The sequence below is a fragment of the Papio anubis genome, chromosome 9 (assembly GCF_008728515.1).
Source record: "Papio anubis isolate 15944 chromosome 9, Panubis1.0, whole genome shotgun sequence".
NCBI lineage: Eukaryota > Metazoa > Chordata > Mammalia > Primates > Cercopithecidae > Papio > Papio anubis.
Genome location: NC_044984.1, coordinates 94623157 through 94738333, shown reverse-complemented (window position 1 = coordinate 94738333; position 115177 = coordinate 94623157). Strand labels below are relative to the sequence as shown.

Here is a 115177-nt window from a genome sequence, read left to right as displayed (position 1 = left end):
CCATGCCCAGCTAATTTTTTTTTTTTTTTTTTTCAGTAGACACAGGATTTCGCCATGTTGGCCAGGCTGGTCTTGAGCTCCTGACCTCAAGTGATCTGCCCAGCTCAGCCTCCTGAAGTGTTGGGATTGCAGGTGTGAGCCACCGCACCTGACCTTCCTAGTAATTTAAATTTGGAATTACAAGACTGCTAGTTAATCTTGCAGGACTCTGGATTATAACTGTAAGGTGGTTACATTAACTTTGTGGTGTAGAGATGCAGAGAACACTGGTCTTGGAAAAGAGTGAGAAATAAAACAATGAAACTATAACAGGGCGAGGGAATGGGGTGAGGATGTTTCTCATGGCCTTCCAGGCCTCATCTGCCTAGACTCACTTGTCCTTTTACCCTTGGGTTTCACAAAATACTCACATTCTTATAACAAATTGCTCAAGATAGTTTCTGCTCTTTACAAATAGTCTTGACTCTTGCAATTATTTAAAACCCAAACCTGTAATACCAAGTGTTTCTTTACCTAACACCAGATTGGTGAGCCTGACTACCCAGTTTGGTGACATGCAGGACTCCAGTCTGCAACAGCAAGACAAGGAGAGCGCATAGGCTGGTGGTGAGCCAGGTTGTTCTAATCTGCCACCCAGACCAAAAAAAAAAAAAAAAAAAGGAAACCAGCAAATCCCAAACAACTCAAATAGTTACTCAAGACTCAAGAAAAGTATTTCATCAAATTCAACCAAAGTGTTAGATGGAACATTTCAACCAGGATCAGAGGTAATGACCAAACGATTCACCCTTTCCATAAGAGACTTCATAAGGAAACAAAAGTAATGAAGAGAACTGATCATCTTGGGGTTCCTTCTCTCCTAAATTCTGTGGCAGCTTCTCCAGCCAACCCTATTCCTTATCCCAACTCCATACTCCTTCTTTTCACCCTCATAACATCCTGAAACAAACATAAAAATTTCTTTTATGCAGGACTTCTCTCAATCCTTTAAAATTTGTATATTGTTGACTATCATTAGTATTAACCAATATATATATAAACTCAATTTCTTTTATTGAACTCCCATATTTGACATTAATTCTTTTTTTTTTTTCTTTTTTTTTTTTTTTTTTTTTTTGAGACAGAGTCTCACTTAGTCGCCCAGGCTGGAGTGCAGTGGCCGGATCTCAGCTCACTGCAAGCTCCGCCTCCCAAGTTTACGCCATTCTCCTGCCTCAGCCTCCCGAGTAGCTGGGACTACAGGCGCCCACCACCTCGCCCGGCTAGTTTTTTGCATTTTTAGTAGAGACGGGGTTTCACTGTGTTAGCCAGGATGGTTTCGATCTCCTGACCTCGTGATCCGCCCGTCTCGGCCTCCCAAAGTGCTGGGATTACAGGCTTGAACCACCGCGCCCGGCCGACATTAATTCTCCTACTGATAGTCAAGCTTATATACAAAGCATTTTCAAATATCTCATTTGATCCTCACTACAACCTTATGAAACAAATAAGCAGATAAAGCAATAAAGATGCAAATTTTGCCCAAGGTAACCTGGCCAGCAGAATTCAGAGAGCTGGGACTAGGTCCTAAAGATCATTTCCTGAACTTGTACCACCATGGTACGTGGTACATCGTGACCATATAATCTTACTCTGAGTAGTAGAGTGTCTTTAGTGTAACTGAGGAAAGATATACTCAGAATCCTTGTGCTTTTAGAAACATTACTGAGCACCTAACTATAGGTACACTTGTCCTAGCTACCATGGACATTTTTAGAATAAAGTATGAGTGGGACACACTGGTGTGTACCTGTAGTCCCAGCTACTACTCAGGAGGCTGAGGGGGGAAGATCACTTGAGCCCAGGAGTTCAAGCACAGTCTGGGCAACATAGCAAGACCTCATCTCCAAAATAATAAAATAGGGTGCTGGTTTCTAGGGTTACATATTTTCTATCTTTCTTTAAAATGTTCCACTGGAAATCAGGGCAAATTGACAGCAGAGTGAAGAGAAATTAACATCAAACACTGATATACTGGCCTCTGGATTAAGACTGCTACCACCCACCCCATTCTGGGTAAGACTCCCCTTCTAAGGGAAGGCTAATGGGAACCTTTATCCCATTCTGTTGTAAATGCTTCCGTATCGTCTGTCTGACTTGAGTTTCATGATCACATTTTATTCTCACAGAGTAGAATAAAAAAGTGTATATGACAAAGTAGAATGGCCCAATTGATATTATCCCCATTTTACATGTGAGTAAACTGAGGCTCACTCAATAACTTGTCCAAAATTACATAGTTATTGGTGGAGCTGAGATTTAATCCCACTTGATTACAAATGTCACTTTATTCTTATATGCTGCTTCCAGTCCATAATAAAACACTGTTAGTCCCATTAATTTCAGCTCACTGTAAGTCAGCCACTCAGTCAATTTGGAGTTCAATTAATTTGACTCTAATTTCCTAAATTACAGGATTTTTACACTATATATAAAAGACATCTCTATAATAGTTTGCAAATACAAAGATGCATATATGGAGATCCTGGAAACATATCAATTTCCATTTTCAATCTGTCACTGTAACTGTCTAAATATTAAACAAAATTTGAAAAGAAATGGTCAGATAACCAAAATACAGAACTTTAGAGTGTTTTTACACAGGATGGAATCATTCATTAAGTATTTCACGCATGATAAACATCAAGAATTTGCTTTGAACATGAATTCCTTATATTTATGAAGAACTTTCAACTTCATTTTCACTGCTCCTTTGAGTCTTATCACTACATATAGAGAGAACTATGTTGAGCCGTCTACTCCACTTTCTTGTTGAAGCCCAGGGCATGGAGAAGGCCAGTGATGCTTTGAGGTATCAGACAGAGATGCGACAAGAAGCCATACTCATGTGCTCATTTGCTTGCTGCCATTGGTTACCTATAACAAATTATTTCTCATTTCATCTTGGAGGGTATCTCTCCCCAAGGTTAGGTATCTTATGTTGGGGTATCCCCACATAAGACACTCAATTATTGATTTTTTAGTCTGTTTTCTGGCTGTAAAGACAATAAAACTATTATTATTATTATTGATATTTAAAACAGAGTCTTGCTCTGTCACCCAGGCTGGAGTGAGCATGATCTCAGTTCACTGCAATCTCCACCTCCTGGGTTCAAGCAATTCTCCTGTCCCAGCTTCCCAGGTAGCTGGGATTACAGGTGTGTGCCACCAGGCCCAGCTAATTTTTTTATTTTTAGTGGAGTGAGGTTTCAGCATGTTGGCCAGGCTGGTCTTAAACTCCTAACCTTAAGTGATCTGCCTGCCTCAGCCTTCCAAAGTGCTGGAATTACAGGCTTATTTTTTTAAACATGTGTTATACTACCTGTTTGCTCCAAAATCCCCCCTTGTGAGGAAATGAGGAAAGATGGATTCCTTTCATTTTGTATTACTGCAATGTGGAAACACTAGATTTGCTTTATGCACTATGCATGGTGACTTGAAAAAAATACTCAGGGATATTTAGGTTGTGTCCAAGACCAAAATATCCTAGAAAATCTGATAATCTGTCACAGTGTATTGTAAAAATGCAAACTGAAATGTTGAAAGATCAAAACCAGAGAAAATATTTGGAAGGATTTTTTTTTACCACCCTCATTTTTCTTGAAGGTGCAGATAGAACCCTGAGTGTCCAGATAATTTTAACATATAGAGCAGTGAAAAAGGATGATATCTTGGGGCGGGGTTAAGGGTCAAGGCAGAACAAACCCACACACCGTTCACAAGTATTTCTCATGATCCCATACTTTTGTAGATGCTACACCAAAAGGCAGTATATTCTTACCAATACCTTCCCTAGCCTATTCATGTTCAAAAAAAGCACCTGTAAAAGGGCTACTGTAATGGATGATTACTTGGAAGATAGTGACATCTTCTGGTAGTTTACAGACTAAATATATTTATGGCAGACATTTCCCCCACAACCCCAAAATCCAGCCACGGTTTTAAAAGATTTATTCTATATACATTAAGCCCCCAAGTGTGGATTCTTAAATTTATGAAATATTCAATAAAATATAAACCAGCTAAAAATAACATTATAGCTCACTTATTCTGCTCCTTGTCTTGCTGTCATCTCTGGCTCTAATAGTAAATGTTTTAAGTAGCAAACATTTTTCTCTTTTTGGTGTTTCTCCACATGTTCTAATTTAGGCAGCTAGCATTAATTTTGCTTTTCTTGATCATCAAAAATTGACCAGATTTCCCTTAATTTGAGAAGTTTTCATAACATCTAAGAATTCAAAAGGACTTTGGGAGTTATCTGCTCTAATCCACTCCCCAGTAGTTCAAACTTAATTTGGGAAAATGTGACCTAAGTAATCATTTGGTAGCATCAAAAAACAAACAAACAAACAAAAAACAGTAAAAAAAAAAAAAAAAAAAAAAAAAAAAATTACAAAAGCTCTGTGCGGCTGAGCCAGGCTCTGTCTCCTTTAAGCCTTCCTGACTATCTAGATTGTGTGTCCCTCCTACATGGATTTTGCTCACAGTATGTATCACACTGTTCTGCAACTGTCTGCTTACTCGACTACCTTTATAACTACAGTGCAAACCCCCTGAGGGCAAGGCCTATATCTCCATTCCTATTTGTGTCCCAAGAATCTCACAGTGCCAAGACTATAGTATTTTATGGCTTAGTGTTATTTATATATTTATTGAAAAATAAGTGCATTCAAATGGTGCCAGGTGAAGATTTTTGTGTTTTTTTTTTTTTGCAACAGTCTCATTCTGTTGCCCAGGTTGGAGGGAGTGCAGTGGTGTGATCTCAGCTCACTGCAACCTCCGCCTCTCGTGTTCAAGCGATTCTCATGCCTCAGCCTCCCAAGTAGCTGGGGTTACAGAAGTGCACCACCACGCCCAGCTAATTTTTGTATTTTTAGTAGAGATGGGGTTTCACCATGTTGGCCAGGCTGGTATCAATCTCCTGACCTTAAGTGATCCGTCCACCTTGGCCTCCTAAACTGCTGGGATTACAGGCATCAGCCATAGCGCCCAGCCAGGTGAAGTATTTGTTTTTCATTAAAGTAGAGTTTATTTTAGAGATCTATATCCATCACAAAGTGAGTGGAAAAATCGGTTGAGCACCTACTATGTGCCAGGAGCTGTGCTAGATGCTTTGCACACTTTTACCTCATCTAATCCTAATAAGCCTGTAAGGTGTGATCTTATTTCATGGTAGAGAAAACTTACTCTGGTCAGTTAAGTGAAAGAGACAAGATTTACTCTCATTCAGTCCATGTAACTGTTTATACTCTATCTGATTCCCAGAGAGAATTTCCATGAACATAGATAAAAAAGATTTTTTAGAAGGAAATCAGAGCAAAGGAGAAATAAGGATTTTTTAAAAATCAGATAAAGCCAGAAGGTAAGCATTAAATATTGCATACTATTATTGTCCTATACATTTGCTACAGGTAAACGGCAAATTTGGCTGAATCTCTCAGCTGTCATTACCTAATCTGTTACTTTCTTCAGACTTTAAAAGGTAGGAGCAGGCCAGGCGTGGTGGCTCACGCCACCCAGCACTTTGGGAGGCCGAGGCGAGTGGATCACCTGAGGTCAGGAGTTTGAGGCCAGCTTGGCCAACATGGTGAAACCCTGTCTCTACTTAAAATAAAAAATAAAATAAAAATAAATAAAAATCAGCCAGGCTTGGTGGCTGGTACCTGTAAACCCAGTTACTCCAGAGGCTGAGGTAGAAGAATCGCTTGATCCCGGGAGGTGGTGCTTGCAATGAGCCGAGATCGTGCCACTGCACTTCAGCCTGGACAACAGAGTGAGACTCAGTCTCAAAAAAAAAAAAAAAAAAAAAAGTAAGGGCAAACCATTTGCTTAGAAGCACATTTACTCCTGAATTGAAATCTGAAATCTCTCCAGTGGGTCCTCAAAGAAGCTATTTATGTGGGAGTGAACCAATGTCATCCCTGGCATAAATACGGTTTAAAGCATAGTCAAAAGCTACCAGTGATAAAAGAAACCTGATGCATGGCCAAAACACGGCAACCCAGGCACAAAGGTCTCAAGAGTGGGTTTAATTCAGAATTTTTAAGAGAAATGAATGGATTACTCAATTTTTGGTTTCCTCCATAAACATCTCTCAAAAACAAGATTTTGCCAATTGGGCAATAGAGAGTTAAAGGTTGCTCTCTGACAAGTGGCTGGAGCACAGGTACTATTGCTGTTTGAGGGCGGATTCACATAATCACTGTAGCTGGAGACAGACGTGACAACCTCTTATGAAACACGAGCAGTCTAATGAGGACACCCACCTAAGTGAAAAGCCTTTCCATCTCTTTACAGAAATGATTTTAAGAGTGCCAATTGTTAGAGACAAGATTTTCTGAAAAACAATTTTGGGGCCAGGCGCGGCGTCTCACTCCTGTAATCCCAGCACTTTGTGAGGTCAAAGTGGGTGGATCAGTTGAGCTCAGGAGCTCAAGACCAGCCTGGGTAACATAGTGAAACCTTGTCTCCACCAAAACAAACAAACAAACAAAAAGCAGAAATTAGCCGGGTGTGGTGGTGCATGCCTGTAGCCCCAGCTACTCAGGAGGCTTGGGGTGGGAGGATTGCTTGAGCCTGGGAGGTGGAGGTTGCAGTGAGCTAAGATCACGCCACTGCACTCCAGCCTGGGTGACAGAGCCAGACCCTGTCTTAGACCAAAAAAAACAAAAAACAAAAAACAAAAAAACAAAACAAAAAAAACCTGGATCTGTTACAACACACAAATGTGTAAAGTACCCTGCCCCACATCTATGAAGTGTGAATACTACAATTTTAGCCTTAAATAAAAAAAAAAAAAAAGCACCTTTATCTGGCTCCAAACTTCATACACCATATGCTTCTCGTGTTTCCATGGATATGCCTCATATTTGAGTTTTTTCTGATCATTGTGTTCAAAAAGATGGGTAGGCTTAGGGACACAGACTTGGGGCAAACCTATGTTTATTCCTACACTCAAACTATAGACATTAAAGTCTCTATCTCATTTACCTTTATATAAAAGTCAAACACTGACTTTACTAGCAACCAAGGTCACCCACACAAAGGAACATATCGAAAACATAGGAGCAAAAAAGACAAAATTGGAACTGCATCCAGTAGGTATGATTAAAGTAGCCAAACTGCATTTCTACTGTGGAAACTTTCAAAAGAACATTCATGAAGTTTTAATACAGGATACGTATACACAATTCCATATGGCTTTTGATAGCAGTATATATATGGCCCCATTTTAAAATGACTTATTATTGGATTCAGGCTGTATCAGTGAGGGTACAGTAAGGAAACAGAAACCCCACACCAGATACTTGAACAGGGAAGTTTTAATATAATATTTGCTAACTAGTAGAAGCTGGTTAATTATTTGTAGGGACAAAAGAGGACTCTAAAGTGCACAGAAGTAGCAGGTAAAAGGCAAATACTGTCCCTAGGGTGAAGAAAAGTGAAAAAAATGAACTAAAGACCAGGAGAGGCTCTCTTCCCCTACCTCACTCCCAAGCTGAGATCAGACTTCCCTGGAGAGGCTGTGGTTTCTACAGGAACATGCCTGCCATGGTGAAGAAACTTGTCCCAGGGAATGGGCCACAGAGAGACAGTTGCTTGATGGAGTGGCAGAGCTGGCACGGAAGCAGCCCATGGGAGCTGCTCCACAGTGGCTCAGGGTTGGGAGAAGGTAACCTGAGGTGCAGCTGGTGTATAAAAATGGGAGACTCACAACCATAAGTAAAGTATCTTCTTACAGCTTTTGCTTTGCAGTGCCACTCGTGGGCCCTCATCTTCCCAGCTGGCAAAGGAAAAAGACAGTACAAGGCAAGACAAAGGATGGGTTTGGAAATGAGACCATAGGTTGATAATAGCCATCATTCACTTCTTTGGTCACTGAGCTTCCATATACATCTACATTATCTTATTTATTTATTTATTTATTTATTTATTTGACAGAGTCTCACTCTGTCACTCAGGCTGGAGTGCAGCGGTGCAATCTCGGCTCACTGCAACCTCCACCTCCTGGGTTCAAATGATTCTCCCGCCTCAGCCTCCCAAGTAGCTGGGATTACAGGCGCCCCACATCTGACTAATTTTTGGTATTTTTAGTAGAGACAGAGTTTCCCCATGTTGGCCAGGCTGGTCTCAAACTACTGACCTCAGGTGATCCACCCGCCTCGGCTTCCCAAACTGCTGGGATTACAGGGTGAGCCACTGCACCCAGCCTATATCCACATTATCTAATACAACAGCTACTAGCCACATGGCTCCTAAGTACCTGAAATATGACTAATCTGAAGTTAAATGTGCTAAGTGTAAAATACACACTGCATCTCAAAGACTAAGTACCAAAAAAGATGTAAAATATGAGGTTTTTATATCAATTCCATGCAGAAATAGTTTTTTGTTTGTTTGTTTTCTGAGACAGGGTCTCACTCTGTCACCTAGGCTGGAATGCAGTGGTGTGTTATCAGCTCACTGCAACCTCTGGCTCCTGGACTCAAGTGACCTTCCCACCTCAGCCTCCCAAGTAGCTAGAACTACTGGCGTAAGCCACCATACTCAGCTAATTTTTGTGTATTTTTTGTAGAGATGGTGTTTCACCATGTTGCCCAGGCTGGTCTTGAACTCCTGAACTCAAGCTATCTACCCACCTTGGCCTCCCAAGGTGCTGGGATTACAGGCATGAACCACCATACCTGCCAATATTAAAATACAATAAAATCAATTTCAGGGCCAGGCGCTGTGGCTCATGCCTGTAATCTCAGCACTTTGGGAGACTGAGGTGGGCAGAGCATTTGAGGTCATGAGTTCGAGACCAGCCTGGCCAACATGGTGAAACCCCGTCTGCACTAAAAATACCAAAGTTAGCTGGGAGTGGTGGCGGGTGCCTGTAGTACCAGTGAGGAGGCTGAGGCAGGAGAATCTCTTGAACCTGGGAGGTAGAGGCTGCAGTGAGCTGAGATTGCTGCAGTGAACCGAGATTATTGCAGTGAACCAAGACCACAGCACTGCACTTCAGCCTGGGCGACAGGAGACTCGTCTTAAAGGGAAAAAAAAAAATCACTTTCACCTATTTTTAATGGGATTACTAGAAAATTTTAAGTTACACATGTGGTTTTTACCCCTGGTAGTTATATCCTTTCTGAGTAGCTGGAGCAACTTCGCTTCTTTGGATAGAAAAAGTTTCTAACCTTCAACAAGTTCCATCTTGGTGAAATGGCTTTTTCAACTGCACTCCCTTCTCCCCAAGTCTAAAAGCTTTAATTTCGCTATATGTCTGGGTATTACAAACACTGCTAACCCAGATCTCCCAACTCTCCTCACTCATATTTCAAACCAGCAGCCCAGAGGCTGATTTTGACTATGTACATTTCCGTCATCTCAACTCTCCTCTCTTCATAACCATTTTTTCTCAATGTAAACATATTTACGATACCCAATAAGTACTGAACACCTACTTGCTACATATGTCCGTCTTAACAAAAGCACTTCCACAGGAATTCATACAATAACAGATGCAAAGCGGTAGAGAGCAGATTAGGAAAAAATCTAGCTTCTATTACAGGTTCTGATTTTTTCAGGTTAAGCCATGCAAGCCTCAGGCCCTCTGTTTCTATCTCTGCTGGGAGAGAGAGGGCTGAATTACTTCTTTTTTTTTTTTTTTTTGGAACGGAGTCTTGCTCTGTTGCCCAGGCTGTAGTGCAGTGGTGTGATCTCGGCTCACTGCAACCTCTGCCTCCCGGATTCAAGCGATTCTCCTGCCTCAGTCTCCTGAGCAGCTGAGATTGCAGGCGCATGCCACCACGCCTGGCTAATTTTTGTATTTTTAGTAGAGACGAAGTTTCACCATGTTGGCCAGGATGTTCTCTATCTCTTGACCTTGTGATCCACCCGCCTCAGCCTCCCAAAGTGCTGGGATAACAGGTGTGAGCCAACACGCCCAGCCTACTTTAGTTATATTCACACTAAGTCATGAAATCCTTTAGCAATTGTAATCAACTTTTTAAAAAATTAATAGAATAAAAAGAGTACACTACACCTATTAAAGACATTTTCTGAAACTTCTGTTTCAGGTATGTATTTTATATAGCAGTTGCAGGGTAAAATGTCTTTCTTATTGAGTGTCACAGTTACGGTTTAAAAGCTACTGATGTAGATACTTAAAATCCTATATAGTTTGAATTCTTATAGATTCATTTGTTCCAAAATTATTTTAAGACCAGTAATCACAAAGTATGAAATCACAACTTAATATGGAAAGTTTTATCAAAGCTAAAATTTATTTGGTGCATACTCCTATTGATACCAGGTATGTTCGCATATACCTTTTTCTTTCATGTGTAAAAACAACCATGTGAGGTATTTTACAGGTTAAAAAAAAAACAAAACTACTTCCTTATTCAGTGTAAAGGAGGCTTACAAGCATTCCAAAATAAAAACAAAACCCAGACAAGTACGCAGTCTATTTCCATTTCCTTTTATACATCCTCTATATATATATCACACATTTTAGCAATAGGAGAATAGAGAACCAATTCAAATGCAAGGGAATCTTTTTTGTAGATTCTGTTGACAGATGCTCTTTAACCTAAATATTTTCTGCTCTAAGCATAAGGGACTTAACTGTTTTCAGTACATGAAATAATTTTAAGGTGATCTAGTACTTTGAAAATTTCATTCACTTAAGAACACTTAAGCTTAAAAATAGCACTATTTTTCAGAGGCAATTTCTCAACAGAAAAGGCAATGGTAACAGTTCAATTGATGGAAATGGTTGAAATAAAACACCTTTGAGAAAGTAGAAAAAAGGTGTAGGAACAATTCTGTAAAAACATAGCACCATTACCTCAACGAATGAGCAAATTTTACATACTGTATTTTTTCAAATAACCTATTTTCATATTTAGTATGTTCCATAAGCTGTTATATTAAGCTTTCTTTCTGTTTAAGAGTTCAATGCTAACACCATGTTTTTTACAAAATAAAAAACAATTTCTCAATAAACAGTGACTACTAAATTGTTACAAAGAAAAATTCTTCAATACTTATTTTATTCCATATATAAGCTTTTTCCGAAAAGATACATTAATATTGCATTACAAACAAGACAGCTAATCTGGTCAAGCTGTGAATATATTTGACAAAACCATTTGATCTTCCTACTGTTTTTCATTTCTTGGATAAATTTCTTTAGCAATTCTATTAGTTCTTTTTCCAAAATCAAGTTAACCAAATACAGCCCATACAGAAATCAGATTTGAAAGCTGACTTCTATTTTTTAAAGTACCCTCTTAACGGAATGCTGCCAGCAATAATATAATCAAATTACATTTTGTAATCAAGTGCTGTATATTACATATAGTATGTGTATATATTTTCAATGAATATCCATATAAAATGAATAAACTTAGTACCAGCATACTAAATTTAATATGATTTATTTTAAATGATTGCTGGTTCCAGATAATTAAAAACCATCAACTCTATGGCAACAACTATAATACATATATAGTTCTTTGAAAGATGGTTTTAAAGTTATAAGAGTGGAATATTATTTTTTAAAATACAAATGACATTTATAGCAAAAGGCTCTGTGGTTGAATAATCAGCAAATTAAAGAAAAATATCAGAGAAAGGTTTTGAAAAATAAAGCGCGTTTCCTGTTAAGAGAATTGATTCTTTCCTTCCTAAAAATGTCTAATAGAAATTAAAATGTTTAAACAAAAGGTTCCTAAAATTCCTCGAAAAAAATTAAACTTCAGTAGCCGTAATTAATGAGGTCAGACTATCATGGCAAGCTGAATATTAATCTGTTGGTGGTCAGAAGATACAACTGCTCAATTTTTAGAGAAGTAAAGTTTATTACATTTGAAACAATACAGCAGAAATCTCAAAAGTTTACTCATTAAATATATTTTAATTCTTACAAATCTTCTTTTGAAAACACAGTTCATATATGTTGCAACCTCAGAAGTTTGAATTTGAAATTAAATATGAAGGTAGTAGTCAGGGAAGTCCCATCAGAGTGCTTTGTCAAATATCCAAACAAATCAGCACATACCTCTTCTGTGATACAGGAGGAAAAAAGTGATTCTAAATATATCCAAGTGAATGCAGAAAAATACATTACTATTTGAGGCAGACCATGCTAAAATATAATTTACAATGATTAGTTTGCACTTAAGAAGGTTAATAACACATTTAAACCAATGAAATGAAGGTTAGGTTAAATTTCGTAGTATTTGCTCAGTCTCTGTACTAAACATTAGTTCATCTGAAAAGTAAGTTTGGAAAAAAGCAAATAACCTGATACTTCTCTTTATGCTTATCATTTTCTCACTGTCATCTTAAATGCAAACAAATCAATACAGGATCAAGATTTTTACATATTAAAATGAAGACTAATGACTTGTAAAGGTAGACTGTGTACCATGTAGTACTTAATAGATGAGCTTGCAATGACCATCAACTCAATTTTTTAAATAACACCAAGATCCACAAGCCAAAATAAACATTTGATTAAAAAGTTCTGCTATTCAAGATAACTCAGTTGTCCTTTTTCTCTTTGAGATTGGGAAGGGCTGGGTCTTTAAAAACCTGAAGAGGAGTTGGTAAGAGGAAAAAAATCCTCAATGCTTTAAAAAAACTCAACTGGTTAGAAGTCCATACAACTACTATGCTGGCATGGACACAGATGTTTCCTGTCACAGAACTGTTCACTTTCCCATAGAAGTACTTCCTCCAAGCCAACTATATAAAGATGTAAATCAGCTCACCCATGATTGAAACTGAAATGATCCTTCAAAATAGAAGTAAAACACCTCACCCAAAAAGATCTTTTAAATCATTACTAGCTGAACTACTACTGGTCATAGTAGTTGGTGGCTGTGCAAAGTTCTGTGGATTAAAGAAAGGATTACCCTGCATACCAAAGGCAGATTGTCCTATCACGTTCACCTGTGTTCCCATTACTGAACTGCCCATAGCTGGAGAACCTTGAGGAGGTACAAACTGATTAAGCCACTGATTTGGTTTCTGTTGTGATAATTGGTTCATGCTAACTTTGGGTTTCTGAGGGCCAAAGAGATTATTAAGGGCAGACATATCTGTGGGTCTTTGTTGGCTCTGCTTCGCACCAGCAGGAGGAACACTCAAAGCATTGAAGTTTGGCAAAGTGGGAGGTGTTCCCAGAGTCATCTTGGTCACTCCAACTGTGCTTGGACTACTGTAGAAGTTCTGGTTTGTATTAACGGGCATGTTGAATCCTGAAGTCTGAAAGCCCATATTGGCATTTAGGCCATTTGTCAAATTTCTCTTTGTATTATCAGTTGGTGTAGAAAACATCATGCCAATGCCCATGGAAGGAATGGAAGTGAAAGTACTTGAAGCAGAAGATTTAGGGGTACTAACAGAAAGGCTGGTCAAAGATGACATATTATCCATCAATGTGTCTGTCAAGTCCTTAGTCTGAAAAATATGAGAGAATTACTTTATCTCTAAGAAATATACTTTATAATTAGTAAACATTTGACAGATTAAATCATAAAGGACAAGTTAGAATTAAGCTCAACGGTCTATACCAAATTAGCAAACTATATCCTGTAGGTCAAATACAGCCTGCCACGTGTTTTTGTATGGTTTTTACAGAGGAATATTTGCAATCGATTTGATGATGGGGAATACTAACTTTAAACTCCAATTAAGCAAAACGTTATCTCATCAAAAACAGAATCATATTCTTCTTATTCTATATTACAAAAAACACAGTAATTTTTTACTATTATTTGTATAGTTTGAATTTCATCAAAATTTTATAAGAATTTGTTTCCACTATTCTTAAAAAAAGTACCTACAAAATATTCTCAATTTTGCCTCTTGGCCTGCAAAGATGTTTTTCTCAGACAAAATGTTGGTGATTAAGAGGTAACAAAAAAATAATTTAAAGAAAGCTTTTAAGACAAAGCTATCTCTGAAACCAGTAACAGTGTAAACTCTCTACAAGAAGGGCCCTTATTCACTGCCATAGCACCAATACCTGGAACAGTGCCTGGAACACAGGAGAAAACAAATACTAGCCAGGTCATGTAGGTACATCTTAAACCAAGTTACACATCTAACTACAATTGAAAAGACAAACATAGAAAATAACTTTAGCTCAAAAATACGTTAAGAGCATGAATATAATATTCTGATCACTTCAGAGTGAACAGAGTTGAATGAGCACTATGAGTCCTAATCCTATTCCTCTAGCTTCTTCTTTGTTGGTAACAAGCATTGTCACAAAACACAGTACATTAGGCAGGTTATAGCAGAGTTGGAGAATCGTTTATGTCCATACTTCTTAGAAACCACACATTAAGGTATTATTTGAGATACATTTTTATACAAATACAAGTAGACTAAGTTCCATACCACCTTACTCCTTAACAGTAGTATTCCTGAAATTATGCAAAAGAAACGAACTCTGACCTGTTTAACAGTAGCAACAGGTGTGTGCACTTGGGGTTTAAGAGGCTGCTGGCTTTTCAACTTCTGTGCCTGCTCTTGTTCTTTTGCTAATTTTTGTTTTTCTTCAAGTGTAAGTGATGCCTTAAAACAAAATAAAGCAAAAAATCAACTGGCAATTTCTTAAGTCCATTTGTAAAACAAAAGTTATCTCTTCAGGTAAAGGACATCTTACTACTTCACTGAAAAGCAAACTACTCTTGTCTTGGTGATTGTCACAGTAAGTTGTATTTCAAATCACTATATAATCTAACTTTAGATAAAAACTCACAGGATCTGTGCAAAAATATTTCCAGTATGAAAATAATAATTATTTTTAAACTATTCATTAGAATGACCCTTTTCCAGACAATGACAATATGATTTAGTGATTTCATTCTTGAAAATTGGGAAATCTTTTTAAACTCTAATCTATCTCACCCCAAGAATATTTTAGGAACTCACAAAAAGCGAAGAAAGAATGAAACAACACATGTTTCTTTCACTGCCCTGATGTCTACAGCAAATTCAATGTCTTGTCTTTTATCAACTTTGCTAAACTAAAAGCTCACAATGTTCTCTTATAATTTTGTAAACTACTATGTTCAGTAGTCCTTTGGCTTTACACATACAGGTATTCACATTTATGAATGAATAGAAGAATGCCCTCAGCAGAAGTCACAAACTGACTTACAGTTTTTTTACTGGATGCTAACCAAGAGGAAAGTATCCTATTAAATATTCAAAATCAGAGGGGGAGCAAAATTTTAGCAAGAAATAGAGAAGAAAAAAATGTGCTCAGATTTTTAAATCTACTTATGAGATGGAATCAGATCTATTTTGAAAATCCTCTTTAAAATATTGTTGGTCTGCCATTAGTAAGTAATGTATACATCATGTACCCCTGCTGGAATAAACCAAGAAGGGTACATCATCACTTCTGTAGTATGCCTGTCAAAAATGTACAACTTTAATCCAATTATGAGAAAACACGAGACAAACTCAAGTTGATGGCCATGCTACCAAACAGCTGACCAGTACTCTGTGAAAGTGTCAAAGTGAAAATCTGATGGACTATAAAATTTGACACCATGAAATGACAGAAGATGAGGTTGCTAGGCTCAAAAAGAATGGAAAGAGTTTGGAACTCAAACTGTTGGGAATGTAGTGAGTGGGACAGAAATTAAAATACTGATGAGCAACAATCAGAGACAGCCTAAGGTATCTGGACAGCACAAATCTATAGTAGAAGCCATCAACACAGGAGGAGAAGCAGAGAAGACAGACAGTGAGATTCACCAAGGAGTGTGACTGGCAAAGTATAAGAGAAAGGACAAAGGAGACAAGGAGTCTATAAATATTACCTTGTAGCAAGTCAAGTAATAATGGAAGCTAAAAATCTTAAGTACATTTATTTTCAAAATGGGTTAGGGTTATGTTTAACTGATAAAGGAATTTCAGAAAGATAATTACAAATGTTTCTTGTTAAGCTGCTGAACAGCATTTCCCAACAAAAATCTGTGGTTTACAGGAAGTCCTGTAGTATAAATAAGAGGGCTGAAAGAACAATAAGGAAACTCACTCTTTTATGTTTATTCTGTAACCCGTCCTCTTTATTTTCAGACTCACTGCCAGTCAGAAGGTCTGCTCCAATGTTGTTAAAAACCTTGTCAATTTGCTGAAATAGAAAAATGTCAACAATTTAAATAAGTTCAATAAAAATGTGATTTTGTTGCTTAAAGATTAAAAGCCCTCCAAATGAAGCACTTTCTACAAAACTTAAGTATCTTCTTACCTGATTCCCAGTATTTGTAACTTTTGCCTCCTCAGAAACATTCATTTGATTTCCTATGTCCAAAGATCTGTAGGAGAGTTGAATTATGACAAAACAACAAAAAAGAAATGTATAGTTTTAAATACTCATGCTAAAAATTATTTATCCACATGGAATTTATTAGACTCCAATTAAACTGTGGTTTCATTCTTTAAGAAGAGTCATCTTTTCCATTGTTTTCTACTGTTAATGTTTGCTTGCCCCCAAAATAACATTTGTATGTAAGTCCATTTCTTAAACTCAACATTTGGGATTTACTGGAGAATTTATTCAAGGTGTCATAAAACCAGTCAAGCATGGCTCTTATCAAAGAGCTTAACATCTCACTGCAAGACAAGATATGATATGGGGAATTTAATGTGATTAAGTTCTGAGTCTGTACTAACATGAATGCTATAATCACTGTTATGTGAGCCAGATCTATGTCCTGAGAAACAGGTAAGATTTAGATAGAAGGAAGAAAAAGGAAGGGTTCATTTCCCAACTCAAATATAAATACTTCGTATTAAAAATTGATCTCTACCTATAATGCATTTTAAAAATTATTTCTCCAGATTTTTATGTTAACATAGTCAATCCATCAAAGACTACATACATACACACTATAGAATACTTCAAGCATACAAAGGGCTATTTCACCTACTTCTATACCATGTGTGTTTACTTTAAGTCTTCATCTTGTGGGCAGAAGCTAAAGAGTTTCTACTTGGGGACCTTGTTCATGATTTATATCAATTTTACTGATTTCTAGATGTTTTTTGGTACACGATTAAACTTTAATAAGTATCCTAAATTCATGTGTTTTACTCTGGAGCAAAGAATACAGTGGGGCTTTGATTTTAATAAACTGGATTCAACAGTCAACGATTTCCATCTTTGCCTTCTTGTTTGAATACTAGTTTTCTGCAAATAATTTAGAAAATCCTCCCTAAAAATAAAAAGAGGTGAATGTTGTGATGCTAAATATGAAATGAATGTTCTATAAATGTTTCTGGGGCTAGAGAAAAGAGAATGAAAAAAAATCAAAACACTAGAAGTTCATAAATTTAAAAAATTTTCCTAAATGGTGCTTTTAGTTTTCATCAGCCTGAGTTTACAATGCTAGTGGCTATTGCTGACAAGGGATTTCTCAGAAACAGAACTTTCTTTATGTAGATAAAATGCTAAAATTATATCATATTAAACTTCTGTACTCAGAAGTGACACTAGATTTTTCAACCACATTGTATTTTAATTCAGTTCAACTTATTAATACTATGGTAAATTTTGAAATGTTTTACATACGGTCAAATTTAAATCCAGCAATTTTTCTATTCCATATTCCAGAAAATCAATCATAAGACAACTATAATCTCACTCCTGGACCACATATAATTCATGGGCAACCTACTTACTTCTGCTGTTCTTGCATTATATGAAGTTGCTCCAGTTTAGTCTTATGTTCAGACTCCAATCTATTAAGCATCTCTTTTATGACGGAAATGAAAGAATTGAACTGGTATAATGAGAAATTGATATGGTTACAATGTTTCAAGTTAGCAGCAAATGTAATCAATTAAGATAATTCATTAAGTTAATCATAATATTCTCAATTTTTACCAGTAGAATAGGATCCAGTCACAGCACTGATATTCACTAAGAATGATACATTTAAATTTGGGATATCATAGCAAGCTTTTATAATATCTTTGTATAGTGATGATATGACAGCTGATGAGGCTTTTAAGTTCCAGAAAACATGTCTCAATAATGAGTTTTATATCCTGAGTTGTTTAATTGCTATTATTCAGGGGCCTTGTATAAATTCACCCATAGCAGTTACATATTGATCTTCTGGGATAATTCAAAATTAAACATCTGAATTTGTGCCAAACTAGAAATAATCCATTTAATATGCATAGAAAATTCCTGCTTATTCAGATTGCAATGACATATCTGGCTAAAATAAACCTTGTTTTCTGACAGTCGAAATATTAAATGTATATAATCCAACTTTCAAATAATTAAATTTCATGAAGCATACCTAGCACTACGTCTTAATACAGTTTAAGCTTTGGCTAACTTTGGTCAACTGCTGATCATTCATCCCTATGGTACTTCAGGATCATCATAAACAACTTATTTGAATAACACCATATGTTACAGGAAGAATCTAGAAATGGCTCTCCTCCTTTCCCCAAATCTTATAATTACATCTTTGTGTTGAGTGTTTATACATACACTATTTTATTAATCCTCACAACTCTTCAAAGTAGGTTCACTAATATTTCTAATCTACAAATGAGGAAACTCAGGCTCAATGAGAGGTAAAGCAACTCAGAGATGCTAGAGAGCTCATATGGCAGAGTTAGAATTCATCCCAAGCCTGGTTCCAAAGTCTGCACCCTTTTCTACTACATTACACTGCCTTTCACCATGCTGTATCGGCAGCAGCTTCTTTGTCTTATGAGAAAGTCAAAAGGCATGTTTCCAAAGCAGTTTACTATGACTGACTTTCCACTGATTACGGTTCCTAAAACTTTTTATTGAAGTATAATATACTAACAGAAAAGTATACATGTTAAAGTGCACAAAAAAAAAAAATCACAATTCACACAAATTGAACACATCCAATGTAACTAGTAGCCAGATAAAGAAACAACATTGGTCCAGGCACATGGCTCACACCTGTAGTCCCAGCACTTTGGGGAGCCAAGGCAGGAAGATCACTTGAGCCCAGGAGTTTGAGACCAGCCTGGGCAACATGGAGAGACCACATCTCTACAAAAAATACAACAATTAGCCAGGAGTGGTGGCACATGCCTGTAGTCCTAGCTATTCGGGAGGCGGAGGTGGGAGGATCACTTGAACCCAGGAGGTCAAGGATGCAGTGAGCTGAGATTGTGCCACTGCACTCCAGCCTGGGAGACAGACTGAGACCCCATCTCAAAAAACAAAAACAAAAACAAAGCAAAATCGTTATCAACATCCCAGAGGCTTCCTTATACCCGCTTCCAGTCATTTTTCACCCTCACACCCTTTGGGTAAACTTTATTCTGACTTCTAGCAGCATAGCTTAGACTGTTGTACTTTATATAAATGGATCATTCAGTAGATCCTCTTCTATGCCTGGCTTCATTCACTCAACATGTTTGTGAGATTCATCCATATTGTTAAATGTAGTTTGTGCAGGAAAGAGTTAACATTGTAGACATAAACTGCTATCCTTGAAAACTCCTGCTTGCAAAATTGGCCTTTAGCTGGTGTCTGGGAACTCAGATTTCAGAAAGGTTCTATTATTAACGGTAACAGTGGCTTACTTGCCTAAACTGTTTGTACAAAGAATATGTTCTACGCTGAACACTTGCTTTCCTTCTGGGAGTTTGGAATTTGAGTACATGCCAGGCAGAGGGCGTTACTTCATCAGCCCTCATTGAAAACTCTGGACACTGAGTTTCATCTAATGAGTTTCCCTGGTTGGCAACATTTCACACAGATTATCACAAGTCATTACAAGGGGAATCCTGCGTGATTTCACTGGGAAAAGACTCTAGAAGCTTGTGCCTGGTTTCCCTAGACTTTATCCTATGAACCTTTTTCCTTTCCTGATTTTGCTGTATATTTTTTCACCATAATAGAGCACAGCCTGAGCATAACTCTATGCTGAGTCCTGTGAGTCCTTCTACTGAATCATCCATTCTGGGAGTGGTCTTAGGAACCCCCCTCAAACACAAGTTATTGATTATTCAGTGGACTGCTGCAGGGCATTTGCTGTTTTTTATTCAAATGTTGAAAATGTGTTTTCCTAAGTTACTTATCTTTGTCACTTAGTGTATAATATACTTAAATCATCTTAAATCAGAAAGGAACTAAGAAGGCAGTCTTAAATTAGAAACCCTGACCATGAAACAAACGGGAAGGCAGACCACATCCATGCTAAACTACTGTAAAATACAAGAAGATATGAATCAAAATATTTGTTGATGAAAATAGCCACCCCCCAAACAAAACAAAACAAAACAAAAACAAACCCTAAGTTGAAATAAATCAACACAACATTTCAAATGGAATTAGAGACAGGGTCTTGCTTTGTCATCCAGGCTGGAGTGCAGGGGTGCAATCTCAAATCACTGCAACCTCCGCCTCCCAGGCTCAAGCAATCCTCCTCCCTCAGCTCCCTCTAGTAGCTGGGACTAGAGGCGCACACCACTACACCTGGCTCATTTTTGTATTTTTGTAGAGATGGGGTTTCACTATGTTGCCCAGGCTGGTCTCAAACTCCTGAGCTCAAGTGATCCACCTAACCCTTCCCTCCCAAAGTGTTGGGATGACAGGAGTGAGCCTATATATCCTAAAATAAGCATTTGGGAATATTTAAAAACACACTAAATCAGAAATATGAGAACAAAGAACAGAAATGACAAAAGTTGAAGACTGTTTTAGGCATATTATACTATTCCTCCCCAATATTCACTGTCTCCCTTCTTTGCCCACCCTAACCTCAACTCTGCTATCCATGATATGAAGAAATTACCAAACCAAAAATTAAAATATAGGGGGCGAGCGTGGTGGCTCACGCCTGTAATCCCAGCACTTTGGGAGGCCAAGGCAGGCAGATCACTTGAGATTCGGAGTTTGAGACTAGCCTGGCTAACACGGTGAAACCCCATCTCTGCTAAAAACACAAAAATTAGCCAGGCATGGTGCCTCACACCTGTAATCCCAGCTATTCGGGAGGGTAAGGCATGAGAATTGCTTGAACCCAGGAGGCGGAGGTTGCAATGAGGTGAGACTGCACCACTGCACTCCAGCCTGAGTGACAAGATGAGACTCCACCTCAAAAAAAAAAAAAAAAAAATTAAAACCAAGGAACTAATTTTCAGAGACTTACCCTATTACTTCAAATGAAATGTTTGTTCTGATTAGTTTTATAAATTTCTCTGCCTCCCAAAACTCTGCTCGCTCAGCACTCTCCCCAATGCCAAAAGCTCTCAACTTCCAGCTTTCTGCTTCCCTCATTGCTGTAATTCACTTTCGGTTCTAAATCCTCCCTGCCTATCCATCTCTGATGCTCTCAGTTAAACAGTAACCCAACTCAGGCTCTTCCATTATATTTCATTAAATACTAGTTCTGTTGTGAATAAAAATGACCCATCTACTCTATACTTCAATTTTCTCTCAATTCAATAAATATTTTTGGTTCTGTCATTGCACTAAGTGCTGGGGCTATAATGAAGAATAAGCTCTAATAATCTTTGAGGAATTTCTAATCTTCAGGAAGAATCAGTCACATAAGAACACAACTGTGACAAACAGCGATAGAGGTATGCAGAGAGACAATTCCACAATATTCTTTGGACACATTATTCCTTAGCTCAAACATTTACCACATCTTGAAAGTTCAAATACCTAAACCAGACAGACATTTTAAGTCTACCTACTCTAGTCTCAATGTACCTTTCTCATTCTCCTACTGTATTATATATATCTCCCAACCAAATTGAATTATTTCTTGTAAGTGGTATACAGACTCTTAAAATGGTCCCCAATTATCTCTTCCTCCTGCCATTCATGCCCTTGTGGAATCCCCTATCTTTGAGTGTGGGCTGAACCTGTGACTTGCTTCTAAAGCAACAGACTATGGCACAGGTGATGGGATATCACTTCCTTGATTACAAGAGACTGTAATTTCAGTCTTGCTAGCAGACTCTCTCTTGCAGGCTTTGATGAAACAAGTTGCCATGTTGGAAAGGCCCATGTGGCTAGGAACTGACAGTGGCATCCAGCTAATAGCTAAGAATGGAGGCCCTAAGCACAACAGCCCAAAAGGAACCGAAGCTTGCCAACAACCATGTAAGTGCACTTAGAAGCAGATTACTCTGTAGCTGGGCCTTGAATGAGCCCCAAGTTCTTGACTATAGACAGCACTGTGAGAAACCCTGAGCAGGGAATCCAACTATGCCATGTCCTGGCCTGACCCACAGAAGCTGTGAGATAATAAATGTGTGTTGCTTTAAACCCCTAAGTTTGTGGTGATTTGTTCTGTAGCAATCAATAAATAATGAATATACTCCCCAAACACATTCTATAACTTTATTCTTCATTTATGTCAATTTCCCAGCCCTAGATTTAAAGTAGTCCCAAATCCTACATATTTTTCAACATCCTGCTCATTTACTATTTACCAATGAAGTCACCCCACAAACTTTCTTCATTTAGTTCTGTGGCATATTTTACCCCCACCTTTTTTTTTTAACCAAATTTTATAATATATTTATATATCTAATGCCAAGAAAACAGTAAGCTGAATAAAATGAATAAAGCACAAAAATACTCCTACCTGATTAAGATTAAGGTTGTTTTCAATACTCAGGGGAATAAGATGAGGCAATACTTTTCCGGCCAGCTGCTCTTTGGTGATTCCCAACTTCTTATGAGTAAAAGTACATTTGTAAATACCTGATAGAAAAGAATGTGACAAATTTCCTAAGTTAACACCATCAATTCATAGAAATCATGAAAATAATATATGTGTATGAAATCCCTTGATAATCTGTGTAGTACAAATTTTTCCCAATCAATGCCTAGAATAATGATGTTCTTACATATGAATCAGAATGATTTCAGCCTTTATCATCAGGCCAGATTTAAACACCATGACATATTTATCCTGTGTTCTTTTGGTTTAGGAGCACAATAAATGACAGTATAACATTAGAAGCTTATCAGAACCACATTCAATTCTTATTGTGCAGCAGTAAAGTTACAGAATGGCCTTTTATTCTGAAACATCTAAATACATACTTCAGAAATCATACTCAAGGCATCTATTTTAAAGGGTGTAAGTATAGGTACAGTCAAAATATAAGTCCTACACCTTTATCCACTTCTTCAGCAAATCAAACTCAACATGTCTAAAATTTAATAACTGAATTCAACTCCACAAATTCCTTCCCTATTGTCTCACCTATTTACTCAATCTTCAATACTCCACTTGTTACATCTATCCACAAAGTCTTCATTTGGTAAACTGAGTACATTTCCTCCTCATTCTCTGAATGCCTTTGAGTTCTAAGTGTTTTGTACATAATCCAAAGCTTTGTGAAATACCATCCGCCATTATTCTGTTAATGTGCACATGACTTATATACCCAAAGGGTAACTTTATTGGGCACTGACTAAATGCTTATTTGCTGAGCACTGTTTGTTACTTTCCCTTTGTTTCAGTGAAGTCTCACAAGAATCCTAAAATGACGTTAGTCTCATCCTCATTGGATAAACTTTTCAAAGTCACCTCAGGAACTGACAGAGCCAGGATTAGAGCCAGGGCTTGAATTTCTACTACGCCAAACTCCTGCTCAAAAAGACTTTTTTTTTTTTTTTTTTTTTGAGACAGGGTCTTGCCCTGTTGCTCATGCTGGAATGCAGGGACACGATAATGGGTCCCTGCAGCCTCAACCTCCCTGGCTCGTGTGATTCTCCCACCTCAGCCTCCCAAGTAGCTGGGACTACAGGCACATGCTACCACACCCAGCTAATTATTGTATTTCCAGTAGAAACGGGGTTTTGCCATGTTGCTCAGGCTAGTCTTGAACTTTTGGGCTCAAGTGATCTGCCCACCTCAGCCTCCCAAAGTGCTGGGAATACAGGTGTCAGCCACTGCACCCAGCCAAGACCATGCAATATCCCTAGAGTACCTTCTATGTCTACAGAGGTCCACAATAAATACCTCTTAACCATTCCCACAAATACTTACTGAGCAGTTTCTACAGGCCAAGCACTACATTAGGTGTTAAGAATACGTGGATGAATAATATAGTTTTTCTTAAATATTAACAAAGAACCAGGCCGGGCACGGTGGCTCATGCCTGTAATCCCAACACTTTGGGAGGTCGAGGCAGGCAGATCACAAGGTCAGGAGTTCAAGACCAGCCTGGCCAAGATGATGAAACCCTGTCTCTACAAAAAATACAAAAAAATTAGCCAGGTATGGTGGCAGGTGTCTGTAATCGCAGCTACTCAGGAGGCTGAGGCAGAGAATTGCTTGAACTCAGGAGGCGGAGGTTGCAGTGAGCCGAGATGGCACCAATGCACTCCAGCCTGGGTGATAGAGCAAGACTCCATCTCAAAAAAAAAAAAAAAAAAAATTAACAACCTTTAATTAAATAAAAATGAACTTGTTAATGTTTTAGTGACTCTATAGCTATGCCTGTTATAGTGCAGCAGACCCCTGGCATTTCCAGATTGGACTTTCATAACTTTAACTATATATAAATGATTTCAGAGTTTCTTAGTAATTTGTAATTATGCTGACAGCACAGAATGTCCTATAAGGTTAACACGCTTCATCAGCATGTCAGCCACAAAATATATTAGAAAACCAGCTCCTACCACTTATCACTTGCATGATCTTGAATCACTTATTTCACATCTCTGAGCCTCAGTTTCCTTGTAAAATAGAAACAATAGTACCTATTTCATTGAATTTGGGGAAGAATAAAATAAGGTAATGCAGAGAAAATACTTTGCCTCTTACAAACTGAGTATCAAATAAACCTCAGGTATTACTACTAAGATCAGTATCAGCATTTCTAGTAGCTTTGTTTGTCTCTCTCACTTTGCACCACTTTGCGGGGAAAACTACACGCTATCACGATATTTGTAAAGCTAGAATTCTTAAACATCTTATTTCTTTATAAATATCAAGATTCTACTGCTTTTGCTAAACTTAAAGAGAAAAGGTGTATTATGACATTTATCTCATCATTCTTCAATTATGAAATGCTGTATACACGAAAGGAGAGTATAATGGTTTTATAGATTGGAAAATTTATTTGCATGATAAAACAGCATCAAATGACATTAAATTTTCAGCTACCTAAAATTCCCATGAGGACCGCAGGTTCCTTGGATGGAATTTGTTGTAAGAAGGGTAGGATATCATCAAGTACAAACCACTTATCCAAGTATTCCAAAATCTTTCCTAAGCACACTAATGAATTTACACGAACCTATTAAAAAAGGTAAATTGCATTAGTCATTTAAAGTTTTCAAAATCTAGAACAAAATATTTAAGTGCAAACTTAATCTTCATATAAAAATGTTAAAGTCTCAAGAATAAAAGTAGATTTAGAAGCTCTCATTCTTTATTAACATAGGAAATTCACTTATTTACTAATTTTCCTGGTTTGTCTCACAATTTATGACTGCTTTACCAGGTCACCAGTGAGATAAAGACAAGGAATGACTACAATTTTGTAGCGTTTTAAAGTGATCAGGATTTGAGAAACTTTTACTACATATGTGTTACTATCATAAGAACACTCCTTTGGAGACATTTGAATAATAAAAAGGACTACATTCTTTGCACCAAGTGATCAAGTTCACCCACATTCCAGTATTTTACTCTAAGTTAGGTTCAGTTCATTCTTAAACTAAATATTTTAACATGTGAAGGTATTCATATATTTGTTTTCTATTTCTAAATACAGTTATTAAGACCTCTTATTTAGAAGCTTTTATCAAAATTCCATATTCACTTGACTATTTGATAAATACATCATACCCTACTTCTATTTGGAATTTCTTAAGATAGAATATCTTTAAGTCAGGACCATAGTATTAATAGAACTCCAGTTTTCAAAAAAAAGTTAAACAAGAAAGGCAGAAAATAATTTTGTTGGCTAAAAAAGCACCATAGTTCTACAGGAGAAATGGGGAAAATTTTCCATTTCTAAAAAACAGCATACAATTGTTTTCTGAAATTCAAACACAAGAGATATTATAAGTTCAAAAAGGTATCTGAATGCTCTACTTGTACTCATAATCAGTTTTATAAAAGGAACAGCTGCATTCTACTGAGATATATATATATATTAAGCAAAACTGAAAATACTTATTTACTTTTATGATATATAAAATATTAGTCATGTAAGTTATGAATAAATATAGCTCTTGGAGCATTTTACCTAACTCTGTACAATTTTTAAAAATTTTATTTTCAGGGAAGAGTATTAAGATACAATTCGAACTCATGATTCAGGAATTTCCTAATTAGAATTTTTAACTTTTAGAGATATAGGACTATGAATAAAATTTAGGAATTCCTATTTGCCACTCTGAAGGTAGGCAGAAGCACTGAAAGTGCTATCCAAAATCCACTTAAAAGGTGACATATAAAATATAAATCCATTCCTAGTTACTGTTCTAAATATAATTACATTCATTACAACTTCTTGTAAACAACATGCCTTAAGGACCAGTTGGCATCTTTAAAAGAAACATAAATATCACTGGGCAGCAATTCACATCATTTAAGTATCCATGCTTCCCATTTCTACATACCCCTGCATATGCTCAGAACTGAACTAGAACAGGTACTCTTGTTTTGTTTTGGTTTTGGATTTTTTGTTTTGTTTTTTGGGGGGTGGGGGTGCTTGCTCTGACACCTAGACTGGAAGGCAGCGGCACAATCACAGCTCCTTGCAGCCTCAACCTCTTGGTCTCAAGTGATCCTCCTGCCATGCCACCACACCTAGCTAAATTTTTTTATTTTTAGTAGAGACGAGGTCTCGCTGTGTTGCTCAGGCTGGTCTTGAACTCCTGAGCTCGGGATTCCCCCGCCTCAGCCTCCCAAAGTGTTGGGATTAAAGGCATGAGCCACCATGTCCGGCCTACAACATGTACTTTGAGAAAATGTATGTTAAAATAAATTTATGCTGCCATAAAATAAGGTATATAGTATGATTATAACATCTTCTAAAGGGCATTTTGAAAACTAAATGTTAAGCTGTATATTACTACCATCTATTTTGAAAATTCAATCATAAAATTGAGAATTTCAAAGAAAACAGCTGTTTTTAATGATGGTGAAAAGACTCAGAGGGGCACAGTGACTTTTCAAGGTCACAGGGGTTGTTAGTAACAAAGTGAGAATGAGAACTAAAGCTTCTTGACTTTATTTCATTTCACACCTGTTTGTTTCAGTAATGATTTGTTTTTCTACTTTGATGTTACATTTTCCATTTCAAAGCCTTTCGACCAAGAAACATGAACTAAAATAGATTCAATGGCTATAAGATAAAATCATATCATTCAAATTGCTTTTGCCTATAATTTTATTAAGCTGTTTATTTTTATTTAAATTCACATTCCATCAGATAAAGATAGGATCTCCAGAGAACTAGCTTTACAAAATGCAAATTTAATAATATGCCCATTATCAAAAATCAATATAAAGAACTGGTTAGGCAAAAGAGAACATTTCTCCCTCTTTAAAGCTGCTATTTTGAAGACAGCATTCAAAATTACTTCTATAAAGAAATATCAATGTGATAAACTATTATATTTAGTGTTAGAGAAAAGGTTGGGGACATTTATTGCTTTCAATATGAGATAATGAAAACTTCGTTATCAATTCTACCTTCCTTGACTAACAAGTAACTGAATGAACACGGTGAAACCCCGTCTCTACTAAAAATACAAAAAATTAGCCGGGTGTGCTGGCGGGCGCCAGTAGTCCCAGCTACTCGGGAGGCTGTGGCAGGAGAATGGCGTGAACCCAGGAGGCAGAGCTTGCAGTGAACCGAGATTGCGCCTCTGCACTCCAGTCTGGGTGACAGAGCGAGACTCCGTCCCCCCTCCCAAAAAAAAAAAAAAATTTGTATTCAAAGAAGGCAACTATTCCCTTGGTCTACATTTTTTAGTACAACTGTTTCTCCTACTTGTATGCATATTAACTTATTGCTTTATTGTACTCTACTTTTTTAAAAAGTAAGCAAGTCAGTGAGAAATAAGAAATTTAGAGACCAATAACTAAAAATAAAGGTTATTTATAAAAGGAAACTATTCAACAAGTTTTTAGGCTTAGATACCAAGTTAAACTCTCATATTTTTAAACTAACAACAAAATAAAGTGAGTTAAAGCAGAAAAGGATTAAGAAAAAAATAATCACCCAACTTTTTTACTGAAGCACTCAAAGTAAAGGGACAGCAAGTAAGGTTAGGAATGCAATATTATAAATTATGTATCAAATAAAACAGCTCATTTTTATAGTACTATATACAGGTTGTCTACAGCCAAGATGAAATACATCAGAATTCTATAAAAGGGTTATTAAGCAATAAGAAAATGATTTAAAGCACTGACAAGTGAAAGAAAAACAAAAATTAATATGCAATTACTTACAGCAAGGGAAGACGTTTGTAGACAGGCATTTTTAATTCTTGGTATCAAAGCATTTTTCATGGATGGGTAGTCTATAAGATTTGCAAAGGTTGGAATGATGTTTAGACAGAGCTCCTATCAAGAAAATAAACTGAATCAATATTAGGGAAAGACTCTTCTTTTCTCTCAGATATTATAAAGTTTTGCATTTGCATGGCAAAACTGTCATATAGTTTGAAATAAATTTTCATATGTATTATTTGGTCCTTTCAATAACTCTTTGAAAAATGGATGTATAGTTATAATCACTTTTCAGTTTTACAGCTGAGAAAAAAAGCTCAGAAGACATTACTCAAAGTCATACTAGGTCATAATAACTAGTGCATAATACCCAAACTCCCTGATCTCATTCCTAATCTCTTTCTTTGATAACACAAGTTCTCATTTATGTTTAAATAACAAGAACACATAAGTTTTGCTATCTTTCATAACAAGAGAAAATCAAGTATGAAATCATGTAAAAATACTCCTCTCAAGTAATTCTCTTAGCTGTTATATATATATATCCATATGATAAAATACAAACACTTTTAAAAAAAATACATTGAAAAGAGTGTTTAAATTTTTTTTTTTCTTGAGACAGGACCTTGCTGTGTCACCTAGGCTGGAGTGCAGTGACGCAATCATAGTTCACTGCAGCATCAGCCTCCCAGGATTGTGCGATGCTCTGGCCTCAGCCTCCTGAGTAGCTGGGACTGCAGGTACATGCCGCCACGCTCAGCTAATTATTATTATTATTATAATTATTTTTTTTTTTGAGATGGAGTTTTGCTCTTGTTGCCCAGGCTGGACTGTAGTGACATGACCTTGGCTCACTGAATCCTCCACCTCCTGGGTTCAAGCGATTCTCCTGCCTCAGCCTTTCGAGTATCTGGGATTACAGGCACATGCCACCACACCCAGCTAACATTTTGTATTTTTAGTAGAGATGGGGTTTCACCATTTGGCCAGGCTGGTCTCGAACTCCTGACCTCAGGTGATCCACCTGCCTTGGTCCACACCCCGATAATTTTTCAATTTTTTGTAAAGACAAGGTCTCACTATGTTTCCCAGGCTGGTCTCAAATTCCTGAGCTCAAGCGATCCTCTCACCTCGGCCTCCCAAAGTGCTAAGATTACAGGCATGAACCAGAGTCTGGCCTTAAAAGAGTGTTTAATAATTTTGAGAAGAAAATTGAGGACACAGTATTATATAATTCCAAATTTTTTTAAATTTTCTTGGTTTTTTTTTGGGGGGGGAGGAGTCTTGCTCTGTCACCCAGGGTGGAGTGCAGAGGCAAATTCATAGCTCACTGTAGCCTCCTAGGCTCAAGTGATCCTCCTCCCCAACTCAGCCTCCCAAGTAGCTGGCACTACAGGCACACACCACCATGCCTGGTTAATTTTATCATCTTTTATTTTTGGTACAGACAGGGTCTCACTATGTTGCACAGGCAGGTCTCAAACTCCTGGCTTCAAGGGATCCTCCCGCTTCAGTCTTCCAAAGTGCCAAAATTACAGGTGTGAGCTACTGCACCCAAGTTCTAAAATGTGTAGGTACCTGTGTCTATCTACAGGCTTACGAAAAAAGACTAGAAAGATATATCTGAAAATGTTAACCATAGTCATCTGTGAGAGCGAATTTTAATTTTTTTTTTTTGTATTTGTAAGTACTTCCAAATTCTGAAACTTAAAGCAAGCATAACTCAGAAATGGGGGAGAAAAATATTTAAAACATTTTTGTTAACTAATGTGGTACCATAGTAGAAATGATAACTGGTAATTCTGGGAGTAACAGGAAAACGGAGGGAAGATTGGGGGCTAGCGAACTAAATGAGAAAATGAAAAGAAGAAGAAATGGCTTGAGAACTAACTGGCTAAAGCGCACACATCTCAGCTACGATATGAGATGATCCTTGTAGCAAAGCAAAGGAGAAGGGATCACTGAGGAAAATGGAAGCACAAATGTGAATTAGGAAGGATACTACTGAAAATACCAGGCAAACTTCAAGACATCCATTTATAGTTAGATGGTAGAAATAAATTAACAACTATAAATCTGTTATCAGAACACTGGATATATTTTATTTGCTTTAACTTATTCTTAGGCTTCCAAAAGGCAAATGTAAGAGAGTTAATTGTTTGCATCCACTCAGAACTATTAATAATTAAGTGACTGATAAAATTTAAAAACGAGCCAGGCATGGTGGTGTGTGTTCCTGTGGTCCCTGCTACTAGGAAGGCTGAGGGAGGATCACTTGAGCCTGAGAGAGCATGGGAGGTCAAGGCCGCAGCAAGCTAAGATTGTGCCACTGCACTCAAGTCTGGGCCACTGCACTCAAGCCTGGGCAACACAGTGAAAGCGTGTCTCAAAAATAAATAAATTAATTAATTAATTAAGGACCACATTTGGGAGAAAAGTATAGGCAAGGGTAAGCAGTCAGTGGGACACTACGTTCCTATATTCCCATAAGGAGCTTCCTTACAGAAGATCAGACTTTAAGACAGAGAGACAGAGACAGGCAGACTTATAGGAAAGGACCCCCTAACACCTGTATTATTAAAAAGCGACTGGAAAGTGCCATGCTATCCAATCAAACTCAGAGCAGGACGTTACAAAGAGGCAAATCTTCAATTCTGTCTAAATCACTTAGCTAACGTAGGGGAGAGCTCTCTCCCAAAGAGGAGACAGGATGAGGAACATTTATTTATTTATTTATTTATTTATTTATTTATGAGACGGAGTCTCACTCTGTCGCCCAGGCTGGAGTGCATTGGCACGATCTCAGCTCACTGCAACCTCTGCCTCTCGGGTTCAAGCGATTCTCCCTGCCTCAACCTCCTGAGTAGCTGGAATTATAGGTGCCTGCCACCACACCCAGCTAGTTTTTATATTTTTTTTAGTAGAGACGGGGTTTCACCATGTTGGCCAGGGTGGCCTCGAACTCCAGACCTCAGGTGATCCCCCTGCCTTGGCCTCCTAAACACTGGAATTACAGGCATGAGCCACGGCACCCAGCCCGGGATGAGGAACTTAATAACAGGAGACTGAAAAACACAAAATTGAACCTCAAAGGAGTCTAATAAGCAAATTCTCAGAAACTTCTGCTTATTTTACACTTTATAATGGGTGGGTGGAGGTGAAGATAACTTTGATATCCATTTAAAAGGTAAATTAATTTTCAAAAATTGTGTCTGATATACATGTTTATAATGCCTCTTTTTAAGAACGCTACCTTTTGCAAACCATCTTCTACCTGTACAAATATTTTCAGAACCATCTCTAGCCTCTTAAATATTTCTAATCAAACTTAACTTTAAAAACTTCAATTTAAAAATGAATTTCAGATGTTACTTTCTAGCCTACTATTTGCAAGAACCTTGAGGAAAAGATTTCTTATTTCTTGCTTTCTCTAGGATTCTCCTAATTGTTTAGATATGCTTTATCAACTAAGCAGTGCTAATTTCGTGACTAAAGACTTACACTGAATGGTACCAGAAATGCTGGTTTCCCCAACCTGGCCAACATGGTCAAACCCTGTCTCTACTAAAAATACAAAAAAAATTAGCTAGGCATGGTAGCCCATGCATGCAATCCCAGGTACCTGGGAAGCTGAAGCACGAGAATTGCTTGAACCCAGGAGGCGGAGGTTGCAGTGAGCCAAGATTGCGCCACTGCACTCCAGCCTGGAAAACAAAAAAAGAAAGAAATGCTGGTTTCCAAAACTTAGCAAAGTTACAAAAGTCAATCTGAATTATATACTACTTCAATAAAATACTTGTTGACACTTACTGGCCAAACTAACTATAATGAAAAATGAATTTCATATCACTTAATCTTCCCCTCCCTCTTCTTTAATATCACTAAATATAAAACAAGCTTGGCTGCACAGAGCCTGTGGTAATGTTTTGTGAGGCTATAATTCACAATTTCTTTAGAAAGAACTAAGAAACAGAGGTAGACACACCTTCCCCACTCATCCATGTCATTTGGACAAAGGCAGCATACCCTCACCTTTAAGAAGGCAAATCTAATTATAAGGAAAAAAATGTTAACATCAACCTCACAGCCTTGAACAAACGAAATAACTTAGCAGACAAAGACTGAATTAAGTCCAAAAAGTGACCTTAAATATGTAGTATTAGGTTCATATTAAGAATAAAAAGCTTTAGAGTAAATAACTTTAAAAAAATCCTATTTTATTAAAATGTCTATACCGGCAGAGACTATAAGCTTTTACTACGAAACCATCGTGCAGTGAGATGTTCTTAACATAAGTATGTATTTTCAAAGTGAAAAAACTAAATTACACTTTTAGTAGTGATCTGGAATTTCTTTCAGACAAAGAATTCATAGAACCAAAATTTTAATCACAAAGACTGCAAAACTAACAGTTTGGTAAAGTATATGGTGTTTTAAGATTGCCTTTGCGGAACAAAAGTATGACTATACATGCATTAAGAATGGTCACACCAAATTACTGTTTGCTTTTCCATCTACCTGCTGTACAAATTAACTTCACTGCAGAAGAAACAGCATCTCTACACAGAAAACTAAGTTACCAAGCATGAAGGAAAATTGTGAGTATGGGAAAATACCTACTCAATGTTTTCATGAGCAAAAGGCACATGTGGCCACGCATGGTGGCTCAGGCTTATAATCCCAGTACTTTGGGAGGCTGAGGCAGGAGGATTGCCTGAGGTCAGGAGTTCGAGACCAGCCTGGCCAAAATGGCGAAACCCTGTCTCTACTAAAAATACAAAAATTAGCCGGGTGTGGTGACAGGTGCCTGTAGTTCCAGCTACTAGGGAGGCTGAGGCAGGACAATCGCTTGGACCCACAAGGCGGAGGATGCAGTGAGCCGAGATTGTGCCACTGCACTCCAGCCTGGGTGACAGAGCAAGGCTCTGTCTCAAAAAAAAAAAAAAAAAAAAAAAAAAAAAAAAAAAAAAAAAAGAAAGAAAAGAAAAAGGCAAATGTATCTTTGGAATTTTTGTTCATAATTATCAGTTTACAAAGAAGCAGAAAGAAGAAGGTATACAATAATACAAACTACAATATATCAAATCTTCTTCCATAATAGTACATTTCTGATATATAAAGCAACAAATCGACCTCATAATACAGGTATTGTACACAGACTGATTACTTTTTTCACTTACAATACACTGATTCTTTAAATGAGTTAGGAGTAAATATATTTTAGTTACAGTGTATCTATAATGTGATTCAAAAGATAAATATATTTACTATTGAGTTACATATTGTATGATTTAACTCCAAAATGTACTTTATACCTCTTCTTCTGCTTTCAGAATCAAAATCATCATTAAGAAAAACAAATCAAATACTGTACCTGGATCTGAATGGAAGGAGCTTCTAGTGCTCTGTAAACCATGGGTAGAACACTGTTCTTTATCTCATCAGGAGGGGTTTTGGTTAGTAGCAAATCCATTTTTTGTAGGAAAATTAACAAAATCTGTTTAGAAAACGGAAACAATGTATTAAAACCTGGAATCTTTAAGAGATTCAATATATGCCAAATGTAAAGCTTCTTCAAAAGAATAACTCATATATTTTGACACTCACCATGTTGCTAGCCTGAAGGCGTGGAAGACAAAAACATACAAATCAAGTCTCTTACATTTCTGGAGGCACAATATTTAACATCTGCTCTGAGTTTAAATGTTAATTAAATAAAGACTAATCTCCTCTCACATGTCTACAGTAATCTATCACTTGCCCACATGTACCAACTATCTGGAAAGCTATAGGGTGAAAAAAGCCAGTAAAGTGAGATATCCCAAAGAAGTAAATTCCATCACTTGGCTTCTACGAAGCTCAAGAGAAAAAGAGAAAGTATAGAACTGAGAAGGAGTGTAAGAAAAAATTCCAGACACCAGGTGCAGTGGCACATACCTGCAGTCCCAGCTATTTGGGAGGCTGAGACAGGGGAATTGATTGAGCCCAGAAGTTGAGTCCAGCCAAGGCAACATAGCAAGACCCTATCTCTTACAAAAAAATTTTAGAAAAAAATGTTTTTAAGTTGTCCCTGGTCATTCTTCCACATACCAAAATTATAAGGAACATACTGCCCCTTCTATTTATGCAGAAGTTAGTTCTGCCAAGACTCAGGGAAGAATATTCAGAAGAAAAAAATTTTTTTTTATTTTTTGAGACAGGGTCTCACTCACTCTGTCACCCAGGCTGGAGTGCAGTGGCGCGACCATAGCTTACCACAGCCTTGACCTCTCAGGGCTCAGGTGATCCTCCCACCTCAGCCTCCTAAGTAGCTGGGACCACAGGCAGGCACCCGGCTTATTTCTGTATTTGTTTGTAGAGACAGGGTTTCACCATGTTGCCCAGACTGGTCTTGAACTCCTGAGCTCAAGCAATCTGCCTGCTTTGGCATGCCAAAGAACTGGGATTACAGGCGTGAGCCACTGCACCTGGCCCAAAAGGTATTTTTAACTGGACAACTAAGAGAAAAAAGAATGGAGACAAATAAGAATTCAGATTATAGGTTCCTTAGGGTACTATCTGGACTGATGCATAGCTTAGGGAACAGTGGCTCCACCAACATTCCCTCATGACACCTTGACCATTTGGGGGAATCCTGCTTCAAAGGCCACCACTCCCTCACTTGTTCTTTCCCTAATCCACAGAAACTCTCGCCTTACCACCATATACTTGCTTCTGTTCCCCTCCTTTTAAGGGAAGGACTACAAAGAATCATAAAACCATTAAATCAGATAGTTGATATATAACTAATAAGCTATTATTATACAGTGGTACAAACATGTAACAATATCTGCTATGTGCCAGAAAATTTCATTTAATCTCAACAACCCTTTTCATTGCAGAAATGAGGAAATAGAAGCTTTAAGATGGTAATGACGCAAGTCATACTTCAAGTAAGGAGATAAAGCAGCCACAGTTCAACCCAGGTATGTGACCCTACTGCTCTTAAATCCAACATTACCTTGAATGTAGCAAATATACATCATGTACATGAGAGACTGATTACTTTTTTCACTTACAATACACACACACATTATTTCCATGGTGCTATAAGCATTTTCCTATTCTACTGGAAGTAGTTATTAGCAATAAAATGGAGAGAAACAACTGGCAAAAAGCACCTACATATTAAAGACTTAAATAACAAAATAATCAAAAATACTTCTAATACTTCAAAGTGCAAGAGAAAAACAAGTATTTATTTTCCTAAACCTGTAACTTTCTACAAAGTATATATATAGTACACAAAGAACAGTGTAACACATGCAAAATTTCATTGCAGTTTATTTTCTGAGATGGTAACTTATGGGGAGCTATAGACGTTTAACTGCAAAGCTCAATCATAATTTGAAAAATAGTTTGCCTTGAACATGTACTAATGGAAAAGAAAGTCTCGTACACTTACCTCAGTTTTTTTTAAGTCATATATTCATTCCTTTTGTTTTCAGTGATAGTCACCATCATAAGTAACAGTAGATAAAATACACAAAAATATCTATAACATACCTGGATTGGCTCCTGCTGCTTAAACACAGGGCCAAGTTCAGGTAGAATTAATTTGACATATTCTTCTTTGGTGCATTCCTCAGCAATCAGTAGAACATTGGGCAAAACAAAAGGTACCATGTCAGGGTTTACAAATTCTGAAGTCAAACAAGGCAAAATTCTCTGCACAATGACACGCTGAAAGGCAAAAATGTTTTTTTATAAAAAAATAAAATTTATTTCAGGTTTTTAGTATTAATTAACACTACAGTCTGAAACCTCTAATTTCTTTAGGTAAGGTGACTGTACAATTTATGATGGAAACTGGTATATTTTGAGAGTACAATGGGATGTTATTGCTAATTATGCAAGGATAAATAGCATAAACTGGAAAGGTCATGAGTAAAAGGGGACACACAGTCACCCTACCTGTTGGAAACCTTCCCTAATTAGTCTTCACGGCTATGTTTGTCTCCCTCTTAATTCCTTCATTACTTATGATTCATACCACACAACATAAACTCTATCATGTACTGTTAACTGTTTCACATGTTAACCCTAGCTACACTTACTATAAGGGCGTGAAAGCAGGGACAATATTTTATGCCTCCTCTTTACTCTCCATAGCATCTAAGTAAAGGGTCAGACAAACAGTAGGTAACCAACGAATATCTGATAGATTAAACACTGGAAATGTTTTTACAACCAGGAATTATTAGTATTCCAACCAGTATTCCTCTTCAGCATTCACCAACATTTTAAAAACTGTATTACACTCATCATTCAATAAGTCAGAAAAGGAGTAAAGGAATTGGAAAGGCTTACATCAACAGAGGTACCCCTTTAATTGCTGGTGAGACAGTGAACTCCACATGATAGCTTGTGGACTCTTCTTCTGACCTTTAATATCCAACTGCTGTCTCTGCCTAGTTAGTATCCTTCTTAATTTTTTATTCTATTTATTTTTGGACCATGCAAAAAAAGGTCCATTGAACTTTTGGCTTCAGTCGGCAGTGTTTTATAGTCATTTATGTACCTCAGGCAGTTACACTATTTCCTTGGAAGAGTTATGGTAGTAAGTCAAAATAGACATTAAACTTCTAAAATCCTGGTTATTAATAAGAAACTATCAACAACAAACCTTGGGCAGTTTTGGTAGAACCTTTGGCAGTCCTTTGAAAAACTGTGATTTCTGAAGATTATCTCTTTGGAATAAGGTATCAAAATATTGCAGTGTTACTGCACCAACATCATCAAAGAAGGGAATCTAAAAAAAAAAAAGGAAATAAAGTATTTTGATAAATGTTAAGTTGAAAGTACTTCTCTCATCTGAAACTGTCACAATATGGTTAAAAAAATATTCAGAAACATTTAGCAAAATGCTGAGGATCACCTTAGATATTCTAATTATAAAACTCTGAATAAGAAAATAAATTATTTTTAAAATTCAAATCTTTGGAATCTGTACCTGCAAAATGGCTGGGTAAAAACTTTTTTACGTAAGTCTAAAATATTGAAAGATTAAATAAAATAACTTGAAGGCCTAAAAATACCAGTTATTAGTTAAAATCCATGGTTGGCCTGGGCACGGTGGCTCACGCCTATAATCCCAGCACTTTGGGAGGCCGAGGCGGTGGATCACCTGAGGTCAGGAGTTTGAGACCAGCCTGGCCAACATGGTGAAACTCCGTCTCTACAAAAAATACAAAAATTAGCCAGGTGTGGTTGTGGGTGCCTGTAATCCCAACTACTTGGGAGGCTGAGGCATGAGAATCGCTTGAACCTGGGAGGTGGAAGTTGCAGTGAGCCAAGATCGTGCCACTATACTCCAGCCTGGATGACAGAGTGAAACTCCGTCTTAAAAAAAAAAAAAAAATTCCACGGTTATATGAGTGAAATAAAGGAATATGAATTGTCCAGGAGTCTAGAATATCTGTTTACTTAATTGTGACTGTTAGCACTCTGCTTATTTGAAATCTTAATTTTCTATCAGAGCAATTATGTACATACTTAGCTGTGTAAGATTAAGCAAACTTGAATATTTAATACATTCAAGGATACAGAGGTTACTTGGGGCTGTATCTGACTGTTGCTTTAGAAGAACTTAATCGCAGAACAGGGATCTCTGGGGCAAAAAAAAAAAATTAAAGAAAATCCAAAAACTTAATCTACTTCAACTCATTTTTTGTCCCTCCGTCTTAGGCAGAAATCCACATGTACTCACCTTTGTCATTTGATCTGCATCTGGTCTTACAGTTGGAGTTACATTTAACAGTAGCTTTACATGTTCACGAACTTCCTCAGGTATATTTGTAAGTGAACTACATCCTAAACGACTCAACTATTCAAGAGTGATAACATTAAATGAGTATAAAATATTTTAAATGATATATACATTTAAGAAAACATTTAAAAATTTACTCAATATTTTACTACAAATATACTGACTACATTTTAAACAAATTGTTAATTCTATTGTTGTAAAACAAAATCCTTATCTTTAATACCCAAAATTGTTTCTATTCCTATAGTAAAATGTTCCAGTATTTATGTTTACTCAAATGCCATGATTAAAGTTCTAGTAACAAACTTCAACTAGTCCTCTTTATTTATTTGAAACAAGAAATTTTTTGAGACAGGGTCTCACTATGTCACCCCAGGCTGGCATACAATGGCACAATCACAGCTCACTGCAGCCTCAAACTCCCAGGCTCAACTGATCCTCCCACCTCGGCCTTCCAAGTAGCTGGGACTACAGGCATGTGCCACCAAGCCCGGCTAATTTTTTGTATTTTTTTTTTTTTTTGGTAGAGAAGGTGTTTAGCCATGTTACGGCTGGTCTCGAACTCCCGGACTCAAGTGATCCACCCACCTTGGGTGTCCCCAAGTGCTGGGATTACAGGCGTGAACCAGCGCACCTGGCCTAGTCTGCGTTACTTACAAATTTGTTAAAATAAAAATATATTAAATTATTAAACTGATCTTACACAAACTTAAAATGAGATACTCATGTCATTTAGAGAATTTCCTGAACACATTTTGGAAAAAAATCAAAGACACATTTAATAAATTTTTTAATGCAAGCAAATTATTTATAGGCAAATACCTGATCCAACTGCCTACTGAAACTCTTGTAAATATCTTGCTTGTTGACTTCAAATATAGGTTTCCCTTTATTAAATACAGCATACATAACAGTTCCTAAAGAATACATATCACTGGCTGTTTCACAGCTCACAGAAAGTATGTATTCAGGAGCCAAATATTCAGGATTTGGAAGACACAATGAAGGTAAATTTGGGTCCCATTCTTTACAAGGAAATTTAGGCTGTAGGAAGAAAAGGAATTACATGGGTTACTTCAAATTCAACCAAACAACTATCAAGCAGTAGCAATCTATCTTTAAATTTCTACTCGGTCATACAAGTAAAAATGCCATCACATCTTCAATCCCAAAATTCCCAAATCCCCAAATGTAAAAAAGTTTATGCAACAAACTGAGAAATAAGAACAGTTACAACTGAGATTACTGGAGTCTCTTCCAGAAGACAAATTATCACTGTAATATGTAATATGTAATATGAACATGTGAAGGTCTGGCTCATGTTTTATGATACACAGGCTTCAAAAGTTGTATGAGCTCAGATACAGACCGTTGTTCGAAATTTGTTCTTTCACTAATTAGCTATGTGATTTAGTTAAAGTTCAAAAGACTGTAGTAAGGATTAAACAAATGTGTAGAAGTTTGACCTAGCATAGTGTCTGACCCACTCATGCTATATATTCAACCAATACTAGTTAGTTCTAATTACCTTAAAAATGGCTGCTCAACTTACAAATCTTAGGTCAAATCACAGGCCCTCTAACAACTACATATAATAAAAACCTATCACCAAGGATCATAAGGTGCCGTATCACCAAGGATCTTCTATGCCATGCAGACCCAATCAACACAAAGCAGAACTGATTTAATGCAGTGTTTCTCTAAGTATGAATAGGCATTAATGATTCTTAATAATCATTAAGAAAAGGTGCTTTGGAAGCGGAATGGCTGTGTTCAAATTCTGGCTCTATCACTTACTTCTACCTAAATTTAGGCAGGTTCTTTTATTCTCTGAGACTACTTAACTTATCTGTATTATTCCTATACCCCCCCCATTGAGTTGTAAGGATTAAATAAGTACAGAAAAAGTGTGTGGAAAAGTGCTTCAATAAGAATGTTAGCTATTGCTATTGCTATGATTATGCTCCCTAAAGAATATAAAGAATATTCCATGACCCAATAAACGGGAAACACTGCTACAGAGTCACATGTGTTATTGCATTTGACATTCTGAGGGGGGGAAAAAAAACCCTATTTAACCAAATAGTTCCTAAATTTATTTAACTCTTGCATCCTTTTCTCAAGTAACATTAACTACTGTGGTAGTAATGTGCCGAAGAATACCCTTAAGTGCAATGAACGCCAGAAATTTTCTATAAAGCTGTACATCTAAACATACCACTGTACCACATAGCCTATTTCCAGTCCATTCCAGATACAATCAAAATTTCCCTGGCCTCAAAAATTAGAAGACTAAAACTTTCATTACCTCTTGTTCAGAAGGATTAGTTGATGATACACAAAAATCAAAACCCATTATTTTCCAGGCTCCACTTTTATTCAAAATTATATTTTCAGGAGTAATATTTCCATGTACCATCTTCACACTGCTATGCAAGAATGACAATCCTTCAGAAACCTGTAAAAGGAAAAAACACATTTTACACTAAATAAAACTCCTTTCAATTACAGTAAAATGTCTCATAAAAATCATAATTACTGCTACTCCTCACAATAAAAGTTTTGCATTCAGCTAAAAATCAAATTTCATCATAAATACCAAAGTATACATAGATGTAGTCAATTGCCAGGACAATCTGAGCATTAGTGAGAAAAATCTAGTTATAAAACCAGAGTACACCTATTAAGTTCCTTCTTACATGCATGTAAGCAGAAGAAAAGATAAAGAATCCTTTGATGTCCAAATTTATTCAGTTCCTGAGTTTGAAAAGTGAGGGAATCTTTGATTTTTGAGCTGCAGATGATGAATATTAAGATTTTTATATACTTACACTTCAGATTGAAATTCAGTTTTCCTGAATAGTATTGTACTCAGTTTTCAAATATTCAACTGAAGTTCACTTATTCTCACATTGGATTAATATGTGGTAATTTTTATATTTGTCCCTGACATCACCACCAAATGTGTCAACCAAAACTAAAAGTTAGATTTCTGTTTCCAAGGAGTAGCTTTTGGCAAACCAATGAACACTGATTTCCAGAACTTGAACATACATTCCAAAGAAAACACAAAAGGCCAATAAACACATGAAAAGATGCTCAAAGTCACTAATCATTAGGGAAATGCAAATCAAAACCACAATGAGCTCTCACCTCACACCCATGAGGATGGCTACTATTTAAAAAAAGAGAAAATTCAGGCTGGGCACAGTGGCTCACGCCTGTAATTCCAACCCTTTGGGAGGTCGAGGCAGGTGGATCACAGGAGGTCGGAGTTCGAGACCAGCCTAGCCAACATGGTGAAACCCCATCTCTACCAAAAATACAAAAATTAGCCAGGTGTGGTGGCGCATGCCTCTAGACCCAACTACTCGGTAGGCTGAAGCAGAAGAATCACTTGAACCTGGGAGGTGGCGGTTGTAGTGAGCTGAGATCACGCCACTGAACTCCAGCCTGGGCAACAGAGCGAGACTCCATCTCCAAAAAAGAAAAAAAAAATCCACATCTTTACATACCACGGGATAATTAAAATACGGAGAAAAAAATAATAACTGCTGGTGAGGATAAGGAGAAATTAGAATCTTTATGCACCGTTGGTGGGAATATAGGTGCTATGTAAAACAGTGTAATTGTCCCCCCCCCAAACTAAAAATAGAATCAGTGTATGATCCAGCAATTCCATTTCTGGGTAGATACTCCAAAGAATTGAAAGCAGGGTCTTACACAGATGTTTGTATACCCATTTTCATAGCAGCATTATTCACAATAGCCAAAATGTAGAAGCAATTCAAGTGTCCATTGATAGATGACTGGGCACATAAGCTGCTTATAACATGTATAAGCAACTATCATTTATCAATGGACACTAGATTTGCTATGCATATACATACAATGGAATATTATTTAGCCTTTAAAAGGAAGGAAATTCTAATAAATGCTACAACATGGATGAACTTTGAGAACATTATGCTAACACAGGCCAGTCACAAAATGACAAACAGTAGTATGATACGGTAGTATGATTTCACTTACATGAAGTACCTAGAGTAGTCAAATTCATAGAGACAGAAACTATAATTGTGGTTGCCAGGGGAAAGAAGGGAGGGGCAGTTGGAGGAATAAGGAGCTATTGTTTCAGGGGCACAGTTTCAGATTTCTAAGATGAAAACAACTGTGGAGATGTATGGTGGTGATGGTTCCATGACAATGTGAATGTACTTAATGAATGGACTCAAATGTACACTTAAAAATGGTTAAGATGGAAGAAGGAAGAATAAGATGGCTAAATAGAATCCTATACCATATATCCTCCCTGCACAGGAACACCAAATTTTAAAAACTAGCTATGCACCAAAAAATAAATAAATAAAATAAAAAATCAAAATAACCAAACATCAGGTGAACACTCACAGTACCTGGTTTTAACTTTGTATCACTGAAAGAGGCACTGAAGAAGTACTCTTTCATGGCTGGTTACACAGTCAGTCCTCAATTGCCAACACCATCTCTCCCCAGTCCCTTATGGGGGCTGTACAGCATGGAGACATAATCTGTGCACTTGGAGGAGAGTGTAGTGACTAGGAGACTTTATACTGATATCAGTGCTACCCTGTAACAGCAGAAAGCAAAGCCAGGCTGGGCTCAACTAGCATACATGCTCTAAGGGAGCACTTGAACCAGACCTAGTCAGATGGGAATCACCCATCACAGAGGTCAGAACTTGAGTTTCTTGACAGGCCTCTCTACCATGAACCAAAGTGTTCTGGGGACCTAGATAAACTTGAAAGGCAGTCTAGGACTACACAAGGACTGCAATTTCTTTTCTTTTTGTTTAATTATTACACTTTAAGTTCTGTGATCCATGTGCAGAACATGCAGTTTTTATACACAGGTATACATGTGCCATAGTGGTTTGCTGCACCCATCAACCCGTCACCTACATTAGGTATTTCTCCTAATGCTATCCCTTCCCTAGCTTCCTACCTCGACAGGCCCCGGTGTGTGATGCTCCCTTCCCTGTGTCCATGTGTTCTCTTTGTTCAACTCCCACTTACGAGTGAGAACATGTGGTGTTTGGTTTTCTGTTTCTGTGTTAGTTTGCTGAGAATGATGGTTTCCAGCTTCATCCATGTCCCTGCAAAGGACGTGAACTCATCCTTTATCATGGCTGCATAGTATTCCATGGTGTATATGTGCCACATTTTCTTTATCCAGTCTATCACTGATGGGCATTTGGACTGGTTCCAAGTCTTTCCTATTGTGAATAGTGCTGCAATAAACATATGTGTGCATGTGTCTTTATAGTAGAATCATTTATAATCCTTTGGGTATACACCCAGTAATGGGATTGCTGGGTCAAATGGTATTTTTGGTTCTAGATCCTTGAAGAATCGCCATACTGTCTTCAACAATGGTTGAACTAATTTACACTCCCACCAGCAGTGTAAAAGCATTCCTATTTCTCCACATCCTCTCCAGCATCTGTTGTTTCCTGACTTTTTAATGATCGCCATTCTAACTGGCATGAGATGGTATCTTACTGGTTTTGATTTGCATTTCTCTAATGACCAGTGATGATGAGCTTTTTTTCATGTTTGTTGGCTACATAAATGTCCTTTTCAGAAGTGTCTGTTCATATCCTTCGCCCACTTTTTGATGGGGTTGTTTTTTCTTATAAATTTGTTTAAGTTCCTTACAGATTCTGGATATCAGCCCTTTGTCAGATGGATAGATTGCAAAATTTTTCTCCCATTCTGTAGGTTGCCTGTTCACTCTGATGATAGTTTCTTTTGCTGTGCAGAAGCTCTTTAGTTTAATTAGATTCTGTTTGTCAATTTTGGCTTTTGTTGCCATTGCTTTTGGTGTTTTAGTCATGAAGTCTTTGCCCATGCCTAAGTCCTGAATGGTATTGCCTAGCTTTTCTTCTAGGGTTTTTATGGTTTTAGGTCTTATGTTTAAGTCTTTAATCCACCTTGAGTTAGTTTTTGTATAAGGGTCCAGTTTCGGTTTTCTGCATATGGCTAGCCAGTTTTCCCAACATCATTCATTAAATAGGAAATCCTTTCCCCATTGCTTGTTTTCGTCAGGTCCGTCAAAGATCAGATGGTTGTAGATGTGTGGCATTGTTTCTGAGGCCTCTGTTCTGTTTCTTTGGTCTATATATCTGTTTTGGTACCAGTACCATGCTGTTTTGGTTACTGCAGCCTTATAGTATAGGTTGAAGTCAGGTAGCACGATGCTTCCAGCTTTGTTCTTTTTTGCTTAGGTTTGCCTTGGTTATATAGGCTTTTTTTGGTTCCATACGAAATTTAAAGTACTTTTTTCTAATTCTGTGAAGAAAGTCAATGCTAGTTTGATGGGGACAGCATTCAATCTATAAATTACTTTAGGCAGTATGGCCATTTTCACGATATTAATTCTTCCTATCCATGAGCATGGAATGTTTTTCCATTTGTTTGTGTCCTCTCTTATTTCCTTCAGCAGTGGTTTGTAGCTCTCCTTGAAGAGGTCCTTCACATTCCTTGTAAGTTGTATTCCTAGGTATTTCATTCTCTTTGTATCAATTGTGAATGGGAGTTCACTTCTTTGGCTCTCTGTTTGTCCGTTATTGTTGCATAGCAATGCTTGTTATTTTTTATTGATTTCGTATCCTGAGACGATGGGGTTTTCTAAATACACAATCATGTCATCTGCAAACAGAAACAATTTGACTTCCTCTCTTCGTATCTGAATACCCTTTATTTCATTCTCTTGCCTGATTGCCCTGGCCAGAACTTCCAATACAATGTTGAATAGGAGTGCTGAGAGAGGGCATTTGTGCCGGGTTTCAAAGGGAATGCTTCCAGCTTTTACCCATTCAGTATGATACTGGCTGTGAGTTTGTCATAAATGGCTCTTGTTATTTTGAGATACGTTCCGTCAATACCTAGTTTATTGAGTTTTTAGCATGAAGGGCTGTTGAATTTTATCAAAGGCCTTTTCTGCATCTATTGACATAACCATATAGTTTTTGTCATTGGTTCTGTTTATGTGATGGATTATGTTTAATGATTTGCAATATTGAACCAGCCTTGCATCCCAGGTATGAAGACAACTTGATCGTGGTGGATACGCTTTTTGATGTGCTGCTGGATTCGGTTTGCCAGTATTTATTGAGGATTTTTGCATCGATGTTCATCAGGGATATTGGCCTGAAATTTTCTTTTTTTGTTGCATATCTGCCAGGTTTTGGTATCAGGATGATGGTGGCCTCATAAAATGAGTTAGGGAGGAGTCCCTCTTTTTCTATTGTTTGAAATAGCTTCAGAAGGAATGGTACCAGCTCCTTATACCTCTAGTAGAATTTGGCTGTGAACCCGTCTGGTCCTGGGCTTTTTTTGGTTGGCAGGCTGTTAATTACTGTATCAATTTCAGAATTTGTTATTGGTCTATTCAAGGACTCGACTTCTTCCTGGTTTAGTCTTGGGAGGGTGTATGTGTCCAGGAATTTATCCATTTCTTCTACACTTTCTAGTTTATTTGCATAGAGGGGCTTATAGTATCCTCTGATAGTAGTTTGTATTTCTGTGGGATCGGTGGTAATATCCCCTTTATCATTTTTTATTGCATCTATCTGATTCTTCTCTCCTTTCTTCTTTATTAGTCTGGCTAGCAGTCTATGTATTTTGTTAATCTTTTTAAAAACCCAGCTCCTGGATTCCCTGATTTTTTTAAGGGTTTGTCATGTCTCTATCTCCTTTAGTTCTGCTCTAATCTTAGTTATTTCTTGTCTTCTGCTAGCTTTCGAATTTGTTTGCTCTTGCTTTTCTTTTAATTGTGACGTTAGGGTGTTGATTTTAGATCTTTCCTGCTTTCTCCTGTGGACATTTAGTGCTATAAATTTCCCTCGACACACTGCTTTAGCTGTGTCCCAGAGATTCTGGTATGTTGTGTCTTTGTTCTCATTGGTTTCAAATACCTTATTGATTTCTGCCTTAATTTCATTATTTACCCAGTAGTCATTCAGGAGCAGGTTCTTAAGTTTCCACATAGTTGTGTGGTTTTAAGTGAGTTTCTTAATCCTGAGTTCTAATTTGATTGCACTATGGTCTGAGAGACTGTTTGTTATGATTTCTGTTCTTTTGCATTTGCTGAGGAGTGTTTTACTTCCAATTATATGGTCAATTTTAGAATAAGTGCGATGTGGTGCTGAGAAGAATGTATGTTCTGTTGATTTGGGGGGAGAGTTCTGTAGATGTCTATTTGGGTCACCTGGTCCAGAGGTGAGTTCCAAGTCCTGAATATCTTTGTTAATTTTCTGTCTCATTGATCTGTCTAATATTGACAGTGGGGTGTAAAGTCTCCCACTGTTATTGTGTGGGAGTCTAAGTCTTTTTGTAGGTCTCTAAGAACTTGCTTTACAAATCTGGGTGCTCCTGTATTGGGTGCATATATATTTAGGATAGTTAGCTCCTCTTGTTGCATTGATCCCTGTACCATTATGTAGTGCCCTTCTTTGTCTTTTTTGATCTTTGTTGGTTAAAGGCTGTTATATCAGAGACTAGGACTGCAACCCCTACTTTTTTTTTTTTCCATTTGCTTCGTAAATATTCCTCCATCCTTTTATTTTGAGCCTATGTGTGTCTTTGCATGTGAGATGAGTCTCCTGAATACAGCACACTGATGGGTCTTGACTCTCTATCCAATTTGCCAGTCTGTGTAATTGGGGCGTTTAGCCCGCTTACATTTAAGGTTAATATTGCTATATGTGAACTTGATCCTGTCATTATGATGCTAGCTGGTTATTTTGCCCGTAGACAGTGGGTGCAGACCACAGAGGGTAAGCTGAAACAGAGTCTGCTTGGCCTCACCTGGGAAGCTCAAGGGGTTGGGAAACTCCCTCCTGTAGCCAGGGGAAGCCGTGAAGGACTGTGTGTCCCATGAGGGATGGTGCATTCTGGCCCAGATACTACGATTTTCCCATGGTCTTCGCAACCTACAGATGAGGAGATTCCCTTGGGTGCCTAAACCACCAGGGCCCTGGGTTTGAAGCACAAAACTGAGTGCCGTTTGGGCAGACACCAAGCTGGCTGCAGGAGTTTGTTTTTCAAACCCCAGTGGTGCCTGGAACTCCAGCGAGACAGAACTGTTCACTCCCCTGGAAAGGAGGCTGAAGTCAGGGAGTCAAGTGGTCTTCATCAGCAGATTCCACGCCCAAGGAGCCCAGCCAGCTAAGATCCAATGGCTTGAAATTCTTGCTGCCAGCACAGCAGTCTGAAATCGACCTGGGACACTCGAGCTTGGTGGGGGAGAGGTGTCTGCCATTACTGAAGCTTGAGTAGGCGGTTTTTCCCTCACAGTGTAAACGAAGTCACCTAGAAGTTCGCACTGGGCAGAGCCCACTGTAGCTGCAAAGCCACTATAACCAGTCTGCCTCTCTAGATTCCTCCTCTCTGGGCAGGGCACCTCTGAAAGAAAGGCAGCAGCCCCAGTCAGGGGCTTATAGATAAAACTCCCATTTCCCTGAGACAGAGCATTGGAGGGACAGGCAGCTGTGGCACAACTTCAGAAGACTTAAACATTTCTGCCTACTGGCTCTGAAGAGAGCAGCGGATCTCCCAGCACAGCGCTCAAGCTCTGCTAAGGGACAGACTGCCTCATCAAGTGTGTCCCTGACCTCCTGACTGGGAGACACCTCCCAGCAGGAGTAGACAGACACCTCATACAGGACAGCTCCGGCTGGCATCTGGTGGGTGCCTCTCTGGGATGAAGCTTCCAGAGGATGGAATAAGCAGCAATCTTTGGCTGTTCTACAGCCTCCGCAAACAGGGCAAACAGGGTCTGGAGTGGACCTCCAGCAAACTCTAACAGACATGCAGCAGAGGGGCCTGACTGTTAGAAGGAAAATTAACGAACAGAAAGGAATCGACAGAAAGCATCAAAATCAACAAAAAGGACGTCTACACAAAAATCCCATTTGAAGGTCACCAAAATCAAAGACCAAAGGTACACAAATCCACGAAGATGAGGAAAAAACAGCACAAAAAGGCTGAAAATTCCAAAAACCAGAACGCTTCTTCTCCTCCAAAGGATCACAACTCCTCACCAGCAAGGGAACAAAACTGGACAGAGAATTAGTTTGATGAATTAACAGAAGTAGGCTTCAGAAGGTGGGTTATAACAAACTCCTCTGAGCTGAAGAAGCATGTTCTAACCCAATGCAAGGAGGCTAAGAACCTTGAAAAAAGAGGAATTGCTAACTAGAATAACCAGTTTAGAGAATAACATAAATGACCTGATGGAGCTGAAAAACACAGCATGAGAACTTTGTGAAGCATACACAATTATTAATAGCCGAATCAATCAAGCAGAAGAAAGAATGTCAGAGACTGAAGATCAACTTAATGAAATAAAGTATCAAAACAAGATTAGAGAAAAAAGAATGAAAAGGAATGAACAAAGCCTCCAAGAAATATGCGACTATGTGAAAAGACCAAAACTCCGTTTGACTGGTGTACCTGAAAGTGAAGGGGAGAATGGAACCAAGTTGGAAAATCCTCTTCAGGATATTATCCAGGAGAACTTCCCCGACCTAGCAAGACAGGCCAACATTCAAATTCAGAAAATACAGAGAACACCACAAAGATACTCCTCGAGAAGAGCAACCTCAAGACACATAATCATCAGATTCATCAAGGTTGAAATGAAGGACAAAATGTTAAAGGCAGTCAGAGAGAAAGGTCGGGTTACCCATAAAGAGAAGCCCATCAGATTAACAGCAGATCTCTCTGCAGAAACCCTATAAGCCAGAAGAGAGTGGGGGCTAATAGTCAATACTCTTAAAGAAAAGAATTTTCAACCCAGAATTTCATGTCCAGCCAAACTAACCTTCATAAGTGAAGGAGAAATAAAATCCTTCACAGATGAGCAAATGATGCGAGATTTTGTCACCACAAGGCCTGCCTTACAAGAGCTCCTGAAGGAAGCACTAAATATGGAAAGGAAAAACCAGTACCAGCCACTGCAAAAACATACCAAATGGTAAAGGACTGCAATTTCTATGCAACTCTTAGTCCTGAGCTAGGCTTAGAGTAAACTGACTAGGATGGCAAGTGTCCTAGGGAGATCTAGGGAGACAACAGCTAGGACAGATAAGGGGGTGCTTGCACCATCCCTCCCCCAACCCCAGGCAATGCAGTTGGCAGCAACAAAAGGGTCTCCTTCCTTCTGTCTGAAGAGAGGAGAGTGAAGTGTAAAAGGGACTTTGTCTTGCATTTAGGTAACTGCTCAGCCACAGTAGAATACAGCACCAGGCAGTCTTAAGGGCCCAATCTAGATCCCAGCTCATGGATGACATTTCTAGACACACCTAGGCTAAAGGGGACCCACTGCCTTGAAGGGAAGGACCCAGTCCTGGCGGGATTCATCATCTGCTAACTAAAGAGCCATCAGGCCCTGAATAACCAATAGTGATACCCACGTAGTACGCCATGGGTCTTGGGCTGTGCTGGTTTCAGGGCGGTGACCCAGCACATTCCCAGCTGTGGTGGCTATGGTGAAAGACTCCTTTTATTTGAGAAACCAGAGGAAAAGCAAAGGGAACTTTGTCTTGCACCTTAGGTACCAGCTTGGCCACAGCAGGGAAGAGCACCAAGTGGGTTCTTGAGGTGCCCAAATCCAGGTCTAGGCTCTTGACAGCAATTCTGGACAAATCTTCCAGACAGAAAATCAACAAAGAAACATCAGACTTAATCTGTACCATAGACTAAATGGACCTAATAGACAGTTACAGAACATTTCAACCAATGGCTACAGAATACACACTGTTCTCAAAGAACTCTTGAATAATGCCCTACGAGCACAGGTAACCGAAGTAAAAACGGACAAATGGGATCACATCAAGTTAAAAAGCTTGTGTACATCAAATGAAATAAACAATAAAGTGAAGAGACAATCCACGGAGTGAGAGAAAATGTTTGCAAACTACCCATCTGACAAGGGATTAACAACCAGAATATATAAGGAACTCAAAAAACTCAATCAAAAAAAAAAAAAAAAAAAAAAAAAAACTAATAATCTGATCAAAAATGGACAAAAGATTTGAATAGACATTTCTCAAAAGAAGACATACAAATAGCAAACAGGCATAAGAAAAGGTACCCAACATCAATAATCATCAAAGAAACAAAAATGAAAACTACAATGAGATATCATCTCACTCTAGTTAAAATGCCTTCATACAAAAGACAGGCAATAACAAATGCTGGAGAGGATGTGGAGAAAATAGAACCCTCGTACACTGTTGCAGGGGGATGTAAATTAGTACAAGAACTATGAAGAACAATTTGGAGGTTCCTCAAAAAACCAAAATTTGAGCTACCATACAATCCAGCAATCCCACTCCTAGGTACATACTCAAAAATAGAAAGGAAATCAGTATAGCAAAGAGATATCTGCACTTTGCTGATATTTCACAATAATCAAGATTTAGAGGCAAACTAAGTGTCCATCAACAGATGAACAGATACAGAAAATATGGTACATATACACAATGGAGTACTATTCGGTCATAAAAAAAGGATGAGATCCTGTCACTTGCAACAAAACACAGAGGGAACCGGGGGTCTTTATGTTAAGCAAAATAACTCAGGAACAAAAAGACAAACTTCCAATGTTCTCCCTTATTTGTGGGAGCTAAAAATCAAAACAATTGAACTCATGGAGATAGAGAGTAGAAAGATGGTTACCAGAGGCTAGGAAGGGCAATTGCAGGAGGTGGGGGAAAGTAGGGATGGTTAATGGGTACAAAAACAATAGTTAGAAAAAATGAATAAGACCTAGAATTTGCTAGCACAACAGGGTGACTAAAGTCAATAATAATTTAATTGTACATTTAAAAATAGCTAAAAGAGTATAATGGATTGTAATACAAAGGATAAATGCTTGAGGAGATGGATGCCCATTTCCCATGATGCAATTACACATTGCATGCCTGTATCAAAGTATCTCATGTATAAGTATATATACCTACTATGTACCCACAAAAGTTAAAAATAATTTTTAAAAAGTTAAGATGGTATTTTGCCACAATTATTTAAAAAATACAGTGAAGAGAATAACAAGATAAGCCACAAACTGGGAGAAAACCTTTGTAAATTATGTAAATTATGTACTGCGTCCACACATAAGTCAATAATAAGAAAACAACCCACTCAAAAAAATGGGCAAAATATCTGAAGAGGCATTTCACCTAAAAAGACATCCAGATGGCAAAGAAGCATATGAAAAGATGCTCGCTATCATTATTGATCAGAGAAATACAAATTAAAAGCACTATGAGATACTACTGCACACCTGTTAGAATGACTGATACCAAAGAGACCAAACATAGCAGATTTTGGCAAAGATGTGAAAAAAAATGGAATTCTTATATGCTGCTGACAGATTTTGTAAAATGGCACCACCACTATGGAAAACAGTATCATTTTCTTAAAAAGTGAATCATACACATACCATTCGATCTAGCCATTTCTCTCTCAAGTACTCGGTTAATCAAGAGAAATGAATGTGTATGTTCATACGAAAACTTGTACATGAATGTTCATAGCAGCTTTATGCACAGTAGTCAAAAACTAGAAACAACCTAAATATTATTAACAGGCAAATGACTAACTGTGGTATATTCATAAAATTAACAACTCAGCATTAAAAAAAAAAAAGTCAACTATTGATACACACAACACATGAATCTCAAATATTATGCTGGTTAAAAGAAGCCAGACCAGCACGGGCACGGTGGCTCACGCCTGTAATCCCAGCACTTTGGGAGGCCGAGGCAGGCGGATCATGAGATCAGGAGATTGATTGAGACCATCCTGGTTAACACAGTGAAACCCCATCTCTACCAACAATACAAAAGATTAGCCAGGCGTGGTGGCAGGCACCTGTAGTCCCAGCTACTCAGGTGACTGAGGCAGGAGAATGGCGTGAACCCAGGAGGTGGAGGCTGCAGTGAGCCAAGATCGCGCTACTGCACTCCAGCCTGGGCAAGAGAGTGAGACTCCATCTCAAAAAACAAAAAAAGAAGCCAGACCGAAAAAGAACAGGTACCATATGATTCCACTTATAAAATTCTAGAAAATGCAAATCTATCCATAGTGATAGAAAGCAGGTCAGTAACTTTCTGAGATAAGGCACAGAAAAACTGCAAGGAACAGGAAGGAGGGATTACAACGGGTATGAGGAAGCTCTTGGGAGTTACGAATAGATGCAATATCTTGATTGTGGTGATGGTTTCACAGGTAAGTATATGTCGAACTTAGAAAACCATATATTTTGAATATGTGTAGTTTACTGTATGCCAATTATATCTTAATAAAGCTGTTCAAACGTAATAAAAATAATGTCTGCCCAAAAGGAACTTAGAATCTACTATATAAATTTATTCTATGGCACTGAAGATATTATTTTATTTTATTTTTTTTTAAGATAAGTTCTCACTCTGTCACCCAGGCTGGAGTGCAGTAGGACTATCATAGCTCACTGCATCCTCAACCTCCCAAGCTCAAGCGATCCTCCCGCCTCAGCCTCCTGAGTAGCTGGGACTACAGGTGCACGCCACCATGCCCAGCTAATATTTAAAAATTTTTTTGTAGAAACAAGATCTTGCTATGTTGTCTTGCCCAGGGTTGTCTCAAACTCCTGAGCTCAAGTGATCCTCCCTCCTCAGCTTCCCAGAGTGCTGGGACGACAGGCATAAGCTGCCAAAGTTAGCTTTGAAGATATTACTTTGGTAAGCAGGGAAAGGAAATCTGAAAAAATGAGCATATATGAAAAGGCTAGCCAGGCGCAGAGGCTCATGCCTGTAATCCCAGCTCTTTGGGAGGCCAAGGTGGGTGGATCACAAGGTCAGGAGTTCGAGACCAGCCTGGCCAACATGGTAAAACCCCGTCTCTACCAATAATACAAAAATTAGCCATGCGTGGTGGCGCATGCCTGTAATCCCAGCTACTCAGGAGGCTGAGGCAGGAGAATCGCTTGAACCTGGGAGGCAGAGGGTGCAGTGAGCTGAGATCACGCCATTGCACTCCAGCCTGGGCAACAAGAATGAAACTCCATCTCAAAAAAAAAAAAAAGAAAAGAAAGAAAAGGCTAACAATACCTCTTAATATCTACTAAGTAAATTCCTTAAAGATAAAATTTTTATTTTTATCAAAGACTTTTTTATTTCAATTGAATGCTTTATAAAATTTGTTCAGTTTAAAATTCGAAAGAATCAAAAGGAATTGACTCCATCCACCAGCCAATAAGTGACCCCCCCAAAGGTTACCAATGTTATCAGTTTGATATGTTTAAAATATCATTTAAGCCTAACAACAAACTGCAGAAAAAATTTCCAGAACATAGGAATAATGATTAAATTACTAACAAGAACCAAAAGTTTACATAAAGTAGTTTTACATGGCTAATAAGTTTGAAATGCTAAAACCAATTTTAAAGGAAACAACTCTTTTTTACATGTTAAATAAAAACACATACCTGAAGCAAACCATATTTGGTTTCTACATCATAAAGTTTATAATCCTTAATGTCTGGAGATATAGGGGAAGGTAGATTTTCCCAGTTACCAAGAACATTGGCTAAACTGGCAAAAACTGGTTCTGTACAAAATGCCAAGCAATCCCTGTTTTAAAAAAGAAAAAGTTTTTTACTATCATATTATTACACATTATCAAAATCAAATATACATAAAATATTAGTACTTCTATTAAACTATCAATAAGAAAGTAGACTATTTTACATTTGGTAATTTCAGCATAGACATAATCCACTTAAACCAACAAAGTTAGGAGCCTCTGCATACAAATTATACTAGATAAATCACTTGGTCTTTTAAACTAAGTGTTGTGATAATTGTGATATTTTTTAAAGCTTAAAAAGTGAGAAAATAAAACACTACGTCAACAGTCTTGTTCAAATGATTGATATTCTTTACAGAAAACCAATAAACTAATTAAAAATACCGTTACATTATACCTATGGTATTATCTTTATTTATAAAGCTGTTAATTTTCAGAATACGCTCAAAGGAACTTCCGGATTTCCCACAGATGACCCTGGAATAGGAGTAGTCAGGAAGAGAGACAAGGCATAGCTAGCTCCAGCAGCCCAGTTCCCACTTCACAAAGCAGTTTTGCTTTTATCTATTTTATATGTCATTTTGAAAGGTATCAGTTATTAAATTTTTTAAATTACTAGTCTTTCATGTACAAGAATATTTATAAACTCAGAAAATGTTAGATATTAACATTCAATGGCCTTACAGAGTAATGATCAAGAGCTCAGGCTTTGAGGACAGATACCTGACTTTAAGTCCCAGCATCCTTATGTGCTATCTTGGTAACAATGGACACTATTGTTCTGAGCCTCACTTCACCCATTTGTAAAATGGTGATAATAGATCCGCCTTAAAGGGTTAATATAAAGATCAAATGAGAAAATCATGTAAAATACATAAAGCATGTAAGCTCAATAAGCTTACCACAGGTATTATAATTACCAAGCATTTGCCACTCAAGCCCTAACATTTTAGGCCTTAGGCTTTAGGCTCTGGCAATGAAGAACTACAGAGTAGTTCAGTAACGTGGCTATATAACAAGCTTCTGGGCCTGCGTAGTAACTGTTAAATGGCAGTTATGTCCTTTAACAGATGTCTCATCTGTTCCAGTACCTGAATAACTTTTCTTCTGCCTTAAATCTGTTTTTCAAATGAGAGCATATGCAGAAGCTTAATATATAAGAAATAAAAACAGAGCTTAGGTTGAAGGAGAGAAAGGGTCACATTGTCCTGCTACCTGCTCAGCCATCATCAAGGAAGCTGCCTTATTCTGTACTCCCAGCACTTAGCTCATTAACATAATGGACCATAAAGCATGTTTTTGTTGAACTGTAAGGTCAAAAAAAAAAAAAAAAAAAAAAACCTGTCTTACAGACTCACAGAGTGTCTTCTCTGCTAAGTCCCTTTGAATCTACTTTTTTAGCTTCCAAACTGTCATTCTACTAAAATTACTGAATGTGACTAACAACCTCTCACTGGTCAAATGTAACGAATTCTTCTCTGTTCTTATTTTCTTTTTTATTCTGTGTTCCCCAGTGTTAGTGGGTTTTTTCCCTTCCTTTTGCTTCCATGACATGCTGCCAATTCTCCTGCCATACGACAATATTTCTCCTAATTTTTTCTTTGGCTCTCGTTTTCCCTACATTTCAAGGTTCTTTCCTCAGTACTCTGCTCCTTTTACTCATACTCTTGAAAAACTCACTTTGTTTTAGGTTTTAATTACTGCCTGTAAGTGACTCATCCCCATATACATCACCGACTCTGGACTGTCATCTGAATTACTCTTTCTGTAGTGTATTTCCTTTGGGTAATTCCAGTGTCATCTCAGTATCATTAATTCATTAAAAACTGGAAGTTTTCTTTTTCTTCCCTAAAGTGTCCCTATTTCTATCAATACTACTACAATTTTTACAACCTAACAATTAGGATATCTTAAAGTAATCTTTGAATTGTCTCTCTTCATGATTGCCAATAAATTCCTAATTCTATAATAATTAAATCGCTATACAAAAAGCTGCAGGGACACAGAAAAGTATAACTCATAGTCCTTCTCCCCTCAAGAGACTTGAAACGTAATTACAAGATATAAGGCATGTAAATACAACATAAAATAACAAGGATAGGTAGGATTCTAATAGGTGACATTAGAGATACTGATAGAAAACACTCCAGAGGAAATAGCACCAAGAAATACAGAGTCAGGAAAGTGTAGGATACGTGTGGGATAAGCTCTGTGTCCTCCACCTTCCCATTTTTCCCCTATACTTAAAATGCCTAAGGGCCAACAGAGCCACAGGACACAAATACCAAACGATCTGATTAAGATTTTCTGAATTAAGAGAGGGGAATACAGTCTGCTGAGGAAGAAGGAAGAAAGGCATACATTTGGGGTTATAAGTAATGTGGAAAAGGTTATCTAAAGGAGTGTTAAAAGTGCCACAAGCTTGAGGGTCCAGTTAAGATTACATAGATTTCTACGCTGGGATACAGTCTATGTTGGGATACAGGATTCACAACAGTATTAAAGAGACAGAAACTATAGTGTTCTGGGTTTATCAATGAAAAGAAAGGCAATGAAAAATATTTTTATGGCAAGAGACATATGAGCAAGCCAGGTACAGTGGCATGCATCTGTAGTCCCAGCTACTTAAGAGGCTGAGGCAGGAGGATCACTTAAGCTCGGGAGTTCAAGACAAGCCTGGGCAACGATAGCGAAACCCCATCCCAAAAATTAAAAAAGAAAAAGAGGCCAGGCACAGTCACTCACACCTGTAATCCCAGGGAGGATCACTTGAGGCCAAGAGTTCAAGATAAGCCTGGGTAATATAGTAAGACCCCATCTCTACAAAACAAAAAAGTTTTAAATTAAAAATCAAAAAATTAGCTAGGCATGGTAGCACACACTCGTAGTAGTCTACTTGGGAGGCTGAGGCAGGAGGATCACTTGAGCCCAGGAGTTTGAGGTTGCAGCGAGCTATGATGGCACTACTGTAATCCAGCTTGGGCAACAGAGTGAGACTCTGTCTCGATCGATCAACTGACACATGAGCATATTTTTGAGTAGATACAGCAGGGTGCAGTAAAAAATAAAAACATGGACTCAGGAATCAAAATGACAAAATGAATCCTAGCTCTGGCACTTAAAACCATTGTTTCTTTGATCCTCTGTTCTGTGTTAATTGTGAGAATTAGATAAATTAAACAATGTAAAGCATTTAGCATAGTTTTTCACATAGTAAATATTTGTATTTTTCCTTTTATGTTTAAAAAAAAGATCTTGTGCCTTTGAAGGGTGGGTTACTGAAGATTCCAAGTTGCAGAAACTCAAAATATAATAAAAGATAAAAGCAAAACTGTACAATTGAAGGGAGATGGGACCTTCATTTCACACAGCCTGGAACCCTGCCAGCTCTGTCCTCCATCTTCCCATTTTTCCCCTATACTTAAAAATCCTAAGGGCCAACAGGGCCACAGGACACAAATACCAAACAATCTGATTAAGATTTTCTGAATTAAGAGAGGGGAATACAGTCTGCTGAGGAAGAAGGAAGAAAGGCATAAATTTGGGGTTATAAGTAATGTCGAAAAGGTTATCTAAAGGAGTATTAAAAGTGCCACAAGCATGAGGGTCCAGTTAAGATTACATAAATTTCATTTTCTTGTCATTCTCAGTAACACTTCCCAAGTGCACCCTTGAGAAAAATAGATGGTAAAGTAACTGAGAGCTATGGACTGACATGCTGGGCATAGTAGGAGGTTAAATGTCTGAAACAGTAGTTGGCACACACACAAAATTGGCTTCCAAATACTGTACCAATGAAAAGGAGACAAGAAATTCTAGCAAATTAGCAAGGACAGCTACTTTCAGGCAAGAACTGTATTCCATACCCTTGCATCTTCTACTTTGACTACTGTATGAAGAGCACAGGGTAGGCACTGAAGTACAGAATCATGGCAAAAGTAAAGAAAGTATTAATATTTCAAAGAGAGACATATACATAGACAGTGCAAATAAATTTTAGGGAGAAAACAAATGTATAAGAACTCAACACTGACAGTATAAGAATTTTTCACTGACAATACTTGAAACGGACAGATTTCAAATATAAAATTATTTTTAACTATTTGTTCAGGAAGTCTACTATGTAAGTTTTTATAAAAATTTACCTGGATTCCTCTAAAGGATGCTGGACAGTAAGAAGTCGAGGGTGTCGAAGCCGAGTTAACTGTTGGACTCCTCGTTTTAGAGAATCAATGATTTGATCCTTTTCAAATTTTTGATACTTGTCAATCAGTTTTTTATCAAAGACAAAAACTGCCACTTCCTAAATAAAAGAATTGGGTAATTTTAGTCAAGAAATATAGAAAAGTAATAAAATTATATGAATGTCACAATCTACAAATAGAAATAACTACGCCATAAAAATTTTAGCATCATTGTAATACTTTTCTGATATCAAAGTGTTGGTTTCCTTATGATAGTAAACCTAAACACTTTGAAAGGTGTAAAACCTAGAGTCCTCATCTAAAGAACACAGGAAAAAAACCTTACCTTTGAATTCTGCTATCACAGATACATATTAACTGTGTACAGTCTGTTGTTTCCTGTGTAGTAAACTCTTACGGACACAGAATTCAAAGAAAATGTTTAAAAATTTAAAATGTAACTTACAATGATAATCCTGAAGTATACTACAAAATCTTGAAATGCTTTTTGAAAGAAAGGTTGTATGTAAGGGAGCACTTGTTTGTAAGAAAAACAAATTTGCAGTATCTTTTAGATATGAATAATCTATATTCTATCTCATACCTTCCTATCCCCCATCTTGTTAGGTGCAGTAAATGTAAATGGCTACTAGTACAGGGACTTGCTCTCCCACCACCTCTCTTTGAAATCATTCACAGCTTATTTTGTACTATTAAAAGCACACATCCTCCTTATCAGCTTCTTCCTTTCACTATCTCTCAGATACCCAAGGAAAAACAGTTCTCATCTAGTTACCTCCTCTTAACAAATCAATAAAAAAAAACTCTACTGATAGGTGATGTGTTAAATCACTGCTGTGTGTTCTCGGTAATAATGCAAAATAAACTGGAAGCAAAATTAGCAAAGAATGCTAGCCTTCCAAAATTCCTTGAAAGATTTAGGAACTCTTTCAGAATTTCTATGTCTTTGAAAGCCTCAAATTAACTGCTACTCAACTATCAATATCCAAGACATTATTTTTCTATTCTCATTTTTTTCTCTTCTAATTATTTTCTTCTGTTCTGCATTTTCGCTACATTAGCATTATTATTTACACAAGTTAGCCTGGCAACTCAATCATCTCATAGAGATTCACCGCAAAAAATCCAATCTGATAAATTTCTCAAACGTAACTTGTAAAATGAGGGTTCCTTATGTATATAAATGAGTTAAGGATATTAGAGGAGTAAGTCTCTGAAAAGTGGCAACAAAAAGGAATTATTTAGCACTGTAACTCAATTAAAACACAACATTCCCCCAAGCATTTGTGAATAAGGCAGCATTCACTACAATAAAACAACAGAGAATGTATTTATACAGCACTCCAGACGTTGGCATTAGATCAGAGGAGACTTTGAGTCAATTTCCCTTCAACTGACCAGCTGCCTTTGGGCAAGTTTTCTCAACAGAAAAAAAAAAAAAAAAAAAAAAAAAGAATAAAGAATAGTATGAATACCTCAAAGGAACACTGAAGAATAAGTCACACAGTAACATAAAAAGAACTTACTGTAATACTTGACATATTCAATTAATGTCAGCTAATGTCATTATACCACTAACATCAAGACCTGTATTTTGTTACTTTTCTATTACTGATGAGTTTTCTGCTGACACCCATCTGATCAATGACACATATATATGATCAATGCTACACACATTCAAGACCAATGGTCAAGAATCAACTTTGAAAGACAGAGATTCAACATCCTGTCAACTTGATAAGGAACATCAATATATTAAGCTAAACAAAATGATGTGATATAAACCCAATACCATTCCCATGTCACACAGAAATAAACATGCAGCATGTAAGAATATAACAGTGATCAAGAGCCCAGTTTCCAGAGTCACACAAACCCAAAATGGAATTCAACTCCTGCCATTTATTATGTTGACCCTGAACTCAAACCTTGGTCATTGTTATTTTCAGACCAGAGTCAAAAACGGAATGAGATAAAACATGAAAATATAATACACTCTACAGCTAAAGTTTCAGGCATTAGTCTACTATAAAATCTTACAAATAAAGAGGTTCCCAAGTCAACTATTTATATAATAGAAATAACAATAGATAGCATTTGCATATTTATATGTGCCAAGCACTGTGCTAAGTACTTTTCAGGAATTATTCTATTCCTCACAGAAACCCTATGAGACAAATATATTAACTTTACAAATAAGGATGTTGTGGAGAAGAAAAATGTTTTCTAAGATAAAAAAAGTCAAGTTTCAAACACAGTCCACAGGACTATATTTTTAGCCAAGACATCATTCTGTCGCCCCAGAAATAACACAGGGAAAATACGGAACACCAAAGTAAAACACGATGCATGTCTTCAAGAAAGAAATCAGTCATTTAGGCTGAGTAACAGCTTTAAATAGCACCCATATAAACACCTCATCTTAACTCCTGATCATTATGAGGCACAGGACAACCAGAAGTTAAGAGTTTTACATAATACTAATTTGAACTAAAAACAAATGACCTAAAACTTCAAGTTCCCATCTTGCCATTCATGTGCACAATCTTATTTTAGTAAGTCTTCTGCTGTAACACATTTTATAAATACATCCAATTTAAATGTTTTGTGGCCGGTGCGGTAGCTCATGCCTGTAATCCCAGCACTTTGGAGCCTGGGCAGCAGAGCGAGATTCCATCTCAAAAAAAATAAATAAATAAAAATAAATAAATGTTTTATTTTTCAAGTTTTTTTTTTTGTTTTTTTGTTTTTTCTTTTTTTTGGGACAGGGTCTCACTCTATCACCCAGGCTGGAGCGCAGTGGCACAATCATGGCTCACTGTAGCCTCCACCTCCTGGTCTCAAGTGATCCTCTCTCCTCAGTCTCCCGAGTAGCTGGGACCACAGCCGTGTGCCACTATGCCTGACAAATTTTTTAATTTTTTTGTAGAGACAAGGTCTCACCATGTTGCCCAGGCTGGTCTCAAACTCCTGGACCCAAGCAAGCCTCCCACCTCAACCTCCCAAAGTGTTGAGATTACAGGTATGAGCCACCATGCTCAGCTCAAGATGTTCTAAATATATATATAAAAAAAAGGACCACATGAAATAGCTCTTGCAGTTTCACCACATGTAAAGAGGAACACTACAGTTCATGAAGAAAAAGAAAACACTGGCTGGGCATGGTGGTTCATGCTTGTAATCCCAACACTGTGAAAATGAGGCAGGAGAATGGTTTGACGCCAGGGACTCAAGACCAACCTGGGCAACACGGTAAGGCCCCATCTCTTAAAAGAAAAAAAGAAAAGAAAAAAAAAATCACAGAATTCTCTCAGTCCATTGTTTTAGGTCAAAGACGATAGATTCCTAAATAAGTCAGAATAGGTTATCAACTACCTTAAAAATATTTTCTCTTTGTTTCAATCAGTTGATTAAAATTAACCCATGTTAACAAGGTTGTGTTGTTAATCCTCAGGCCTCATACTGACTTCCTAAAACAAAACTATTACACTGTACAAAGCCTCTCATCAGAATATACCATAATCTAATTTCTAACTTACATTTTTCTTTTACTACTTTTCTATACTACCCACTCTGCTAACACATATCACTTATGCAAAAGTTCAATCACCTTATATGTATTACAATCTTCTTGAAGAAAGAAACGTCTTATGTGTCTCTGTATCTACCACAGAACCCAGCAGTTATGCCTAGAAGATACTCAGATATCTATTGCCTACTGATAGTAAATAAAGATAAGCAATTAAAGCTTTTTATCATTTTTAATTAAAATATTTTTTTATTAACAAAAATTTCAAATATACAGAAAAGATCAAATAGCACAATCATCCAGTATGTCTTCTGCTTAAGATTCAACAACTGTTAACTGTAGTTAAATTTTGAGAGTTTTTTAATACAAAAATTATTAGAGCAAAATATAAGCAATATATGGCATACTATTATTTATTTATTCATTGCTTATTCTTTAAAAACATTGGCAAATAAAGACACTCACTAAAAGGTATTTTTTCTCAATAACCTAACTTTAAACAAAAAAGGCTATGAAAATATTCTAAAAAACTGTAGTACCTGTCACAATACAGTATACGTCCCATTTGATACAGATCTAATTTATAATTTTTAAGAGCTACTTGTGAGTCACGCATGGTGGCACATGCCTGTAATCCCAGCTACTTGGGAGGCTGAGGTGGGAGGATCGCTTGAGCCCAGGAGGTCAAGGCTGTAGTAAGCTATGGTTGTGCCTGTGAATAGCCACTGCACTCCAGCCTGAGCAACATATTAAAACTGCCATCTCTGGGGGAAAAAAAAAAAAAAAGAAGCTAGTTTGCTTACTACAAAGTTGAGCTCTGTTGATAACAAGATAGTTTTAAGTAATAAAATTTAAATTACATAATTTTCCAACAGCGATCACGACCTCCACTAATCTAACCCTCAGAGGCACCAGAGGTGGTTTCTGGAACACAGATGTTCCCTGAGATCTCTATTTTATGGACCCTCATGACTGGCTGGTGGTGACTATCAAGCCTCACACACTCCATTTTTCATCTGATTTTGGGATGTTCTTTCTTCAAAACAATAAACCAAAATATAAACTTTTATTTACATTAAGTTAAAAATAAGTTGTTGAGAAGAATGAAAGGTAAAAACATATCCCTTAAAATTCCTAGTTTATGATCATATTTTGTCTAGGTGACATGACTAGCATATTTGGCTTTGCACAAAAGTTTCCTTTATTTTAAAACTATTAATTATTCTAATTTAATTATTTATTATAATTTAATTATGCTTTGGTATATATAATATTAGCAAGCCTCATCCATGAATACTGGCATCTGGATAACACAATGTATATTTTGTAGTAAGGAAGGATTATGTCCTGTACATTTTATAGTAAGGAAGGGACTATGGCCAACCTGACGTTTGGTAGAGTGGGTAAGATATGAACAACAATTAAGTATTTATTATATAATAATTATTAGAAATCAATCAATCTTCACTATCGTCATAGAAACAGTCATTTCAGGGAGGTGTTATGAAGCCCCTGAAGTAGGGCAAAAATATCAGGTCAACAAATACAACTTTTAAAGCAAACTAACACAAAGCTACCTTTTTTTTTTTTTTTTCAAGAAAAAAGGTCTACTGCAAAAGCAAATATAAAAGGTCATAATAAATGTAGAGTACTAGAAGACTACTCATAAATGTTAAACTAATCAATTTTGAAGGGTAATTCCTTGACAACACAGAATCTTATATCAAGATCAACAGAAATGCTTACTAAATAAATGCTTAAATATCCCAAGACCAGGCAAAATTACATGTATAAACATATACACATACATACACATTTTTTTAAACATCTTCTTCCAAAATAAATCCCTTAGCTTGATATTTGACAGTTGAAAGAAATTTCAAAATGTAGAATTATTCTTCTACTTGAAAGGAGGTAAAAATCAGGGACATAGCTGAGACGGAAATTAGACGTATGTGGTGTTTTATTAGAAATCATTTAAACAAATTAGCAGCCTTGATAGTCATAATATTCCTACCTAACAGATAACATAGTATTCCAATTTTTAAAGGACATACACGTATGTACGTATATATATGGTAAACATTTCTCATTATATATATAGCTTGGCCAAAATAAAAATTTCCATCTTTAATGACTAGTTTAAATAAAGTATAACTTAAAAATTAGCAAAGTCAACGAAATCCAACCAAGGGCATTTGCCTCAGAAATACCTCTCAAATAAATATTTATAACAAAGAACATAACAATATGTTTGAAAATAATACCTATATTCAAATGACCATTTTAAGCCTGAAAACATGAAATTGTGTAAAAAGACTAAGTCAGTTAGAAAGCTATAACAGAAATATAATGGTATAAATTCTATGTCTGAATTACCTATCAGACATTCTTAAAGTTCAGAAGAGAGGGAAGCAGGGAATATTTCACTGAATTTTCAAAAATTAAATAAGCCCTCCACCCAGAATGTCTAAAATTAAAAAGACTATATAACAACATTGGCAGGGATGTGAAGAAACTGTAACTGCTGGTGGAAGTTTCTAGTACACTGGCATCACACTGGAAAAACTATTTGGCAATGAACACATACACTACAACCTAGCAATTCCATACCTACGTAATGCCTCATATGTGCCAATGGCACAAACAAGAATGTCTACAGCTGTACTCTATCAATGAAAAGAAAAACTGCGTTGTTCAACAACACAGATTAGCTTATCCATATACTATTAAGGAAAAGGGGTCAAATACAAGAGTATATACAATTCTATTTAAATAAAGTTCAAAAACAGGCAGAATTATTCTAGTGTTAAAGGACAGGGTAGTGGTTAGGAATAATGACTAGGAAAGGACACCAGTATTAGTAGTTTTTTTTAATTGGTCTGGATGCTGGTTACATGGGTATATTCACTGTGAACATAAGCTGTACACTCAGGATTTGTGCAATATTCTATAATATGCTGAACATAAGTTATTAAAAATAAGTTTATATTTTAAAAATTAAGCAGACTACACAATTTTTTTTAGACAGAGTCTCCCTACATTGCGCATGTTGGTCTCAAACTCCTGAGCTGAAGGGGTCCTTCCACGTTGGCCTCCCAAAGTGCTGAGACTACAGGCATGAGCCACCATACCTGGCCAATACCACAATTTTTATTCTCTAAATATCACCTGGAGATGTCTTTAGCATCCCAGCTGAGATTCCAGAAAAAAATAATAACGAGAAACTAAGAGCCGCTTCTAAATGAACACTCAAAAAAGAAACTAGGCCGGGCGTGGTGGCTCATGCCTGAATCCCAGCACTTTGCGAGGCTGAGACAGGCGGATCACTTGAGATCCGGAGTTTCAGACCAGTCTGGCCAAGGTGGTGAAACCCCGTCTCTACCAAAAATACAAAAATTAGCCAGCCATAGAGGCGCGCGCCTGTAGTCCTAGCTACTCGGGAGACTGAGGTGGGAGAATTGCTTCAACCCGGGAGGTGGAGGTTGCAGGGAGCCCAGATCGCACCACTGCACTCCAGCCTGGGTGAAAGAACGAGACGCTGTCTCAAAAAAAAAAAAAAAAAAAAAAAGAAAAAGAAAAAGAAACTAAACAGCTCTACGAGTTCACTAATAGCATATACCATTAGTATAAAACTTAAATAGTAGCTTAAAAAGCCAATAAGCTATCAGTAAAGAGCGATCAATTTCAATATGTTTACGAACCTTATAATTTGGTAAATTTATCCAAATAATAACTGAAAAATCTTAACGTCTTATTCTTTCTTTTTTTTGAGACGGAGTCTTGCTCTGTCACCTAGGCTGGAGTGCAATGGTGCCATCTCAGCTCACCGCAACCTCCACCTCCCAGGTTCAAGAGATTCTCCTGCCTTAGCCTCTCGAGTAGCTGGTACTATAGGCATGTGCCACCACACCCAGCTAATTTTTGTATTTTTAGTAGAGATGCGGTTTCACCACGTTGCCCAGACTGGTCTAAAACTCCCGACCTCAAGTGATCTGCCCACCTCAGCCTCCCAAAGTGATGGAATTACAGGCATGAGCCACCGCACCTGGCCGTCTTCAAATATTAAAACTATGTGTGAAAATCCCCCGTCCCAAACTCCTAACCAATTGTTTACCTCAAACTCAATGTCAAATTTCAGATCATATATGCTGCCATATAACACAACTGCAATATGGCACAAGAAAGACTGAGAGCGTAGAAAGGACGCCCTGAGTCTTAATGCCTCTTTACGGAGAAAAAAGAGATCAAGAACAGTTATCTTTTTTCATTATTTTTCTTCCAGGTTATCTAGATCAGTACTGTCCTATCAACAGAATTTTCTGTAAAGATAGAAAGTTCTGTATCTACATTGTCCAGTACAGTGATCCTAGACGAGCCACATGCGGCCATGGAACATTTGAAATGTGACTAGTACAACTAAGGAATTTAAATTAATTTAACTTTGGCTACCATATTGGGTAGCACAGCTCTAGACTGTATATTTGGTATGATTCACTGAGTAAAAATGAGACAAATGAGAAAGAATTAAAACTTTTCAATTAAAGGAGAAATTTAAATGATGCTTCAATGTCAAGGTGGTTAAGGACTTAGCTATTCTTTAAAAAATTAACCAGTAGTAAAGACAGGATACTTAGTTCTGACCCCTGCAAGTTGATGGAGGCAAAAAAAGAAAATTTGAACCTATATCCACTGAGCTTACTGGTGTACCACCTTTCATTCCAAAGCAATAAATATAGAAAAAAAGTGGAATGCAGTAAAGTTTCCTAAGAAAATCCAGTGCTGACAGTCAGCAGTTGAGAATGGGGTTCTATCATTTGTGCCTGGTTCTCATGTTCTAGAAGCTCCAACATCATCAGGAGATTTCAGCATATGAAATACTGATATTACCACAACTACCTAGAACCTTTCTGGTTAGGCACAGAGATGCTATTATATATTATCACATCCTTAATAAAAATGTCTAATTTTGTAAATGTTATTTTGTTTTCCCCTTATATAACTGATTGTAAAAGCAATGTGTGCTGGAATCAGAGGAGGTTGTTCATTTACACAACTCACGACCTCATTAATAGTTTTTAGGTAGTCAATACTCAAGAAACCATTTACTTTTTTGGATGAGCTTATGGTGAATTGAAGAAAAAGCAATGTTCAAAAGCAACAAATCGATCAGCATTTCAGATGCAGATCAACTCTGAATTTCAATAAAGACTTCCAAATGGCAATAAAAACAAGATTTAACAGGTTGGATACAAATGACATACCAGCAAATTACCACAGGACTAAGATTCCTATTTCATAAAAGGATAATCAAAGCCAATTCGGTCTTCAATGTACTTAGCTGGAAAATAAGCTAACTTCAGAAAAGTAGCAAATAATGCATACCCACAATTGTATGACTGTGGTAGTTATTGGGAGGTATATATAAGAAATCCTTTACATTTTACAACCCATATATTTCACTTGTAGGGAAGTAAAAGTACTTTTGAAAACAGTGATTTTGGCCTGGCACAGTGGCTCACGCTGTAATCCCAGCACTAAGACTGCACTAAGACACACTTAACATTGAAAAATTTAACTGAGTATTTTGCCAGTAACATACTGACAAACATGAAAAGAAAATTTAACAAACATGGCAATTTCTATCCTAAAACATATACTTCGCTAAATATTACAATTTAATATACTAGTTTGCTCAACTGACATGTTTATGAAGTAAGCAAAATTAGATTTCAAGATGATATGGTATGTCAAACAGTGTATCTGTAACCAGGAGGATTCAGAGCATATTTAAAAGCATTTGTTTTTTGTATGAGAGCGTAAGATAAAATGAGAACTAAAAAACTCATTTAAGAACCTATTAAAGAACTTTTGGCATTTCTTAACATAAAAATGCATACATGCATTTTATGGTTCTTAGCATGTGTGTTTTTTCCAACTGGATGCTGAATTAAAACTTACCTGCTTTGTTGACTTTTTTGTGCCATTAAAAATCTTCCAAGCTAGCCCATTGCCACCACTGGCAATATGTCGACCAACATCAAATTCTCTAGTGACAGGATTTCCCATTACAGCACTAGTGACATCAGCTGTTACTTTTGTAACAGTACTCTTCAATTTATTAAGCATGGACTCCATGGCTGCAATATTGGGTAGTTACAGTCACCTAGAAAAACAGAAGGATAGTGGAGAACTGATCATTTCTTATTTGTATAAGCATTTATTCATAGTTTAATTTGAAAAGCATAAGATCTCCCAAACAGTGAACAGAATAATCCTATATAGATAAAAGTTGTATGTTGGTTTTGTCCTCAGAGAACCCAATACACTTTAGTACAAATGTAAGTCCAGAAATCAAACTGTTTGTTTCAACCTCAGTTCTCACTGACCAGGAAAAGATATATTCACACTTGACAATGACATTAAGAAAGAGAATGAATATTGCTCAACTGTATAACACGGATCCTGTAAGACTTATAGTGGGGGATGGGCATGGTGGCTCATGCCTGTAATACCAGCACTTCGGGAGGCCAAGGCATGCGGATCACCTGAGGCCAGAAGTTTGAGACCAGCTGGCCAACATGGTGAAACGCCATCTCCACTAAAAATACAAAAATTAGCCAGGCATGGTGGTGGGTGCCTGTAGTCCTAGCTACTTGGGAGGCTGAGGCCCAAGAATCACTTGAACCCAGGAGGTGGAGGTTGCAGTGAGCCGGGATCACTCCAGCCTTGGTGACAGAGAGAGACTGCATCTCAAAAAAAAAAAAAAAAAAGACTTAAAGTGGGGTTTGTGGGGTTTGAGAGGCCAAGGCAGGAGGATCATTTGAGGCCAGGAGTTCAAGACCAGTCGGGCCAACATGGCGAAAAACCATCTCTACAAAAAATACAAAAATTAGCCAGGCATGGTGGCGCACGCCTATAATCCCAGTTACTCGGGAGACTGAGGTACAAGAATTGCTTGAACCCGGGAGATGGAAGTTGCAGTGAGTCAAGAGTTGAGATCGCATTACTGCACTCCAGGCTGGGTGACAGCACGAGACTCTGTCTCAAAAACAACAACAACAACAACAACAACAAATATAGAAGGTCTGACTCTCACTTCACATTTAAAAATTTACTTATTTTTTCTTTTTCCACCCCTTTTCACAGGTGTCGATCACTTCACATTAAAAACAATATAAAACTTAAAAGATGCTAACGTTTTACTAAGCAATAAATTTGTATTTTCTTTATTATTATTTTTCTGTAGAGACAGGGTCTTGCTATGTTGCCCAGGCTGGTCTCAAACTCCTAGCCTCATGTGATCCTCCCATCTTGGTCTCCCAAAGTGCTGAGATTACAGGAATAAATAAGCCACCACGTCTAGCCCAAAATGGTATTTTATAAAAAGTTTTACTCATAATTAAATAATAATTACATTCAACTATCAAATCACTTAAGAAAATCTCCTAAAAGAGAAACATTGGCCAGGCACAGTGGCTCATGCTTGTAATCCCAGCACTTTGGGAGGCTGATGGAGGTGGATCACTTGAGCTCACGAGTTTGAGACCAGCCTGGGAAGCCTGGAGAAACCCTGTCTCTACAAAAAATACGAAAATTAGCCAGGAATGGCGGCATGTGCCTGTACTCCCAGCTACTTGGAAGGCTGAGGTGGAAGGATCGTTTGAGCCCGGGATGGGGAGCTGCAGTGAGCTAGGATAGCACCATTGCACTCCCGCCTGGGTGACAGCCAGACTCTATCTCCAAAAAAAAAAAAAAAAAGCACTGATGGTAAAGGGGCAATAAAATACATGCATAACAAGCATAAGCATAAAGTCTGAAGATTATTTTTAAAATTTTACATAGCTTTGTTATGAATGACGTGTCATTAATGAATACTTATTTATTTGGTAACTTTTAATAAGCATAATGATCAGCAGTTGTTACAGGCTGAATATTTATCCTAAATGCTTGGGACCAGAAGCATTTTGGATTTTTAAATTTTTTTCAGATGTTAGAATGCTTGCATTACATACTTACTGATTGAGCAACCCTAATTCAAAAATCTAAAATCCAAAATGCTCCAATGAGCATTTCCTTTAAGCACCATGTCACTGCTCAAAAAGTTTCAGATTTTGGAGCACTTCAGATTTTTGGATTAGGGATATTCAACCTGTGTTAATAATTAATAATTGCCAGGCTTAACTTTTCTCCTTTGGTAAATTAAAATAGACTCTAATTGTGATGATGTCTGTTGACATCTTTAGTTGAAGAAAGCTAAAGGAAGCTTTCTTCAAACTGTAATGTCTGTATCTCTAGGGTTACCTGAAGACTTCTCAGGGAATACATGGGCATAGACAGTTTTAAGGTAGCAGTTCCTAATCTGGAGTCAGGTAAAGACTTCAAAGATAATTAGAGGTATTATTAGGACCCCATACTAGGCTTTGTTATATTGAATGCATTAAACATATATAAAACCATTTTGTAGTTATGGAAATGTTATTACAATTATTTCAAAATAATGTTTTTATTCTATACTTTTTATTTCATATATTTAAAAATATTACTCTAAGTAAATAAATGAATAAGTTACTCTAACTTCTGGCCATAAGGGAGGAACAAAGAGTGAATCTGCCCTCTTGCTTTTAACAACTAGAAAACTGAACAAAATATATGAAACACATTTTTTCAGACATTGAACAGGCAGCAAGAGCCTTTGATCCCAGTAAGAAAGAGAACTAACAAGAGAACCAGGATTGCCCCAGAGGCACATTGCACACTACAGAGCATAAAGCAGAATTCCAGGTAGCTATCTAGCTGAATTGAGAAGCTGGAGGGACAAACTGGCATTCAAGAATGCGGAGGTAGATGAAAGTTCTGAGACACAATTTCAAAGTGAATGAAGCTAAAAAAAATGCATAGAGGTCCCCTTCATGCTGTTCCCTGGTCCCACACATGCTTATGCATACATAGTGTGACACTCCACCAGGTCTGGCAAGAACCAAACTAGAGAGCTACGAGTTGAATAGTTTCAAAGTTCACACAAGGCTGCAAATCATTCGGTATTTCATCAGCTGGAGTAGTGAGTCTTCACTGACCACTAAGACATTTAGCAGAAACCTTGTAAGAACCATGCATTAATAGTGGGGTAAACCACCCTTAGAGTAAAAGCTAATCTAAATCTGCTCTAAAATCAATTCTCAAATAACCGAAGTAATAATAAATTACTAAACTGCCTACCGGAACAAAACCCAATAGTCATGAAAAGAAGACATATAACATGCACAAAAAATTCAGATACTAAACAATGTAACATTCACAATGTTCAGCAGGCAATCAATAACTATTTGACATGCCAAGAAGCAAGATGATGTGACTTACACAACAGTAGATCCCAACCCCCAGGTCGCAGATTAGTACCAGTCCATGGCCTATTAGGAACCGGGCTGCAAAGCAGGTGAGCGGTAGGCGAGCAAGCATTACTGCCTAAGCTCCGCCTCCTGTCAGATACGTGGCAGCAATGGATTCTCATAGAAGCGTGAACCCTACTGCAAACTGCACATGTGAGGGATTTAGGTTGTGTGCTCCTTGTGAGAATCTAACTAATGCCTGATGATCTGAGGTAGAAGAGTTTCACCCTGAAACCAAGTCCCCCACACCCCATCCATGGAAAAACTGTCTTCCAGGAAACTGGTCCCTGGTGCCAAAAAGGTTGGGGACTGCTGCTATACAAAGCTCCAAGAAATTAAATAAACCACACGCAGGATAAACACAAAGAAACCCATACATAGATATACCAAATAGCTGAAAATCAGTGATTAAAAGAAAAATCTTGGAAGCAGCCACAGAAAACAAGTAAATTACACATAAGAACAAAGATAAGAATTTCCCCAGACTGGCCAGGTGCGGTGGCTCATGCCTGTAATCCCAGTACTTTGGGAGGCTGAGGCAGGCAGATCACGAGGTCAAGAGATGGAGACCATCCTGGCAAACATGGTGAAACCCCATCTCTACTAAAAATACAAAAATTAGCTGGGCAAAGTGGTGCACACCTGTAGTCCCAGCTACTTAGGAGGCTGAGGCAGAAGAATCGCTTGAACCCGGGAGGAGAAGGCTGCAGTAAGCCAAGATCGCACCACGGCACTCCAGCTTGGCAAGGAGCAAGACTCTGTCTCAAAAAAAAAAAAAAAAGAATTTCCCCAGATTTGGCAGAAACACCACATGCCAGAGAACAAGTGAATGAGGTCTTTAAAACTGGTAAAGGAAACTGTCAACCTAGAATTCTATAGGTTGGGGAAAAAACTTTCAAAACTCAATGTGAAATAAAGACATTTTCAGAAAAACAACAGATAATCATAAAAACTAGTAGAGCTGGGAGGACCACTTGAGCCCAGCAGTTCGAGACGAGCCTAGGCAACATAGTAAGACCCCATCTCTACAAAAAATAGAAAAGTTATCCAGGTATGGTGTCACCTGACTGTAGTCTCATCTACTCAGGAGGCTGAGGCAGAAGAATCAATTGAGACCAGGAGGTGGAGGCTGCAGTGAGCTGTGATTGTGCCACTGTACTCCAGCCTGGGTGACAGAACAAGACCCTCTCTCTAAGAAAAGAAAGGAAAAAGAAAAAAAAAAAACAAGAAAGTTTTTAAAGCAGAACAATAAAAATAAAAATGATGTAGGTATATAAAAAATACTTTTCATGTCATAATATCTTTAAAAGATAGCTGATCATTTAAAATAAAAATAACAAAAATGTATTGTGCTTATAACATATGTAGAAGAACTGGCACGAGAAAGAACAGGAGGGGGAAATGTAAGTATATTTTTTAAAGATCCTTACATTATATGTGAGGCAGTACAGTATCATTTGAAGGCAGGTTGTGGTAAGTTAAATGATATATACTGTAAACCCTTGAATGATAAAATAACTACAAAATAATAAAGTGATATAACTAAATTGTAAAGATAAAAATAAACCCTAAAGTAAACTGAATAAATATAAAAAGAAGCAGAAAAGAAGAAGGAAAAAAAAAACAAATGCAGCAAATACAAAATAAATAGCAAGATGGTTGACTTAAATCCAACCATATCAATAAATTACATTAAGTGTAAACAATTTAAAATTTCAATTACAAGGCAGAGATTGTCAAATTGGATAAAAAAGCAAGACCTAACTATATGCTGCTTACAAAAACCCACTTTAAAAGTATAAAAACACAGGTGAAAGAATGTGAAAATATACCAAGTTGGAGTGGCTATATTAATAACAGAATAAGCTTGAAGACAAAGAGGTCATTTTGTAATGACAAAGTTGTCAATTCACCAAAAAGACATAACAATACTAAATATGTACACACCCAATAAGAGAACTTCAAAATAAATGCAGCAGAAAGTGGCAGAACGGACAGAAGAAATAGACAAATTCATAATTATAGTTGGAGACTTCACGAGTTCTCACTTAGTAACACAGAGCAAGCAGGAAGAAAATCAGTAAGGACAGAGACTTCAACAGCACTACCAAAAAACCTGAACTAAAACAGTCACTCTACAAATAACAAATTGTTTTCATGTAGACATGTAACATTCACTAAAATGAACTATATGTTTGGCTATGAAACAAGTCTCGAAATATTTATAACTACTGAAATAATACAAACTATTTTCTTTGACTACAATAAAATTAAACTAGAAATCAATAATAGATTAAAATACATAGAAAAACTGCAAATATATGGAAATTAATCAACACTTTTTTTTTTGAGACGGAGTCTTGCTCTGTTGCCCAGGCCAGAGTGCAGTGGCACAACCTCGGCTCACTACAACCTCCGCCTCTTGGGTTCACGCCATTCTCCTGCCTCAGCCTCCCAAGTAGCTGGGACTATAGGCGCTCGCCACTACGCCCGGCTAATTTTTTGTATTCTTTAGTACAGATGGGGTTTCACTGTGTTAGCCAGGATAGTCTCGATCTCCTGACCTTGTGATCCGCCTGCCTCGGCCTCCCAAAGTGCTGGGATTACAGGTGTGAGCCACCACGCCTGGCCAATCAACACTTTTAAATAATCCAAGGGCTAAAAAAGAAATCACAAAGAAATTTAAAAAATATTTTGAAGTGAATGAAAATGAAAATTTGTGAGTCGTAACTAAAGCAGTACTTACAAAGAAATCTATAGTTGTAAATGTTTATATTAGGGGGTTTAAAAGTCTGAAATAATGGTCTAAGCTTCCACCTTAGGAAGTCAGAAAAAGAGAAAATTAAAATAAGTAGACAGAAGAGGAGGAATCAATGAAAAAGTTTAATGTAATTTGAATTTAATGTAATTTAATACTTTATTTAATAGAGAAATGAAAAAGAGGAAAAAAAATCCAATGAAGTAAAAAAAAGTTTTGAAAAGATCAATGAAATCAGTAAAACTTTAGCTGCATTCATCAAGAAAATTGTAGCAAGGTGTAGTGGCTCATGCTTGTAATCCCAACACTCTGGGAGTTAGCTAAAGCAGGAGGATCACTTGAGCCCAGGAGTTCAAGACCAGCCTAAGCAACATAAGGAGACCCTGTTTCTACAAAAAAAGAAAAATAAAATTTGCAGGGCACGGTGGTGTGTGCTATGGTCCCAGCTACTTGGGAGGCTGAGGTGGAAGTATTGCTTAAGCCTGGGAGGTCAAGGCTGCAGTGAGCCATGATTGTGCCACTCCCCTCTGGCCTGGGTGACAAAGAGTGGGATCCTGTTTCAAAAATAAAAATAAAAAAAGAAAATAAAAATTTTAAAAGACACAAATGACCAACAACAGAAATTCCACAGATTCTAATCTTAAAGCTTCTACATGAATAGCATATATCATCAAACATTTAAGGAAAAAAATCATACCAAGTCCACACAAACTCTCCCAGAAAACAGAAGAGGAGAGGATACTTTCCATTTCATGTTATAGAGTCAGTATTACCTTGACATCAACACCAAATAATGCCATGGCAATAAAACTGCAAACCAATGTTCCTCGTTAATATGTAAAAATCCTTAAGATATTAGAACATCACATCCAACTCCATAACCAAATGGGGTTCACTTCAGGAATGCAATGTTAATTCAACATTTAAAAATGAATCCATGTAATTCACATTAACTGAATAATGAAAAAAAGCAAGATAATCTCAGTAGAAGCAGAGAAAAAAATTGACAAAATTCAATACCAATTCATAATCAAAACTCTCAGGAAACTAAGAACAGAAAGGAACTTCCTCAACCTGATAAACAGCATCTTTGAATATTTATAGCTAATATTATATTTAAAGATAAATACTGACCACTTTTCTCCCTAAGTTTCAGAACAAGGTAGGTATACTCACTTTTACCACTTCTATTCAACATTCCAATAGAGGTCCTAGCCAAGGCAATAAAGCAAGAAAATGAAATAAAAGGCATTCAGACTGTGAAGAAAGAAAACAATTTATTCCCAAATGACACAACTGCATACACAGAACATCAGAAGGAATGAATCTACAAAAAAGCTACCAGAACGAATACGTAAGTTTGGCAAGATAGTAGAATACAAGAACAACATATTTGAAAAGATTGTATTTCTAGGCTGGGCATAGTAATTCATGCCTGTAATCCCAGAACTTTGGGAGGCTGAGGTGGAAGGACTGCTTGAGTACAGGAGTTTGAGATCAGCCTGGGAAACATTTCCCAGATCAGCCTGGGAAAAAAACATAATTTTTAAAAACAAAAAGTTTTTAAAAATTAGCCAGGAGCAGTGGCACATGTCTGCAGTCCTAGCTACTCAGTTGGCTGAGGCGGAAGGATCACTTGAGCCTGGGAGGTTGAGGATGCAGTGAGGCGTGATCACACTAATGCACTCCAGCCTGGGTGACAGGGTGAGACCCTGTCTTGAAAAAAAAATTGCATTTCTAGGTATTTCTATTAGAAAATTTAAAAATTAAAAATAATGTTTCAAGGGTATGAAATATCTATGAATAAATTTAACAAGCTATGCAAGATCTATACAATGAAAACAAAAAACTGCTAACAGAAACTGAAGAAAACCTAAATAAATGGAACGATATACTATGATCATGAATTGGAAGATTCACTATGGCTAATGTGTCAATTATCCTTAATAATCTACAAACTCAACGCAATTCAACCAGAATCCCAGCAGGCTTTCTGTAGAAAGTGACAAATTGATTCTAGAATATTACTGTGAGAAGGGATTCACAGGCTTTACAAAATTGTCAAAAGGGTCTATGGCACAAACAAAGTTTTAAAGTCCTATCACTTTCCAAATTGTCAACTTCCATGTGTACTCTTTCCTAAAATTGATTTGCCTGAGACCAAGTCTATGTCCTGAAGATTTTCCTTAACTGCTTCTTTCTTCACAATTTTTTCCCACTTGACTAAAACAAAGTATTTCTCAGCCATCCCAGTGTTACCGTAGGCCATTTTCCTAGGTGTAAAAAATTTTGTGGGAGGAGGGGGATGCAACTTGTAGATTTAATTCTAAGAGAAAGCCACTTAAGAGTAAAGCACAAGGAAGTTTGATAAGAAATACTGAAGGAGGCTATACCTTGCTTCTTTCAGGACAGATGTTAATAACAACAAGAACACACGCTATCTATCACAGAATTACAATTAAGAAGATGGTTGTCACAGAGATATAAGAACACATTTCAATTGATAAAATCCAAGGTTTTGATGAAGTAAAGCACTATCACAATATACAACAATTTAGAAATTAGATATTGTGCAACTATTTAAACTCTTAACAAAAACTCCAGATGTGATCAACTTAAAAAATGTGCAAAAGGAGCACACATTATTCAAAATTATTTGATACAAGACCACTGATCTCAGGTAGTTTGTATCCCGTTTTCTCTATCAACAAAATTTTACTTACGTAAGTATAACCCACTTTCTTCTATTAAAGATTTGAACTGTCTATAAATGGAAATGGAGACTCACTTTCCCTTTCTAATTTAATGCTGCATTTTTGTAAGCAGCTAGAAAATGTAGCTACTGTCATTATGAAAACATTTACTGGCTATGCCAAGTTGTTCTCTAGGAACATCTGCTGTTGATTTTGATGGGAAGGTGAAAGGATACAAAATTCTATTTAAAACCATACATATCCATTCCTCTAAGGCTGCCTGATAAGCTACATATTAAATGCCTTGCACCTTGTTATACACTGAGAATACAGAGGTTCTGCTTTTTAGGGACTCCATCCAATAGCAGACTCAGTCCTGCAAAGAGTTACAGCAAATAACCTGTGGTAAGAATGTACATGCTATGGAAATATTAAGATGGGCTCAAAACTATAAAGTATTTTTCAGGTAAGAAAAGGCAGAAGAAGTATTCCAGAAGGGATTATAATACCATGTGCCAAGATTCGTAAGGGAGGAAGACTACGGTGTGGTCTGAAAACTACAGAGTTCCATATGAAAACAAAGCGTATTTTCAGAATTGATATTCAATTTTGAGGTGCTATCCGTCATCCAGAGTCAACACTGGTGTACATGCGGCAGAGAATAGGCATGGAAATTCATTTGGTGGTTTAATATTTACTGAGCATCCACTATGTATCTGATACCATATGAGAAACTGGGAAGGAAGTAAATGAAAAGCTATGAAACATCTTACATCAAAGGGGAAGACAGACAAAACCACCACAGCATTAGCCTACAGGTGATAAAATGCTACAGAATATACATGCACAGTGTTATAGGAACAAAAAGAAGAGGAATAGAATGTTTCCCAAAAACAGTCATGCTAGAGGAGTAAACTGGATAGAGAATAGGAGAACTGTAGGAGTAAAATCACAAAGTGAAAACCAAGTTCAGTTAAAAGCTGAAGAAAAAGGAGAAAGTATGGCAAAGGAGACTAAAAAGCCAGATCACCAAGGACATTGAGTAGTAAGAAATCAAGCTATGGAAGCCACAGAAGGGTTTCAGGCATGAGTAAGATGATCAATCACTCTATCAAGCAGAGTGGAAGATATACTAAAAGTGGAGGCTGAGAATACGGCAAGACTGAAGAGAACTTCAATATGCAATTCAGGGATATTTATAATTCAGAATATATACAAAGCAAGAAAATAAAGGAAACATGGACAAGGAAGATAGAGAAGAGATGGTGGGTAAAGGAGGTATTTCAAAGGTGCTAGTTATACAGATTTTGTATTTACATGTTCAACTACATTATATACTTTTATGCGTTATATTTCACATTTTAAACAAATTTTTAAAAGGAGAAAGGTTGCTGAATTACAAAAATAGCAGTGAGAAAGGAGAAGAAAGGAAAAATTAAGAAACAATTTAAAACCAAGAGAAGAAAAGGACAAAACTAAGAAGTCTACCCCACCTCCAATTTCAGAGTCTTGCTGGAAGGTGAAGCCATTTACCAAGACAGGACATATAGAAGCCAGTTGTTTTATGAGGGAAGAACTCAACTTTGGACATGTAGAATTTGAGTGCCTGAATGACACTCAGATGGAGGTATCTAGTAGGTTTTTAGACATGCAGTCCAAAAACTTAGAAAAAACCGTCCAGACTGACCGTAAAAATTGGTGCACCATAAGCCAGTATGGTAGACTATGGCCTTGAAAAATATCACCCAAGGAGACCCAAGAAGAATACCATGAAAATTACAGAAGGTCAAGGACTGAGTAATCTCCAAGGAGCCTGTAAAATAAGACCTGAACTTAAATTTGAGATTTTGAATTATTAGCATAGCCATTTGACATGTAAGAAACTTAGAGTCCAAATATCTTTTCTTAAAATTATAGCTTTTCATTTTTCCTTTGATTAATGAAGAAAAAAGCCTATATTTTCCAATGACAAAATTATAAATGATGGAAATTCTTATTCATGTAAGGCATTTCTCATTGCATACCATTTATTATAATTCACTAGAAATTCAATCATCTTCCCTTCCTAAATCTCAGCCAAAATAGGATTTGGGGTAGCTTCAGTATGATTCCAAGATTGTATCTCTCTACCATCTAGCTCAGCCATCACCTGGCTTTCAGCAGAACCAGAATGTGAATCTGTTGTAATACTAGATTTTGCGTGCACCTGGCAGAAAGTCGGATGAGTGTTACAGCATTTGACAGCAGGTGGCTGAAAGGAACTGGCAATTCTTTCAGTCCTGCCTGCTCATGAATTCTAGATACAGCAAGAAATACAAGAGGTAAAATTATATTTATGCTTAAGAAAGACTTCCTGAATTTTCAAATAACATGAATACATACAGTCCTATACTTTCCCACGAATATATTTTTAATTTTATCCCCAGCTTCCCAAGCTTACAATCCCGAGAATAAAATACTAAAAAGCAGAATGAGCTTCCATTTTTGTTGAAGTCACTGCAATGCAAATAAAAAGCTTATTGTAATTACATCTGGCAATGAAGTTACATTTAATAACTTTCAGTCTCATGGCACCTAGCAGAGACTAGACTTTCAAAAAGCACAAAATAATAGACACTGACTACAAAGAACAGCAATATAAAACAAAGAAACTCAAAATAGTTTGCTTTATCCCTTAAAGGGGCACAAAGGTCTGAGATTTGTATGTAAATGCCTGAAAATAAGAGAATACCATTTATATAATCATTTATAGTTATTCAATGAATTTTTGTAATTCTAAATAAAAATTACATTCAGAAGACATGAAATACGGTTAAATGCTTCACAAAATCTGGGGGGAAAAATGTGTGCTTATACTCCCATATGCAGTACTTACCTGCTTGTATTTAAAGAAAGATGATCTTAAGATACATTCTCTTTTTTTTTTTAGCTGCTCTGAAAGGAGCAGGGCTAACCTTAAGGCCAGAGTTGGCCTTAAGATGTATTCTTGAAATACACGTTTCTGTTTGTGGGAGCACTCAGAGATTACTAGAAGTTTTTAAAAAGAAAGTTTTCAAAAAATGGATAATGCTCTTCTTTGTTCTACACAGAAATCATGTTTAATCTTATTCAGAACAAAGATTAAACCAGCTGAGTACAATCATTCTCTTTATAATTATAAAAAGTATCTAATTATCAGACACAGTTGAGCCAGAACAGATTACAGAAGACAAGCCTGATTTTAAAAATGAACATAAAAAACTGAAGAGACTCAGCAATGTACAGCCAAGTTAGTACACGAATTATTAGGTACCTACTAGGTGAAAAGCACTATGCTTTTCACCATGGGTGAAAGCAGTGGGAGAAACAAGAAGTAAAACATTCAGTTTCCGTTGTTGGTCACAAATTTTAAGACCACTGTACAATAAGATTTAAAAAGCAACATGAGGCCAAGTACAATGGCTCACGCCTGTAATCCTAGCACTTTGGGAGGCCAAGGCAGGAGGATCACTTGAGCTCAGGAGTTTGAGACCAGCCTGGGCAACATAGTGAAACCCTGTCTCTATGTAAATTAAAAAAAAAAAATACAAAAAAAAAAAAAAAAGCAACATGAAATTTTAGGCAACATATGCTTAAATATCAAATTAGTAATTTAAACAATAAGTAAGATCTGAGGAAAAATTACATCCAAGTTTTTTGAAGCTATTTCCAGTCCATGTAATTAGTGAACTATAGTTTTTACAACAAGAAGTTAATCAGATTCTTGAAATTATTGTAATTTTTTTTAAAGCAGTAGCAGAGGGATGACAGTTTATCTCTATGCAGGCCTTCCAGCTAGAGAAGAGGGAAAAGGAATAACTGGGTAGGAAATTAGACTAAATGATTATTTCCTTAAAGTCTACAGTTCTTCCTTAATTTAAGAAAGCATAAAATCTCGGCCAGGCGCGGTGGCTCACGCCTGTAATCCCAGCACTTTGGGAGGCCGAGGCGGGTGGATCACGAGGTCAGGAGATCAAGACCATCCTGGCTAACACAGTGAAACTCAGTCTCTACTAAAAATACAAAAAGATTAGCCGGGCATGGTGGCGGGCACCTGTAGCCCCAGCTACTCGGGAGGCTGAGGCAGGAGAATACCGTGAACCCAGGAGGCAGAGGTTGCAGTGAGCCGAGATCATGCCACTGCACTCCAGCCTGGGCGACAGAGCGAGACTCTGTCAAAAAAAAAAAAAAAAAAAAAAAAGTATAAAATCTCAAATACAATGTATGAAAATAAACTCATAAAACACAAGTACTGTCTAAGATAGTGGTTTTCAAATTCTGATGAACATCTAAATAACCTGGATAAATCTTAAACCATATAGATGCCTATGTAGTATCTCAAACCTTTGGAATCGGAACCTATAAAGATGAAGTGTATCTGTATCCTGAGAAAGCTCCCCAAGTGATTCTGATGAACAGCAAAGTGCTAAAATTAAGTTAAATGGTTAAGTATACACTCTTCAGTGGTAAGGAAATCTGAGTTCAAATGCCAATTCTAATATTTACTAGAGCCATGACTAACTAACTAACTAACTAACTACTAACTAACTAACTAACTACTATTTCTAACACTATTCTAATCTATAAAAAATCTATAAAAAGGGGAAAAGCTAGCTATACCTCAAGTGATTGTTATAAGGATTAACGGTGATGATGAGGTAAATATTAAGTACAATTACTGGCACATTCAGTAAGCATAAAATGAATTCATTTAACAAACATTCAGCACTTACACATCAGAGATGAGGAAGGTCTAATTAATTTATTAAGTATTAATAAACATGGCAACTCTTCAATGGTGTGGTAAGAACATATAATCAGGAGAATCTATTCTAATCAGGAAAGTCTTCCCTGAAGTGAGCTGAATGATGAATAGGCATAATTGGCTAAAAAAAAGAAAGGAAGGGCATTTCCAAGCAGAGGAAGTAGCATAACCAAAGCCACATACTTGAAGCAGGAGAACAGAAAAGACAGAGTGACTAGGGGAGAAAGGGAATGTCAGAAAGCATAGAGGAGATGAGATTGGAAAGGGGACCGACTATGCAGGGCTTGTAAGGCATGTTAATGTGTTCGATTTACTTAAAAATAGTGAGAAGCCACTGAAAGATTTTAAACACAAAGACAATGTTATTAGGTCTACATTTTGAAAAAGTCACTAAGTCTGGTGTGGAAAACTACAGGAGACCACAGTAGATGCAAGCAGACCATAATCAGTAGGCTATGGAAGTGGTCAAGATGAGAGATGGCAGTGGCTTGGAACAGGAGGACTACTGTTACAGACGAAGAGTAGACAAGAGTCAAGAGATATTCAAGAGGCAAAATCAACAGGACTTCATGAGAGACTGAGTATGAGGCATGAGAGAGGAACTGTCAAACTTCAACTTCTATAGAAAAGAATGGATAGTGATGCTACCCACGGAGTTAAACACAGTAAGAGGAGCTATTTTTCTTCTTGGGGTGAGGGAAGGGAGGTATATCATGAATTTCAAACATGTGAGTATGAGTAGTTATTCCCAGTAACAGGGTTGATCTGTACAGGAAGTATTCCATAGTACAGAAGTACAATGTGCCTGTATATATTTTATTGGGTATTTATGAATCTTAGAGACCAAATAGGTTTCTGCATGTGAGTAATGTAAACCTAAAAAGAATGAAGGCCCTCACCTTCCATTAGGTTCCCTTCCTTTACACAATCCCCCAAAAGCATTCTTTAAGATTATAGTTTAATGTTGCCTCAAGAAGTAATTTATATACTCAGCTGACTTCATTTTTAAATATTTTAAAAATATTTGTGCTAAAGAATAAGACAGCAAACCAAACAACAACAACAAACCTGCAAAGTCCAAAAGGAATCTTCAAGCATCTGACTTTCAAGCCATCACCAGAACATGACGGGGTTTTACAGTGACAGGCTGATTTGGAGCACTTTTGCTAAACTATTTATTTTTCAGAACGGAGACATGCTACTTAGAAAACTCACTCACAGAATCCAATGTTTTTAAAAAGTGTCATCACAAGTAATTCTTGAGTTTGACGTACTAAAACACAGTTGACACCTTCCAGTGAAGTCACTACAGGCATATAGCGCTTTTAAGCGGCTTGTCTGGAGCCTCCTCGAGTGCTTTAGAGGGTGGATTTGATAATATGGTCTCCTTAATTACGGATCACAGGTATGTGCTCAGTCAGAGTCCAAGAAGTTTTTGCAAGCTTTATCGGTCTAAATCTTCCTCCATCCGTTCTCTTCCGCTTAGAAAAACAAGACTGCAGGAGTAACCGGTGGGGTTTTTGTCTTAACAAAACACCTGCCCCACCCACCTCACACACAATAACCTTCCATTCCAGAACTAAAGCTACTGTCAGAGAAGGACTGCGGGCGGCAGGGCCCCGGCTGGTGACCCAAGCTACCGGATTCCAGATCTCAGAACTGAGGGGAGCTCTCTCACTCGGTCCTAGAGTAGTGTCCAACGTCCCCGAAAGGTACCACGTTCTCCACCACCGAAACCCGAGCTCCCCAGCCGGCATGGGGGGCTCTCCCTCCGGCAGCTGACTCCGATCCCCGGTCTCCTGTCGCCTCAAGGCCTCTTCCGAGGACTCGGCCCTCTCGGATCAGCTCCCCGGAGCTCGCTGCTCGCCCAGCCCTCCTATGAGCTGGCGCCGACCGCCGATCGCCCGGCCGGCCGCCGGCAGGCCCGTCAGCAGGCAACATTCACCAGCCCAGGCGGCCCTGGGAGGCCTACCCCGGGCGCGAGTCCTCCATTCCCTCCTCGCCGGCCCCGGGAGCCCAGGCGAGAGCGCGGCCGGTGAGGGAGGTTGCTCGGTGCCGGCGGCCGGTCACTTACCTCTTCCTTCTCCTTCCAGGAGGGGCGGTGCTGGGGCTCTTTCCCCCCGCCCCCCTAACAAACGCCGCCTGGCTTTTCCTGCTTTGCCTTGGTGCCTGGCCGCTGACTCCGGCTTTACTCCATATCCTCCGCCGCCCCCGCGGTCGCAAACGTCGGAGCTGGAGGAGGGAAGGGGGTGAGGAGGGGAGGGACTGGGGACGAAGAGTAAGGGAGGGGGAAAAAGACTGAAAGACCTGCTGGCCGGGGGCATGACGTCACTTCCTGCTGGTTCGGAAGAGGCGGGGCCAGGACTTCTCTCCGCCCCCTGGTGTCAGTTGGGGGCGGGGCTATGGTGCCGGAGGAGGAACCAGCATGCGAGTTTATGGCGGTTCTTTTGACTCCGCGGTTCCGTAGACTTGGCAGTCAGAACGAGCTTCCGGGCCCAGGGCTGAACGGGCCAAGTTCCATGAACCGTAGAGGTGGCTTCTGCCGGAAAAGGAGGACATGCAGCCCTGTATATCCTAGCCAAAAGTGTAGTGAAGGTGGAGTGGGGAGCTGAGGGGAGCGGACGGCTGGGACTCTGCTCCTCATCGGTCCAGGGCCCCGCCCATTTCCTAGCCCGCCCCGTTCGTGGTCTCCCAGGCACTGGACTGGGGGACCCAGGACTGAGGCTTTTTAGGGGTTACTCTGGTGAAGTGCCCTTGGAGCATGCAGGAAAGCATTTTTTCCCAAACTTTAATATACATACGAATCCCTAGGATCTTGTGAAAATGCAGATTCTGATTGAGGAGTAGGGTCTGATAATCTGCGTTTCTAATACATGTCCAGATGGCACCAATGCTGCTGGTCTCTAGGCTACACTTAGAGCAACAAGAGGTTAAAGTACTAGAGGGCAAGTTCCTTGAGCTAGAGGAGTGATTTCTTTAATCTAGCCTACTTGTTTAATGAAGGTTAGAGAGGTAGATTGTCCATGGAAAACAGCTAGGCTCCACCGCAATGTCTTCCGCCAACCCCTCCGAGTACCCTCCTGCCCTACTCCGCCCATCACTTTCTGGCTTCCCCTCCTCAGTCTCCGCTCTGCCCACAATGTCTGGGGATAAGATTTCTGGAGTGATTAGACGGGTGACTTCTGTTACAGAAGGAATTTGAGGGTGATGGATTTTTATTTGTCATTTTATCGTAAACATACGTGTAGTTGGGCATACCTTTTGCGGTTATACGTAGTCGGAGAAGAGAGCTTAAATTCTTGGATTCTACCCACTTGCCCCTGCAAATCTAGAAAAACATTCTAGATGTTCTAAGTTATTCCCTTATCATTCTTTAAATGTTTTAATTAAAATTTTACTGGGGTGGGGAAGAATGAAGAATGACTACGAACTATAGGTTTCTTTGTGGAATGATGCAATGGTCTGAAATTAGACAATAGTGATGGCTGTACAACTTCGTGAATGTACTAGAAAACACTGAATTGTACACTTCAAAAGGGTGAATTTTATGGCATGTGAACTATATCTCAGTAGTTTTTACTGTCTCCAGTTAGTTAAAAAATGAATTTATATGTGCCCATTATAACAAGTCAGAAACATAGAATAAAAAATGATGTTAACTTGACTGGGCTCAAATGAAAAACATATATTAAAAAATGAACATCCTCTTTCATCAGCCACCATTACAATCCTTCTTCCCCAAGGTTACTCGTTTGAAGTTTATTCTTCCAGTTCTTTCTATTTATTTACATACATTTTTATGTAGGTTGGGAATTCATTTTTACCTAAGTAGGTAATAATATACAAGTTGTTCTGCTCAGCTCATTTTTTAAAAAATTTTGTTTTGGGTTTTTATTTTTCCCTTTTTAATGAGATCCTTGCACACTATAAACATAGCTCTACTTCATTCTTTCTAATGGCTGGCTACTATTCTATAGTAAGGGTATATCATAATTTAACTGTTTTTTTCAGATAATAGACTGTTGGTTTTTCTTTTTTTCCATTGCCCAGACTGAAGTGCAATGATGTGATCTCGGCTCACTGCAACCTCCACCTCCCGGGTTCAAGCAATTCTCCTGCCTCAGCTTCCCAAGTAGCTGGGATTACAGGTGCACGACACCATGCCCAGCTAAATTTTTTTGTGTTGTATTTTTAGTAGAGATAGGATTTCACCATGATGGCCAGCGTGGTCTTGAACTCCTGACCTCCACCTGTCTCAGCCTCCCAAAGTGCTGGAATTACAGGCGTGAGCCACCGAGCCTGGCCAACTGTTTTTGTTTCTAATTGAGACAAGGTCTCACTCTGTTGCCCAGACTGGAGTGCAGTGTGGAGGTCACAGCTCACTGCAGCCTTGACCTCCCCGGCTCAAGTGATCCTCCCACCTCAGCCTCCTGAGCAGCTGGGACTATAGGAGCATGCCACCATGCCCCACTAATTTTTTGTATTTTTTATAGCGTCTCCCTGTGTTGCCCAAGCTGGTCTTGAAATCCTGAGCTCATGCGATCCTTCTGCTTCAGCCTCCCAAAGTGCTGGGATTACAGGCATGAGCCACCACTGAACCTGGCCAGTAATGGACATTTTTATTGTTTTTAGGTTTTCATTATTTCTCAGCAATTTTTTTTTTCTTTTTGCCCAGAGAAGTGGGATTTCTTTTATTTGGAGAGTAAGTTCAGCATGTGATAAGGACTGTTTTTTTTTCATTGCCCAATATGTTCATGTAAGATAAGGCACATCTTTATCTAAACCCCTTAATTGGGAGCAACAGTGGAAGCACTTTCTAGAGCCCAGTATCTCTGCAATGTTTGGTAGTTTCATTTCATAATTTAGATAATTGGGTTATATTCAAGTATTCGACTCAAGTGGGTATGTGACCCTCTGTTTCGTTTTTCAGCAAACTTTTTTTTTTTTTTTTGGAGACAGAGTCTTGCTCTATCACCAAGGCTGGAGTGCAGTGGCGCAATTTCAGCTCACCGCAACCTCCACCTCCTGGGTTCAAGAGATTCTCCTGCCTCAGCCTCCCGAGTAAGTGGGATTACAGGCGCACGCCACCACACTCAGCTAATTTTTGTATTTTTAGGAGAGGCGGAGTCTCACCATGTTGGCCAGGCTGGTCTCGAACTCCTGACCTCAGGTGATCTGCCTGCCTTGGCCTCCCAAAGTGCTGGGATTACAGGTATGAGCCACTGTGCCTGGCCTCAGCAAACTTTTTAAACAGCTGCTTTAAACAATTAAAAAAAATTGATTATTTAGTTCCTTGCCTTGATCTCCCTAATGAAGAGCTTACCATTGTTCAAAAGGGCAAAAAGAAAAGGCAAAGAGTTTGGTGAAGCCACAACTCTGTAATAATCAATACTCGAATGTATTTGCATTACTTTTAAATGTGCCCTAAAATAACATTCTTGAAGATTAAGTATAGCTAGTAGTTAACCATGTAATAAGGGTATATAAATTCAGGTAATAATATATTTCACATCAGTAAAGCAAGTTCCTAGGTTTGCTCTGTTTTTATTGGCAAACCCACATGGTGCAACTGAGTAAATATACTATAGTTTATGTAAGATGTGAAATGACACATAAGAAGGATGTTAGCAGCAGATATGCCTTCAACAGGCATAAGGTTGTCAAAACTGAAAAGTTTGCATATTTTTGTATAATCTAGATTTGTTAGAAATGTATATTTAATTTTTTTCAGGACGCTCTTGTCCTTTTCAAGCTACTCAGCTATGGGATGGTATTATTCACTCTCTTCAGGCCCAAGTGAAAATAAAAAGAAGGAGGCATCGTTTACAAACATACAAAGACTGTTTTACTGGTTCTGATGCTGTCAATGTGGTCTTAAGTCGTCGTATGCAAAATACATGCCTAAGTAGCAATGACATCTCTCGTCTTAAAGGAGTTCGTCTTTGCCAAGTTCTAATGAATCACAAAGTATTTGAACCAGTAGGAATGAAGAAGCTTTTCAAAAAAGAAAAGGAATTGGAATTTGAAGATTCCAACAAGTCTCTACACGTTTCTAGGCAATAAATCATCTTACAATTGTTGCAAAAGACAAAAGGATGCTGAGAATGAGTTCAATGATGAAATAAAACCAAAAGAAACCTTGAAGTTAGTGTTAGCTAAGATACTGTAATATATTTTATTTAGACCCTAGAAGAACTATCTTTATTGCGCTAAACTCGAATGTGTACTTTTTTTCAGAAGCCAATTTAAAAAAAATCCATGTAAAAATTAATACACTTATGCATCTCCTCTAAAACTGGAATGATGCAATAGACTAGAATTAGATAATAGTGATGACTGCACAACTTTGTGAATGTACTAGAAAACATTGAGTTATACACTTTAAAAGGGTGACTTTTGGCCAGGTAGGGTGGCCCACGCTGAGGCGAGATGGACAGGAGTTCGAAACCAGCCTGGCCAATTTTTGCATTTTTAGTAGAAAATTTCTACTAAAAATTTCTACTAAAAATGCAAAAATTAGCGGGGTATGGTGGCAGGTGCCTGTAATGCTAGCTATTCAAGTGGCTGAGTGAGGCACAAGAATCGCTTGAGCTGGGGAGGTGGAGGTTGCAGTTAGCCAAGATTGTGCCACTGTACTCCAGCCAGGGCGACACAGTGAGAATCTGTCTCAAAAAAAAAGTGAATTGTATGGGATGTGAATTATATCTCGGTAGTTTTTAGTGTTCCCAATATAGCAGCATCTGTTGCTGTAACCAAAAATATATGTTATTCCTTTTCCTTTACAACATTTTGTTTTCCTTAGAGCAAATACATTTTTGTTTTCTGTTTTGCTTAGTTATTGAAGACATTATCACATACATTTTTCAGAATTTATACCAGGAAAAACTATGTCTTCTAAGGAATGGATATGCTTTCTAATTTTGAAAAATGACTTAGCCAATGTATTAAAAGCCAAGGTTTTCTGGAAACTCAGATCAAAAACTTTCTCTTCCATCATAACAACTATGTTAACCTTAGAATTAGCATATATGCTTTTCTTCTTGATTTAGAATTCTAATTTGTCCTCTTTTGGTGATAGTCTATTAAATTAATTATTTGCATATTTTATTATAAGCTGCCTGAAATCCTTTTTGGAAGTAGAGAATGTATGAATAAATTTTAATACATTAATTTAAATGTATATTTGAAATTTTGGTTCTGTGTATAATGAAAAGAGCCACATATTATTTTTTAACAGACCAGAATATGAAATGATTTCAAATCCTCTAGCACAAGAGATTGGTGAGGAAAGAATTGAGGAACTTATTCATACAATAAATGGGAATCCAGCTTTATGTCCAAATATCACAGTTCAGAAACCTTTTCTCCGGCTTTCAAAAGAAGGTAATTTGTTTTCATTATTGTTTTCAGAACTTGGTAAGGAAGAACTAACTTCTTTTTAACAGGTTCTTATGAGCAGTTTCAAGGTCACAGCAAAATAGAGCAGAAAGTACAGTTCCCACATACCCCTTGCTTCCACTCACACTCAACCTTCCCCATTATCAACATCCTGCACCAAAGTGGTGCTTTTGTTATAATCAATGAATCTACATTGATACATCATTATCACCCAAAGCCCATAGTTTACATTAAGGCTTAGTCTTGGTATTGTACATTCTATGGGTTTGTATAAATTTTTGATGACATATATCTGTCATTATAGTATCATACAGAATAGTTTCACTGCCCTAAAAATTCTCTGTGCTTCATGTACTCATTCCTCTCTTCTCTCTAACCTTAGGCAATCGCTAATACTTTTACTGTTTCCAAGAACTGACGTTTTAAATGTGATTTAAGTAGTGTATTAGTGTGTTGACTCCCTCCTCTTCCCTGTAGGAGTTTTCTTCTACAGAGCAATTACATCAGGTAAGACAGGTGAGGCAGTATACATCTAGTAACACTTAATTCATTTTTTACAATGACCATGACCAGATTAACTGGAGGTGCTATAGTCTGTACTACGAGAGAAAACATACAGACTCACCACAGTCCTTAGTATTTGTACTGCAAGACCATCTTCTTATGAGTGTATCCTTTGTCCATTGTATAAACTCCTCCCAAACATCTTCCTACTCTTTCCCTTTCTCACAACAAACTAGCTAGACTACCTATTGCACCACTCCCCTTTACTATGTACTTCATCTACTAGTGTTTCTCTCCTTAAAATGCCACTAATGGCAGAAAAAAGAGCACCGTAGCCAGGGCAGTTAGGAGAGATATATACAAAATTCATTAATGGCCCTTTACTCCATTTGGTCAAACCATGACCAGAAGCAAGACTAGTCATGACTTGCACGCTGGAGGAGTATGATTTATCAACAATAGTTAACATTGGCATGATAAAGGAAATACAGGGTGCCCAAAGAAAGGGTGTGGAATTGAGAAGAGGAACTAAAAGATAACTCTGTGTTTTTTTTTTTTGTTTTTTTTTTGTTTTGTTTTGTTTTTTTGAGACGGAGTCTCGCTCAACATTGCCCAGGCTGGAGTGCAGTGGTGTGATCTTGGCTCACTCCAACCTCCAAGTGATTCTCCTGCCTCAACCTCCAGAGTAGCTGGGACTACAGGTGCCCACCACCACACCCGGCTAATTTTTGTATTTTTAGTAGACACGGGGTTTCACCATGTTGGCCAGGCTGGTCTCGAACTCCTGACCTCAAGTGATCCACCTGCCTCAGCCTCCCAAACTGCTGGTATTACAGGCGTGAGCCACCTCGGCTGGCCATTGAGACACAGTTTCACTCTTTCGCCCAGGCAGTAATTTGTATATATTTTTCTCTCTTATTGTTCATATTTTGGGGATTTTTTTGTTTTACCTACTAGGAAGTATCTTCAAATGTATCCTCCAGTTTTCTTACTGATACCTAAAAGCACTTTTCATTTTTTTCTTCTTTTTTTACTTTTTCCTAAAAGCACTTTTAACTTCTCAGAATTTCCTTTCTTGTGGCATCCTGTTTTTGTTTTATGGTTGCTTGTTTTGTTTACCTTTATATCCCTGGCACTTAGAACAGGAGTTTGAGACTGCAGTGAGCTATGATCATATTATGGCACTCCAGCCTGGATGACAGAGCAAGACCCTATCTATCTATCTATCTATCTATCTATCTATCTATCTATCTATCTATACATTTTAGAATTTCACATGAAATCTCCCATTTTTATACATTAATTTTCTTCAAAGTACTTTATAACCAAGCAAATCGTGGCTGTGGGCCAAATTTAGTCCACAGGCCACTGGCTTGGGAGCTCTGCAGGAAACTTACTATAACATTGCTTTTGTAATTTTGTTAGATTAAAGGAAAACCAGGCTGGTCCAAGTGCAATGGTATTTACAACTAATTGATTACAACCAGTTACAGATTTCTTTGTTCCTTCTCCACTTCCACTGCTTCACTTGACTAGCCTTAAAAAATAAAAAATAGGTCGGGCACAGTGGCTCACGCCTGTAATCTCAGCACTTTGGGAGGCCAAAGCAGGCAGATCACCTGAGGTCGGGAGTTCAAGACCAGCCTGACCAACATGGAGGAACCCTGTCTTTACTAAAAACATAAAATTAGCCATGCGTGGTGGCACATGCCTGTAATCCCAGCTCCTCAGTAGGCTGAGGCAGGAGAAATCACCTGAACCCAGGAGGCGGAGGCTGTGGTGTGCCATTGCACTCCAGCCTGAGCAATAAGAGCAAAACTCCATCTCAAAAATAAATAAATAAATAAAAACAGGCCGGGTGCGGTGGCTCACACCTGTAATCCCAGCGCTTTGGGAGGCCAAGGCAGGTGGATCACTTGAGGTCAGAAGTTTGAGACCAGCCTGGCCAGCATGGTGAAACCCCATCTCTACTAAAAATACAAAAATTAGTCTGGCGTGGTGGTGCACACCTGTAGTCCCAGCTACTCTGGAGGCTGAGGCAGGAGAATCGCTTCGGCAGGGGAGGTAGAGGTTGCAGTGAGCTGAGACTGCACCACTGCATTCCAACCTGGGCAGAGTGACACTCTGTCTCAAAAAATAAGTAAATAAATAAAAATAAAATAAAAATAAAGGAAAAACAAAGTATTAATTATGATGATGGTTAGGGTGATGAAAAACTTAACAGGAACTTAACAGGAATGACTGGAAATCCAAGATAAAATTGGCCTAATACTGTATTTTAGTTTAAAAACAACGAACTACAATTATCTGTGTTACTATAAATAGAAAGATAAATAGTAATCTTATATTCTTTCAGATGTATAATATAAGCATGACTAGTAGTTTTTTATATTTGGAATGTGTCTTTATGATCAGCATAACAAAAAATTAATATGGCTCATAACTGATGTTTAAGATCAATCTTGAAAAATTGTAATACAACAAGTGTAAATTATCTAATCATTAAATTAACCCATTATATTACTACTGAACTAGTTTTGCTTTTGTATTATTTAGAAATAGAATTATTTTATAATATTGGTTGAATGTGTATGTTTTATTTGCCAATCTTGATCATTGCATTACTTTCCTTTTCAAGTTATACAAGATGTTTGGAAAGAACAAACATTATTATGTCTTCTTTGATCGATCCACCTTCCATTCTTGGACAATATTTTGGAGCCTCCAGTTAAAACACAAAATCTTCTATTAAACAAAGAGAAAGATCTTGTTACCGCTAATACTTGCCTAGACAGAGAACTTATTCCAAGTTTATGTCTACTGAATAAGTGACCGTTGTTATTGTCAAATAATTTATAAACAGTTTTTTTCACATATTTGCCCTTGCTATTTTAAAATGTGAGAAAATATTCATGTTATAAGCTGATACCATCTCTCTTTTATAAATTATCATTATGAATCCCCATTTGATCTAACAAAGCCATCGGTCATGACCTACAAGATCACTGGAAATCAGAGTGGTTTGGTTCATATGAATTCATTTATATGTCAGTCGTCTTCTCCCTGCACCATCCAAAATTCTGTCATTTCCATTTTATTATCCTAAATAATATAGCCATCCCAGTTTCTACCAGCTTATTTATCCCTGCCCTAGAAGAATCCATAGTCTAGAAGGGGAGACATACATGAGAGAAAAAATTATAATCTGACGAGATAAGCCCTATCATAACATCAGCCTAATTTGTAGATAAGAGATTAAGGGAACCCTGAATGAGCCTCCTTTCCCGTTTACTCCCAACTCCAAGCTATTTCTCACTTCTGAATAAAGCAGCTGATGGAAACTATAGGCATTAGACCTTGAGTACTATTGGGATTCCAGCAGGGAGAACTGATACAGTGCTTCCTCCTATGTGAGCCAAACAAGAAAAGAAGATTAGACACCAAAGCTGAGGACCAGAAAACGTCGTATCTTGTGAAGAGATTAGTGATCAGAGACCTCTGGACCCTCTTAGTCAACTGTGGTCCTGTTTGTACATGGCAGATTTCTCTTATTCGCAATAGGCCAAGAAAGACCCAAACAAAGGGCTGAGTCTTCCTGCCCTTGAGTCAGGGGTAGTACAGGGACACCACAAAAGAAACAGGATTTCTGCAGGTGCCTCTGCAGGGAACCCACAGGAGCCAGTCTGCCTTAAAAAGCTTCCAGGCAGAAGGGGCAGGTTATCTGTAAGAGAAAAGCAATCAAACTTTCATTAGTCTTTTCATCTGCAATACTAGGATCTAGAAGACAATCACACATATTAGGCAAGATGTACTATTCATCTGTCAGGAGAAAAAAAAGAGAAAGAAGGAAAGAAGGGCCAAAGGGCCTGTAATCCCAGCAACTTGGGAGGCTAAGGTGAGAAGATTGCTTGAGGCCAGGAATTCAAGGAAGACAACATAGCGAGACCCTGTCTCTCTAAAAAAAAAAAAAAAAAATTTTAATTAGCTAGGCATGACAGCACATGTCTGTAGTCTCAGCTGCCCAAGAAGCTGAGGTGAACATGAGGATCGCATGAGCCCAGGAGTTGGAAGTTAGAGCGAGCTATGACTATGTCACTGCGCTCTAGCTGGGTGACATAGCGAGACCCTGTGTCATACTTAAAAAAGAAGAAAGAGAGGGAAGGAGGGAGGGAGAAAGAAAGGAACAAAAGGAGAGAGGGAGGGAGGGAGGAAGGAAAGAAAGATATTTGAGGATTATAAAGAATTCAGGCCAGGCACAGTTGCCCACACCTATAATCCTAGCACTTTGAAAGCCCAAGGCAGATGGATCACTTGAGTCCAGAAGTTTGAGACCAGCCTGAGCAACTGCAGCAAAACCCCATCTCTATAAAAAATACAAAAATTAGTCGGGCGTGATGGTGCACGCCTATAGTCCCAGGTACTCTGGAGGCTGAAGTGAGACGATTGCTTGAGCCCAGGAGGTAGAGGTTGCAGTGAGCCGAGATCATGCCACTGTACTCCAGCCTTGGCAACAGAGTAAGACCCTGCACCAAAAAAAAAAAAAAAAAAAGTCAAAAAAAAGGGACATACCCTTAAGGGAAATTACAATAAATACTAACCTATCTTGGCAAAACCTGGGGATTGGGAGGGCAGCAGATATGGAAAAGGGAGAAATAAAGGCCTTCTAAAGGAGTCACTGGAGGGCAGGGGTGACAGGACCCTAAATTTCTTATCTTACTGTGGAAACAATGTATGGTGGGATAAACAGTACATCTAGTTTAAGGAAATATTTGGTATCTTATTTTCAAATAATAATAGAACCATATGCATCTCATCGGAGCAGGAAAAGGGAGGGTAACTACTAACAAAATTAGAAATAAATAATAAAGCGTTCATTAAAAATTATTTTAACTTCTTGAAAATAAAGGTCCGTAAAGGTGTGGTGGTATTCAGTAAGGAATACAGCCATTCCCTCTCATACAGTCCTTCACTCATCCAGCGAAATGTATTGAAATGCTTCTCCCAAAAAATAATTTCTTCTTTAGATTTATCTAGCTTTAATAAGCTAGTTTTTATCATGTTTTATCAAATAGTGCTTTAGTTAAATGGAAATGTTAACCGTTGCTTTATTTTGGTTTGTATTTTCCCTCTAGGATCAATAACTAGCTTAATGCAGCAATTGAATGCTTGGAGTATTTCCCTGACCAGTTAGTAGTTATAATTAGCAGTTACTGCAAAACAGAAATGAAGAGACAAGATTGAACAGTCAGAAGATACTCTTTGATGTCATAGCAAAATACTATGCTCAAGAGAGAGATTGCCTATTAACTGATGAGTATTTGATATTCATTCAGGAATTATTGAACTTTTAGGTAAGATAGGATGTTTATACTTTAATTTTTAGTGTAATAAAATACTTTAAAATATACAAGTTGAAATAGAAAATTGTGTATACTCTATGAGTATTATATTTTAATATTTTTCTTCTATGATGTCAAGGTACTTCAGGAAGTCTTGTTTTACTTCACTACTATTGCCTACCTTGTAAATTCTATTATCAAATGTAACTAATATAGTATAGTGCATAAATCTAAGGAATACATCACAGAGCATGTATTTTTTGCAGGGACATTCTAAGAAACATGATATAGCCGGGCGCGGTGACTCACACCTGTAATCCCAGCATTTTGGGAGGCCGACGCAGGGTGAGTCACCTGAGGTCAGGAGTTCGAGATCAGCCTGGCCAACATGGTGAAACCCGTCTCTACTAAAAATACCCAAAATTAGCCAGGTGTAGTGGCGGGTGCCTGTAGTCGCAGCTACTCTGGAGGCTGAGGCAGGAGAATGGCATGAACCCGGGAGGCAGAGCTTGTAGTGAGCCGAGATCGTGCCACTGCACTCCAGCCTGGGTGACAGAGCGAGACTCCGTCTCAAAAAAAAAAAAAAAAGAAGAAAAAAGCATATGATATAGTATAAGGATTTAAGAACTGAGGTACCTAGAAATACTAACTTCTGAGTTATTAATTTGATAAACTTTCAGCAAAATAAAAAGTGAATGACATGTCATTTTTTAGCTATGTAAGTGGCCATATAATTTCATGTTAAAAACAAAATAATGTTCAATAATGCTGGATATAGCTACATCGCATATTACATAGAATTATATAGATAATTTCCTGTGTTTGAAATATTCCATAATAAAAAGTTTTAATTGTAGAAAAGAACCTGCAAACCAATACAATATTGTAGCATTTTAATTGACGACTAAATAAATACTTACTATACTCTCTATTTTTCATCCTATGCTTTGTTTTCTTTGTAACCCATATAACAGAAAATGAGAAAAGGGCAGAAGCACTTGAAGCAATACAACTATATCTAAGATTGCTGTTGCCGAACATTAGAGAAGAATTATGACGGCTACTAACTTTTATGGCATGGCGTCAGAGCCCAATGCCTACAAGTTGCAAAAACAGGTGAAAAATTTTGCAGTAAGTTTTACCATTTTTTTTGCTTTTTTTTTCCTTTAAAAACCATTTATGCTAATGTTAATGTTTCTGTTTACAGTATGATAATAAAACAGTGGTCCTGAAAACTCTTGCCAAATCAGTTTTGCAGACCAAATCATTATTAAAAGTGTGGGCAGAACAACTGGTCTGGTTTCTACTGGAGTACCACTCTGAGCTCTTCAAGGTATCTCTGGCATTTTGCCTGGGCACTTTTATTACTAAGCTACTTGTGTCAAGCAAAAAAGAAAATCATTCACTTAGTAAATAATTTACTAAGTACCTATAATGAGCAAAGTTTAAAGAAATGCTGACTCCCCATACCCATAAAAGAGAAGGAAGGAGACTTAAAACCATTTTGTTGGCTGGGCACAGTGGCTCATGCTTGTAGTCTCAGCACTTTGGGAGGCCGAGGCAGGTGGATCACTAGAGCCTAGGAGTTCAAGACCAGCCTGGGCAACATAGCAAAACCCCATCTATACAGAAAAATAACAGACCGAGCACAGTGGCTCACGCCTGTAATCCCAGCATTTTGGGAGGCCCAGGTGGGTGGATCACCTGAGGTCAGGAGTTCGAGACCACCCTGGCCAACATGGCAGAACCCCATCTCCACTAAAAATACAAAAATTAGCCAGGTGTGGTGGCACATGCCTGTAATCCCAGCTACTCAGGAGACTGAAGCAGGAGAATCGCTTGAACCTGGGAGGCAGAGGTTGCAGTAAGCCAAGACTACATCACTGCACTCCAGCCTGGGCAACAGAACAAGACTCTGTCTCAAAAAAAAAAAACAGCAAGGCGTGGTGGCACACACCTGTGGTCCCAACTACTAGGGAGGCTGAGGTGGGAGGGTCAGTTGAGCCCCTGAGGTTGAGGCTGCAGTGAGCTGTGATCACGCCATTGCACTCCAGCGTGGGTGACAGAGTGAAACCCTGTCTCAAAACAAAACAAAACACTTAGGAGTAGCAGTAGCATTAGTAAAACATGGTCTTAATATATTTTGAAGCATTTTTGAAAGAGTTTTTTTTAGCCTCACTATTGTATTTTAGTACCAGATAATAGTATGAATACTTTTAATGGTGTTATTTCTCCAAAGCCTCTATAAAGAATTCTCTTTCTTCTGTTTCCTTGCTTAAAAATGTGTCTAACTGGGCACAGTGATACATGCCTTTAACCCCAGCTACTCTGGAGGCTGGGGTGGAATGACTTGAGCCCAGGAGTTTTCAACTAGCCTGGGCAACATTGCAAGACCCCATTTTATTTTTAAAAAATTTTTTGTCTCATGTCATAATGCAACATATTGATCCAAATTTTGTAACAGTTCTGTGACCTTAACTGAACTTTTTTTTCCATTATTTACAAGAAAAAGGTGGCACTAAGTATATACAATAGAGGCAGTCCTCATTAACATTAAACGTTTAAAAATGTTTCATTCCCCCGAATTTTGAATGAAACCTATTTTAAAAGGTCATTTGTAAGTCAATTGTTAGGTACTCTACACCTAGTTTTTCATCCAAATAAATAAATAACAGATGGTAGTAAGGGCCCAGGTTATGTAAATGTTTAATACTACAGTCACCAAAGTAAAATTCTCATACGTACTTTTTCTCATATGTAGTTTACCTGCTAAAATGGGTCCCAGATTTCAACTAGCAATTTAGAAAGAACACTTCCTCTCCTCTCTCCTCTTCTGTACTACTCAGCCTCTCTCTGCTTTCTCCTTTCTCACTCTACCCCCTCCTCTGCATAAATGAATCTGCCTCTTTCCTACACATGGTACAGATATTAGGAAGGATTTTTTTCATCTTTCTACCTCCCCCTTCATGTTCAAACTAGCAGTGTCATAAGGAAACATACTAGTTCAGGTCAGGTGCAGTGGCTCATGCCTGTAATCCCAGCATTTTGGGAGGCCAAGGCGGGTAGATCACTGGAAGTCAGGAGTTCGAGACCAGCCTGGCCAACATGGTGAAACCCAGTCTCTACTAAAAATACAAAAAAAATTAGCCAGGCGTAGCAGCAGGCACCTGTAATCCCAGCTACTTGGGAGGCAGAGGCAGGAGAATCGCTTGAACCCGGGAGGCGGAGGCTGCAGAGAGCCAAGATCGCGCCACTGCACTCCAGCCTGAGCGACAGCACGAGACTCCATCTAAAAAAACAGAAACATACTGGTTCAAGTTTTGTACCAGGCCACATATGGAGAAAAGCAACTTGACATGGGCTGGAGGAAGTGGGGGTATGAGAATCAGGAAGCGGGGAGAAGGGCCCTGATGGTTGGTTTCTAGAGATTAGAGGCTGATGTATTTCAGGGAGGCTGAGGTGGGGATATTTATGATAGGGGCTCTGGAACGTGCCACGCTTGTTCCTGTTACAGAGCTTTCCCTGTTTTGTTTACCTTTGACCGCTGCTTTCACTCTAGCCTCTTTCTCTACTTTGTTTTCATAGTGGCACTTACCACTACCTGAAATTATATGTATTATGTATTTGCCTATTTTGTTGTTGTTGTTGTTGTTGTTAAATTGTCTTTCTTATGAGAATGTAACTTCCCATAAATTCGGGAACTTGATCTATTCATTCATCACCTGTAACAGTACCTGGCACATAACAATCACTCACTCAATTTTTATTGAATGACAGAATGAATTAATGGGGACAGCATCATGGCTGGAAAGTGACAGGACGAATGGAAGCTAATGAAAAGGTATCCTGTGAGCCAGGATGAAGGAGCTATCTAGACCTGAGCTTCGGGATTGTAGGGCTAGGGCATGCCCTCTGTAACAGTATTAGTCAATGGATTATTTCTCCAGATATGTGTAGTAGTCTGGGATTACCTTTGCTATAACCAAATTAGAAAAGAAATAGATACCTATTTTGTTTGGGGATTTTTTTGTTTGTTTGTTATTAGAGACAGGATCTCGCTGTGTTGCCCAGACGGGTCTTGAACTTCTGGACTCAAGTGATCCTCCCACTTCAGCCTCCCAAAGTACTGGGATTACAGGTGTGAGCCACCATGGCTGGCCTATTTGCCTATTTTAAGATAAAAATTTTAATGTATTTTAGAGCTACTATTTACATATGTACTGTGTAATGTTATTTAAATAAATGCTGTAATTAAAGTACAAATAATTTTTATTGTTATAGGAGAACATTTCACTAATGATGGGTTAACCTAATTTTATTTTATTTTATTTTTATTTTTATTTTTTTTTTTTGAGACGGAGTCTCGCACTGTCGCCCAGGCTGGAGTGCAGTGGCTGGCTCTCAGCTCACTGCAAGCTCCGCCTCCTGGGTTTGCGCCATTCTCCTGCCTCAGCCTCCTGAGTAGCTGGGACTACAGGCGCCCGCCACCTCGCCCGGCTATTTTTTTGTATTTTTTAGTAGAGACGGGGTTTCACTGTGTTAGCCAGGATGGTCTCGATCTCCTGACCTCGTGATCTGCCCGTCTCGGCCTCCCAAAGTGCTGGGATTACAGGCTTGAGCCACCGTGCCCGGCCTAACCTAATTTTAAATATAATACATACATGAAAGCAGAAAATAAGATTTTAAGAGTGCTAAAAAAATTTCAAGAATTTATAATTCAGAGGCCTTCTACCACCCACCCTTTCCACTCATCTACGATCCTCTCCCTCTACTCATTGGTCAAAAATATGGAGATGTTTTTCTTTCTATGTTGAAATTCTGGCTAGAAAAAATTATATTACATATTTGAAAAGACCTGTTTTGTGTAGACACCAGTTACTTTTATTGGATCTGGTTAGTAAGAAACTTAAGAAGCTTCTACATGGAGAAGATGCACATGCCGTATCAGGTATGGATTCCAGCTTGTTCCTCCTTTATCGTTAAGTGACTGTTGTGGCCAAATGAGTTGGGAAGGCATCAAAGATGAGTATGTAATAAACGTATGTAAAATGTTGTAAAAAGTGGTTATAGTAAGGTTATTTTTTAGTATCTCCTGGGCAAGTTCTTCTCTAGTCCTTTTTTGAAGCCCTTTATTTACCTTTTCTACTAAGAAGGCAAGAACTTTCTGTCTCTCACGGCTGCTCCAAGTTCTCACCTCCCCTTCAATTATCACCCACGTGCCTGCTTCTTTGCTCCTGTGCTCTCTGTTGTGTCTTTTTCTGACTCTCTCAGATTCTTTTTCTTGTTTTTCATCCTCTCTCCCTTGCTCCCTTCTTTTCTAGGGGAAGGATCAAATTTTATAGAGGAGTAGCCTGACTCCCAGTTGAATAGAGTCCATGATTTCATTCAGTGTCTTTAGGCTATTGGTCTTATTATTATTTTTTTTTTGAGACGGAGTTTTGCTCTGGTTGCTCAGGCTGGAGTGCAGTGGCGCAATCTCGGCTCACTGCAACCTCCACATTCCGGTTTCAAGCGATTCTCCTGCCTCAGCCTCCCAAGTAGCTGGGATTACAGGCTCCCGCCACCACGCCAAGCTACTTTTTTTGTATTTTTAGTAGAGACGGGGTTTCACCATGTTGGTCAGGCTGCTCTTGAACTGCTGACTTTGTGATCCACCTGCCTCGGCCTCCCAAAGTGCTGGGATTATGGGCGTGAGCCACCGCGCCTGGCCCTAATTGGTCTGATTCTTTAACTTATAACTGTTTAAAACTATAACATATTATTAATCCAAGTTTATTAAGATTGTCATGCAGGAAACAAAATAGCTTAATAGATATATCTGTGAGTGCCCACACCAAATTGTCTGGGCACCTTTTTGCCTCAGTTTCCTCAACTACCAAATGGGAATGATAATAGCTATTTCATTGTGCAGTTAAATATTTAATATTTATGCTATTAATGGGATATTAAATGTTTATTAATATATAATGCTGGTTGTAATTATGATTAATATATCTGAATTAATATGACATTAGCTGACACATATACTGAGCCCTACTATGTGTCAGAAACTGTTTGAAGATTAACATATACTTATGCAATTATTTAATCTTCACAATAATCTACTATGTAGGCATATTAATATTATTACTATTATTTGATTTTATAGGGGAGGTAACTGAAGCTTAGAGAGGTTATGTAACTTGGTGAACTAGAAAGATAGGTGACTCTTTTTCTTTAAAAAAAAGTTTCAAGGGTTGTGGCGGGGGAAAAAATGATTCAAAGGCATTATTAATTGTTGGAAAGAACATTTACAGAGGAGGGCATAAGTGTACTTGCTTGAATTACTTGGAATTTCTTAGCTAATAGATGCCATTTTATCTCATTCCCTTCTTTGAATACAGAGTATATGGCAACAAGTATGTTGCCACATGCATCCTATTTGATGTAAGTAAACATCGATACTAATGAAGTATTCTGAAACTAGTACTTAGAATCTTTTGGATTAATTTAATCTTCTCTGGCTAATTTCAAAACAAACATTAATTGGCTGCCATTACTGCATTATCTTTTCACATTCAACTTTTCATTACTTTTGACTTTTGAGGAAAATAGAAGAATTGCCAACATTTTACTCTTTATTTCTATTCAACAATATATGCTAGGCTGGGCGCAGCAGCTCCCGCCTGTAATCCCAGCACTTTGTGAGACTGAGGCGGGCAGATCACCTGAGGTTAGGACTTCGAGACCAGTCTGGCCAACATGGTAAAACCCCGTCTCTACTAAAAATACACAAAGTAGCCAGGTGTGGTGGTACATACCTGTAGTCCATACTTCTTGGGAGGCTGAGGCAGAAGAATCACTTGAACCCGGGAGGCGGAGGTTGCAGTGAGCCAAGATCATGCCACTGCACTCCAGCCTAGGCGACAGCGCAAGACTCTGTCTCAAAAACAAAAACAAAAACAAAAACGAATACACTAAGGGGGGATTATATAAGTGTTTTGCACAATGCCATGTACTACAAGTACTTGGAAAGTGAAGAGTTTTCTGATAGTATTTTTCCCTAAATAACTTGCCTATTTTATCTCTTCTTGAAGCTTATCTCTTACTCAGTAAAACTGTCAGAGTATATCAGTAAACAACTTTACATTTTTAAATTGCCTCCATGCTTTGTATTGTATGCTTTTTTCTCCGTAGATGGCTTGAAATTTATTTTCTTTTGTTTTCTTTTTTTTGAGACAGAGTCTCGCTCTGTCACGCAGGCTGGAATGCAATAGTGCATCTCTGCTCACTGTAACCTCTGCCTCCCGGGTTCAGGTAATTCTCCTGACTCAGCCTCCCAAGTAGTGAGAATACAGGTAAGTGCCACCACGCCCAGCTAATTTTTGTATTTTTAGGTAGAGACAGGGTTTCCTCATGTTGGCCAGACTGGTCTCGAACTCTCAACTTCAAGTGATCCGCCCACCTCGGCCTTCCAAAGTGCTGGGATTACAGGTGTGAGCCACCATGCCTGGCCTGAGTACTTGAAATTCATGAGTATTGATTTAAAATGCTTCTGACAGCCAGGATTTGTCTATCTATTCATTCAGTTATTCACTTAACATTTTTTGAATATCTACAGTTGTGCCAGAACTTGTATAAGCACCACAAAACACAAAGATGTGTAAGATAATGCCACTGCTTGCAATAAGCTCACATTCTAACATTCAAAATAACTAGCACATAGTAGATGTTCAGTAAACATTTGTTGACTAAATTCAGTGAAAGAGTTGATGAATGAGAGACAGCCATATCAATGAATCATAAAAATCTGACAGGGATATGTTCAAGCCAGAGGAGATTATGGAAGCTTGGAGGAGGATTACCTGACCACCTAGTCTGAGGGAATCAAAGTTCGTAGAAGAGATAATGCATAACAGGAGTCTTGACGAATAGGAGCTTAAAGAATTAGAACAGTGTGAGCAAAAATAGGTAAGCACTAGAAAGAGCAGTCAGGCATAAGGCAAAACAAAATGAAACAAAAATGACAAAAAAAAAAAAAAAAGCCAGGCATGGTGGCATATGCCTGTGGTCCTAGCTGCTTGGGAGGCAGATGTGGGAGAATTGCTTGAGCTCAGTAGGTCAAGGCTGCAGTGAGCGTTGATCATGCCACTGCACTCCAGCCTGGGTGACAGAGTGAGATTCTGTCTCAGAAAACCAAAAAATTTAAAAATAAAAATAAATAAATAAAAAGAAACTGCTGCCAGGGAGATAGCAGAAATTGAAACTAGAGAGATTGATAGGTATCATCTTATGAAGGGCCATGTCATCATCTTATGAACATGTTCATCATCTTATGAACATGTCTCTAACTTATTGGCCATGTCACTTAAATTTTTTATGTATTTCTCTTGAAACTGGGATACTAGTTTCTTGCTTCTCTTGCTTCTAGTTATTTTGGAGATCAAATAATGTGTGTAAAATAACATCATGTATGTTTTGCTAAAGTAAAAGCACTTTTGAAAGAAACTGGAACGAAGAAAGCCTAGGTATAGGTAATGTACCATAAGACCAGTTTGAGTAAGTACAGTTTAGTTGGTTTTTTAACTTGGTTTTCCAGTGGTACTTTTTCTTTTCTTTTTTTTTTTTTTTCAGGCTTTACATTTTGCCAACCCTTGATGTACAAGGAGTTTGAAAAGCGAAAGGGAAGGACAATTCAATATCTACATCAGTTGGCTCTTGAGATTAATAGTAACCCCAGCATCTCTCTGAAACGAAAAAAGAAATTAATTAAGGAATTTCAAAAACAGCATCCAGAAGCTTTGAATTAACATTTCTGGTACAAGAGACTACAATTTGTAAATATGAACATTTCTCTGGTGGTTTTCTCAAATTGCCATACTTACACTTCAAAGAAAGCATAATCTCAAAAGATTTTAAGTGTTTTATTTTTTATTTTTATTTTGTAGAGACAGGGGTCCCACTATGTTGCCCAAGCTGGTCTCAAACTCCTGGCATCAAGTCATCCTCCTGCCTTGGCCTCTTAAAGTGCTGGGATTATAGGCATGAGTCACTGTACGTGGCCATTATTTTATTTTTATAAAATATTAATTTTAATTTAATCATGCTTAAAATATGTTAAGGAAGTTTTTAACTTCAAGAAGGAATACGAGTTAGCCTTCATGTTTGCTGATTCACTTAACTATTATGCTGCTAAAATCACTTAATAAATGTGCTGCTATTATTAGGGAACTAGTACAGTTAATTTCCTTTTTTTCCCACAGGAAAGGAACTTTTCATACACAAGCTCCCTGAAGAAAGCATGCACTTTCCTTAGTATATGATTATTTTCAAGCAACCCCCTTAAGCTGCTGTAACTTAAATGACTGTGAATCTTTGAAATAGGGAAAGATGCATGAAGTAGTATTTTTTTTTTTTTTTTGAGGTGGAGTCTTGCTCTGTCCCAGGCTGGAATGCAGTGGCACCATCTTCTCAGCTCACTGCAACCTCTGCCTCCCGGGTTCAAGCAATTCTCCCTGTCTCAGCCTCCCGAGTAGCTGGGATTACAGGCGCCTGGCACTAGGCCTGGATAATTTTTGTAGTTTTAGTAGAGATGGGGTTTCACCATGTTGGCCAGGCTGGTCTTGAACTCCTGACCTCAGGTGATCTGCCCGCCTCAGCCTCCAAAGGTGCTGGGATTACAGGCGTGAGCCACCACACCCGGCCACATGAAGTAGATTTGAAAGGCCACAAATTAAAAATTCGTAAACATCAAAACTGTGATTCCTGTCTCTAATTCTTCTTCAGTCCATATTTTATGGTTGTCTTCTTTCCTTCTCATTCTTTCTCTGCTCCTTCCTTTTCTTTCCTCTTTCTCTCTCTCTTTCCACCTCTTTCACTTTTTTCTTGCCTGCTCCTCTCTGTCTCTGTTTTAAATTGGTTAATTCACTCTATGGCATCATTCCCTAATGTAGCAGGGATTCAATACCTATGGAAAGTTTTACACAGAAAAATTCTTTTGGGCCAAGCATAGTGGCCCATGCCTGTAGTCCCAGAACTTTGAGAGGCCAAGGAGGGGGCATTGCTTAAGGCCAGGAGTTCAAGACCAGCCTGAGTAATAGTGAAACCCTGCCCCTGTCTCTACAAAAATTACAAAAAATATTTAGCCAGGTGTGGCAGCTCACACCTATAGTCCCAGCCACTCAGGAGGCTGAGGTGGGAGGGTCTCTTGAGCCCAGGAGTTTTAGGCTGCAGTGAGCTATGATTGCGCCACTGTACTACAGCCTGGGCAATAAAGCAAGACCCTGTCTCAAAAAAAAAAGAAGAAGGGAAAAAGTATTTTGTGGTCATCTTAATTTATATCATTGATCACAGGGAAAGAGAAGCATGATTAATTAAGTTCTTGAAAAAAAATAAACTATATTAGACAGATGTCATCAGTTTTATCTTTTTGTATAAAACTTGTATCAGTCATCTTGAATTAGAACACTTAGTTTCTAAGTTCTCAACTAAGAAGCCAGACATGGTGGCATGTACCTATAGTCCCAACTATTTGAGAGGCTGAAGCGGGAGGATCCCTTGAGCCCAGGATGTTTAGTTTGTTTGTATGTTTGTTTTTGTAGAGATGGGGTCTCACTATATTGCCCAGGCTGGTCTCACACTCCTGGCCTCAAGTGATCCTCCTGCCTCTGCCTCCCAAAGTGCTGGAATTACAGTTGTGAGCCACTGTGTCTGGCTGACCACAGGAGTTAGAGGCCAGCCTGGGCAACATAGCAAGACCCTGTCTCAGGGGGAAAAAAATTCTCAGCTAAGGCTTGGCCTGGTGGCTCACACCTATAATTCCAGCACATTGGGATGCCAATGCAGGAGGATTGCTTGAGACCGGGAGTTCAAGGCCAGCCTGGGCAATGTAGTTTGACCCTGTCTTTACAAAAAATATAAAAATTTTAATTGCTGGGCAGACTGTGGTGTACCTTGTAGTTCTGACTACTCAGGAGACTGAAGTGGGAGGATCACGTGAGCCAGAGTTTGAGGTTTCAATGAGCCATGAGTGTACCACTGCACTCCAGCCTGGGCAACAGAGCAAAACACTGTCTCAAAAAAAAAAAAAAAAAGAAAGAAAAAAAAATTATTGGCCAGGTGTGGTGGCTCACACCTGTAATCCTAGCACTTTGGGAGGCCAAGACAGGTGGATAACTTGAGGTCAGGAGTTCAAGAGCAGCCTGTCCAACATGGTGAAACCCCATCCCTACCAAAAATACAAAAATTAGCCATGTGTGGTGGTGGGTGCCTGTAATCCCAGCTACTTGAGAGGCTGAGGCAGGAGAATCGCTTGAACCCAGGAGGTGGAGGTTGCAGTGAACTGAGATCACGCCACTGCACTCCAGCCTCAGCAACAGGGAGAGACTCTGTCTCAAAACAAACAAACAAAAATTCTCAACTAAGAGTCTGTGAAAAGGTTTCAAAGGGCCAAAGTACAAGACACTTTATGAAACTATAGGCAGTTTTTTGTGTATCTGTGCTTATGGCATGTTTCTAGGAAGACAATCCATGGCTATCAGCAAATTTTCACGAGGACTGTGGTGCAAGCACAGTAAGAACCACTGGGTTCAAGAATCTAAAAGTCCTTCTTGATGTATATTTATATATTTCCCAAATTTTGCTTTTACCTTATGGATAAACTATTAAATATCCCAATGTTATATTAACATAAGAGCATTGGCTGGATGTGGTGGCTCATGCCTATAATCCCAGCACTTTGGCAGGCTGAAGTGGGTAGATTGCTTGAGCCAAGGAGTTCCAAGACCAGTCTGCACGACATGGCGAAACCCCATCTCTACTAAAAATGCAAAAATTAGCCAGGCAAAATGGTGGGTACCTATAGTCTCAGCTGCTCAGGAGGCTGAGGTGGGAGGATCACTTGAGCCCAGGAGCAGAGGTTGCTGTGAGCTGAGATTATGCCACTGCATGCCAGCCTGGGCAAAAAAAAAAAAAAAAAAAGGAAAAGGCACTAAGCTGGATGACTTCTAAGTTCTTCCTACTTAAAGGCTGGGCGTGGTGGCTCACACCTGTAATCCCAGCACTTTGGGAGGCCAAGGCAGGTGGATCACCTGAGATCAGGAGTTCGAGACTAGCCTGGCCAACATGGTGAAACCCTGTCTCTACTAAAAATACAAAAAAATTAGCTGGGAGTGGTGGTGCATGCCTGTAATCCCATCTACTTGGGAGGCTGGGGCAGGAGAATTGCTTGAACCCAGGAGGCAGAGGTTGCCGAGATGGCGCCATTGCACTCCAGCCTGAGTGACAGAGCAAGACTCTGTCAAAAAAAAAAAAAAAAATAGCAACCCAATTATATGACACTAGAAGATAAAACTGCCCTAATCTGCGTATGGCTTTTTTAAAGTTGGGGAGGAAGTTAATATACTTCCAGTGGAAGACCTGAGAGGGTACCTGAAGAGACACCAGGAAAATACTGGAAACATGCCACCAAGCCCTCTTCAATAGAAGAGTCTCCTTATTTGGAAAATTGCCATTTTAATGTTCGGTGTGGATCAGGTAGGGATTTGCTAGTCATCACTATGAATGGTGGATACTTTGACAAATGCTTTAAGGTTATTACTATGTCCTTGCATCTGCTGTTCAGAAAATTATAACCTTACATCTTTGCACTGAGCCTCAGTTTTTTAAAAATCTCTAAAATAAAAATACACATGCACAGATTTATATTTTTAAGATTGAGATATTCCTTTAATAGTTTAAGATTGAAACAAAGAAATAAAAAATGAAATAAATTTTAAAAAAAATTTTTAAGAATCCACCAGATAATACCAAAGGTACCTTCCAACTCTTTGATGGGTAACAGTCATCTCTCCATCTGTAAATAGTGGGTTTGTGAAGGAGAATGTGTGGTAACAAGAATATGGGCTCTGCAGTCTACAATTCAATGCAGTTTCCATCAAAATACTACCATCATTCTTTACAGAACTAGAAAAAAAAAAATCCTAGGCCAGGCACAGTGGCTCACACCTGTAATCCCAGCACTTTGGGAGGCCAAGGGCAGGTGGATCACCTGAGGTCAGCAGTTCGAGTCCAGCCTGGCCAACATGGTGAAAACTCATCTCTACTAAAAATACAAAAATTAGCTGGGTGTGGTGGCACATGCCTGTAGTCCCAGTTACTCAGGAGGCTGAGGCAGGAGAATCGCTTGAACTCGGGAGGTGGAGGTTGTGGTGAGCCAAAATCATGCCACTGCACTCCAGCCTGGCTGGTGACAGAGCGAGACTCCATTTCAAAAAAAAAAAAAAAAAAAAAGAAAATCCTAAAATTCATATGGAAACAAAAAAGAGCCTGCATAGCCAAGGCAAGACTAAGCAGAAAGAACAAATCTGGAGCCATCACATTACCTGATTTTAAACTATACTATAAGGCCATAGTCACCAAAACAGCATGGCACTAGTATAAAAATAGGCACATAGACCAATGGAACAGAATAGAGAACCCAGAAATAAACCCAAACATGTATAGCCAACTGATCTTCGACAAAGCAAACAAAAACAAAGTGGGGAAAGGACACCCTCTTCAACAAATGGTGCTGGAATAATTGGGAACCCACACATAGCCACCTTACTCCCACAGAATGGCCATAATTAAAAAATCAAAAAATAATAGATGTTGGCATGGATGTGGTGAACAAGGAACACTTCTACATTGGTGGTGGGAATGTGAACTAGTACAGCCACTATGGAAAACGGTGTGGAGATTCCTTAAAGAACTATAAGTAGAACTATCATTTGATTCACCAATCCCACTACTGGGTATCTACCCAGAGGAAAGGAAGTCATTATACAAAAAAGATACTTGCACAAACATGTTTATAGCACCACAATTCACAATTGCAAAAATATGAATGAATGAAACTGGATCCTCATCTCTCACCTTATACAAAAATCAGCTCAAGATGGATCAAGGACTTACATCTAAGAACTGAAACTATGAAAATCCTAGAAGATAACATGGGGAAAACTCTTCTAGACATTGGCTTAGGCAAAGATTTCATGACGAAGAACCCAAAAGCAAATACAACAGAAACAAAGATAAACAGGTGGGACTTAAACGGAAGTGCTTTTGCACAGCAAAAGAAACAGTATGCACAGTAAACAGAGAACCCACAAAGTGGAAGAAAAGCTTTATATATCCAACAAAGGACTAATATCCAGAATCTACAAGGAACCCAAATCAGTAAGAAAAAAACAATCCCATCAAAAAGTGGGCTAAGGACATGGATAGACAGTCCTCAAAAGAAGATATACAAATAACCAACAAACATATGAAAAAATGCTCAACATCACTAGTGATTAGGGAAATGCAAATCAAAACCACAGTGCGATACCACCTTACTCCCATAGAATGGCCATAATTTAAAAATCAAAAAATAATAGATGTTGGCATGGATGTGGTGAACAAGGAATATTTCTGCATTGCTGGTGGGAATGTAAACTGGTACAGCCACTATGGAAAATGGTGTGGAGATTCCTTAAAGAACTAAAAGTAGAACTATCATTTGATTCAGCAATCCCACTACTGGGTATCTACCCAGAGGAAAAGAAGTCATTATATGAAAAAGATACTTGCACACACATGTTTAAAGCACCACAATTCACAATTGCAAAAATATGAAACCAGCCCAAATGCCCATCAATCAACAAGTGGATAAAGAAAATGTGGTATATATATATACACAATGGAATACTATGCAGCCATAAAAAGGAATGAATTAATGGCATTTGCAGCAACCTGGGTGGGATTGGAGACTATTATTCTATGTGAAGTAACTGAGGAATGGAAAACCAAACATTGTATGTTCTCCCTTAGAAGTGGGAGCTAAGCTATGAGAATGCAAAGGCCTTTGATACAGTGGGCCGGGCATGGTGTCTCACACCTGTAATCCCAACACTCTGGGACGCTGAGGCCGGTGGATCACCTAAGGTCAGGAGTTCAAGACCAGCCTGGCCAACATGGTGAAACCTGTCTCTACTAAAAATACAAAAATAAGCCGGGCGCGGTGGCGGGCACCTGTAATCCCGGCTACTTGGGAGGCTGAGATAGGAGAATTGCCTGAACCCAGGAGACGGAGGCTGCAGTGAGCCAAAATCATGCCACTGCATTCCAGCCTGGGTGACAGAGCAAGACTCCATCTTGAGGGGGGGAAGAATGACACAGTGGAGTTTGGGGACTTCGGGGTGAAAGGGTGGGAAGGGGGTAAGGGATAAAAGGCTACAAATTGGGTTCAGTGTATACTGCTGGGGGGATGGGTACACAAAGATCTCACAAATCACCAGTAAAAAGCTTATTAATGTAACCAAATACCACCTGTTCCCCAAAAACCTATGGAAATAAAGAACTTTAAAAAATAAAATATGAGAATAAAAAAAAAAAAAACTTAAATAAAAAGAACATGGGCTCTGGAATCATAGACCTGGATTTATGATTTGACCTGTTTGGGTTAAAAGGTAAAATACCATCGCATGAGTATTCTAGATTAGGATAAAATATAGTTTAGAAATAGAATTACCAGAAGTCAGAGTTGTTAAGCATACTTTAAATGTCTTATTTTGTTATTATTTAAATTGAATATTTCCTACCACATTCGCTAATGGAGCTTATTTTTATCAACACATGCATACCTTTACTCCATGAAACTTGTAAACAATGAAACTTGTTTACAAAGAAACATTGACATCTACTCAACAGTTTTTGGAGGTTCTGAGGCATTAATTTCTAAAGAGAAATTTCTAACTGAGCATTGTCATGCCACCTAGTGACAGCTTCATAAAGCACAGTTATTAGGCTTAAAAAGAATTAAGTTCCCAAGGGTATCGTCATTCAGTGTTAGGCTAAGCATTTTGGGGGGATTTATGTGTAAAGCACTTTTTTCTCTGTATAAATAAATACAGCTTCAGTTACTGGAAAACTTTCCTCCTGATAGAATATTCAGTAAATTTTCATGACCATTAACGGTCTGATTCATAACACTTAAGACTGTTTAAACTTCTTAGATTATTCAGTCTCTACGAGATGACAAAGATTGTTTGCTTGACCAAACTTTAGTCAGGTTCCTGAATCTTCCTCTAGTCCCATCTGTGCTTTTCCTCGTAAAATCCTATTTTAGAAAAGAACCCTGCTGTGTCAGTTTAGGAAGAAGCCCCCACCGTCAATATCTGATCATACTCAATATCCAATCAGATTCCTCATCCTTCATTATCCCCCAGAGGTTATGTGTCATCATCCTGGCCAGTCTTCAGCTAGTATCTCGTTAGGTCAGTTCTGCCAGAATCTCCCTTACCCTTGAGGTTTTTCTCTCAGTAATTTTCCATTCATTGACCCCTGACCTGCTTCTTGGCTATAAATTCCGACTACTTGGCCATGCAGTACTCAGATTTGAGGCTAGTATCTCTCTCTGACCGCAGGATCCCATAGCAGTGGTCCCTATACCTATTTTGATGGTCCTGAATAAAATCATCTTTTAACAAGTTTCATTGAATATTTTTTTGTTGACAGGTACTATCCACATAAATAAAAGTTTGGTTGGTTGGTTTGTTTGTTTCTGGAGACAGAGTCTAACTCTGCCACCCAGGCTGAAGTGCAGTGGTGTGATCATGGCTCACCACAGCCTCAACCTCCTAGGTTCAAGCGATTCTCCCACCTCAGCCTCCTGAGTAGCTGAGACTACAGGCACATGCCACCAAGCCCAGCTAGTTTTTTTTTTAGAGACAGGGTTTCACTATGTAGCCCAAGCTAATAAAAGATTTTCTAACTCCAAAAAAAATTTTTTTTGAGACAAAACGTTTTTCTTCTTATGTAACTTTTATACATAAAGAATTCAAGACTGAAGTCTGTTATTCATATCTTTTTCCTGGAAATCTTTCCTTCCTGTACACTCTACAAGTAGATTGGAAGTGCTTCTATTTGCTAATTCCTTGCATGCTAAAAAGATTTTTGGAGCACAAAAACCAAAAAAGTTGGGGTTGAAGCCTTATCTCTGATGCTTAGCAACCCTATAAGCAATGATGCTACCTAATCATTCATTCATGGGTATAATCATTCAACTTTTCATCTGTGCCAGGTATGATGTAGGAGACGTAAAGTGGATGTCCATCCCACCCTTGGAAAAGTAACTCTAATACAAGGAACATGAGCATGACATTAACAATGTAGTAAACGTATAGAGGTATGAAAACAGAACTCTATACAACTAATTTATCATGGTATCTGAAAGGCTTCAGGGAGAAGCAGTATTTAAACTTGGTCGTGAAATCTGAATGGGAGTTAAAATTTGTGACAACATCTCTGGCAGAGGGACGAGGACGTTCAAAGGGACTGGGTTGCCAAAAACATTTTATACATATTTCCGTCTTTCAGGGGGGTGCATGCATATGCATACATGAAAGTTATATATATGTATGTATATAAGAATGGCAGATTGGGTTGGAAAGATTAGGAGTTGAGAGTAAATTTAACTTTGATATGTTTAGGGTGAGATACTTGTGAACATCTAAATTGAAGGTGTGGTAAAGCATAAACTTCAAAATTAGACCCACCTGTATTTGACTCACAAGTCCACTACCTAATGTGACCTTGAACAGTTTACTCATTCTTTTGAACCTAGGTTTTCTCATTTGCAAAATGGAGGTAGTATACAATTGTTGCAGGTAGGATTAAATTTTATATATATAATATATATAATTTATATTATATAAATGTGTGTATACACACACACACACACACACACACACACACACATTGCCTGTCACAGGTTAGGCTATTTTAATAAGTGCTATCCTTTCACCCTCTAGGCCTGTGTTTCTCTTTTTATGTTTGTTTTTTTGTTTTTCTTTGAGACGGAGTTTCGCTCTTATTGCCCAGGCTGGAGTGCAATGGCACGATCTTGGCTCACCGCAACCTCCTGCCTCCTGGGTTCAGAGATTCTTCTGCTTCAGACTCTCAAGTAGCTGGGATTACAGGCATGGGCCACCACGCCTGGCTAATTTTGTATTTTCAGTAGAGACGGGGTTTCTCCAAGTTGGTCAGGCTGGTCTCTAACTCCCGACCTCAGGTGATCCTCCCGCCTCAGCCTCCCAAAGTGCTGGGATTACAGGCATGAGCTACCGTGCCCAGCCTTAGGCCAGTGTTTCTCAAAGTGGCTACGTGCACCAGAATTACCTGGAGTGCTTGTTACACAATGACGCCTTTCCATACCTAAATTAATTTACTGAGATGGAGCTTGAAACTATGAAATTTAACCATCATGTTGGAGTTGTGAGGCATATAAATTATGTTAATTAACTTGTATACAAAGACTTTTTTTTTTTTTTTGAGATGAAGTCTCGCTCTGTCGCCCAGGCTGGAGTGCAGTGGCGCGATCTTGGCTCACTGCAACCTCCACCTCCCGAGTTCAAGTGATTCTCCAGTCTCAGCCTCCCGAGTAGCTGGGATGACAGGTAACCACCACCGCACCTGGCTAATTTTTGTGATTTCAAGCGATTCGCCCGCTCAGCCTCCTGAATAGCTGGTACTACAGGCGTGAGCCACCACATCCGCCTAATTTTTGTATTTTTAGTAGAGATGGAGTTTCACCGTGTTGGCCAGGATGGTCTCAAACTCCTGACCTCAGGTGATCTGCCCGCCTCGGCCTCCCAGAGTGCTGGGATTACAGGCGTGAGCAACTGCACCTGGCAAAGACTTCTAATTACACAACTGTTTACTGACTGAAGTTTCTATTAGCATTTTCCCTTAGGCTAAAAATATGAAACCACTGATCTTTTTTCAGAAAGAATATGAGACTTCGAAAGTATCGATGGATATATGAGACACTTTCCTAATTCTGTTTTTCTTTTTCTGAGGCAGGATCTCTGTCTGTCACCGAGGCTGGAGTGCAGTTGTGTGATCTCGGCTGACTGCAACCTCTGCCTCTCAGGTTCAAGCGATTCTCCCACCTCAGCGTCCTGAGTAGCTGGTACTACAGGCATGAGCCACCACACCTGCCTAATTTTTGTATTTTTAGTAGAGACAGGGTTTCACCATTTTCCTAATTCTTAAAGTCCAAGTTGAGAGTAAAACTAGGTGCTTTAAAGATGGCTCAAGGATGCTAAATACTAACCATTAAATTAGCAACAAAAAAATAAAACGCTAAAATTGATAAAGATATTTTGATAAAGTTATTCCTTTTTTTTTTTTTTTTTTCTTTTTTGAGACGGAGTCTCGCTCTGTCGCCCAGGCTGGAGTGCAGTGGCCGGATCTCAGCTCACTGCAAGCTCCGCCTCCCGGGTTTATGCCATTCTCCTGCCTCAGCCTCCTGAGTAGCTGGGACAAGAGGTGCCCGCCACCTCGCCCAGCTAGTTTTTTGTATTTTTTAGTAGAGACGGGGTTTCGCCGTGTTAGCCAGGATGGTCTCAATCTCCTGACCTCGTGATCCGCCCGCCTCAGCCTCCCAAAGTACTGGGATTACAGGCTTGAGCCACTGCGCCTGGCGTATTTGTTTGTTTTATTTGTTGTGTGCTTTATTGTAAGATTGTCACTAGGGGGCCACACTTGGTGGCTCATGCCTGTAATACCAGCACTTTGGGAGTCTGAGGCAGGCAGATTGCTCGAGCCCAGGAGTTGGAGACCACCCTGGGCAACATGGCAAAAACCCATCTCTACAAAAAATTAGCCAGGCGTGGTGGTGGACACCTGTAATCCCAGCTACCCAGAAGGCCAAGGTGGGAGGATCACTTGCTGTGAGGAGTGATCAAGCCATTGCACTCTAGCCTGGATGACAGAATGTGACCCTGTTGCACACACACACACACACACACACACACAAAATTAAAAATTTGCCGGGCACAGTGGCTCACACCTGTAATGGCAGCACTTTGGGAGGCCAAGGCGGGTGGATCACTTGAGGTCAGGAATTCGAGACCAGCCTGGCTAACATGGTGAAACCCTGACTCTTCTAAAAATACAAAAAAATTAGCCAGGCATGGTGGCAGGCACCTGTAATCCCAGCTACTGGGGAGGCTGAGGCAGGCAGGCAGAATTGCTTGAACCCGGGAGGCAGAGGTTCCAGTGAGCGGAGATTGCATTATTGCACTCCACTCTGGGCAACAGAGCGAGACTCAGTGTCAAAAAAAAAAAAAAAAAAAAGATTGTCACTAGAAACTATTTTAGGTTAGTTTAGGGCTTATACTTCAGAATAAAAGGGGCATAATTAGCAATTCAACTGTTCACAAAAAATCGAAGGCCGGGTGCCGTGGCTCACACCTGTAATCCCAGCACTCTGGGAAGCTGAGGTGGGCAGATCACCTGAGGTTGGGAGTTCGAGACCAGCCAGACCAACATGGTGAAAACCTGTCTCTACTAAAAATACAAAAATTAGCCGGGCGTGGTGGCGCGTGCCTGTGATCTCAGTTACTCAGGAGGCTGAGGCAAGAGAATCACTTGCACCCGGGAGGCGGAGGTTGCAGTGAGCCAAGTTCATGCCATTGCACTCTAGACTGGGCAGCAAGAGCGAAACTCCAATCAAAAAAAAAAAAAAAAAAAAAATTGAATAAATATATATTCAAATATATATATTGAAAATGTGAGTTAACACAATTTGAAAAATATTTTGTGTTAATAAGACATACAAATTATAAAATTACACAATTC

The 115177-nt window shown here is 38.3% G+C and overlaps 2 protein-coding genes across 4 annotated transcripts; one reads left to right on the top strand and one right to left on the bottom strand.

Annotated features, from left to right (window-relative positions):
• Window positions 1-10279: 10279 nt before the first annotated feature.
• SCYL2 (SCY1 like pseudokinase 2) lies at window positions 10280-83630 on the bottom strand. 3 transcript variants are annotated; one of them, XM_021922813.2, is made up of 19 exons: window positions 83368-83630; window positions 67632-67836; window positions 58082-58239; window positions 53836-53980; window positions 40628-40777; window positions 39142-39363; window positions 38260-38376; window positions 37177-37302; window positions 36057-36233; window positions 34119-34130; window positions 33886-34008; window positions 28512-28625; window positions 25203-25335; window positions 22665-22783; window positions 17740-17840; window positions 16307-16373; window positions 16094-16189; window positions 14497-14616; window positions 10280-13494 (listed from the first exon to the last, which is right to left on the bottom strand). In XM_021922813.2, exons 2-19 carry the CDS (start codon window positions 67806-67808, stop codon window positions 12850-12852), a joined length of 2802 nt encoding a protein of 933 aa, XP_021778505.1. In that variant the 5' UTR covers window positions 67809-67836; window positions 83368-83630; the 3' UTR covers window positions 10280-12849. The 3 variants fall into 3 exon arrangements, with proteins under 3 accessions (XP_021778505.1, XP_021778506.1, XP_017801627.2); XM_021922814.2 differs by lacking the exon at window positions 83368-83630 and adding an exon at window positions 82362-83237 and having other exon boundaries at window positions 10289-13494; XM_017946138.3 differs by lacking the exon at window positions 34119-34130 and having other exon boundaries at window positions 10289-13494.
• On the top strand, window positions 83533-96104 carry DEPDC4 (DEP domain containing 4). The gene is given in 11 exon segments (XM_017946139.3): window positions 83533-83888; window positions 87025-87328; window positions 87330-87437; window positions 88531-88676; window positions 91843-92032; window positions 94328-94395; window positions 94398-94511; window positions 94514-94546; window positions 95509-95607; window positions 95610-95650; window positions 95742-96104. Coding segments are annotated over 11 exon segments (1506 nt in total). The 5' UTR covers window positions 83533-83695; the 3' UTR covers window positions 95952-96104.
• Window positions 96105-115177: the final 19073 nt, after the last annotated feature.

Excerpts from the sequence above, each read along its gene's own strand:
- SCYL2 (XM_021922813.2), bottom strand. The coding sequence starts at position 67,808 with ATGGAGTCCATGCTTAATAAATTGAAGAGTACTGTTACAAAAGTAACA. Across the intron at positions 14,617-16,093 it reads TACAGAATAAACATAAAAGA|GCATCACTTACACTTGAAGA; the intron begins GTGAGTTTCCTT and ends TTTTGTTTTAAG. Across the intron at positions 13,495-14,496 it reads CTGTTGCTACTGTTAAACAG|ACTAAGGACTTGACAGACAC; the intron begins GTCAGAGTTCGT and ends CATATTTTTCAG.